The sequence below is a fragment of the Aplidium turbinatum genome, chromosome 10 (assembly GCF_918807975.1).
Source record: "Aplidium turbinatum chromosome 10, kaAplTurb1.1, whole genome shotgun sequence".
Classification (NCBI taxonomy): domain Eukaryota; kingdom Metazoa; phylum Chordata; class Ascidiacea; order Aplousobranchia; family Polyclinidae; genus Aplidium; species Aplidium turbinatum.
The window spans coordinates 20,626,568-20,770,746 of NC_137481.1; the positions used below are offsets into that span (position 1 = coordinate 20,626,568).

General features: G+C 37.5%; 3 protein-coding genes, 1 non-coding gene and 1 pseudogene across 4 annotated transcripts; 2 read left to right on the plus strand and 3 right to left on the minus strand.

Moving 5' to 3' along the window:
- The first annotated feature begins 22,249 nt into the window (after positions 1-22,249).
- LOC145778103 (pleckstrin homology domain-containing family G member 7-like) lies at positions 22,250-89,939 on the plus strand. The gene is made up of 16 exons (XM_082589517.1): positions 22,250-22,345; positions 78,947-79,060; positions 79,243-79,349; positions 79,771-79,836; positions 80,590-80,633; positions 81,029-81,145; positions 81,579-81,731; positions 82,259-82,354; positions 82,749-82,847; positions 83,970-84,080; positions 84,236-84,410; positions 87,238-87,353; positions 87,472-87,565; positions 87,898-87,977; positions 88,370-88,600; positions 89,497-89,939. The coding sequence occupies exons 1-16, from the start codon at positions 22,290-22,292 to the stop codon at positions 89,815-89,817; spliced, it is 1,980 nt and encodes a 659-aa protein (XP_082445643.1). The 5' UTR covers positions 22,250-22,289; the 3' UTR covers positions 89,818-89,939.
- On the minus strand, positions 30,484-39,911 carry LOC145778299 (uncharacterized). The gene is made up of 9 exons (XM_082589761.1): positions 39,032-39,911; positions 37,545-37,760; positions 37,182-37,275; positions 35,737-35,807; positions 35,294-35,419; positions 34,949-35,059; positions 34,560-34,783; positions 33,451-33,640; positions 30,484-30,637 (listed from the first exon to the last, which is right to left on the minus strand). The coding sequence occupies exons 1-9, from the start codon at positions 39,909-39,911 to the stop codon at positions 30,498-30,500; spliced, it is 2,052 nt and encodes a 683-aa protein (XP_082445887.1). The 3' UTR covers positions 30,484-30,497.
- A 1,092-nt stretch (positions 89,940-91,031) lies between the features above and the next one.
- Positions 91,032-106,438, minus strand: LOC145778810 (uncharacterized). Its single transcript, XM_082590394.1, has 7 exons — positions 106,345-106,438; positions 102,086-102,202; positions 101,704-101,766; positions 101,223-101,315; positions 96,889-96,999; positions 93,645-93,717; positions 91,032-92,461 (listed from the first exon to the last, which is right to left on the minus strand). Exons 1-7 carry the CDS (start codon positions 106,408-106,410, stop codon positions 92,283-92,285), a joined length of 702 nt encoding a protein of 233 aa, XP_082446520.1. The 5' UTR covers positions 106,411-106,438; the 3' UTR covers positions 91,032-92,282.
- Positions 106,439-121,888: 15,450 nt separating this feature from the next.
- Positions 121,889-122,896, plus strand: LOC145779057 (ribitol-5-phosphate transferase FKTN pseudogene; annotated as a pseudogene).
- A 13,439-nt stretch (positions 122,897-136,335) lies between these two features.
- Positions 136,336-136,407, minus strand: Trnat-agu (transfer RNA threonine (anticodon AGU)). The gene has a single exon. It is a non-coding gene; the product is annotated as a tRNA-Thr (tRNA).
- Positions 136,408-144,179: the final 7,772 nt, after the last annotated feature.

Consider the following 144,179-nt stretch of genomic DNA (forward strand, 5'->3'; position numbering starts at 1 on the left):
TTGATGGATGTGGTTACACACAAAGTGTGCATGCGAGATGGTGCTCACACGGACCTGGCCATTACCTTCGTATAGTAAACCTAATGAATGTAATTGTTGAATTCGATGTATGTTTTTATCACTTTCACAGTCAATTGACCGGCCTTGAGAGTAATGCAACTTTCTTCAATAACTCCTTTCTTTAGAAACTTTCTCTATCAAGAGACGAAAGCGAAGCTCTTTCCACGACACCCGACTATCCTCTAAAGGAAGAGGATGATAGTTTTGTTCCTGCTGCTTTAGTGGTTGATCAGAGATCATCCTCGTCCTCCTCTTCTATCTCCAGCGAGGAGGATATCGACAATAGGTTGGAGCAAAAAGTGTGTCCATCCAAGAAGAGAACCACAAAGAAGACCGTTTACAATTTTCCTGGACATCACTTTGATGTACAATACACCAAGCAATTGGTTTATCACGAAAGATCAGACATGAAGCCCGGAAGACACCGCCACCGCTCCGATTCTGTCGGATCAAAAAATCGACTCATTGTTCTGGATGGAGCGTCTGATATCCGCCGAGGACAAAGTATGCCTGCATTTCCAGGAAAGATCTCTGAAGAGGCGCCGCCTCTCGTGGGTTCCTATGACAAATGTAGTTCAAAAATTGGAGAGTCTCCGCCCTCACCAGTCAAGCCGTCTTTCGGATGTGGTGTGGAGGGGGATGATTATACTGGTCTTGAAGACGAGCTTCCGTTGTAAGAATGTATTTATTTTAACCTCTACAAAAACAATATTTTTTTGCCTAGTTTGAACGTTTTTCTTGTAAACTTATTATTTTCAATCAAATTAATACCGCAGTTTCTTTTTCATTAGTAGGCTATTGTTATCTTAGACAATTTTGTAATTCCAGCTCTCTTATCACTAGTAACAGGAGTCATAAATTCTTTAACTGCTGCCATAGTAGCTGATTTTTTGATAATTTTTCTAAGTTACAATATCACTGAATACAAACTCAGAAAACCGACTTCAAAATCCACCGCATTTTTGTCCCAATTGATAACATTAATGTAAAAACCAATTGTTTTGTAACTGGGATTTTGACCCTTATGAAAACATAAAAAAAAAACACTCGATTATATTCGGTTCTTTTGAATTCTGCGATGGTACTTTTAAAGTTATTTGTGCAATTTCACCCGTAAATGTGACCCTTCCAAGCCTAAATATGCAGAGTGGCCCAAAGGTAGGTTTGTACTTATTAGCCTACTTGAGCGCTTTAAAATTTATAAAGCGTTGATCAAACTCAAATGTTACTCAGAAGTAGTTTAAGTTTCCACCACCATTGCAAGTAACGTGAATTACTTTGCACTATGATTAGCAAAAACTTCAACCATGTAAAAATAATTGAAAAATAGCAAACCTACTTTTGCCCATCCTCTATATACAGTATATATATTTTTTGTTCCCAACCGATTATATGTTGAAGCAGAGCTTTGCGTACTAAAGCGTGATGCTCCGCCCTCTTTATTGACCAATCAGTTTAGCCGAAAAGAAGTTGTTTAAACAAGAAGCTGCGAATTGTCGTTTTTTGCGTATTGTGAGCTTGCTTTGTAATTGCAAGATGTAATTACACTTCATGTTTTTGGAACAACTTGCATTGTTTTTCTAGAATTGCTATTCTACGAAAAATAAAAAACTGTGTAAAATGTTTTAATGCTGCTAACTGACCGACAAAAGCCTTCTTTCTTAGTACGACGAAAGTTTTGTTCAACTTGCCTTGTTTTGGTGTTTCTCACAAGTTCAAACTCTCTCTTCCTCTGCAAATGCAGCGTAGAGCAGTCTATTAATTAATCAAAAAATAAAGAGCCCATAATGTAGATACTAAGCTTATGTGACAACATGGCCACCTGGAGATCCGGCCTGATTTGTCACATTTTGCAGATTTTGATTACAGCTACTGCTAGTGCTTGACAGATATTTTTTGAGATGTTTTTACTTTTTGCGGTTTCCTAATGACATAAAACTTTTTGTTGCCTTGTGGAAGCAGTTGCAAATGAAAAAAAGTAAGTTGAAAAACACTAAATCAGACTGTTATTGAAAAATTAACAGTCTGACTAAAATCTTCGAAATAAAATTTTCTTTGTTTTTCAACATGTGAGGATGTTAAAACCTATTGTGTCATCTGGGGAAAAGAGTAAAGAAAGCGTAAAAATCTAATTTTTAGAAAAATTTATTTAAACGTTCGCCCAAAGTAAGAAAAACCTGGAAATTTCTGCAAAATGTGACAAATCAGGCCGTATCTTTAGGTGGCCATGGTGACAATTATTATTTACTCTTCAAGCTCTTCATTTTTTAATTAGATTAAGCAAGCGTTCCAATCATTTTGCTTCTAAGTCTGTAGTTGTTTTTGTGTTATTAAATTCTACTTATAATTGTTGGCTTTTTTTTGTTTTGGGTACTGTAATTTAAGTTCAATTCTATATAGAGGCAATAATTTATGTTATTTTTCCCTGTGTTTTCCGTTCTGCTTCTACACTACTATATACAGACTTCATTTTGACTCTTTTGGTTTGTTGTATCTGCACGCAGTTTATTGTCATTTAAAAGCCATGTAACTTTATCCGTATCAGTGTTTAGCCTACATTTCCTTTTCAACCCAAAGGTTTCTCTCTCTCCTTCACTCTCCATGCAAAGCGGCGTAGAAAAGATGACAACTTTTCTTGCTTGGATGTGGTGGCTTGAACATACGACACCTTTTGTGTCTGGTTGAAGGATCCGTTGATGCCTTCAAGCATTAAATGTACATTGCAGTGGTTTAGATCAGCCTATCATCGATGTGGTTGCTGAATGAGCTATTGCAATCAGTTTCATGTGAGAAGCAAAGATTTTTGAACGAAAAAACGTGATGATCACACTGAGGGTAAAACTGTTTAAAGACGTGCTTCCCTTCCTTTCGCTTTGCTGTTATCTTTGGAAATATTATTATTAATGCAAGCTGTTTGATAGCTTGAATTGGTTGTGTCAACAACAGCCAAAGAATTGATACGCTTGTTCAAATGCCATTGTTGTTTACGTTTGTACAACAATATTGACGTATTGGCGACCCTTGCTAATGTTTTATGAGTTTTTGTTTTGAAATTTATAACATTGTAAGATTTTTTTTGTTCTTGTATTTGTAAATTGCGATATTATAAAGACCATTGGCGTGCGCATGTCAGTTGAGGTGTGTCTCCTTGAAGAAAATAAAACACAATCTAAAATTTATTCGACATCAACAGTCAGAAAATATAAATCTTCACTTCACGGAATGAACCGGCAACCAGAAATCTTCGCATCACCAAAATAACTTTCATACGTTCATGTTAAGACTTTTCTTTGATCAAGGCTGTGAATTTTGGAACCGGTAGGGTTTTGGCGTGTCTGGAGTCAGAGTCGTTAAAAAAAGGCCGACTCCGACTCCGACTTGATACAAAGCGATGAACAATAAAATTGTTAGCATTTTTTTTTTCAATTTTTTTTTCTTGTTTTTCGTATTGCGCTTTAAAACTTTTTCAGAGAATAGAAATATTTGTTCTTGTCAGTTTTTGTGAAAGTTGCCAATTCAATTTCGATTGCAACATAAGTAAAATTCAATAAAAATAAAAAAAATCTGGCAACGTCGGAGTCGGCCAGTTATAAATCGAGGAGTCGTATATTTGTCGCTCGACTCTACAACCCTTTTACTGATCTCAATTGTGAAGCCGGATAGGCCGGCGAACTATGATGTGTTTTGGTCGTGGTTTAAGCAGCAATAAGTAAGAAAAAGGGGAAACGATTTTGCGCATTTGACGTGTGTTGCTGCCATTCATTTTTTCCCTGGCTTAACTTGCGTACGCCACTGGTCAAGTATGTTATTTTTATGTTGAATCCCTCGTTTCTCACTATCTAAAGCTTTAGATTTGCATCGTTTCAATGTCAACAGACGTTGTAAAAATGTCCTTTTATGAGCAGATGACGCTACTCGCAGTTGTATTGTGCTTGTTCATGTCGCACAGAAATGAATGCATCGCTCGCTCAAAAAGATTTTGTAGTTTAATATTTATGCTTGTAATGGAGAGAAACCTTTAAAAATTATTTCGTTCACATATAGTTCCCCTTTAAGGATATGTTTTTTTGTTTGTTTAACAAAGAGATGTAATGTTAATTTTATCGTATTATACTCTTGCCCTTTTGATGTGATTTATCGTACAATGCACAATTGTACATACACAAGGCGCACTTAGCTATATTTTGTTAAATTGACCATCTACTAGACCGTAGTTAGATCAATTCGATTTTGTTTGTATTTGGAATATAATATTCTTGCAAACATGAAAGTTTTGCCGATGTCATCTTCATGGAATAGGGAACCACAGACAGAATGGGGAATCTCAAGGAATGGTGAACCTAACAAATTCTAAAATTTTGAACATTGCTAATTTGTAAGCATAACACTTTGTACAGTTCTTTTTTTTTTTTTTGAACTAAACCATTTTTTATTTCTTAAATTCGTGTTAGAATAGTAGTAGCTGCCTTTCTTATTTCAACCCAAGCACCTACTGTAAAATAGGGCGATTATGAGACCAAAAATTTGTGGTTTGTTTTGCAAGAAATGCTGCTGGGATATTTCATAAGTGTTTCTCCGTTAGAAAAGCTTTCTGAAGCGTCGCTTTTGACGCCTGGGTTATCGTTTAGTTCATCATTTACTTTGGTGCAACAATTTATTTCATGTGATACTTTCCTCTTACACAAGAAATTTTAAACTGAACGTGTTTCTGAATGATATTGATAATATTTACGGAACAATTCGCTTTTTAATAGGCGATATCAACAACGCACCCAAGCTCATTTATTGATTTCCTTCTGTGATTTACATGCCACGGTTAAGTTGATACTTGAAACATGAATCCATGTTTTGTTTTATTTGTCAAAAACCTTACTATGTACTGAAAAAAGGTCACGTTTAAGAACAAATTGGTTGATATTAATGTATGTAAGTGTATTTCGGGTGTCAAGATTTATCACAGCCGTACACTGTCTGTTTCTGTTGCCGTATATTCCTGTACGTTGATGACACGTGGTTTATGCTGTACTGTACTAAGATAAAGTGTCCATACGACTCATTGAATCAACTACTGCTGTTTCTACACCTCAGTCGCTTCGTTCATATCTGTCCTCTGGAACCTTTGACTCGTTGTGTCAGTTCTCGAAGTTGTCACTCACTGTACTGAAGACATCATTGTCAAATGTAATAATGCCATAAGTGTACTTTATGAACATGACTTTATGTTTATGTGACATAGGGATACTGACACAAGGACTTTTTACGTTTACATCAGATGTGATGAACAGCTCTAGCGATTATTTTGAGCAGCTAACCTTTCCCATTTTTAGGTTTTTATTCGTCGACACAATGAACTTCGTTTTCTAATAGAAATATAACATCACATAAATGTGACATCTGTATTGCATGTTTTGGGGTCAACTGGTGTTTAAAACTCGTTTTCAAACTTAAATTTTCTATGCAGCTACTACGCACAATGATGTTGGATCATTCAAAACGAATCTGTGTACATTTTTGTTTGCGTTGTGGGGCAATTTAAACGATTTGAATTGTTAGAAATGTTGACCACATGAAGATTTTTAGTTTAGTTCATTGTCTGAAGCAGATTTGGAAAGTTACTCGTACCCATGTAGAGGTAGCACTGGAAGCATGCTCTTCACTTGAAAATGTTGTCGCTTTATTGACGTCACTATTTTTTTTTTAAAGCTCACTGCGTATGTTTTCTACAGTACCACAATACCTGTCTTAGTTGAGTTTTCGTATTATGTATTTCAATAAAGTAAAGTTATAATATTTGCTATCCAAATGTAGGTTAGTGATTTTTTTATTGAATGCACTCCCTTTGAATGGCCTTGTTCACCTTTATGGCTGGAGAGATTGGGAAAGCGTTGAACGACGCTCAAAGGGTAGCTGGTTCGACTCCCATCTTGAGCAAGTGGTTGTGTCTCGGTCGGACACTCAATGACATCCTTGAAAGTGGAAACGAATATCTGCGGTCTAGCAAACTTGATTTTAAATGTAACCAACATCGATGACGAGCTGATTATGTCTGCTGGAAGAAGATAAGAATAGCAGCGTTGACAGGGCGGTCCAAGGGTTACTTTCAGGCCCAGGATAATTTTAGGTTTCCAAAAGCTTTCTAGAAGGCCGGGAATGTTAAAGAAAACGTTGCATTAACTTTTGTCATACTGAATTTTTAGCCGTGTCTTGTTTTCGAGGCCTGAAAATGTTATTAATACCGGGATCCAAATTAGCCTTTCAACTGCACTGGATAGGAATACCTAGTTTGCAAGCTCCCTTAGCGCAAAGTGGGTCTAGACCTTCAGCTTCAGTCGCCGTTTTGATGAGTGCTGTCAGTAGTTATAAAGGCCGTGGCGTAGGCTGTATCTTACTGACACTTTTCTTGTTATTTTGTGAGCTACACTTTAGTGCTTTTATAATAGGCCTACTCTATATACCGGCGCTGTTTTCATCTTTTCCGTGATAAACTTTAAAAGATAATTTTTTCTGCATGATAAAACTACTTTGGCTGACGTTTGCAGTCGCCAACTGGTTTCGTAAAAAATGATTTTTTACACATTTGCAGTTAAAACAACAAAACTGATTTATGCTGCGGAATGGTTGTGTCAGAAAACCTTCTAGGGCTGGACCATAAAAATAAATCAGACTATTTCCGGTTTAATTTCTCAACTTTTTTATGTGCTTCCAAAATATGTCACCAACAAAAGAAAAAATTGTAGGCCTACGCCTACAAATGTACATTGAAGCAGTGCCGGTCTTTGGGGTGTGCAAACCGTGCGATCGCACAGGGCCGCAAATTAGGGGGCCCGCAATTTACCCAGAAAATGCAGTAATTTTGTCATTCCCAATGGAAAAATTCAACAAGCGAATTCAACAAAGGAATTAGCAACAAGAAAACATACAGACTCAACAGGTGCAACCTATTTCGTACCCTGAAAAAGATCGACAAAAAAAAAACAACAGAGCCGAAGGAGCTGATCGGAGTTGCTGCAAACCTTTCAAAATTTCTCTCGATCTTTTCAGGGGACAAAATTTGATTTTGTTACTCCGATTTCAGGGTACGAATTTTTCAGGGAACGAAATAGGTTGCATCCAGACTCAACATAGAGACATAGCTTTATTTCCGAAAAATGCCAAAGTAAGCATGATCCTTTTTCTATGCCAACGGACAGCACCATTTTACAGGAATATTCATACCTAAATTTTTGTTGAACATGCTCTCAGAATGCCCAAATCCAAAGTAATTTTTCAAAATTTTCTGGGGGAGACCCCCAGCCGCTGGGTGTCGCCTTCGGACCGTCAAACCAACCCCCTCCCCTTTCAAAATGCCTACCTACACTACTGAATTGGATCATTGTCATTGGGGCACGCAAAGCATATTCCGCACAGGGCCCGAAATACCCTAAGACCGGCACTGATTGAAGGAATAATGATAAAATATAATAGGTAGGCTAATGGGTATGCCCACAGCAACAGTGCAAACTGAAAACAATCATTCCAAAACTCTAGAACAGCTTTCGATAATTCTGCTATATTGAGGTATTACTTCTGTCAGCCACCCATATTTGGTAGTGATAGGTTGTGTAAGCAAATACCATGCACGATACTCCACGGTGGTCAATTCTAACCACTTCGTACTTGCATCTGTTTCTGACAACTTTACAATTCTTCATCCAACTGGTTGGTCGTGGAGACCTGAAAATTACTTTTTTTGAAGATAGATTGATAGTTTGTTAAGATCCAGAGTTACTCAACTAATGTTAGCAAAGGTCCAGTTTGACAAGTTGAATATTTTTAGCGGTCCGGTGCATAGGTTATTTCCCACGCAACCACGAAAGTTAAATTATCTGTACCAAACCACTGTTTTAGGTAAAATGTAACTCGAATTGGATTTCTGAGAAAGTGTTGGGGAGTCCGGGAGTCGAAGCCCCCCCAGCAACTAGGATAATCACAGTAAAAATTGCTTCCTCCCAGTAGAAATCTGAGAATCCCTGAAACGTGGCAATGAGGTTATTCTTCCAAAAGTTCAAGGTCCACCATCAACACCCAGAAGGTCCGGATTCGGACTGCGGTCCGCCAGTTGAGTAGCCCTGAATAGCCTATTTATAAATTTAACTGTTGTGATATTCTATTCTTATATATAAAAACAATGTGGACATAAACAGTCAAAAACTGACAGAAAAGGGCAAAAATCGTGCATTGCCGTATCTAAAGTTTTTCGCCGAAACAATCTTCAGTTACAAATGTATTCAAATAGAACTAAACTTTAGGTACCGACAGTGCACAAGTTTTGTGTATTTCTAATCTTGATAACCGTAGTAGGCTACATTGTCAATGTTTTACGGTTATTATATTGTTGGCTTTGCTGCTGTGGTGCATTGAGCACTATCATTGCAACTGCTGCGTTCTAAAAATATTTACGTTTTACAATCTTGCCACAAGGAGTTTCTTTTCAGAACGCATCGACAGAACTTGCATCCTTCCTCTTGAGTTTCCCTCCACTTGTAGCCTCGCCTCGCTCGTTCCCATGTGCATTTGCCTAAAGGATAGATGTAGAGATTAATCGTCACATGCTATTTTGATATTGAGTCATTAGAAAGACTCAAACTGCTTGTTTACATTATTCTTAACTGATCTTTGACCACAGTTCTATTGCTTGTGAAAGTCCAAAGTTGAGCTGACGAAAGTCCATTACGGTACAAAAGGTTTTATTGTCTGATACAATTTAGCTCCATGAGCAGCCAGCATTTTTAACAACAGCACGCTTTAAGAAAGATGCCAATTCGAGCCACGACATAGACTGGGAATATGAGTGCCACGTTCACGTCAATGATATGATTTGCTACCTGAACGTTACATTGAAACTGATGCGACTGAACTACGTCATGAGCTTGTCTTTCGGAGAAACATTTACTTGGAAAAGACTTTCTAACTAACATTGTGACGTCATGGTTGTGTAACCACAATGAGGGATTGTGGGAATGTTTATCTTCGGATAGAGAAAGCCTTTTTGGAAGCGTTATCCGAGCAGTTTCGCTTGTAGAGGTTTTACATCATGACGTAGGCCGGTTACCGTGTTTGACAGAGCGGGTGTTTCGCTTTTTGAAGTTTTTCTGTGAGTTATTCCATCCGTTGGGTGGCGTTAAATGGAGGAAAGTCAATGAATGCTTAGCACAAGAGCAGAACCAACAATGCTTGATCTTTTTGTTTTGGCAATTACACAGTTAAGGGCTTAACCAAGTGCACTGTCGTGGAAGACCTTCTAATATGATAAAATAATGTAACACTATACAAGCCTTCAACTAACGCTTTATCATTCGTATGTAAGTGTGTGCTATACTCAAACTGTGATAACGACACTGTTTTATCCCGTGAATGACATATCCAGATTAATGTGGTAGAGTTTCCACTGGTAATGTTTTCAGGATGTTCTAATCCAGGGGCGTCCAACCCGTGGCCCGCGAGAAGGTTCTGAGTGGCCCGCGTGATATTTTTCGAAATGACATATATTATATAATCAACTCAATTGCCAACGTAATTTATGGCGAACTTACATTCCGATAAATTGGCATTTATTGTTTGCTTTCTTTCTCTATTACTCTATAATCCCTAGTGCATGGGGTGCGCAACTGTTCAAGTTAATTTTATTGTATCACAATGCACATTGTTACGCATCACATTTTCCACATTGTTCCGTCCACCCTTTTCCACACATAATAGTACTGGTGCTTCAAGAGTCAGTCAATCAGCAATATTTCTTGCTTTTAGCGAGAGAAGTTTAAAACTTTCTATTGCTAGAATTTTACAAAAAAAAAATTGTTTCTTAAGAAAAAGTTCAGAGGATTCATAGATTGGCAGTTTTCGTGACATCATTATTCGGCAGCACTTACTTGTGCGAGCAAGTTTTTCGTGGATGAACCTAGGGACAGCCGGACAATACATTACGGGACGCGCAACTTCGCTGTTCCGGCAACATCAGAAGGGTCAATTGCCAATTTGACATTTTTTACGCTTTGCTGCTGGCTTGCTTTCAACTAAAAACCTTAAACCACTTTAAAACCAACTTCACTCTTCTTATATAACCCATAAAATGTACAAACACATTTCTAAGATTAGAATTTGGATGTGAGGGTTTTAATTAGAAATTATCAGACAGTCATTTTTAAGATTACAGATTAGCAGTAAATACTCAAGTGGCCCGCGCAACCATTCGTAAACTATACATGTGGCCCTTTGGCCAAAAAGATTGGAGACCCCTGTTCTAATCTAAGTTGCTAAGTCACAGTTATATCACATTCACCTCGTAATTTAAACGCAGTAGGCTACAGTAAGTTAGCGGGACAGTCATAGGCCTACTCAGCTCCGACAAGACACAAGGTCCATTGAATATTTAACTCGTAGCCTACTTTGCTGATGTAGCCTACTCTATTTTTTGTATAGTTACAATACTTACTTTTTGTCAAAGGTTGATAACTTAATCTGTTTCTGCACTCGACTTCCATAAGCACAAAAACGAAAAAGACAGTCAAAATTTTCCACATTCTACCTTTATAGCAAAACTGATCCATGTTTGGTGAGCTAAGAAATTGGAGTGATTCACGATTCTCTAATGATCATTTGGAAAGTTGTCGCTGCTTTTATCTGATGCTAACATAACCAGAAAAAATGAATAAAAAACATTTGCATGATATTTTTGGCATAGGTTTAGTTTGCACCTATTAGCACGTTAGTGGTAATGTCGGTTTGTTCATTAGCTTCGTAACATAAGTACCGGTAGCCGAAGCAACAAGGTGAGGTTCTCTTTTACTAGACTGACGATAATTGCTTCAAAACAATGCAGTAGTTGAATTTTTTGCACATCCCAACCTGCCTTGATGAGATATGCAAAACTGCTTTAGAATTACGAAAATCAGCAAATGCACAGAGCCTATATAGAAACAAAATCTACGTATTTATTTATGCAAACCACTGCCATTTTTAAATTGTAGGCTACTAAGATGCTACGTGAAATTATATCTTTTAAAATAGATAGGCCACTGTGAACTGAAAATATTGTGTTATGTAGCTAACTTACAGCTATCAAATTAGTGCATATGCAATTAGTTGTTTGAATGTGAGAGTAACCATAAGCTTGGATATTTCACATGTGTCATTTGTGGGCAAGGAGAACTTTTCCACAAGGCTTGCAGTATATAGCGATTGGTTATGGAATAAACCTTGAGCGGAAAAAAGTGCTGAAGATGGTTATTGGTCAGGCACTCAAACCTTTCCGTTAAAAAACTTCATACAGTAACCTTGCGTGGCAATAGACCTACTTTGTTTTAAAGATTTGCTATTTGTCGCCAAACCGTTAGCAATTTCCAATGTAAAATTACGCCACTTTGCAAGTCAGAGGTTGATTGAAAAAAGATATTTCCGAACACAAAAAAGTTTTAAGTTACTTCAAGCCACCTCCCATGTCTCCAGTCGTAGCAACTAGCAATACATGTCCTTACATGAGCGAACAACTTGGACACATGTTTGGATCCACTTTTTGGAACGCGTCAATCACCACAGTGCAGTTTGCACTGTTTTGCGCTTTTTTGTGGTATCCAGGCTTTATGCCCGGTAGTTGAAGATTTAAATTAAGAGGACGGAATGGCAAAGAAATCTTTTATTCCTTACTTCCACTTTCAGGCATCCCCTATGTAGTTCGCTAAAGACACACTGCAGCCTGCAGGGCTGGCGCGCCCATTAGGCAAACTATAGGCGTTCGCCTAGGCCTAGGGCACAACCTTCAAAGGGACGCAGAATCGTCTGTTTTTGCAGTTTTGTAACTTGTTCATGTCTTTTTTTAAACAAAGGCGTTTTTGTGCTTCGTATATTACCATACGACCTCTAGGCTATAGCCATTCTATAATCAATCAATCAATGTTTTATTTGTCAGTAACAGGAACATAGGTACATGTTTGAAATATGCAAGCAATATACACAATGCAAAAGTTACACAAGTTCCCATACCGACAGGGAGACAACGAGACGACCATACGGTCTACTATAGTTAATTGCCATCCTACGGAAATGACGATTTTGCCATTTAAACATACAAAATGCTTCAATGAGAAGCTTTTCAAAGCTGAAACTCATCAAAACGACGATTGTACAGTACACTCCACAATGGTTCAGGATAGGCTTGTCTAGCCAGCAAATCAGTTATTTTGTAAAAATTGTTATGTGTAAAAAATTGTAATAGTTTTGTAATGTAACAAAGAACTGATTTGAGATCTGGATGATGGCTTACAAAAGCTACGATGATGACCGCTGAGATGACAGGTCGGGCCCGGTACCAAACGTAATCAAGACCTTTTCTGAAAAAAGCATGACATCTTCAAAAGTTTTTTTTTTCGAGAAAAAGTTGGATGTTTGTTTTGAAAGGAAGGACATCTGAGCTATCTCAGTGCAAAAATGAAGACATTTAGAAAAAATTTCCGGGCCTTTCAACAAGTTTCTGGGCACGGTACCTTAAGTGATCCTGGCCTCTTGTCTATAAGTGCCTACTCACTGGACAAGCCATGTTAATGTTAGTGGCTACGATCAGGGCCGGATTTAGCTGATGGGGGCCCGGGGCACTTTTAGATCGGGGGGCCCCGTGCAAAAAAATTCGCTCTTTTAATGTAATTTCGTTTAAAATTAGGCAAAATTTGTTTCAAAGATATAAAGAGACTAAAAGCATCATTCTCAACATCGTGACGTCACACGCGAGCCAAAGAGGGCAGGGGTTGAAACCAGTGATGTACGCGCATACAAAAAATATTGACGCCGTCAGCGTAAACGCAAACGTTCGAAAAACTATACGCCGTATGCGTCAACGTAACTTGTAAAAAAAGTTGGCGGCGTCAGCGTCAGCGCATACACTAGCGTAAACTAATTTTGTTTGCTGGGTGCCAAACATTCACACGGTATAAACCACTCGAAACAAACAAGTTTTATTTAGAATTTTCACGAAAAAACACAAGCATCTGAAAGTGTTCATCTGACATTTTGCTGTGTTTTGGTTCCAATATGTCTTTGCCCATTGAAAACATTCTTTCAACTGCAGCGCTGGAAGGTATTGGCGTGTTGTAGCGAAAAAAACACATTAAAAAGTATGCGTTGACGCTATGCGCTAACAAACCGCGAAAACTTTACGGCGTAGCCTCAAGCGCAAACTATCCAAAAAAATGTGGCCGCAAGTGTTAGCGTAAACAAAAGTCTACGCCGCATATCTGCGGCGTATACGTACATCTCTGGTTGAAACTCCCCGCCCCCCCCCCCTGGCTTCATACCACCTAATTGTGAACTGCAACTGACTGCTATAAAGTGATTTAAACAACAAAAACTTGAGTTAAAGAAACCGAAAAAAACTCTTAACGTTTGTTTTTTGCTCATTACAGTAAAATGTTGAGCTATGGGCGCAGAAATTAAAGCTTACCTATGGCGCAGAACAACCTTGCGCCGGCCCTAGACACAGCAGCATACAACTGAAGTGGTGTCGAACCAGCGCCCTTTCCACTATCGTACCAGGGTTCTCACCAGGGGCGCGGGAAATAGGGGTGCTTAAGGGACTTCAGCCTCCCCTAGAGCTAATTCAGCCCCCCCTAAAAAATTCTGACAATTTAAGGTACGGTACTTACCAACATATTTTCAGAAAATTATTGAAGCAATAATTGCTACGATGAATCGAGTTCCTATTACATGTGATCGCGCTCATCATTCGCAATAAAGAGTCGTCAATAACATGGAGCTATACCTTGCAGTAGCGGTACCAGCCACCCTCCTTACTAACAGGGCGGTCCATCGTTTATTGAACATCATTCCGCAATATTCACTTTACAGCATAGAACAGCAAGAGATCTGGTTGTTATAACAGAGTGAGCGGCCAAACCTAAAGCATTATGCCCTGGATCGTTATACATTCACTGCAGTAATCATGCTCTCGATTTGATTTTGCAAGACGTTGTAAAGGAAGTGAGGCTTATTGCCGATGCCTTAAACTTCGTTCAAGGTGTTGCATTTGTAATTCGTGAATCGATCATCTAAACGTAAATCTTTATTCATGTCGCTTTTTGGCACCGATGAAGTTGCCTGCAATTTGTTGGGTTTGTGTCCTACTCGTTGGTGCGTTCGTGCTTTTGCCTCGCTCGTATTGTTAAGTGCTACCCTACTCTGTTGCAATGTCTGACCGACATGATAGAAGATAGTGCAATGAAAGGAGACGCACGTGCAAAAATATTCAGCTTGGTAAAATAAGCACGCACAATGCGGCTTTATTTTGCGACTACCTGCAACAGTGAAGTTTTTCAGCCTGCAGAGTGCAGAAGCCGTTGCAAGACAGCTCCAAAACAAGAAGATCTCTGCTTCTTCAGCTTTGGATCCATCACCATTTTCTACAAACGGATCAAAAATCTCAGAAAAGATGAATCCATTTCCGCAGACGATACCTGCCTGGTAATTAACGCTCCTAATCCAACCTACTTAGAAAAAGAAATATCGTCTGAATTACTTAACATCAAGAACTGGATTAATGCCAATAAATTAGTTATCAATCCCTCCAAATCAAATGTCATTGTGATCCCTCCTAAAAAATGCAGCTACCCAGAAGATATCAATGTACTTTATAATTGTGCTCAGATCGAACAAGTTAAGTTTGCCAAATACCTTGGCATTATTTTTGACAATGGTCTAAATTTTGAACCTCACATTAATATGCTCCACAAGAAACTTTCTATATCTGTAGGGATATTGTCGAAACTCAAATACATTCTTCCAAACAAAACATTATTACAATTATACTACGCACTGGTACATTCTCATATCGTATATGGGATAACGATTTGGGGTTCATGCTGCAAGACACAAATGAACAAGCTTAGCACCTTACAAAATAAGGCTGTCAGAATAGTAGCAGGTGGCAGGTGGTCTGATCATGTCACACCTTTCTATAAGAAACTTAACATACTCAAGCTTAAAGATTTGTACGAACACAAAATTGCTAAATTCATGTTTAAATTTGATACGGATGTATTGCCTCTGCCTTTCGCACACTACTTTGAAAAAACCAAACTCATGTATAATGCACGTCTTACTAGACACTCTTCCAACGATTGTTACTTTGTCCCACGTTACGCCTCATCCCGACTCCAGCGCAGCATTAAATATGCCGGAGTGAAAGTCTGGAACTCCTTACCAACGAGCTTGCGTAAACTGTCATTTTATTCTTTTAAAAAACAACACAAAAATTCACTCATCGCCAAATACTAGCACGTTTAATTTTGTATTACCTTTATGCTACCGATAGACTACTAAATATACTTCTCTGTGACCATCTTCTAACCCTTGTTCCAATTTTCGTTTTTGAATTATTCTTATCGCAATTTTAGAACTTCTATTGAATCTGGGGTATCTGCTTGACTCGAAGACCCATGGTCTCTTCGCAGATTCCCGTTGCTGGAAATTCTTTTTTATTGCTGTATTTATTGTATTATATTTACCTACAACGAAATAAAATCAATCAATCAATCATTTCCATGCTTGTGGAAGCAACGAACGTCTTTGCGTCTGTCAATAACCTAAAGACGCCAAAGGATCCCCGAGTGAGAAAAACTCCAGCAAGATTTCGAAACACAGAGGAATCGGATACTTTTTCGTCTGCGGGAGAAGGAGCGTGGAAACGGCAATACATCGAAGCCCTTGGTTTGGTTCAAGCTGAGCTTGATCGAAGATTCGACCCGGTGGATATGATGCTTACAGCATCCAACAGAGAAAAGGCCCTTCTGAGCTGTGCAAACGGTGAGGAAGAATATGATACTGAGATCAGCTTACCCGATGCCATCAGAAAAGATCGCCTAAGAACGGAACTTACCTTGCTCAGCGATGTTGTAAATGGAAAAACCGCAAACTCCGTTCAAAAGATTGCTGAGATACTATCGCAATTAAACCCTCGAACACTAGAACTTTTTAAAGAAACGTGAAAATTTGTGGAGCTTTTCCTCCCGGTTTCAGCTGCATCATTAGAACGTTCTTTTTCTGCTCTAAGACGCCTGAAAACGTGGTTGATAAGCTCAATGACACAAAAAGATTTACTTATCTTGCGTTGATGCATGTCCACCAAAACATTTTGAACACTGTCGATGTCAAAAAACTCATGACCCAGTTCATAGGGAAAAACCTGAGCGAAAAGCAGTCTTCGGAAGCGTGTGAGAACTCATTTTCACAAACTGTTTTCATATCACTTTCTAATTTGTTTGTTTTCATTTTAATTTCCTGAACAGCTGCTTTGTTGTTGCCGTTCTTCGTTTCTTACAACTTACATTACAAGTTACAACGTGTGTTTTGGCGTCGTTTTTCACACAGGAGGGGGCCTATAATACTTACTACCAGTTTTAAATACTCTTCCGCATAAGGGGGGTCTGGGGGCAAAGCCCCCAGAAGCTCACAACACTACGGCAGCTTCAGCCCCCCCCCTAGAGAAAAATAGTTCCCGCGCCACTGGTTCTCACAACTCGGCTATGCAATCGACAGACTTGTTGATGTAATTTTAAACAAATCATGTGTAGATTTTTCGTTTGGTGAATTTTCAGTGTTGCAGCTGAACTATTGCAAACTTAAAAACACTGACAAACATTATCAAATTTCCATATAGGCCTAAATTGCTTTCAAGTCACTTTTCAGTTTCCCTCGTATGTGTCTGTTCAAGCGCAGTCAAGCTCAAAGACAAAGGTCGCTGCTTGCAAAAAGCGGTAATTTACTGCTTATTGTTGATCGTTTCAACGTTTATGCTTTGTCACAATTACCCTTCAGGCGTCGTTCAAAAATTCAATGGGGCTTTTTATGAAATAATTGCCTAGAAAATTGAGCTTAATCTTATTTTGGTCAAAATGTCCGACAGTGGCCTACTTATTGAAGTTAAAAGCACCATTTGCAAATTCAATGTCAAAAAACAGAATTATTTCTGCAAGTAGAATGGCAGTGAATTGATAAGTGTGACAAGAATTTATCAGAACAATTGTTCAATAAATTCCAAAAAAAATCAGTTTTGTTATATGAGCGATCTCAAAAATCTTTTTCAACGAAGCAACCATGACTGTATGGAAAACAAAATGAACGAAAGTCACGAACAATCTTCCGAATATTTCAAAATGCACGATTTCCAAGGATCTGCACCTGTTGTTGAGCACTTGAAAAAAAAAACGATTATGAGTTCATAAATGAGTCAAGATCGGAAGAAAAACTATTAAAAAAACGGTCTTTTAAATTTAATTTTGCAGGCAGCGGTTCTGATTTGTCGCTCATGAATTTTCGAAACAGCTGATTACCCAGATGCAGTGTTATCGCGGCGTTGCTTTGAGAACATGAGTAATAAACAGCGAAATCCTTCCTTCATCACCAGTCAATTAATTGATAGCGAGCATCAAACAGCATCAGCAAGCCTGATGTCAAAAGAGAAGCGTTTCAGCAACCCAGCAGCTTTATCTGATAAGCAAGATACTGTGAGTTCAGACTTTTGCTCAAGAACAAGTAGCGAAAAACTGTCGCGCGGTTTTCGAAAAGATTTTCCCTCAGAAGAAAGCAAAGCAAAGTTTACTGAAAAACAAAAGTTGAAAAAAGTAACTGAAGAAAACGTAAGCCCTTCAGAGCTAGACATTTTATTGTTGACGGGAAACAATTTAATCCAGCGACCCAAAAAGGGTACATTTATTCGTATGAAAGTAACTTCTTTCAGTTCAGATGTGATATCGCAATATATTTCCATTGACACCCTTCAATTCCCAAGTGAACTCGAAGACTGCTCATTAACAGATATAATTAGCCCGGCGTCTGAAACGCCATTGCTGCAGACAGACTTGTTTCATCCAGAAAAACTTTTTGAAAAAAAGTATCATAAATTAGCGTACAGCAACATGAAGGCAAAAAAGACCGATGACCTAGTTTTAGAAGAAAATATTTCTTCAATTGAAGGCAATGACAATATAAAAGTGGTTAAATGATATGAGATGTTCTACTGGTGCAAATTAAGCTAAACTATCACAAGATGTATACAGTGACAATCTGCTTTTATTCCGACGTTTCGTCAATCAGACACGACTGACTTCTTCAGGGGGCTAGACCAGGTAGTGACTACCTGTCTAGCATGGCAAAACACAGGACATATTGCTGAAAACAACTAAACATGCAAAATGAAAATTCAACTTGTGGTTAGTTCCACTGACTGTGAAAAGAAACATGTGGTTGGTGATCGCAACGCTTGTCATCAAAGAAAAAACACTTTCCATGTGGATGTTATCTCAAGACAAGCTTCCGATAAAAGTCGCGCATCTTCATCATCAGTTTCACTGTCTCATTTGCCAAAGAAAAGTAATTTGAAGGCTCCCCGTATTTCCATACAAACAAGAAAACTCATCAAAACTGGACGTCCACTTGAAAACGAAGCAAACGTTCAAGCAAATAAAACAGGCCAATCCACTCAGGACAAAGTAAGTGAAGTTGATCATAAATGTTCGTTTAGAAATCTTTTTGATATCACTGCAGCTTGGTGTCTTACAGTATAAGTTTAATCATTAGAATATAATCTTTCAACAAAGCAGGCCAATAGTTAAAATGTCCCAAAGGGTTTAAAAACTCATCGTTTAATGTTCATGCTGGTCATATGTTGTTTTTTGCAACAGATTTATGGTACTTTGACCTTGATATCTCTGTCATAGACATTGGTTGAAATATATTTCGAACATTGATAAAATTTGGGTTTCCAAAATTATCTTTTGGGTCTTAGTGTTGATAATTTTGTTAAATGATTGTTTTGATTGTTGGGAATCTTTATCCTCGGAGCTCGGACTGACAACGTTTCTTTGAGAGCTTAATTCTGACGGCTTTGCATAGCCTACTTGTAGACTGTGGAAGCTTTGAACCACTCACGTGGATTCGGTCATCGACATTGACATAGTGAAGTTTCTGCTTGTTGAAGTTTTTATACAATACAGTATAGCCTGCCCTATATGAATCCTTTCATCTACTGGGGGCGGCTCAATGAAGAGCTGTCTTTGAAATGCGTTGCTCGAGCGCACGTCCTGAACTCATGTTATTGCTTTATAACCTAGCCTAGCTACATAACCTAAAAAAGCCTCATACTCTAGTTATCTTATTTGAATACTTTTATTCGTCAATGTTTCTACATTGATCGTGATTAGACTACAACAGTAGCCTACATAGACTGCTATTGATCACATATGAAGCAGTCTACAAAATACGTCCTCCTAAACTTGCAAAATTCCCCCTTTGCAAAAATTAACCCCATTCTCCTATTTCCGCAACATGTCCGCACTGTGTCAGCCCCCTCTTCCCTTGTCATTGCGGACAACATTATACTGATATCTGAAGTGTAAGTGGCCATGGCCGTTCTATAAAGTTGTATTGCTTGCGTGAAACGACAATAAAATACACAACTTCTACTGGATTGGTGCTTTAGAAACCCACTATAGTTAACTATTTCAGATCCCAATGACGTATATTAAAGCTTAAAAGCCTGTACAAAGCCAGGCAACATGTTGTGTTGTGGAGGATGCCTGAACGTAATCGAACAGCATGCACAATCGTTCCTGTTGCAAACCAATACGTTTACGCATGCTCTTTTAACGTTTGATCTGCAATGGCTGCTGTTAGTGTGAGAAACATTTTCGTCGTGTGATTGAATCATTAACTGCTAAAAAGAAAAATCTTTCTCATACAATCTTTGCTCTGCGAGGTCTAGCAAAGATTAACCTAGACAACCACTTTATCTGGTCCAGATCTTTACCAGATCGGATACGGATCTGACCAGATCTTTACCAGATCTGGACCAGATAAAATGGTTGTCTGGGATACGCGGCGAGTGTCCTCTCACTTTGCACACAGGCATCGAATTTTTGCCTCAAAAGGTTGTATGATCAGAGCCAGAACGCAGCGCAGCAGCGGTAAGCTTTTGGAGAGTAAAAAAGGTAAAGGTGGGTCCCATACTTGATTCAAGCTTTGGGGGATGAGAAGATAAGGTTCTCATTGTACTAAGCCTTCGGCACTAACGAGAGTAGGGTGGCCAGTTCCTTTCTCTCGGCCGCCTTTCCTTCAGCAACTACGCCCACCCAATTTATTACACCCTGGGTAGAGGTGAGCGGTGTTTGTCAACAACCAGCGTAAGCCGGGAGTCGAACCAGGTTTGCATAATTGGAAAGCCAACGCCTTATCCGCTGCGCCATCCCACCGCTTTTGGAGAGTAAGCCTGTCTTATTCCGCTTCCATTATTTCGATCTGATTCAAATTTAAAACCGGTTCTAAGGGATCCGTTATTCTGAAATGGACATCCATATTAATACACAACATAGTTGATTTTTATGCGTGTCTAAACCGTTCCAGGGTTTGCAATCCGACGCGAAACTTGGTTGTGAAGCAAACTCCCTTCCCCTTGATTGCAGACGTCTTTTATCGACAACCCCTAAGATGTTAAATGTTGTGCTACCACCAATTTGTTTTTCACATTGCCATGTAGAGTTAGTTTATTCGCAATAACGTTTCGTAAAGAACAAATTCTTTTGTCTCCAACAGAATTTTTTCTGATGAAATTGGAATAAGTTTCTTCCATTTTAACATAAAACCAAGTGCTCGACATTGCGTAGCCTATATGGTGCGTGGGCACAAGTGAACTCGATGCCATGCCATTGCACCAGCAACACATCTAACCTACTCAGCTACCTCATGCAGTATATAAATAACGAAAAAAGTAAATGACAATTAATTTTGTATCTTAGTCCTATGGAAAATCATGTTACTGTGACCTAGCAAACCAGAACGAATATATTGTTCCTTTGATTCAACCTCCAACGCCGACTGTACATTTCGCATCAACAGTAACAGTCATGGGAAATGGTAAGCAATCCATCATCAGTTAACTTATAATTGTTCGTTGTATATGTACAAATGATATCTTTGCATTGCCACCTTAGTCGTCGTTATTGGGAATGAAAAAAGCTAGTATAGGTTATCAGCCAAGAACAGCAAACTTCAATTCACTCAAACCTGTTGGGAGGATGAGTTGGGGTCGGTGCAAATGAAAGCTCCAAACCTTCAAAACAAGACGCTTCTAAAGCAAAGCATGACACCTCTTCAAAAAATACAAATACTTATTTCAAAGTAAAAAAAGCACTAAAATGAAAGTAAAATCATGGAGAAAAAGAAGTTCTCCCCAAATAGCAGAGGTCATCGCTAAAAAGTGTTCTGGATATAAACGCAAAATATAGCATTTAACTAAGAAAAGAATAAGGGGTTATGTTTCATGCAATTCCCTTTGCCTTCAAAGTCATCCCGAGCCCCCAAGTAGCCCCTGTTCTACTTCCCTGTCTACGCTACTGGATATTAGATATTAGGTAAAGAGGTTTTGTTAATAATTTTGCCAGTCACTTTTTTTTGTTTTTTAGTATAGCCTATAAAGTATGATGCTCTGCTGCGCTCGCCGAATGTTAAACTAAGGTTGCTTTATCTTGTCATAATTTTTATTCCGAGGAACAATCTATCTAATTGAACTACCACTACTAATTGATTCCTTCCTGAATAGCGTTTTGCATTAGTTTACAATTATTTCAATATTATCGTTAGTGCCTGACGACGATTTTCTGTTGCAGTAAACAGCACAAGTGACCTAGAAAAGGTAAAAAGCTAAAAACGTAATAAATTATTTCATGTTTTATTTAGTCTTGATAACAATAATAGTTTTCGTTTTAAGATAAGTAGTGGAAACTTGGGCAGTTTTGAGTTTGATTCATCCAAATACTCAATAAGCTACAGACTTATTAAGTTTATCTGGATAGCTTGGCCATCTGTCTATGGTTGATGATTATTATAACAAGTGAGGTGACCTAATTATAGTTTTATCAATGTAGTATTGTAGTAGCCTATCACTTAATCAAAGCATAATTAATAGAGCTGCGTTGCTTCCTGGAATAGTTTAACCGTAACGCATATCACTTACAAGCCGAGCATAGCTAGTCATACTTTTATCCTTAATTTTATAACGTCATTGTTTTACGTTTGGCATAGAATTGGCTTGTCCAATATGCACTGTAGGCCTATGTGTAATTAGTTCTGTAACTTATTACTGTAGGCCTATAGGCTACAATATGCAATGTATCAAAATCTTTGTGTTGGTTGATTGAAAACCTTGTATTACTGTAATGCAGGAAAACGGAAATTCTTCAACCAAGTTTGATGGATCTCGAAATGCTTCTGAGTAAGTTTTAAAAACATAGAGTTATGGGATGGGTTGACGTTTTTAATTCAATTAACTGCAGAATGACATGCAGCAGTGGTTCTTAACTGCTGGTCAGCGGACCGGCGCCAGTCCGCCAGAAACTCTGTTTCATTTGTTCAGTTTGCTTGATGACTAACTTTTTCCAAATCCAAAAAAATAAACATTGTGTTTTTGTAAAGATTTTACAAAATTTTGTCGCTTGCTTTGATCTCTCAATTACATTTTATTGACCTAACCAGCGATAACAATTGCGTGTTTTCAGCAGTAGCGTATTGTGGATATAAACGGTGAGGTTTTGTGCCTCTCAAAAACTGATCAAACAATACAAAATTCAGAAGTAAAACACATTGCTCACCCTAAGCAGTCAACAATTTAATTAAACTATCCCAGTGTTTATAGAGGTATGAGGTAAAATGTGCTATGTGTAAGGCCACCGCGGACGGTTAGTCTATTTAAAATTGCCTTGAAAGATTTGAATTTTATTTAAATGTTAAACCAAACTGTGGTTCTAACTTCAACAGAAATCTCGATTTTAGTTGAATGGATTTAGGCAAATAGGCTACAAAATGTGAGTCTTGCGCAAAAAGACAAAATATTGGAGCACTAAATACACAAAAACGACTAAAACAAGATAAAAATTTCTAAAATTTGTTGGAGTCAAAGCCCCATATCAACATTTACACTGTTTTTGGATCACGACATTCACATTGCTCATTTCGCTGAGAACTTCTGGGACATTGAAATTCTGGTGCCATCAAAGTTTTGTACTGAATTTGCCAATGTGTACAAGTCAGCACTTTGAATTTCAAACTCGGAGGCAAAAGCATTTTATACAACTTTGAAATGAATTTGATCCCAGCATATACGCTGAGGGATTTGCATAAGCTACACTGAACATTTGAGCTTGCTTTTGCAAAGTTTGTTTTTATTTCTTCACGCACCTCTCTCAAAATAGTCGTGCCTTTGATGCATTGGTTACCGTAAAAGGATTTTTATTTTTTACCTGTCTAGTAGTGTTGAAAGGTTAAGAACCACTGACATACAGTACCTGATTACAACATTGTAACTTTAAACTAATTCCCTCATCAAGCTTGACCTTGTAACTTTGACAATTAAAAAAGTTTTAGGTCAAGCTAAAAAAGGCAAACAATTAAAATATCAATCGTTTTGGGATGTCAGAAAATTTTGTTTTTTTTAATGAAAATAATCGTATAGTTTCTTTTAAAACTATTCTGAATAAGTTACTACGATTGCTTTTACAAATGCGTATGATTTGGATTACAATGGTGATTTTAATGTAATCGATTACAATGACCCGAAATTGGTTCTTTCATGACCCGAAATCGATTGCAGTTGCCCCTTGTTTGTTGTGATAGCCTGCAATTGCGTACTTGCATAACCTTAACATATAGTAGGTTTCCTCGCATTTTCAAAGTGAGAAAGGACCTTATTGGCTGGATGTTCCAAGTATTTGATTCAATTTCAAATTAGTCTTTAGACTATCTGCCTAACAATTTTTTGATGGCACAAAATGTTTTCAACAATTCTATGACGAAGTTTCAATGTAGGCTACAAGACACCCTTGATTTCTTACTTCTATTCCCACAGAGATAGACGTATTGAAATATTTAGTGAAGTGGTGATTTTTTTACTTTAGAAATTTTTTCTTAGTGGTTGGAATCAGGTGGTTGAGTTACTTCCCTCCTGCCTTAAAGCTGTTTTTATACATTTGACTTATTGCTACAGATTTAGAGATGACACAACAAAAAATTTAAGCGTTTAATTTTATTGTTTGGCTGACCTTTTCAAACATTGCTGGATGAATAGTGAAAGAGCCATTTCCTTGGCTTAGGCCTACCGCGATTTGGTGTAGGCTATATACAGTATTTGTTTAAAGTTTAATGAGAGAGCAATTTATTCATTGGCAGGGTGTCCTATTTCACAATAAAGCTATTATCATCATCACCCTAAGCATGGGCCTACTTTTTTATTGTTAAACGACTCGTCTATAGAGATAGTTCCATTGAACTTTCATATAAAGACACGATTCCCAGCAGCTTAACCAATCTTGAAAATTTTTAACGATATTCAATCTACTAAGCTACATCACGCCACCGAAACAAATGAATCGACCTGACTATTGACCAAAAATATGTTTGTTTCAGTCAACCTGTAACTTTATAAAAACTAAGATTTTACGACGCCGTTTGCTTGAACAAGTATGCGGATGTAGGCTACCATAGCAATATCAGCTTTAAATCACAACCCGTTTAAACTAAGCAGTCGTCAGAAATCGAGGTACTGAGCAATTTCCTCGCAACCTCTTACAGGAAAGGTGCCGTCATGATATAACAGAGCTCACAGCATAACATACAGTAGCTTACTGAGCTGAAGCACAGTCATTTTTAAAAGCAAATGCGACTCACCGAGAACAGGATATACCAACTTAGTACTTTACAGTTAAGCAGCGTGTTTCAAAATTAGCCTATGTTTGCTGAGACTTGTGAAGATTTGAAATGACATGAGATTGCTTCTTTAGATGAGGACAATGCTGAGCCGATTTACAACCGTGGAATCGTGTAATTGGATAGGGGTTGTGTTACGTAACACGAGAATTAAAGTACAAATCATTTTCTTTATCGTCCGACGTCACCCCAGAAAGAAACTAAAACACATTTTAAAAAGTTAATTTCAACTTATCATTGTTGAGTTGATGTAATCAAATCAATGACCAATATGATGTAATCAATGACCAATATAAAGTGAAACAATAGAAACAAGTAGAATGTAGCTCACCCTACCGCATAGCAACCCCATGCCTAACATTTTTACAAAACTAGCAAGTCTCACAACACGGTATGTTAGCCTTTAGGTCGTTTAAGTCTATCGTGTTAAAAGCATGAAGTGACGCATGAATATAGATGCAATGAAGATGAAGTTTGCGGGAAAAAATTTACAGAGAACAAAGTTTGTGTGATGCTGTGATATGCATGCTATTAAGCGACACAATAGTGGCATATCACTATCAGTAAACTACTTAATAGATGCTATTATAATAAGCCAGAACAGTTGAGAGGAAAATTTGGGCACGACACCAATGGAATCAAAACACTTTTAAAAGAAATGTTAACAAAAGGAAAACCTAAAGCAAAGTATCAAAGAAATGGAATTGATGGTTTCCCCCCGATAAAGCAGGACTTGCCTCTCAAAAAAAAACACTCATGGATTAGATGCATGGCCTACAGGCTACATACTACTGTGTATCGAAAGAATACAGGATGATTTTGTCAAGCTTTGGACCTCTTGAACAGGTTTCGGGCCCCTAAGGTCTTGGTCCGTGATTGAAAAGGACAACTTTGTACGGATCCCACTAATACAAGCCGTAAATACGGCTTTGTATGATTTAAGCTATTGATTATATCGAGCTTTTGTAGCAGTATTTTTTTTAAATCGTCAAAAAACATTAATGCCAAAATATACATATCATATGTACGTAATAACGCTCTTGGTTCACCAATTGAGCACTTTGCTAGCAGACGTCTTGCTATTGCATTGTGCTTATGTGCATAGCTCACCCCTCCAGCCGTTTGAGCACTTTGGTAAGATGGGTGAAAGTACTCAAATATGGTTCCTTGCGTACCACAAATGGAAAAATTACCACCTTGCGTTACGTAATACGTATGCAATAGATTGAGTTTGGCTTTTGGCTGCATGATCGTTGCTTACTTCACAATGTAGATACAATGACCTGTTTTAGCCTGATGCTGCAAGTTCGCTATGGTAATAGCGATTTGCGCTAGCTTTCGGAACACAATTCCCTGTCATGCGCTATGACGAATATATTGCGTTACTTATATGGTAATAAAGCTTCCAGTCTAGTGTACGATTTACTGCGCTGAGGGGACCTTAAAGTCGAAACAGTGGCGTCCTATTTGCAGTTATTATATATTATATACACATATCAAAATATACATGGGAGATGGTTATCACGGCCTTGCCCCTTAGTAATTTTTCTGTGAGAGACTATCAGAAGCGTCAAACATATTGTACTTGATAGGAAGGCTACCCTTGATGGATTCTACCTCATACATTGCTGAAAACACTCTATTAGTAGGCCTGCTTGCTTTTCAACATTAAAGATGGATTATATATATTTATCTTTATACTATAGCAACAGCTGATAGATTTAATAAATGTCTCATAGAGTTTGATAAAACACCAAGATTGGCTTCCTTGCCTTCCCGTCCACTTAATCTAAATCTTCAATCACCGGGCGTAAGCCTGGATACGACAAACGACAAACAAATAAAACACCCTTGAAAAGTGGAAGACCTTGTTTGACCGATGTAATATTAAAAAGAGTTTGATCCGAATGATCCAAAGAGCTGTTTTATGTTGATGAAACAAAACTCGAGTGGGTTACTGACAGATGAACCGAGCTTAGTTGCAATGCGTCGCCTGCAAGCCTTCTCGGCAGTCGCTTCTGGCTTGGTGTAAATGCCGTTTAAACTGTTTTGACTCTTTCTGTAGCCCGGCAAGTCGTTTATTGAGCTATTTTTAGCAAGATAGTCAGTTATACTTCAGTGAGTAGATGTAGCCTAAATATTACAGAGGAACAAACAAAGTGAGTAAAGCTCGGAAGGTCGTGACAGCCAAAGCATTACGAGACTTAGCGTACAGTTTATATCTGTTTCGATTCATGTTGCTTTATAATATTAGATCTGTCATTGGGAAGCGCATGCAGCTAGAGATTGCGTAGTATGGCGATGACTTCATGCTGTTTGCACTGAGTAATGTTGCCAATGTAGCGGCAATACAGAGATAGTTTGTTGTGTAATATACCACTGGCAAAGAAATCTTTCATTATAGAGAGAGTTTTTTCGTTTATAAGACAAACATTATAGGTTTTGGAGAGAGATAATCCTTGAATTCCACAAACAGATGATTGATAACGACCTGATAGAATTGTTGCATAATTCAAAAACAATACATAAAACTAACAGCATAATAAATACGAACTATCTTGTCTTGTGATCACACTCTCGCATAGTTTATAACAAATTTTAACAAAGGCTATTTGTTGTCTGTTCTTTAGTTGTGTTTGCACCTACTGTAGCTCAGTGCAAATTGTACTTAATTTCAGTCATTTATGATTATCATTTTACGATAGTTTATATTTATTTAAATGCATTAGTTATATCCTGAAGAGGGGAAAAAGTCTTGCAGAAAACGTTCATGTTTAATATATTGTTATTTTATTAGTTTTTGTATTTTCTTTAAATTATGCAATTCAATCCTGTTGAGACTCGAAGTGAAAAATAGCTAACTTGTGTTTTATTATTACTTTTGTGCAGATGCAGATTATATTGCATTGGTTTATCCACTCTTGCAGAATCACATTTGTTGCCGATTCTGCAAATTTTGAAAACCTGCAATTTCGTTTGCAATTACACATTAGAGTAGCCTAACCTGATGTATTCTATGGAGGTAAAGTTTTAAACTTAAAATTATTAATGTGTTCATATTACCCTCTGAGTTTAGATAACTTTATTTTCTTCTGGAACTGTTTTAAAAACAAATCATTGGAGCACATGTTTCAAATCCTGCGGGTTATTGAATTTAATTAAAATTGTCAGCTGTGCTTTGTTTTCAGATAGCTGCTTAGTTCAAAGCGATGCTTTAATTTTGTGGTTTATCTTGCGCTGACTGTAAGCGAGTTTTTGACTACGACAAGCTTTAAAAGTTGATTAGAAAGTTATCGGCCATGAAGTCTTGGTCGAGACGGTCGAGTAGAACATCTGTGTCTAGTCGGTTGTCTTCTGCAAGCAACAGCTCTGTTGAACTTGGTCCTCAACATACTTCTGTTAACACTGGCTTGCCAGCCTCTCCAGTATTCCATAAAAGTCATGAAACTTTTGATGAACCTATTTTGGAAATTCTGGCTGTTTGGAACAGCGAGTCCTCTTTAGACGATGAAGATCAATGCGTTTCTCCCATCTGGAATTCCATGAGTTTTAAAAAATTCCAAAAAGGTTTACACTACCATCAAAAGTATCCAGCAAAGAGAGTTAAATCTTTTTCTAATGATGGGCAACATCGCAGGCCAAGGTTTGCACACAACATGCTTAACCGTACGGCGAGTGAGGGCCCAGCAAACATCATAGCATTAGGCCAATACTGGCCCAATATCAGCTTGTATAGGCAACTTGTATTGGCACTGTACTGGCGTCAATACCGGCCCCGTATATTCTTGCACCCGGGCAACAACTTGGGCCGATACAGTCTTTGTACGGGGAAGCCGTATGCTGCCTGTACACAGCCAGCATTGGCCCAATATATTTAACTTGTATTGGCACTGTACTGGCGTCAATACCGGCCCCGTATATTCTTGCACCCTGGCAACAACTTGGGCCGATACAGTCTTTGTACGGGGAAGCCGTATGCTGCCTGTACACAGCCAGCATTGGCCCAATATATTTAACTTGTATTGGCACTGTACTGGCGTCAATACCGGCCCCGTATATTCTTGCACCCTGGCAACGTCTTGGGCCGATACAGTCTTTGTACGGGTAGCCGTATGCTGCCTGTACACAGCCAGCATTGGTCCAATACATTTAACTTGTATTGGCACTGTACTGGCGTCAATACCGGCCCCGTATATTCTTGCACCCTGGCAACGTCTTGGGCCGATACAGTCTTTGTACGGGTAGCCGTATGCTGCCTGTACACAGCCAGCATTGGTCCAATACATTTAACTTGTATTGGCACTGTACTGGTGCCAATACCGGCCCCGTATATTCTTGCACCCTGGCAACGTCTTGGGCCTATACAGTCTTTGTACGGGTAGCCGTATGCTGCCTGTACACAGCCAGCATTGGTCCAATACATTTAACTTGTATTGGCACTGTACTGGTGCCAATACCGGCCCCGTATATTCTTGCACCCTGGCAACGTCTTGGGCCGATACAGTCTTTGTACGGGTAGCCGTATGCTGCCTGTACACAGCCAGCATTGGTCCAATACATTTAACTTGTATTGGCACTGTACTGGTGCCAATACCGGCCCCGTATATTCTTGCACCCTGGCAACGTCTTGGGCCGATACAGTCTTTGTACGGTTAATCGTATGCTGCCTGTACACAGCCAGCATTGGTCCAATACATTTAACTTGTATTGGCACTGTACTGGTGCCAATACCGGCCCCGTATATTCTTGCACCCTGGCAACGTCTTGGGCCTATACAGTCTTTGTACGGGTAACCGTATGCTGCCTGTACACAGCCAGCATTGGCCCAATACATTTAACTTGTATTGGCACTGTACTGGCGCCAATACCGGCCCCGTATATTCTTGCACCCTGGCAACGTCTTGGGCCTATACAGTCTTTGTACGGGTAACCGTATGCTGCCTGTACACAGCCAGCATTGGCCCAATACATTTAACTTGCATCGGCACTGTACTGGTGCCAATACCGGCCCCGTATATTCTTGCACCCTGGCAACGTCTTGGGCCGATACAGTCTTTGTACGGGTAACCGTATGCTGCCTGTACACAGCCAGCATTGGCCCAATGTAGTTTTTCTACGGGTAGCCGTATGGTGCCTGTACATAGTCAGTATTGGCCCAATGCACTTAACTTTGTATTGGCACTATACCGGTGTCGATACGGGCCCCGTACATTCGTGCACCTGGTTAACGCGTTTGGCCAATACAATCTTTGTATCGGTGCCTGTAGACAGCCAAACACTGGCCCAATACAGTGTTTGTACGGGTGACCGCATGTTGCCTGTACTGGCTCAATGTCCTCAACCTGTATTTGCACTGTAGGCTACTAGCGTCAATACGGGCTCCGTACATTCGTGCACCTGGTTAGCGCGTTGGGCCAATACAGTTTTTGTACGGGTGACCTATGGTGCCTGTACACGGATAATCTGCCACTACCTTAACTGTATAGAAACTATCGCGCCGCTTTGATGTGATTCTATGGTACAACACCAATACTGATAAGTATTGCTCGATAATTGAAACTGTTCTTCTGACGTTCTGGAATAGCATAATGTCTTTAGAAATTCTTTTGACAGGTTTTGCAACACAACTTATTTACCACTTGCATCTTTTATTGTTATCAAAACAATTAACTGTTGACAACCTCAGCTCTAACTCGGTGTCTTCTTCCGCCTTGGCGATCACGCCAATTTCGCATCCAGGTGCTGGCTGCCTTCTCTATCTCTTTTTCGGTAGCTGTAGTCAGCACCGGGTTTTGTAGAACCGCTCCTAAAACAAGGATTAAAATGTTGTCAAGAAAAAATAACTGTAACATCAAAATATGGTACGAGCATATTACATAACCAATAATCATTCAAACAATATTGGCCAACAGCAAGTTTGAAATGGAAGTCCAATTAAGTGATTCTTGAAGGGTTTTTGACGCTGATTCCGCAAATGTGCTTATTTTTTCTACAGCACACCAGGTTTCAGAGATATTTGAGTTTTTGTTGTTTAAATATGACCTATATGGATGGAAATGCGACGCAATTTTACCTAATAGTGACAATTTTGATCTCAAGCTTGCACAACGCGGATTTCTCAATGAATTGCGATTACCAGCTGAATTTTAGAAACGTATTTTTATGACTAAAATACGTAAAACTACCTAAAATATCAAAGTGTAAAATTTTTCAAAACCAAATGTGGTGAAGAAAAAACGAGCGCAGATTCGGAATCAGCGCAGAAACTTTATTTAGAAAACTTTACTTGTACCTCTGATTACAAAACTTACTTAAAATTTGTTGACCAGTGAAATTAATCTAGCCTACGCCAAAGCAGTAAACAATTTGTTAAATAAGCTAGGCATCACTATGCTGTACCAATTACCTGTTGTGGAGACAACTATTTTATTATGCACAACATACGCGCTGACTTCCGGGGGGGCGGCGCCCCCCCGTAAACTCATGGTTGAGGGGCAACAAAAATGGTTATTACAAATGGTGTTTCAAAGATAAAACACTTCGCGAAAGAGATTTTGATCATTTAAACCAGGGGTCACCAAACTACGGCCAGCTGGCCGGAACTGTCCGCGAACTAATTTCATCCGGCCCGCCACGTGCTGCAGAAATAACAGTTACACTACAACTGTTAAGGAAAAAAAGTTACCATACTTTTTGTAAAGGACTGACGTTGCTGTTGAGCAACACGCAACCTGCTAATGATTCTGTTTTTATCATTAGGCCACCACAAATGGGGACAGCCTAGGCCAAATTTGGAAAGATGTAATGTTTTTTCAAGAACACGATGCCCTGTAGTGTATCACAGCAGGGAATAAATTTTCCAGCAACCTTTCGATTTTCATCACAACTTTGCTATTCCACCGCTGGCTTTGTTATTTATTGTGCTCAATTCAAGTCAATGGAGATTTAAATAGTTGTATATCTTTTCGCAATTTACAACCGGCCCGCAGCTGTTAATCTCGCAGCAATCCGGCCCTCAGAGAAAAAAGTTTGGTGCCCCCTGATTTAAACGGACTTAAAGAATGCCGAAAGCGAAAAATAGCCTCCGTTGCTCTTGCCCGCAAAACAGCAGCTGATCGCATGACTTTCTCATATGGGGGCCGCTAAGGTTTGACGTCGACTTCAACGATCAGATGAACGTAGCAACTAGTGATAGAAACGATCATGGAATGTTACGTAATAAGAACGATTATATCCTACACGCAAAAATAAAAAAATCGATCTCTTAAAACAGCTCTTTCCGCTGTTTTGTTTCGTGAGCTTTGCATATTGCTCAACAAGTGCATAAAATTTAGAATAGACAAGAAATCATTAAATTTGAGAATTAAGTTCGAATCACTGCAAATAAACGTATTCAAAACTTTTAATTCGGCCGACACCATTTCAAACTCCGTAATCTACGTCAGCAATGATTTTGCAGCAGTAAAAATGCGTTCATTTTGAAAACTGCGAGCTGGAGACAACAGCTTGTCCCGTGTATAAGTTAAAGCTGTGTTGAGGTGAAAATCACTAGCGAACATCTCGACCTATACTCGGGTATACGGTATTCGATTAAAAGACTTAAAACTTTCGATAAAAAACAGAAGAGAAAACACTTCGCCTTTGTTAGCGCTTTGAAGGTAAGTAATTAGCAAAACGAACAAAACGAGGTTAATAAAACTGATAGCGGGTTTCCACTCTGCTGGAAATCACGATTTTTAGCGTTTTATTTCAATGACTTCGCTGTCTTGATCGTTGTTATTCGGGCAACACTAAACGGCGGAAATGCGGAACGCGGAAATAAGCCGGGCGTGAAATGGCGTATTGTCCGCAGAAGTAGCGATTTAATGCCTTGAAAGATATTGTTTAGAAGCAATTGTGAGGTCATTAAATACTTTGACTGTTTTAATTCCACAGTTATTGGAGTAAATTTCGAAATTTAATGGAATTTATTGAAATAGGAAAAAGGCGGAAATGCGATTTTTAGCCACAACTCAATACCAAACATTTTCTTATGTTGAAATATCATTGAAAGCTATTATTTAGAAGCAATTGTGAGATCATTAAATACTATGACTGTTTTAATTCTAAGTAATTTCTGCTTATTTCCGCATTTCCGCCTTTTAGTGTTGTCCTTGTTATTCACTCGCACGAAAAGGAAATGAATCGGCTTGTTTTCCAACTGTTCCAATTATGAGCTAACAATATCAAAATTTTTACGACTAGGCGTACTGCATGCGTAAAACTAATCGTTTCAAGCAGTGGTTCTAATAAATTCGGTTTGCGATTTAGGTGTCAATATAAACAAGACAATAAGCTTAATCAAAGACTATTTTAATTGAGTAAAATAGCGTTATGGTTATGACGTTATCGCCTTTCTCGCCCTCCAAGGTTATTTGAAAAGTGGGCGCCTATGATTGCACAATTTGACGTTCTCACATACCATTACAGTTTTTTGTGTCTTCATACTTTATACCATGAGAGTAAAGTTCGAAAATTATTTCACTATTTCTTTATATTTTTGCGGTGTGTGTTTTTGGTGTTAGATTTCATCCTAAAGTTTAATATGGAAACTAAATCTTTGAGCGCTAGATTACTTACTTTTTATGACATCCACAATGTTTTTCAAAGAACATAGCGCCTTTTTTTGTGGCAAACTAGAATCTCCTCTCCATCCACTCTTTCCCGACCAATTATATCTCTCACACAGTGGATTGAAAATGATGCTCTCCATCACTCGCCAGCTACATTCCTTCACTGACGAGCCACCCACCACAGAAAGGCGAGAAATCTGAAACATAAAATACTCAGAAACAAAAAATACGCACCGATAATCTGCTTACTGAACTATATTTACTGACACTGGGTTGCGACAGTAATTATCTTGATATGTAGGCTACATTGTAGGCTACATTACTTACCAATGATGATGGAACACCCTCCGACTCCGAAAGTGTATGTGGCTGTGGTTACGTTTGTGACCTTGAGTGAATCTAATTGTTTTTATCATTGTGGTATTGTAATAATGCTAGAATACACATACGGTTGAAAATGGGATTTAGGAAGTCAACTGAAAGTCTTCAATGCGACATTAATTAGAAAATAATTTGAGTGCAAGATAGATGGGCCAACGATTTGGCAAATACAAAAGATGAAATTCGCGAGACATATTTTGAGAGGATCGGCAGGACAACTACATCAATTGGTTATTGAAGGTATGGTGGAAGGAAATAGGTGCAGGGGAAGAAGGAGACGAACTTGGGGAGATAATGTAAAACACTGGGCTGACTTGTCAAGCATCGAAGAAGCAAAAAGAGTAGCGGAAAAATGTGACTTGTGGAAAGAATTGTCTGCCAACTTTCTACTCGGAAGACAGCACATGATAATGATAATGAATGCAACATCGGGTGAATAGAAAACATTGAAATCAATAAAACTTGAATCTACCAAAAGTTTATTCCTAAATGTATTCCTTTAAAAGACCCTAGCGGCCATCCTAAGCATTGCCATAAAGCACCTTCTTAAAAAGCTCTTGGTTACCGCTTCACTGCTTGGTGAGCGTAATGTACCAACAACCGTTTACCAACCAGTTGAAATATTAAGTATTCAGTAAGAAGTAGATATTACCAAGGCCGGAAGTTCCGGACGGAGTTGCAATTTTCAAGCCGGAACATCCGGCCTAAATGTTGCCTTCGTGCATCATTACTTACCAATGCATTTTTTATACCCGTATCAACGAGAAGACCTTCTAAATGCTCCAATTCCTCCACAGTTTTGGATGGAATTGGAATTCCATCTGGAAGCTCTGTTACCATGGAATTGGATGCGTTATTCGAACGCAATATTTTGCGCAGCAATTTCTTCATTTCCACCATCTCCTTGGACTGAGATGTTAACTGCACCTTTATTTCAGCTAGTTCTTGGATAACGTCATCTGAGTTTGTAAAAGGTTTTGTCAGTCCGAGGATACAGTTTCAAAACCAACCAACAAGTTAAATTTTTGCAATAAGCACAACGCTATGATAAAGTGAAAACAAGATCATTGCAAACTCCTTGGGCAAACAAATTAAAACAGCATTAATTCGGTGTTAGTTTTTACCTTGTGAAAGCTGGACCACAGAAGAGACATCTCTCTCTTGGCTGTTTAGGGACATGGAGCTATGTTGGGACGTAGTGGACACATCCATAAGTGACCCAGAATTACTAGCATCTGAAAGCATAAACATTGCAACACAAAATTTAGCAATTCAATATAAATGCGCACTGTTTCATTCCAAGAAAGCGTTTAATCTTCACAACATTGCAACTTTTGGCATACTCCCACTTCTAAACAAGATATGCCTTGTACCAACACAGCTATTTAATGAAATAGTGGCTGTCAAAAATGCTATCCTGATTCATTTAGTTTGCCTTAGGAAAAATACCCCATGTTATACGATCTTACTTTGAACAGATGTTGACCGCTTGTGTTTTGGTGAGGACGTGTCACTTTCAGGCAAAAAAATAGGTGGAGGATTAGGAAGGATAAATTCCATTCGCCTCTGCTTTGATTTTGAAGAACCAGGGTTTTCTGACAATGAAAATAAAATAATTCTAATGCTTCAAAGATCACCAGCTTATGAATGATCTGCAGCAATGCCGGCAAAAAATAAACTATTGCATTTTTGTGCCAATTAAATATGCAAATTAACGTAAAGACAATAGTTAATGCACTCAGTTCTCCGTTATGAAGCATTAAGCAACACAGTAGCCTAGAACTAAGCTACAGGTATGTCAGAACTCAGGCACACATTCAGATAATGAATAGTAGTAGGAAACACAAGGATATAAAAGTTGTAAACCATGAAATATTTAAAACATGAATACTTGGAGAACTACATTGACTACCTTCTGGATCAGTATCGTCAGATTCCTCAACCCTGGCATCAACATACCGTGAAGGCCTTCTCTTTTTTCTTCTACAAAAATACAAATTACGGTACCTTTATTCAAATAGTCTTTACAAAGAATAAGGTTACTAATAAAAGTATTAGCCTAGTATGTTATTTTTACAAAAATAAAGCATGATATGAATACTGAATTTACACTCACACAAGTGAGACAATACAATAATAATACGTTTCAAAATTTTATGCGCTTCATCAAGAAGACAGGCAAGCACACAGCCAAATGCAAGTAAATTACTGCCTTCTTTCCAAAATCACACAACATTACTCTTCATGTAGCCTACAAAGTTATTTAGTACAAAGTTAGTTAAATACAAAATACATTTACGTATAGGCCATTTGCGCATACGTATAGGCAAAATACATTTACGTATCTATTATTAATGCGTACTGTACAGTGCACATCTATCCAGTAACGCACTAGTCTGGCTTTCCACCACCTGCCCTGAAATTTGAACAATCCTGTCTTACAGGAAAGAAGAAGACCACCTGTTTGAATAACGGTCTATTTTTTTGCTGGTGGCTACGCTAGCCTATTTTTTAGTAAGCAACAGCTTCCACCGTTTGATGAGCATGAGCAACTTTAGTGTTACGTTGAAGCGTTTTTAAAACAAAACTGCGTTTTATTTTGACGGAAAATTGTTTCATCTTTGATTTCGAAATCATAGCGATTTGGTTTTAATATGTGCTTAAATAAATAAGAAATGCTAATGCATGAGAATCGTAGCTTACAAGGTTGAAAACGCCAAGGAAAAAATGTGTGGGATTACGTAAAACGTGTTTATATATTTTAAATATAGGCCTACTGACTGTTTTCATTTAGGGATGTTTCAAATAAGACGCAGCGTATTTCAAAATTTTATTTCGTTTGACAAATAAATAGCCTAACAATAAATCGCAGGGGTTCAGAAATTTTTATCATCTTCAACCTAACATCTTTCTTGTCGCAAAGGAGAAGCAAAGCACTGCAACGAGTACGAGTATTTAAAATGCTTTTTTACTACGAAACGCAATCTTAACGTAACTGAATTGAAAAACGTAATCGCTTCAAAGGAAAGACAGGTCAAAGTTTTGGATAAACAGTAGATTGCATCCACAATTTAGGCTACTTTGCATTGCCAACTATACCAACAAATACTTTCGGTGAAGGTAGTAAAGCTTGCTCGACCATCTTGTAGCCCTCATCATCAGCACAATATTACAGCATAGCCTACGTTTTGTGACCTGTCATGGGTTTACTTTTGTTTCTGCTATGAAGTAAATGTTGGTTACGTTTCAAATTGTAGAATCATACATTTTTTTTCAAAACCCTTTTCCCATGAAACTTTTCTGCTCACGCCACTGTATCTATTCCAACATAAAGAAAAGTTCTTTGAATATGCTTACTTTAACGTGCTCAGCTCATTTATTTCCTCATCAGTTTGCAGATCGGAAAGCTCTTCGGCTCGTTTAGCTTTTGCCAATCCTTCTTGATAAGTAGCTGAAAAAAAAAGCATTAGTACAGCAATCCGCGCTTATTGAGCTCATGGTTAATAGACCCACCCGCTCATCACCCTAACTTGGTCCTGTCCAGAATTACTCCCATTCATTCCGGTAATGTAGAAAACATCCCCTGCTTAGTAAGCTCACCAGTTTATTTAACCCGGTCCCAAAATTGTCCTGTCCGAATGTGGATTTAATAAGTGGACGACTGTACTATACACAATACAACGTCTCAACTAAAACTCGTGATAAAAAACTCATACTTACAACATTTTCCACCTGGCACCAACTGTACATCATATACATCCCACGATTCATCGGGCTCAGTTTGCTTCATTATAGCGTGAGCTATCGGTTTTGAAAAAGTGCAATTTGGCCAATACAGCTGCGTTTCGGTTTTGAACCATATGCATGGAACACATTCGACTTCATTGCTTGTTTTAAATATTACGACTTGATACATTTTGCAGTTAACATATGTCCCTAAAATAAAAATACGAAAAAAAGTGGTTATAAATCATAATATTAATACCGTAAGCCGTTTCATTATAAAAAGACGTGTACATAGTGCGAGCAGCTGTCTTGGAGCATGATTGTGATTAGCAAGATATTAAGCTAATGATATATGTAAAATATTGCATGCAAGATATTATATAAATGTAGCCACTTACGACATAAAACACATAAACATCTGCAGTGATATTAAATCTGGTCAGAAATAAAAAACTAGCGAAAGGCATGGATAACAGGAAAAGCTGCATACGCAGCAGCATTTAATGGTAGAAGCATTACCTTTTGCGTAATTTCCGTTACATTACAAACAAACAAATCATTTTTAAGTTTTGACACTTTGCAGATGTCTAAAACCAATGAATCACATGGGTAATCAAATAACGATTCTACTTTTGCAAACTTTTTATAAACAATATAAATACCATGTTCACACTCTAATATATTTGAAACCAAGCACAAATCAGTTTTAGTTTGTATGCAATTGTTTGGCGTTGATACAGTTAAAACCATATTCTTTAACTGTAGTTTTTGAAACTGCTTGCAAGAAACATGCTCAGTAGGAACTGGTCCAGAAAAATGGCTTTGTAATAAGGACGTTTTCACATTTACATTTTCTAGTGGTAATTTACCTATGTCAACGTTTGATTTTTCTTTAAGTCGAAGAATAACCTGTTGAATAATTTGACTGGGCTTCCTAACTAAGCGTTTTAGTTTGCCTAAATAGTTTTCAAATGGAAAAGATGAAAAATTGTCCAACGATCCAAAGTTTTTGACATCTTGAACTAAATGAACCAATCCATGCACATTGTAAACAAGATTGTTGCTACCATAAATTTGTGAAAAATGTTTGACGAATGCAATCAATAAACTTTGAGCAAAATCACACCTGGATGTGCATAAATCCGCATGCAATAAAATTCTAATTCCAACAGAAAGCAACAAGAAATTTTTATGCATTGAATCAGGTATGGTGCCCTGCAAGACGACTGGACCAGTATATAATAAAAATTGCCTAAATTCCGTGGCTTTCCAGCGAGGAACTTGGTCAAGTGAGCGTGGTTTTCGAGCAAATTCTTGTGGAATCGAAAATCTAAATGCTAACAGTTTTTCAGATATATTTTTACGGATGATTTTACCAAATCTAATTTTTAATGGACCTGAAAGCCACAGTGTAATCAATCTCTTTACAACTCCTAAACACACAAGATGCATATAGTCAATTGGAAATTGACTGACCATACCCAAGGATATTGAACGAAATGGACTGAGCCCTTTATGATGCTCTTCGTGTAGCATTTTTTCAAAACTTAAATCAGTGCGCAGGGGTGCGTCAACTTCTGGAAAGAGCATCTTCTCTCCATTGTGTACACCACTCTGAGTACACTTATCACAACCATGATAACCAGCACAAGATTTAACATTTTTAACGAAAAAGCGAGCTTGTGCATCACATATGACATTTGTAATTTTTACCGTGTATGTTTTATCATTAAAAACAAAACCAACAGACTGCAATACTTTAACTTCATTTAAAAATGCCTGCAGATATTCTTCTAAATTATTTGGCTTATGGTCTCCAGCATAAACTCCAATTGTAAAAGGCTGCAGATGTTGCAGTGACTTTTCATTAACCATGCCAAGGATTGGCCACAATTGATGCATCGAACTTTTAAACAAGGGTAGTCCATCAATGTTTACATTAATAAAAATTTCATCCGATAATTGCAAGCTGGAATTACAAATAAGTTCTTTACGAATGTTCTTTTCAACACCAACATGATAATAAGATCCGCCAGCAATACTTTCAATTCCAGTCACTTTAGATGTGGACAAAATAGTTCTTGGGTCTTTCGGTATATTTGGGTGAAATTTTTGCAATATATCCAACAGTTTGCCTAAAGCATTGCAAGTTATTGAGCATTCTACTGCCCATATTTCTAAAAGTAGAGGCAAATCGTATTCATTAAAATCGCCTTTTTTGTTGTTTGCGGAAGCATCAATATTAAGACTTTTAGAGGAGCTATTCGAAGAAATCAAATCGAACTCATTTTGCGATTGATCCGTGTCCACGTATTTATGTTGAAAATCATCATTAGAAACATTAGCAACTTCTTGAGGCATATCACTAACAGTGGAACTTAGAACTGTTTTTCCATTGTGCTGAGATTCAGTTTCAGGATAAGCATATTTATTTTTTGCACAAATTCTTTTTTCTATTTCTTTGCGAGCATAAATAGTTTTTCGACGTTTTGACCAACGCGATGACATAGCAATTCAAATGTACTGTAGTTTCAACTCAACTCCCCACAATAAAAGGTGTACTTGGTGTAACGGCGTCTATTGGATGAATCTGGACGCCGACGGGTACACAAAATGGCAGTAGTTTAGCGCTGTCTTTGAACGCGTCACATAAGATACGATTTGCAGTAATGAGGTTTATAGTAGAGTTGACATTGATAGTTGACGGGTATCCAGTTGCGACGGTTTCTGAAGACAATATGAAAAATTGTAAATAGAAATGAAGAATTAACTGTTGTTTTTCGTGTATAAAGAAGACCACGTTGCGTAATCACAAAACAGTAGACGAGAACATTAATCTGACGTAAGCGGATACTCAGAATACAAACTCTTAACCAGTATATCGCCAAAATACGACATAATTGATCATATAAAGAACAATATCTTACCAAATAATTGTAGCATAGGCCTACAGATCTTCACAAGTTCATTTCTGCACTTCGACAGTTGGCATAATTACTAATACTATCTATATACTGTATATGCAGCAGCAGATGTCTTGACTCTATACACTAATCTAACTGTCTTAAACTGTGGAATACGTTGCAGCCACCACTCAATATCTGTTTTATTTTGATGGACATATTCAGATCGACAGAGAGCATGTACTGGTTTGACCCGTAAATTGGTCTGACCCGTAAACGTACGATAACTACAGTAGTAAAAATTACGTCAAGAGACGCACAAATGATTCCTTCAGCTTGGAGAAAAAAAAAGTTTTCGACGGTTTCAAGCTTGACTGAACAGCGACACAAAACGATAAAAACACACGGTTACACTTACAAGACGTAGTATAATATAAACGAATTGTAACATACCCCTACCAATGTATGAATTAAAATGAATTTATTTTAAATCTTCAACATAAGTTAGTCCACATCAGGGGTTCTTAACCTTATTTGTTTCGTTTACCCCTTGCCGAATAAAAAAAGTGAAATTTACCCCCACCGTATGCATCGTGTCCAAGTGGTTAACGCGTTGGGCTCGCAGTCGAGAGCCTGCATGTTCGACTCTAGCCACCCGCACTTGCTGTTGTTTCTCTGGGCAAGAAACTTAACGATAATTGCCTCTACCCAGTGATCGATTTCGAGTAATGGGTAGTACTAAATTTAAGTCATAAGTAGAGTAGACAACCGGAAAGAGACATTGCAGTCGGCTGCAGCGTGGGTCAGGTGTACGTCGGAAGGCGTACACCGATGCATAACGCTCAAGTCCGCTTTCCCGCAATGCAGGATAAAGATATGAAAAACAAACAAACAAAGTGTCCAGTCAACCATGCGAAGAAATGCAAAACATCCTTTTTGTCTGGATTTACCTTGGTAAATATCAAAAACAAACTGTTTATTTGGCGAAGACACGATTGTTCTTGACGGGGTCCTGTGAAAAATAATTACTCAAATGTCCTAAATACGGTAACTATGATAAAAGCACACAAAAATGTTTAAATTTTTTTCTTTTATTAATAACTGAACGCAATTTCAACAGTCAATCAGTGAGACTTTTGTGCTTGCTTTCCAAGAACAATTTTGGAGATTCTTGAAACAGTCGTTGAAAGAGCTACTCGCATGTCGTCTTTGGGAACTAAGCGAGATCGATGCTTTGTTTTAACAGTCAACAATGAAAAGAACCCTGCTTCACACAGGTAGCCTATCACACAGGTGGCGTTGGAAAAGGTATCATAACTTCAAATGCACGCTTAGTCAGCGTAGGAAACTCTTTGACTAATCACACCAAAACTTGGAAAAGTCACCATTGCACGATAACAATTTGGAACAAAGCGTTATTGAACATCGAAGATCAATCAATTGATCTTTGCAAAGATCGTCGTCAGCAATACTTTCTAACTCGGCTTCGAAGGGATGAGTTATCCAAAGAGCAGTACTGTTAAAACTTTCACCTTCGAAGTACCGTAACCATCAAAGTTGTTTTTTAAGGCGGCAAGGTGCTGGCATATTTCGACTTCGACGTCAGAAATCTCGTTGCGACTTCTACTGACTTTCCAAACATCAAATGTTGGAAAATATGCGTGAATTCCTCATTCAACTCTTCTACTCCACAGATCTAATTTTGTCTGAAAGCCCTGAATTGTATTATGTACATATATAATGGTAACACTTTTTCCTTGTATTTGCACAATGAGCTGGTTCAAACTTGAAAAAATGTCTGTCAAGTAAGCCAATGCACCAATAAATTTGTTGTCACCAAAGTGCTTAACGGGGATTTGCATTCTCGAAAAAAAATCTCGGTTTCAACATGTAGGCCTAGTTCGAAAACTCGAGACAAAACAAGACCCCGAAAGAGCCACCGAACTTCGGTGTGATAAAGGAGAACAGCAGAAATTTGAATCAAAATCGAGTGCAACACTACATGTTTTTTGATAACTTGGTCTACATCGAGTGCACACTTGTTTGACCTTTTGAAAGGTTTACTTAACCTTTTATTCACCAATACCATCTAGATCGTTTCTAGCACTAGTTGCAACGTTCATCTGATGAAATTGAAAGTAAAGGCAACAACAAACAGGATGGTTTATTGCTCATTCATCAGATGAACGTTGCAACTATAGTGCTAGAAACGATAATTGTCCTGATGAACACCCAAACTTTTCAGTATTCAATATCATCTAACTAGATGAAGCATTATTTGGATATTGGCCGTTTTACCACATTATGTTGGGTCTACAAGCACAGTTTGACCAGTTCCGCTCTTGTCAGGATAAATTTCTTCAACCTTACTCATAGATCGCTTAGAGCGCCGCTGAGAGTGGTCGATCAATGAACAAGAAGATTATTTTCTTCTGGTGCCATTTTTGTGGCTGGATAATTTGAGACAAATATTGCCTGTTCTAACTTTGCCAAAATTGATTTGCTATTTATTGGATTTGAACCCACCGACGTCGAAAGTAACATCAGTCCCTCTTTTCCAACAACCTAAGGGAAAATTTGGTAAAGGACCATCAGTAGAAGATTAATTGGTGTTAAAGGCTCAGTATCGCGAGGGTCAAAAGTTACCGGTACCGGAACGATAGGTTTGGAGTTTATTATATTACTGATTCCACTTCAACCATCATCGTGTGGAGACTCCTCCCAACCACTTGCTCCCTTAAAATGGTTGTCAAAATTTTCTTATTGGACGTTTTTTTTCATCTTCCATCCTGAAATTTTCTTCCATCCCATTTCCATTCTACCATAGAAATCTTCCATTCATCGTCGTCGAGTTTTATTTTTTAACGTTTAGGTTTTGAGGGACAGTTGTTGTGTAGTCCCCACTCCAGATAACTGGCTAGCTGCACACGTGGCAGATTGCACATCTCACTCTACTTCTCAGGGTCACAAAGAGTCAGATCTCAACAAATTCCACTCTCGACGATCTTTTATTATTATATCGCTCGCTCTCCAATTTGACTGGCCTACCAACCCCACGTCTTCCTGGAATTTGTAAATTGCGGCCAATTTCAATGCACTGTTAGATCTTTCTACATGTGCAATTGTGCATACCAGCGGAGCCTTTTATCAGCAAGAACCAGCAGTCGATCTAGCAACACGGATGATCGCAATGTGGTCAGATCATTGTTGTTGCTGCATTGTTGGACTTCACATAACATATTTGTTGAAATCGCACACAAGTATACTGTACACTCTTTTTGTAAGACCGGTGGCGTGATCTTAAGACCAGCAACAGTTCTCTGAAAGCTTTTTAAGCTGCTTTTACACGCGACTTTATTGTATAATCGCATTCTCCTGCTGCAGAAATTACGTCTCCAAGATCAACCAATTCCACCATTTTGCTTGAATCTTTCTCAGTGCCCACCAGATAACTTTACAAGGAACACGATCAAAAAGCTTTCGAGATCTACGAACGCCATTATGCAATACAATTGTTTATTTCATGACAGACATTTTTCTTGTAGTTGTCTATCAACAAAAATTGCATCAGTTTATCTCCTGCCAGGGACAAAACCAAACTGTGAGAGCCATCAAGAGTTATACTTTCTCCCCGATATGACTTATCTAAAGTTCTCTCTACAATTTTCATGACTAATTGCTCTGTCAATTTGAGTTCACAATAATTTTACCTCTCCAATGCACCTCCTTTATCTTTGTAGAGAGATACAATGAAGCTCCGCTCCCAGTTTAAAGGAATCTTACTATGACAGATAATTGAAGATGCAAGATCACGGATCAATGATGCAACTGCATTACGTACCGTTTGGTGTTTAGTAAAAACTAGAAGACCTATATGTCTGTGGTCTTGCGTTTTCGGTCTTTGCGTTTTCGGTCAATTTATGTGAAACATTAGGGGCATTTGACGTACATAAATGGTTGTTTTTTTTCGATGCATCCATTGCCTCCGCTGTATCATCAACAAGTTTCTGTGGGTTGGTGGAGCGTGGGAGCGGCTGCGTTTGAGTGTTTCGTTTTTGCGGTGATTTCTGTCTCCTGTCTTTGGAATTTGTAGCAGGACAAGCTTAAGCCTATATATTCTATCTTCCATCACTTGGTGCTGCTATTTTGCAAGGAGCTTAAGCTTTATTGAAATTTAAAGGGGGACCTTGACTCAGGGCTGCAGTGCTGCTATAAAAGAGGTACATGGCTCTACAGCTCCTGAGGCTTTACTCCAGTGGCTCCATGCTCCGGAGGTGTCAGACTTTATATATCAGTCGCTCCGGCTCCGAAGGCGCAACACTTTACATCAGTCGCTCTGGTTCAGCGCTGGAGAGAAAATAAAGACGTGTGTCATCTTCTAAATAAGTACATTTTTTAGCAGTAAACACAATGGAGTTTTCTAAAACGCTGCCCTTTGAAACAAGGACAAATTTTGAAAAAAGACGGTACGGTATACAAAATTATACGAATGTTTCCAGATGCACACGTGTAAAATGAAACAAAATGGACAAAATATTAGCGATTTTTACATGAAAAAGAACACGTAATCACAGATCCCAGATAGCTCAAAATGAAATACAATTATAGATCCAGATAGCTATGCCAACATAACAAGTTTTTGCAATGAAGTGAAGCAGATGGTGCAGTTGACTTGACCCTAGTGAACAGGAACGGATCCAGGGGGGAACTTGGTCATGTGCCCAAAAAAAATCGGTATAAAATATGTAATCATTTTGAATCTGTTTAGTTAAATGACGAAGGCTTCTATGACACATTAGGAGATTGTCGGACCACTCGCCATGCGACAATTTGGCAAGTGCTTCAACTCAGCAAGAACATTTCAGCTACTACCAATTAAGTCAACAAATGAGATTTGCGTGCTCTCGTCGGACTTGCTTGGTCATCGCTTATCAAACTTATTTTGGTGACTTGTGGCATTCCAAGTTTCGGCTTGATCAGTTGTTGCTTGCTCAGTTTCATCATTTACCAACTTCAGGCACTTGCTGAAATGTTGCTATAGCTCAGTTGTCACTGATTGCTCATTTCACAACTACTGACTTATAGGCATTGTCTCCAAGATCAGGGAGTTTGGTGAATATACTGGCTTAAGAATTGCACTGCAACGAGCCATAGGTCTATGTAGCAGAATCCAGACCTGGATAGCCTAACAGTTGCTTTGCACGTGAATAAAAGTCTGCAACTGACCAAGTAGGCTCTTTGTGACGACTCTGGTTATAACATATGATGAGCAGCACAGATACAATATTCTGCGCTCTCATTTGATTAGCGATCAAGTTCTCAACTACTTTTTAGATAAGGGTGTAAGGAGTAATAGATGCCAGCTGTAACCGGTTAAGGACCTAAAATGGAATTCTGTCACATATCAATCTATCATTCTAGCATAATTAAGCAATTTTCTGATCAGTTACAAAAATATATGCAATGACAGATTGAAATTACACTTTCTTACTGGAAGATTGTGAAAGTAACATGATGATGTTATAACGTAAGCGCAAAAAAGCTTACAGAAAGATAAATTCCAAAATTGCAAGAACACCTGATGACCAGAGAAAAACTAATTTCATTTTTTGATTCAGCGCCCTCAAATTACCCCAAAACCGCATGTCTTATGTATATATAATGTAAATGGCATAATTTAAACCAGCAACAAGTAGTTTTGATAATTTTACGTTAATCTTTCGTTTACTTGTGTTCCTTTATTTCGTCATGCGTTCTTTATTGTTTTGCACTCGCCTGCACTGCTCGCTAAAAGAAAAAAGGATTCTTAACTGGTACCAAGTCGATTTGTATTCATTCCAAAATTGCTTATTTCAAAGACAGTCACAAATCGAAAGTTTAAGAGTTACTGTTACAGTGCAAGTGGAATTGTCTAAAACGCACATTAAAGTAGCCTACATTCATACACATCAAGCACATACAAAAACCAAAGCAAAAATCGTGTGTCGTCTTGTTGAAGCAATCCAACAGAAACTTATAGCCTACTCATCTCATTTTACAAATGTTGTAGACTATGTCTTAATCATCATCATCATCCGTTCAGTCGATTTGAATTGTCGGTCATTCAATATAGGCTATCTTCTCTCTCCACAGATGCAGGGACGTGCAGTCAGGGGAGGCAGGTGAGGCAGTGCCTCACCTGCCAACATCTGGCAAAGCAAAATTTATATCAAAGAAATGGTTATCACAGAATAAATATTATTTGTTAAAAAGTAGTAAATATTGCACGTTTTTAGGTGCTTTTATTTGTGTGAATTGCTGTAGTCGTGCCCCCTTTCCCTCAAATTTTATGTTTCTACACCCAAACTGTGCTTTAATTTTTCTGTTTCTGTGGCGATATTCTTATCGAGCGTTCACGTGGTCAAAATCGTTGAAATACGCGAGGAGAGGCAACGCCAAGCTGCGCTTCACTTCAGATCAGAAAACTTCCATACACTGCATTATGCGTGCCTTTTTCTTTCGCAAAGTTGCCCAGAAATCATCATGAACGATTTAGCTACGATTTGAGGCTTGCCTCAAATGTGACGTCACAGCTATGAAACCTTTTTCGTCAAGCTGGAATGCCCGCATAGTACGTGGTATGTGACTTCTTGCAGTGTAAAGGATTGTTTCTTATAACATTTAACTAAAAAATGGAAGAAGATTTTGTATCAAATCTGAAAGATTTAAAAAAAATAAACTTTTAATCCAAAGTTGAAGTCATAAATAAAGAATGACTGGTTCTAAATTTATAAGGTTTGCATCAGACGACTGAACAAAAAAAAATAACTTGCAACTTTCAAAGAGATTGCTGCTCAAAAAAGAAGTGGCTGGCTTTAAAAATTGCCTTTTCTGCTTTCCCTTTCAATATCTAGTGATAATGTTAGGACTAAAGAAGGGTCTATACAACAAAGTCACAAATGTTTTAGTCCAAAAGGATAGGCGCATGGATTTTATTTTTAATAAATGTGAAAGCATGCTGCTAATTTTTTTGATTAGTATGATACCACTTTTGTTGCTAAAAAATTTTATTGTAAAAGTTACTTGAAAAAATTAGTGCCTCACCATCTAGGAACCTCACCGTACGTCACTGCACAGATGTAGGCTACAGTTTTGCCTTTACCAAACGATATTGTATCAATATCGGATTGCCCTAACACAGACTGTAGGCTACAGTCTTGCCTTTACCAAACTGTATTGCACTTATACCAGATTGCTCTTACACAAACTGTACAATTTTGTCCTTACCAAACGATACTTTGTCAATATCGGATTTCCCTTACACAAACTGTAGGCTACAGTCTTGCCTTTACCAAATTGTATTGCACCAATATCGGATTTCTCTAACACAATATGTACAGTTTTATCTTTACCAAACGATACTGTATCAATATCAGACTGCCCTTACACAACCTGTACAGTTTTGCTTTTACAAAACTGTATTCCACCAATATCAGATTGCCCTTACACAAACTGTATCGTCTTTTCTTTATCTGACTGCACTGTGCCAATATCGGATTGCTGTTACACAAACTGTACAGTTATGCCTTTACCAAACTCTATTGCGCCAGTATCAGATTGCCCATACACAAACTGTACAGTCTTGTCTTTACCAGACTGTACTGTGCCAATATCGGATTGCTCTTACACAAACTGTACAGTTTTGCCTTTACAAAATTGTATTGTATCAATATCGGATTGCTCTTACACAAACTGTACAGTTTTGCCTTTACCAAACTATATTGCACCAATATCAGATCGCCTTTACACAAACTGTACAGTCTTTTCTTTACCAGACTGTAATGTGCCAACATCGGATTGCTCTTACTCAAACTGTACAGTTTTGCCTTTACGAAACTGTATTGCACCAATATCAGATTGCCCTTACACAAACTGTACAGATTTGCCTTTACACAAACCTTACTGTATCAATATCGGATTGCCTTTACACAAACTGTACAGTATTGCCTTTACAAAACTGCACTGTGCCAATATGGGATTACCCTTACACAAACTGTACAGTTTTGCCTTTACAAAACCGCACTGTGCCAATATCGGATTACCCTTACACAAACTGTACAAGTTTGCCTTTACAAAACTGTACTGTACCAATATCGGATTGCCTTTACACGAACTGTAAACTTCTGCTCTTACCAAACTGTATTGCACCAATATCGGATTGCCCTTACACAAACTGTATAGTGTTCCTTTACAAAACTGTATTGTGCCGATATCGGATTGCCCTTACACAAACTGTATAGTTCTGCTTTTGCAAAACTGTACTGTGCCGATATCAGATTGCCCTTACACAAACTGTATAGTTTTTCCTTTACAAACCTGTACTGTGCCGATATCGGATTGCCCTTACACAAACTGTATAGTGTTCCTTTACAAAACTATATTGTGCCGATATCGGATTGCCCTTACACAAACTGTATAGTTTTTCTTTTACAAAACTGTATTGTGCCGATATCGGATTGCCCTTACACAAACTGTATAGTTTTTCCTTTACAAAACTGTATTGTGCCGATATAGGATTGCCCTTATACAAACTGTATAGTTTTCCTTTACAAAACTGTACTGTGCCGATATCGGATTGCCCTTACACAAACTGTATAGTTTCTCCTTTACAAAACTGTATTGTGCCGATATCGGATTGCCCTTATACAAACTGTATAGTTTTCCTTTACAAAACTGTATTGTGCCGATATCGGATTGCCCTTACACAAACTGTATAGTTTTTCCTTTACAAAACTGTACTGTGCCAATATCGGATTACCCGTACACAAACTGTATAGTTTTTCCTTTACAAAACTGTACTGTGCCGATATCGGATTGCCCTTACACAAACTGTATAGTTTTTCATTCACAAAACTGTATTGTGCCGATATCGGATTGCCCTTACACAAACTGTATAGTGTTTCTTTACAAAACTATATTGTGCCGATATCGGATTGCCCTTACACAAACTGTATAGTTTTTCTTTTACAAAACTGTATTGTGCCAATATCAGATTGCCCTTACACAAACTGTATAGTTTTTCCTTTACAAAACTGTATTGTGCCGATATCGGATTGCCCTTATACAAACTGTATAGTTTTCCTTTACAAAACTGTACTGTGCCAATATCGGATTGCCCTTACACAAACTGTATAGTTTCTCCTTTACAAAACTGTATTGTGCCGATATCGGATTGCCCTTATACAAACTGTATAGTTTCTCCTTTACAAAACTGTATTGTGCCGATATCGGATTGCCCTTACGCAAACTGTATAGTTTTTCCTTTACAAAACTGTACTGTGCCGATATCGGATTGCCCTTACACAAACTGTATAGTTTTTCCTTTACAAAACTGTACTGTGCCGATATCGGATTGCCCTTACACAAACTGTATAGTTTTTCCTTTACAAAACTGTACTGTGCCGATATTGGGTTTGTATCGGACAAACTGTACCGTTTCTCGATACAATACGGTACGTAACCGGTATCGGCCCGATACGGTGCAAACGTTACCCATACACCCCATACGCGCCGATACAAAAACAGTATTGGCCCGATAATGTGATGTTTACTGGGGGTTGCCATAAAAGCGGGTAAGTTTATTTGTGCTGTTATAAGCCATACAACTTTTATTTCAAGCAGTATTAGGGTAGGGAAGGCGGGGCAAGTTGAGCAGGTTTTTTTTTAAATATTTTTTTTTTTCACTAACTTTTTCGAAGACTCAAGTATTGCATTTCAAAAACATGCTAATAAGCCAAGTTTTTAGACAAAAACTGGTTGGTTTTATTTATTATTTTGCACTGTATTCAAGTTTAAGTAACGATTGCACAACTTGCCCCGGATTATTTTTCCGGGGCAAGTTGTGCAGCACCATGGGGCAAGCTGTGTAGCACCATGGGGTAAGTTGAGCAACAACAATCGTTCGTTTTGACTAGGGGCAAGTTGAGCAACATATTACGCCCAGCAAAAGTACAGACAATTTAACAAATCAGCTATTTTTACATTCATTCACTGGTCATTTTTTACATTCATTCACGTGGAAGACTTTGAAACTATGTAAAAATGGCTAATAGGCTACAACATTTGTAAATTAACAAAGGCGGTTTACAGGAACAGTTGCACAATTTGCCCCGTCATCAATTGCACAACTTGCCCCATTCACACTTTTTTTTAAAGAACAAAAAATTTCAAGAAAACTAACAAATGTACGAAAAAACTTTACCTGCGAAAATACAACTACATCATATGTCTACTGACCCCTACTGCCAGGGCCTCTGAGAGAAATTTTCACTAGGGGTACGAAGAGTCATTTCAGGCCCCCTCTCACTCCGGGCCCCCTTTGTCTTGGGCAAAAAGTGTGATGTTTGCTTAGGCGTATTGCACACCACACAACATTTTACTGCAGAATTGGACATCTGTGCGCAATAGCATCAGGCTGCAATAAAACTATTATTTTGTGTTGTGCTTATCATGTGATCTGTCCCTCGCCAATTTGTGTATCCTGCATTGAATTCGTGTGTCATTTATTGGTGGTGCCGTTGAGAGGTGTCGCTTGTACATCTTTAATGTAAAAATTTTAAATTCCATTTTTTATTTCTCTTAGATGTATCTTATAATTCTTTCCGAAAAGGACACTATGTGGTGTCGAAAACGTTGGATTTAGTAGTTTTTTCATGTTTTTTTTGTGTGTTCAATGTTAAATTCGTTAACGTTACTGAGTGTTATATGTATCTGGTACAAGCCAAGCTCTCTACCAAGGCTCAAACATAACATCTTGTTAAAACATAATCAAGTTAATCATCTGACCGATCCTAACCTTTCTTCATTAACTTTTGCATTCACCACATGCCCAACACTAGCAGAGGTATAAACGAAAGAAGTCACTTTTTTTTACTCCGGCTCCGGTCCTGCTCCGAAAGTATTCTCCGGCTCCTGCTCTAACTCCGAAATTCATTTTGAAGTGAAATAAGCGTGAAACTACCTTTGTCAAATAGTTTTTAAAAAACACAAAAAAAACAAAAAAACACCCGGGCTTTTTGCCCGGGTTTTTCTCAAACCTGCTTTTGCTACACTATGCCCCTCCCCGGACAGGAGAATAACTAACTTTTATGAATTAATGTAGGGTGCTTTTAACAGAACATTTTTGCACGTAAAGCATTAAATGACCACTTTGGGCCCCTAATTTGCTCGCAAAGCATTCGATTACTTTTCTGGTCCCTTTTGCTAGATTACGGGCCCCCCAGGACTAAAGAAAAACAACTTTTATGTTTGAAATCAGTCGTTTAGGATGGTTTTAACCAAACATTTTTGCGAGTAAGCTATAAAACCACAATTTCGGCCCCCCCAACAAACACAGGCCTGAGCCCTCAAGGGTACACCGTACCCTTCGTACCCCCCTCTCATAGGCCTTGCCTACTGTTAAAGTTCGACTAGTTCTACTGTGCATCCAAAAAATCAAAATTTTGTTTGCATCCGAATTTAGATCTTAAGACCTAAACACCTTATATCGTTGATCAAGCCTAACCTGCCCAAAAAACTGATAACTGCGATTCACGTGCTTCAAAGGCATTATAGGTAAAATATAATAATGGCGTTAAAGATTCATTACGCTATTTATTTCCTTTCAAACGGGGACTTGCACAACTTGCCCCGTTGCACAACTTGCCCCGCCTTCCCCTACAAATTGTTCGTATTTCAATGTTTTGGTTGAACCTGTCACTCTGTGAAGTTTTTTAAACTTTGTAAGACTTGGTGCTTTTTGAAATAGTGTTTGATACCGTAGTTGAAACATTGATACTTATTATGTCACTTGTTCCTTATTATGCTGTTAACAAAAACGCTGTTGTTCTTACCTACATTTTTGTTAGTGGTGTTCCGTGGCGAACGCGAAAGTAAATCAGGGGTACCGACTCGACCTAAAATCAATAAAATTTGTTAGATTGACATAAAGCATAAAGCATTTATCTTACATGTTAATGCTACAGTACAGCAAGCAAATTTCGAGATGTGATGTAACATTTAAACATTTTCCCATTTTTAGCATTTCAATAGGCTACTGTAACTTACGTACAAGACACGTCGTGCCAATTGTCGTTTCACGTAGGCTACGTCCGATTACACCTTTTCCTAAAAAAGATTTTTGCCGTCAGAGTTGTAAAAATGAGGTAGGCTACAACGTGCTTACAAACTACCGCATCGGAGTAGTAGGCTACACAATCTGACAAAAGTTTCCGAAAACTATCTTGAGCATCTGCGACTTTCAGTCATATATAAACTTGGTGAAATTAAAGTACGTATTAATTTGAAGAGAAGGAGACATTATTTATGGTCTCTGTTAAAGAAGGACCTTGAGTGCAAACTAGCACACGTTAAAATTATTTGGATTTGAACCAGTCAATTCATAGAATCCAAAGCTTTACGTGGATCCCTTGTGGACTTTACGCCCATTCAAGGTTAAAAAGTGTCGCAAACCCCCCTCTTTTTTAATATATAAACTTGTAGGGATCTTTTATTTGTATTACATTGTAGGGATCATTTATTTGTATTATTTGTACAACTGAATGTTCTTTGATGCAAAGCAAGATTTTCTTTTGCGCAAAATTACGTGTGATAGCGTCATTGGCAAAAAGCATTGCAATCTCTTCGTCTCAAAAATGTTCCTAGCAAAAGACTTAGATTTTCCGATTAAAAATTAGGAAGCAAATATGAAACAGAAATATATTACATACGACATCATCACCGATCATCACCACATAAAGGTATAAGTGTTGTAAGCACAGTCATTCACTTCAGTACTACCAGTGAGTGAAACGGTTGACTAACGTTTCTGAATTGAACAATCTCTGTGGCCTCTGTCAGTGAAATGAATTTGCAAATCGTCAAGTCTTTCAAAGCGAGGAGAAAAAGCAGCTCTAAGTTAGTATTAGTCACTTTTTAGTGTGTTTTGGGTCACTATTTGCTGTTTTTGTGAGTATGTTCAGTGATGTACAGTACTGAATGACTATAAATCTAAAGAACATACTAAAGAGCACATGCTTGGTTGAAGGTTTTTTCGTAACAAGAAAGAATATTTAAATCAATATTCTAAGGAGAAAAATGGGTATTTTTAAACAGTGGTCTGCTAAACATTGTGACTTTGGCTGAGTATGCAATGCGCTAGACGCCCAACCTTTAACCTGGCAAGGTTAATCACCAGTTTGCATATTCAATACTATAACGATGCTGTACTTTGGATGCAAAAATTAATGGTTATTCTGTATAACAAAAACAAGACAAAAACTGCAATATCCATCAAGCTTGAAATAGTGAATATGCCTAATTCAAGAATCTATATGCGACAGCGATCCTTTATATTAAGTCACATTTTGTTGGCGCAAAAGGAGCAGAAAGCTTTGTGTTGTATTGGCTTCAATTTCAAGTTTGTGGCTTAGACTATTTTAGACATATTATACTGTATACTTTTTAGTAACTTAGCATTGTAGTCCAGGAAAATATCTATTACCTGATATTATAAAAGGACGTACTGTCGGCCCCAGATGTTAAAATGTTCAATGACTAGTTTGCTGCGCTACAACAACGTAGAAATATTTTAAAACTTATGCATGAAATCCGATGGCGTTTGGACCAACTGTGGCATGCGAAGAAGACCTACAGATTATTGTAATCCCTTAATCTTGAATCCTTAACAGGTGACATTTACAAGCAAATCGTAAATGTAGGCTATTACTATCCCTGTGGTGACTCAATGATTGATTGAAAAGCTGGTCGTATGGCTCCATTGCAAATTCAAAGTGAAAAAAAGTTTAAACAGATCAAAACTCGCCAAACTGGAAATTAACTTCTCCTATGATTGAGCGAACATTCTAAGTTTTAATAAAGGGGAAGTGTTTTATATTTTGAAATATCTTCCTAATGTCGTAGAAATAGAAAGTGACGTATCGGAACTATAGCGACAAATTATTATCGAGTCTAGCATCCTTTCGCTTTTGCAGTTTGAAGAAATAATTTTGGTGTTAGCTGTGATGGCCAGCGAATGATATATTTTAATCCAAACAGAAACAATCTAAGTGAAAATTTTTGTCCAGCACTGTGGTATTGTGTAGGTCTGTACCCAGTGGCGTATTTAGAAAGTTTGTTAGGGGGGGGCCAAGACATTGTGTCAGTCAGCCGCATAGCGGCTGACTCAGCGGCTGGAGGCCAATAGGGGTAGTCTCAACGGTAGTACATGGAAAACTCAAATTTGGTGAAAATGGTTGTTAATTGTTTCAAATTTTTTCTACTTGGGTAAAAATTAGACTTGTTTGATCCTTTAAATAAGGGGAGTAGGCTATACCAAAATGTCATATGATGCGTCAGAATGGGGGGAGAGGGTTAGTTGAAGCCGTCAGATAGGAGGGGAGGGGGTCCAAAATCAAGAGCGAATCCGTAGAAGTAGCCTAAGTTACTGTTCCAATCAATGAACCAACAAAAGATATCAAACACTTCAGAACATAAACAATAAGTTAGTCCTTTCGACCTCGAATAGCCTACCTTTTGAACATTCTCGGCGATTCGCAATGACAATTTACAGTTTAATGCGATGGCTGCGCTTGGCAAATATATCAATGACTGCATCATACTCGAGTATAATATCCTTGTTTAAATACATCGGAGCTAGTAGACCATCCAAACGTGGCTCGGTCATGGTCGTGCGGTAATAATTTTGCAGGTAGGCTACTTTAGTGAACTGAAACATCGCTCATTGGAGGCAGTTGTAACTGGAAGCGTAGCAAAGATTCGAAGTAATTTATGGATAATTGCCGAGTTATTCAACAGCTTGACACGCATCCACAAAAGTCGCATGTCTTTTATCCACAGAAACTGCAAGCCAATTTGCTCTTAGTAATTTAATAGTAGCTGCAAAGCAATTGCTTGGTTCAACATCCAGCATTTCATGGTAGGCATGGTAGAAGTCGAAAATCTCGTCGATCGGGCAGTCCTCATCTTCATGAATCAATGAAGGCAGATATATCATGTGCTGACTTTAAAAGCTAGCGAGCAGTGCTCATTGGATCTCTCGTGAATTTGTGCCATGCAATTGTCAAGAAAAGGAAGAAAAACTGTTTGTTTGAAATAGATCTCCGCGGTTTCAGCTGGAATGTTAGGTCAATGTTGTTGTCTAGGTGCTCTCCGCGGCATTCGGATTTCTTCGCCAAAAACTGAGCAAGTCTTGCCAAAAAGTTGGTGAAAAAGCCTATTACCGGTATCGCCCCTTAGGTCTTGTGACACAGTTGCGCAGGATGAATCACCCAAGCAATTATGTCTTGCGCTACAACTTCTTTTTGCAAAATTTATGATTTTTTTTAACTGATCATTAGGGGGAGGCCATCGCCCCTTATCCTCCCCCCTAAATACGCTACTGTCTGTACCTTAGTTATGCATCAAGTAAAGTCTGCTTATGCTCGACTAGAGAAGAGGCCGAAGAGGATTAAAGTAAAGCTTTCAAACAGATCTGAATTCTGTTGTGCTTTATGCATCACTAGAAAGATTTTGAGAAGTAATTTGCCGTAGATGGCGTCCAAATGTCAATCTCGCATTTTCCGTTACAACACACCACAGCTTAAGATTAAAGTTTCTATGCGCTCAATGGATCTATCAGCCTTTTCAAAACATTTTCCAAAAAAGATTTAGTTTTGTACATGCAGGTTTATAAATTGAATTTTATGTCACTTTTCAGCTGAGTCATGTGGGATGCGGTAACCAAGTATCGAAAGCAGATTTGTACTATTTTTGTTGGGGATTTTGTTTAAGGCTTACATACAGTATGTATGTCTACGTCACAGTAGCATTGTGACACACAGTAGCGGTTACCCACTTGACCACTTTATCAAAGAATTGTAACGTAAAATCAAAGCTAAAATAATTTTATTTATTATCTTTTTCTTCCGGCTGCTGGGGATTCACAAGTTCGCCCACTGCTCATTAATTGGCCCTTTCTTCATCAAGGCCTACTAGGCAATAGGCATGGCCTAATTAATGCATTGGTTTCCAGCAGGGGTATCTTTACCAAGGGGTAAATTTGACTTGCCTTGGAGTAAAGTTTTGTTATAACAAAAACAGTCAAGTTTTGTAAAAACGAAATGCGTAAACTTTATTCTTGTAGATTGTGTCATGTCTAAATTTTATCAAAATTGTATTTAATTGTTGTAAAACAATTAAATAAGTTACTATCGAATCGATTGTTAGCGAATATCCTTACAACTGCAATGTCATGTGTGCAAATGGTTCAAATGACATCGTTGTGAATTTCGACACAAGGTTAAATCGCTTTTGGTCTGATTTTAAGAGACATTCCATCGTGAACACAATTTTTCAGCAAAACTTTTAACAATAAAACGTTAAAGATACACCACCATATAACGTTCTTATCAACATGTTTTCTGATTCTGTACACTGTTAAGTAAAAGGTACATAAATTTCCACCCCTAAGGGTGGTCTCTGTTTTCCACCCTATGCTTCTGTAGGGTGGATTTTTCCACCAAAAATGGTGGATATTTCCACTCTTGAGCAATGGTGGAAATTTCCACCCCCAGCAAAATCCACCCTAAACTGTGGAAATTTCCACCCTAGTCTCTGTTTTCCACCCTAGGCTTATACACTCATAGGGTGGATTTTTCCACCACAAAAAGTGTAAAATTCCACCCTTCATCTGAGGTGGAAATTTCCACCTCAGTAGCATTTACTCTTAGGCTGTCTAAATTTCCACCCTTTAGGATGGTCCTAATTTTTACCTTATTACTTTTGCTTGAGTTGGAAATGTCCACTCTACAATTCAGACTGTTTTTTTTATCGCATTAATTCGTGTTCCTGTTTTTTTGTTGCACTTTCTGCCTCCCTATCCGTCAGGTTGCGTAAAAAGTGTTCCTTGCACAAGTGTTTTTCAACCTTTCTTGAGCCACGGAACACTTTATGCATTAAAATAATGTTGCGGAACACCAAATCGGATTTTATAATATGGACTAATCCATAATGCAATAAAATAAACAATACAACAACAGTTTATTCACTTTCAGTTTTTCTCAATGCGATATCTTGGCCTGTTTGGATGAGCACAATTGCACAAAGTTGATATACGGGCAGGAATTGCAGAAAGGCAAACGCAAAGCAGTTGTGATTTTAATTTTCGACCTGTGTTCCATAGAACGCTAGTCCATTTTAACAATTTCTTGCGGAACACCTGACGATCTTTTACGGAACGATATAGTGTACCGAGGAACACAATCATGTTAAAAATCACTGCCTTACACCAGCACTACCAAATTGTTATTCAAAACTGATTTATTAAAGCTTGCACAGGTGTGCTAATATCAACGGAAACCGGGAAATGTCACACAGGTAATTTAATAGTTGGAGCGTTTCGGCGACTTCTTGGGGAAAGTTAATATCAAATATCCAATACGTGTGCAAAAGCAGAAGCAGTGCAGTTTCAGGCTCCTCGATGTGGCATAGCAGTTGCCTTTGCACGTGTAGAGAAAATCCCTCGGATGTGCTCCAGATAAGGAGTTGTGACTTTTGTCAAGCTGAAACTGTCATCCTGTAAAACAATATGTAACATTAGCATTGATCCAACCTTATAAGAATTATAGGCCTATGGTAAAACTGATTACACTTGGAAAAGGTATAGATTTATACGATGCTAACGACTTGTGTTGTTGTGACACACTACCATCTCTATGGCACACAAATAAGCTATACAGAGTTATTGGCAATGTAACAATTTCGCACCAATATAAAAATGGCAGGCAAATGAAATATTCAGCAGCAAAATGTGACCCTCGAAAAACTGTTTATGATCTGATTAATAAAATATTTATCCAATAGAATTCAAATTTCAATTCAATTTTGATCATCTCATCTGCATTTCATTACACTTTTAATTTCATCTTCGATCAGGCAAAACAAAACGCTTTTTTTAAGAGCTGTAACTTTAGTTCTCATTTCGTATGTGTGCAAGATATAGCAGTTTCTCAATTGTTTAGATTAGACCATAGTTTTGTTGTTATCCTGTATATTTTTGTCTAATCTTTAGTATTTCTTATTCAAGGTATAAGGTGTTTTAAAGGCTTGATGAAGACTACTAGATGCAAATTGCATAACCGAGAACGATTGTTATGTCGTTTTTGTTTTCACAATGTTAAATGTTGTCTCGTTGCTTAGTTATGTCTATTTATGGTTAAAAAAAAATCCTTTAACATGAACACTTTGACTTTTTTGCAGAATTTGTGCATAAAAAAACAAAACAAAAATTCGTCATGACACGGTTTTGTTTTCAAACGCACTTACGTTTCTAGAAAATAGGGCAAACTGAACACTTCGAATTGCAACATTAGCGGATTTCGAAACGAAACTAAGACAAAGAAGTGAAAAAACATAAAAATAAATTGCTTTTTTTAAATTAATCTTAAAGCTACTTGAAATTATTGGTTCGTTTCAGTTTCAATTCTTTTATTTAGTTTTGCTTCTCACCACGATTCTTAAAATTTCATTTGCTCAAATAAAATTCTTTTAAAACATCCAAAGCTTTAATGTGTCAAAACGAGAGCTGTGGAGTTGGGCGAAAAATATACGACTTCGACTCCTCGATTTATAACTGGCTGACTCCGGCTTCAGTGTTGTAAGGTTTTTTAGGGCCTCCAGATTGTTTTTTGGAGTATTCAAAAAGAATACAAAAAGAATAATAATCAGTGGTTCTATAAAACGTTGTGCGTTAAAGTTGTGTTGTTGTAAGTAATAGAAGCTTGGTCTTATATATCTAATTGCATGCAGTTTAAAATTGCAAACATTGTTTATCGTTTTGTATGCAGCCGGAGTTGCAGTCTTGCCTTTTTTTTTAAAAACTCTTATTCCAGAGCCCCGATAAAAACCATGCGCATTTTTGCAAGCAAAAAAATGGAAAAAAAAATTCTCTCTCTTTTATTTGTGACGTCAGTGGACTTAGAGCCCGTGATCTCTCCTCTTTTTTAACGCTCTGTCTTGGAGAGTGCACTATTGCGAAGAAAATAGAGTTGGCATTCCGCTGATATACGGTTTAACAATTTTGACCACTAGGTGCGGAATTAGCTGAATCATCATCTGTAAATGATGATGATTCCGCTGATGTACGGTTTAACAATTTTGACCACTAGGTGTGAGTAATGAGTTGTGAGGCATTTTCCGACAAATTTTGTTTCATTAAGCAAGCGCTTAGTGTGAATGCGGGATAAAATGAGATATAACTTTTACTAATATTGCAAGACAGTCATACACATTCTACGATGATCATCATTTTTCTATTTTGTTTTTATTTTGATACATTCTAATAGGTGAAGTAGTGCCTCCTACCTTACATAGTGCTTACGTGCATTACGATTCGGATACTGCGAGGTAACAGCATCAAACCGTTTAAGTAAAAAATGTAATTGTAATCAATTATAGCTAGCGGTAGACTGATGACTTACAGCGCCAATTATCACAAAATGCTGTATTCCCTCTTTGAATACAAGTGGTAAGCACAGCAGAGCTCTCCAGCGATCTGCAAATACAAAATAACTATGAGCTGTGCATAATTAATAGATAAGGTAAATGTGGTGCCAAACTCAGTTACTAAGTTTTGGGAATGAGAAGATAAGGTTGTCATCACACTAGGCCTTCGGTACTAACGAAAGGAGAGTGGCCAGTTACTTTCTCTTGGCTTTGATATGTACTTAGAACAGTAGACACAACAAAACCATCGTGCAAAACATGACAAGTTGCCAGAAAATATTAAATATTCTCACGCTAAATAATTCACAATAGAATATTATCAGACAATTCTATGCAATGTAAGTTGCTTCACCTATTTAATCAAATTAAATAAAGAGTTACCGGTATGGGTTCGTGGTTTAACTGCTTCTTCTAGTCAAATGACAAAACTAGAGTCCTGTTTTTTTTTCGGTCATTTATCGGTCATTGACCTATTTTTTAGCAAAATGTCCGAAAAAAATATAGTCAATTCGGTCAATTGCGGCCGGATGTTGCAAGGTTGAGTTTCGCTGATGAACGTTGAAGAAACGTTTGTCTGTTCTAACTTTTCTCAGATAAAACACGGCAACGTTTCTCAGCGAAACTTAATGTTGTAGCTAGTCAGGAAGTGCAAATTTTGGTTTGGAGCAGCTACTTGAAAGGAAATATTTTCATCAGAAAAAATGACCGAAATAAATAAAAAATGACCGAATTTTTTTAGGTCATTTCGGACAAATTACCAAAAAGTCTCAGCAAAAAAAAATACCCAGAATTTTCTAGACATTGGGCTATCTGAAAGCACGTTCCATCAAGTATGAGCTGGGAAAGGCAATAATAAAAACTTTGACCCGATTCCACACGTGAGAGTATGTCTCTTTGATTTGGTTCTGCAGCCAGAACGATCGATACGAGATGTTGAACTTCGGTTTGAGTGCAAAATCGTTTTACAATGTTATTAGTTCCTCCTTAAAAATTTCATGTTCGGAAATATCACAGAATAGGTCGATTATTCAATCATAGATTTCTAACTGGAATACATCCTGGAATCGAACTCCCATGTCTTTGCGTACTTCTTGAAGATGATTAGATATGCCTTTGCCACTGGTATCAAGTTGATGCAAGCTTGAGAAGTGAAAAAATTCTCGTCTAGCTAAATTTCGCTGATACAACACGAGCTTATTTCGTTACGCTGAAGGGATAAATTCAATTCATTAAATTAGGAAAATAGCCTATGTTTGACAAGTAGGCGATATCACTTTTCACAACCAGGACGTCATTTGCAAGGGCAGGATCACAACTCTGCAGAAATTCCTTGATAGTTTCAAACAGCGAATAAAATCGTGAATCAATTTCTCTGGGAAAGCCAACGTACTTCGGTGTGGAGTAGTATGCGCTCAAAAGCTTCATCATTCTCATTGCACAATCATTTGAATAAGCGTGTATTCAGAGCGTGCGCTTTAATTTTATTCACTGCTTTGATGACAGTCTTCAAAGATAGATTAAGACGAACGCTAGATCAAAATACTCTCGGATTGAAAGATCGGATTTGCGTAATCGCAGTGCTTCAAAGTAAGTCACGTGTTACGACCTCAACAAACTTGTAAGGCACTGTGAAGCGACTTTGCCAACATAATTGCCACAAAATCTGCCACAGAGCTCTTATAGTCACCGTCTTCTTTTGTATTTCCTTGAAGCGAAACATGACAAAAAATGCTTTGCTATCATCTTCTTGTAACTGCCCCGATTTACTCTCAGCGCTCCCCAATCGCCCACTTTATAGCCAGCGCCCCCTTCATGATTGCAAACGCCCACAGGGGGGCGCTAGCGCCCACTTTGGAAACCACTGGTTTAAATGGATAACTGGTCAAATGTTTTAGACCTAACCTTGACAGCATTTGGTTTTATAAGTTGTGACAAAAACAAACAGTGTAAACAAAAAATACACAGATTACAGAATATATATAATAATCTGCTACGACCTACATGTTTTTTGTTGTTACAATTTAGACTGGTGTTACAGCATATATACACAACATAAAGAATACTACTGTAGATAGACAAAAAGTCAATAACTTTGGTTTAATTAGTTTGACAATTATAGTACGGTACTAGAAAAAAGTCACAATGTTACTTACCAAACTATTTCGTGTCCAAGGTGCAGATCGTCCAAAGTAACGCAATTACGTAGCTGATTTCAATATTTTACTTTAAGGGGAAATTCATGTATATGAACAACTTAGTTCACTAGTTGTTGATAATCCACGATGAAGTCACAGCGACAAACAAAACAATATCACTATCCCTTACATTAGGTTTCATACAAAGTTTTGCTGTGAATTAAACAAATAACATAACTTCATTTTAACCCTTTGCTTTTCAACGTTTTTTTGGAAGTTAACTGCTCAAGGGGGGGCCGTTTTTGGATCAAATTCAATCAGCTGTTACGTGTTATCCGCTGATGCTATTTGAACAGAAGTTGCACTGGTGTGAAAGCAAATCATTTGTATATAAGTTTGAAAAGTCATTATTTTAAAATTTTATATGTTAAACTTGATATTTCAATTTTTGCAAAGGTACCCAAAAACGACAATTTTGATTTAACTTGCCGCTATTTAATTACCGTGCTAATCCGATTTCATGCAAACTTCTGAATAACAAAGAGCTCGATCGAACGCACGAAGTGTGTGTGCGGTGTGCCGAATCATTGCATTGATTAGAATTTACGACTTGCGAGCAAATCTTATTGTAAGCTACTCACTGATTCTAAAATAGTTACAATCAAAGTAACATTGTTACACGAATTTGAAAAAAAAACAAAACTGCGTTTGTTGTCTTACATTTTTATCCTAAACTAATGCATTCCCAAACTCATGGCTAGCTTCTAGTTTTATGGAACCAAATTTCTCATAAGTAACACCTTAGCCTGCTTGAATAGCTGTTTACATCTTCGTTTGTGTATTTAGGTCTACAATTGAGTTTGTAGTATGAATATTTTTAGTAGAGAGAAGACAGTTGAACAAGTTGTTGAAATTATCTGAAATTTCTAAGTTCAAATTAGGTGCTTTTGAAATTGTGGATTTGTGTCAAGTCGCATCACAAATATCATGCAGGCCACATCATAAGTCATTTCGCTTACGGGTGTTTATAAACATGACTCATAAATTACATCCACAAAAAATACAGCATTTATATCAACAAAGCTAAGTTCGAAGCTCACTTTTTATTGAAGATTGTGTCAATCAATTCGAAATAATGCAACAGCGAATTGCCGCCAGCGTCGAAATAATGCAACAGCGAATTGAGGAACGTGCGTAAACAAAGGAAATGTGAAATAACCCACAGTCAGCAAATCTACATAAATTTAACGTTTACAAATGTTGAATCAATGTAAAAGGACTGGATTGCTGACTGGGTCCTTATTGTTTGAAGCACTAAAAATACGCGTAATATCGACAACATCAGCAAGGCAGTGATTATGTTTCTGGCCAAAAAAAAAAAAATAACTTTTGACTTCAAAGATAAAAATGATTATAACGAAGCTTCAAAGTTTGTCGTAAAACATTTTACAGAGATACAATAAACATAATCATTTTGTGCCAGATTGTGAGAAGACTTCCTAGATTCTTTCCAACCATTTGCATGATTGCAAATTATTTTCTATAACTCTATATTGCTAAAAAATGGCTTCTTTGTTGAAACAACGTGGCTACAATTCTATAAGAAATTCTTAGGCCTACTACATTGAAGTAATGAAATTTTTTTTGTGATTTTGCTGATGACGTTTTACAATATCCGAGAAGTAAAAAATAATAATGATGAATTATTTTATAAAACCGTGGTTTGCAAGTGCTTCACAAAAAATTGTTGAGGGAAAATTTACTATTAGACGTAAAACGTTTGTAAAAGAAAATTGTCGGTTTACGTATTTATAATGTTTATTGCGCTGTTATCGAATTATAAACTGCCTGTATTGTCTACCTTTGTGGTTGCCGGCCAGCTTAGAGCAGCATGCAAACCATGCGTTTTTGGTATTTGCATCGTGTTATGATTCTCGAAAATCTCCCACAAGGTCTTTATTTTTATCGTGATATTTTTGTGCCTTGTCTGTCCTGAACTTGAAGTCATTGTGCAGCACAATCCACACCGGTTTTTAGACTCAGTCTTCATTGAAAATCTTTTGTGTGGTGCATCATTTCAAGTAGTGTCTTCCCCTAAACTGTTACACAAATCGCCCAGAACCAGAACCATCGTGTTATCTTACAGCAGTTGAGAGCCCGTTATTGTATGTGTGGAATTATTACTGTAGATGTCTGACTAAATTCATGCCAAAGTTGAGCAAATTCTGCTTTCGGGATCCTTGCCGTTATTTACGGTATTTTTTGTTGATAAGTTTGGGCAGCATTTTTCCAAGATAAATGAAGACATCGGTATTGTTCGTCACTTAGATTTAGTTTTCTCAGCATTGTTTATTCATTCTTTGATCCACTAGTTTGTCCCACTTTTGGTATAATCGGATCGTTTATAGCCTAAATGGCGGGTCTTCACAATAGCCGGCCTCTTATACATTGGCGCAACGTATTCAGATGTTGAATCAATGATGAAGAAAGCTGATTTGTTGTTTGTCTTATGTGACGCCTAACTTTATGCCTCGTCTACAGTACAAAATATTTTGTAATGTACATTGTGTACATTGTACATTTTGTTTGTAGGCCTACATTACAAAATATTTTGTAATGTAGATGAAGCATTATCATCTTTATTTTGCGCTCTTTGGAACAAAACACAGTGCACTGTGAAACAAAAATACAGGACATAACAACAAGTAGGCGACATAAATCAGTGAAGGGACGCCATCGAGTTAGCTGCTACGTGTAAATGAAGCCTATCTCATAATTTTGAGTATCTCACAATTACTGTTTGCAAAAACGCTATTTCTCCGGCTTCTCCCAAAAGCATTTGCAGTGATACATTTCCTCAATTGCAAGTTTTGTCAATGAGAGCATTTCCATAGAACGTTTATTTCGAAACCAAGTTTTCGTGTCTTTATCCAAGAGAAGATTTCTTATTGTAACGTTTTTTATTCGTCAATGAATATTATCTGCTTGAAACAACTGTTTTGAATAGTTTGTGGCCTCCATAGTCTACTATTTTGATCGTGGATTGCTATTCTTCTTTGTAGAGCTGATAACGCAAAAAACGTTTGCTATTATTGTTTCTAATTAACAGCTTTGCGATCACTGGCTTTTCTTTGTAGCATAAGAAATAACGCGCTTTGTATTATTGAGGTCAAACCAAACAAAAGAAAGCAAGAGAATGCTTCTCTCTGCTCGCGCATATCGATGCACGAAGCAATTATGAGCTTATGGCTTGTCATCGCAATGTAATCCATTTCACGCTTTGCTGGAAGTTAGCTAGAAATAGCAAAAATTCACCAAAATCTTGAATTTACAAGAAAACTACACAACTTTTAGCATCAAATTTAATATCATCAGATCCGCCTGGCAATTTTAGGAAAAGTCAAGAAAAACCAAGTGCATGGCGTTACTGTGCTTCAAATAATTAAAGGAAATATGAGGGGGGGGCCAAATCCGGCCTCCCTTTGAGGAGCAAAGTGTTAAATCGTGCTTTTCTCTGCATTATGACTACCTCTAGCTCTGCCATTGGAACTAAACTAAACAAAACAAGTAGCCTACTGCGCATAAAAACTTGGTCAGCGAAAAGAATTTACAACATACAAACAACGCTTTCGTTTAACACTTTAACATTTCTGAGGCATCTGTCAATCCTCGCCACACTCGACCGCACAGAGATACCAGTAAATTAGGTCAGCGTCTCTTCGCCGACGAAGCGAAAACAATTCTTTCACCATCCAATTCACGCTTTATTTATCTGACCAGCGATGCTGTCGCACACAAAATACAGCACAAACAAAAATGTTAAAATATTCTACCCTCCACCCAAAATATGCTACTACGTTTAGCACTTTGATCCTGCGGCCTGATCTGGCTCCCATAATCGCATAGCCAAAGGCCACAGAGAACCACTTTGGATGTCGTCAGTTTAAACTTATTTTTGTGAAAAGACTCATAATGGCGCTTGACGTTATACTCTTTAGCAGCTGAAACTGTTGTTTTTTTTTGGCAAACTAGACAGAGTGGTTTTCCTGAATTTTCTGCAAATAAATAATCTTCTTCCTCTTTATTTTAAAATGATCTTTCTTCCACCTTTCTTTTTTTTACAAGTAGTCTACTCATTATCTTGACCCTTAGGTTTTGCGAAACTGGTAAGTTTTAGGCTAGGACAACAAGGCGAGTAACTAAAAACATTGTTATGCATCACAAAGGATCGTTCACAAAGTTTTTTGTCAATTACAATAACAAAGAAACAAAAATTGAAGTGATATTGCTACATTGAAGCAAAGCTGACTATCAGTTCTCTGGGCAAAAAAAAGGAGCTCGCGGCCAAATTTGGCTCGCGGGCCTGCACTTGGACCACACTGTCATAATTGAGATTGATTAGTTGTCTACTCTATGGTACAACAAAATAACTTCTCTTTCAAGTAACCAACAAAACGTAATTTTCAGCTTTTATAACAAGAGACTAACAAGAGACTACAATACACAGATTACACCTCACACAGATGATAGACCGATGGGTAATTGGGTTTCAATAGCGTCATTTAAACCCAATTAATTTGTTTTGCTTCTGTCTATGGTACAGCAAAATTACTTCTTTACAACATGACTAATAAACGGTGACAGCTTTATTCTATCAATCCTGTGCGGTATCTAAAGGTTTGAAAAATTTGAAGAAGGGTAATAATCGGGTAGCCTACAAATTAATTGTTTTTTATTGTAGCTCCATGTCAACTATTACCATAAACTTTGAAACTACGGTGAAATCACTTCTTTTGTTGAAACCATATGACAATTTCTTTATTCTTGTTAAAAACTATTCCTAGAAAGAAAACTTTGTCATTTTTACGTTTTTTAACGTCTGAAGACGATCAACGTAAAGGATGGATCTTGTGTCTGAGATAATGGCTGCTTTGCTTGTACCGTACTCATTGTTTTACCACTTTCAGGTAATATAGTTTCTGTCCAACTGTATTTTCTTTTTGTGTCTTTTATGTTGTCTTTGTTAGTTGTTACTTACGACGGAGCAAGTAAACTGTCTGGTAGAAATAGACAATAAAAGAAGTAATCCAACCTAGCGTTATTTATAATTGTATTTTAGTGAGTATCCCACATGGTTAGTCATAAACGTGCTACAGTGCAACTGGAACGGCTTTTGCTTCTTTGTTAGACGCTGTCGTGAAAATCAATAATTTAAACAACAACAAATTTGCAAATGAGAAATTTCATATAATTTCAATAGTAGGCTGCTCTTCTCACATCGAAATATTTACATGCGATTGTAAGGCAAAACAACACAAACAAAAAAGGCAATACTTTAGGTACTATTGATAAGGGATGCTTGTTTCCATGAAAACTAGACATTATAAGTTTCGAAAAGCATTGGTTTGTGAAAAGCAAATGCAATTTTTGTTTCAATTTGATGTTGAAAACGATAGAAACCATTGATATCCGGCCGATATAATTAGTCATTTTTGCATTGCACAACAATGTAAACCGTCATTATTTACTGAAAATTTCAGTCATTGTTTACATTGTAACATAATGTAACAATGCCAGATTTTCCAACCAGTAAAATATCTATGGGCTTCTAGCATCGAAGATTTCAGAAGTAAAGCACGATGTAAGATTCGCACGTAAAGCTATATAATATAATACACCAGCACACACACTACACATTGCGTTGGAGCCGGCTCATTGTTTTTCAGTGCTTTGCATAAAGTTGGATGAGCACGGTACTGTAATTAAAAGGCGGCAGGTAAAGCAAAAGGTATTTCCTTTTGGTTTTGTTTGCTTCACACAGATGCGAACATAATAGCAGCTGTCGGATTAGCGGTTTCACAAAAGATACCGGTACATTAAAATTGCAGCTGACTTTCTGTTTACGTTTTCTTGTTACTCGAAACTCGAATGCCCACCGAGCAGTGAGCACCAATTAGAAGACAAAAACGTTCATATAAACATAATAGAAGCCGCCTTCGAATAGAAGCCACACAAAACGTTCAAAAAATAAAAATAAAAGTAGCCGCGGTTTCTATTCAAGAAAATACGGCATAATTTCAACGTGTGCTTTGAGCACAAATCATCATCACCATCATTATGTTTCTTCCTTGTATTGAGGGTTGGATACAATGCGCAATTGTTCTCGACCATGAGCTGTTCGTACTGCATTTTCATAAGTTAATTTTGTCCATTTAGTGATGTTTGATGTCCAAATCATTCTTGGTCTGCCTTTGTTTCTTTTACCGTTTATCTTCCCTTCTATTAATGATCTTTGTAACGAGTTTTGCCTTATTGTGTGTCCGAAATACTTCAATTTTATTCTTTTGACTATTTGTAAGAGAATTTGCTTGAATTGAATTTAGATAATACTTTATCGTTAGTGATCTTTTGATTCCATGAAATTTTTAACATTTGCCTGTATGACCAGCTGAGTACAAAGGCATATTGCATTTGAAGAAACGATGAGAAACTTTGATGAGATTATTTCATTTTTTGGAATATCCCGTTCCTCTGATGTCGTCTACACATATGGCAGTGGCACAACGCTTTTTGAATGGCTGTGGCTGATAATTTGGTTGTGGTTGTATTGTAGGCTACTAGCAGTAGGCTACTTCTCCCCAGGAATCCCATTATTGACTTGCGTAGGCAGTGGTGCCGAAGTTAGTTGAGGATTGGGGGGGATAAATCAAAATTTTATCAAATTTTAGACAATTTTGAACATTGGGGGGGATGCATACTTTTATACACAATTTTAGTGGTTGTGGTAGGCCTATTAGGTTTATTAAACAATCACCGGACCTCGGTAAATTAGCTGCTAACAGCATAATACACAGACAAGAAATAGTGGAGATAAAAGCGCTACCTGTGCTCTTGTGAATGACTGCTGCAAGATTAAGAAACAAGCAAAGAAAAATTGGTACCTCCAGCTAGATTCGAAGCTATGACCTTCCAATGAATACTTAGTTTTTCCAAAAAAAAACAACAGAAGTTATAGGCTACTTTTCTTTTTACCCTCTCCTTCACTAGAATCACTACACTTAGTGCGCTATAGGACAAAGTCACTAGTCAGGAGACTGAAAACAATCGAAGCTACAGAAGAACATTTGCAAATTTATGACAAAAATTCTAACTTTCAAACACATCACAAGAACTTGTTACAACCACGGTAGTGCTCATTGAAAATACATTAGCACTGTCATTTATGCTGATGTTATTAAGAATATTTTGGTCAATGTTGCAAACAATGCTAGCATTTAACCTTTCCTGTCCCAAAGTATTTCTCAGTCAGGTTTTCAATCTACGAAGATTGGAAAACGACCTCTCACAAGCAGCAAAGCTTACCGGGCAAAAAGAGGTTCTTAATCAGCTGGAGTATTTGAGAATAGAGAGGTTTTTTTCAACTCGGACAATGCCTGGTAAGCTCTTTTGGCATCGTACAGAGATTTTGGTGCTGTTGCCTTGCTGAATGAATCAATTTGATAACTCATCGATTGTCTATTCAGCTCTGGATAATTTTTGACCATTTCAGGAACTAAGCCGGTCTTGAAAATTCGTGCAAGTTCTTTATACTTTGCCAAATCAGAATTCAGGCTACTTTCAAACCTCTCGGTCAGTTCAGACATAACTCTGTCCATGAACTGATTGTAAAGTATTTTATAATTTAATGCAGTTGAGTGTCTGCAGTAGCTGCCATCGAGCCTCCACCCAATCTTTCAGGGACTCTTCTTTGCCGTGGTGCTTGCAAATAAAATTAGCAGCAAATTTTTCCGGAATACCTTCAATGAAGGTCCTTCATTGTCTAGCGTCAAATCCAAGACAATTAGAACTGTGATTAAACATCAATAAAAGAAAAACAACAGCAATTCGAGATGCTTACAAACAACTAAATCGAAGTACAACTTCATAGCAACTAATTTTTTCTGAATTATTGGGGGGGATGCTGCCAAAATATTGGGGGGGATATATCCCCCCATCCCCCCCTACTTCGGCACCACTGTGCGTAGGTGATTATTGAGTTGAGGAGTGTCGTCGAGACGGTGCACCGCGGCTCCTGCGTAGCCTACGCCACATGGCATCGTCATAAGAAGCACCACTTCAAACGCACGGAAATCTCCAAGTAAAAGCACAATAAAAAATTAGAAGCCACATTTGAAACATATTAGAAATACCAGTTGTCAACAGTGTAATTTCGGTGAAAATCAACAAAGCAATTTTTGTCCTTGGTAATGCAAAATGCACTTTGCATTTTTCGCAGTAAAGCACAGGGGCTGCCTTACAATTGGGGTTCTTGCATCTTCCTCTTGTCATCACTACTGGAAAGTGATGGTACCCATCAGTTCGGATTTCAACAGGAGGTATTGCTTTGGTAGCAGCACCTAATTTTTTTTTTATGAATTGTGAAGTCGTTGTCTGTGATAGCAGCTCTCTTTTACGAGGTGTCGTAGTTTTCCTTCAAGAGGCAGAGCTTCAGCAATACAAAGCTTGAATTCTTGAAGCATCATTGTTTTCTCAGAACCACTGACAGCGAAAGAGTCCTTTCTATACAACAGCCAGCAGATTATTATAGTTAGATCTAAAAAATGATTTATTTTGATTCGATATAGAGCCATGAGAGAGTCCATGAGATCAACGCCTCCCATAAACTGATTGTACTCCTTCACAATTGCAGGGTAAGGTACCGTTTTAGAACATTTTTTCTTTTTGTCAAACCGTTTACACTCTCCCATTGGTTGAGCAGCAGCAAAGGTGGACAATAAAGCGACAGATCTGTTGCCCATCCATTTTACCACACGCACTTCCGTGCCATCAACCACAACTTTCTTTTCATCATGAGCACCTCTTTTGTCACTGGAAAATGTGATCCCTGGCCGCCGATTAACTGCCACAGTCCCTAAACAGTGTATATTTGATTTTTCCAGATGGTTTAGAAGAGGAATAGATGTAAACCATCTGTCAAAGTAAAGCAAATGGTCAAGACCCCTTGAAACAGATCTGCATAAATTTATTACCACATTGGAGCTGGCTCCAAAGTCTGGCTGATCAAGCAATGATTCGATTTTTCATGAATACACAAAGAAATCGTGTACAAATCCAATTTTTCGACTATACAGTAGCTACCAAAGCTGTTCTGCAGGATGTTGTTCCTCTTGGACGTCTGATTGCTTGTTAGGTGGTTAATATCTTTATCAATGCTTGAAAAAAGAAATGGGCCAACTGCGAAGTATAGGCTTCTGCTGAAAATTAAATGAGTCCGTTCACCAGGCATTTAGTTAAATAACATGATGCGTTCTAGTGGTGCAAATTAAGATAAACTATCACACGATGTATAAAGTGACAATCTGCTTTTCTTCCGACGTTTCGTCAATCAGACACGATTGACTTCTTCAAGGAGCGAGACCAGGTAGTGGCTACCTGTCTAACACGGCAAAACACAGGACCATGTTGCTGAAATCAACTATACATGCAAGAAATATATATAGGATACTGTACAGTATTTGCATATTGTGTGAAAATGTTATCTAAAATTTTAAGTCGAGTAAAAACACAAGATTGTCGTTAGACTAGATAGCCACAACATCAAAATTTACCGTAGGCTATTTCTGCATTGCAACGTATATACTAAAAGTAAAATCATGTCAATCATACACAAGATGCAACCATTGCCTTTAAGGCTACATTTTTACACTTCTAACGACATACAGTCACCAAACTAAGTAGGCCTAAGCATTGAGAAAGCTGTTACTGTTGACATAGAAGTGAAAGGCTTGTGAAGTTTCATTATTTTTTTTTTATCAACGCTTTACTGATTTGTGTTTGAAACCGATTAGTTTTGCTCAGGAGACATGACAATGATGCCAGATCTGTCATATATTCTCCAGAAAGCGGTTGTGAACGCTTAGGTAATGATAAAGGTGTAACAGAGGATACTAGACAAGAACTTGCACTTTTCGATGACAGCATTGTCAGCACCGATATTATCTGGAATAGCCTTCAACTCCAACTGAAGTTGCTGAAGGATTATTTTTTCTGGCGATAACGGACGAAGTATTATTAGCAACCCGCCAACCCCACCATCGATGTTAAGTTTAAAAGACTCCAAAAATGTCTATAACAGTGGTTCTCAAACGTTTTTTTGTTGCGACGCCTCTGGATAAGTTTTCTGGACTTGCGGCGTACAAGCAAATAAAAGCTAACGAGAAAACTTATTTTTGAAGTTGTGTTTATTGATACAACAACATAAAGCAATGCATATTATTCAATGTGACTTGTTGGCTGGTTTGTTTTTACAAAGTTCATTGAATCTTGGGAGAATGTTTGAAATTGCCATTCGCATTTCTCTTTCGGTGTTTATTCGTGATCGATATTTGGTTTTCATCACCACCAAGACAGAAAATCCTGCTTCACATTAATACGACATGACGAATGGGATAATAGTTCGTAGTGCTTTCTTCACCAAAGCTGGATAATCGTCATACATTGAAAATCAACGCCTCCCATAAACTGATTGTACTCCTTCACAATCACCGTTTGCAATCTCCTATTGATTGAGCAGAGGCAAAGGTGGACAATAAAGCGACAGATCTGTTGCCCATCCATTTTACCACACGCACTTCCGTGCCATCAACCACAACTTTCTTTTCTTCATGAGCACCCCTTCCAGACTTCAAAAGATTTTGTCACCGGAAAATGTGATCCCTGGCCGCCGATTAACTGCCACAAGTCCCTAAACAGTGTATTTTTGATTTTTCCAGATGGTTTAGAAGAGGAATAGATGTAAACCATCTGTCAAAGTAAAGCAAATGGTCAAGACCCCTTGAAACAGATCTGCATAAATTTATTACCACATTGGAGCTGGCTCCAAAGTCTGGCTGATCAGGCAATGATTCGATTTTTCCTGAATACACAAAGAAACTGTGTACAAAACCAATTTTTCGACTATACAGTAGCTACCAAAGCTGTTCTGCAGGATATTGTTCCTCTTGGACGTCTGATTGCTTGTTAGGTGGTTAATATCTTTATCAATGCTTGAAAAAAGAAATGGTCCAACTGCAAAGTATAGGCTGCTGTTGAAAATTGAATGAGTCTGTTCACCAGGCATTTAGTTAAATAACATGATGCGTTCTAGTGGTGCAAATTAAGATAAACTACCACACGATGTATAAAGTGACAATCTGCTTTTCTTCCGACGTTTCGTCAATCAGACACGACTGACTTCTTTAGGGAGCGAGACCAGGTAGTGGCTACCTGTCTAACACGGCAAAACACAGGACCATGTTGCTGTTGAAATCAACTAAACACGCAAGAAATATATATAGGATACTGTACAGTATTTGCATATTGTGTGAAAATGTTATCTAAAATTTTAAGTCGAGTAAAAACACAAGATTGTTCTTAGACTAGATAGCCACGACCTCAAAATTTACCGTAGGCTATTTCTGCATTGCAATGTATATACCAAAATTATGTCAATCATACACAAGATGCAACCATTGCCTTTGTTTGAGGCTACATTTTTACACTTCTAAGGACATACAGTCACCAAACTAAGTAAGCCTAAGCATTGAGAAAGCTGTTACTGTTGACACAGAAGTGAAAAGGCTTATGAAATTTCATTATTTTTTTTATCAACGCTTTACTGATTTGTGTTTGAAACCGATTAGTTTTGCCCAGGAGACATGACAGATCTGTCATATACTCTCCAGAAAACGGTTGTGAACGCTTAGGTAATGATAAAGGTGTAACAGAGGATACTAGACAAGAACTTGTACTTTTCGATGACAGCATTGTCAGCACCGATATTATCTGGAATAGCCTTCAACTCCAACTGAAATTGCTGAAGGATTATTTTTTCTGGCGATAACGGACGAAGTATTATTAGCAACCGCCAACCCCTCCTTCGATGGAAAACACGTTTTCAAAAATATTTCAACAAAGATTATACTGGTTTGGTCTGTGATGAAAGTTAAGATGAGGATCGGATCCAACGCTTAGATTCATGAATTATAAGCAATGGGTCCATAAAGAATTTCCAGAGACAACCATGGCCATGAGACAACAAAGTCCAACTCTTAACTTTATGAAAGATATGTGTAACAAGCTTATTGCATGTTGATAATAGCATTGACAGGGGAGTCCAGAAAATATTTTTGGACGCCCGAGATGATTTTAGGGGCCTGTAACCTACCTAAGGGCCTGAGAACTTGAAGAAACCACCGAGATTTGTTCGGATACAGTGCATTTTGTTTCTTAGAAGTGTCCTGATTTGGGGATTAAGGATCTCATTGGTACCAGGCCTCAATTATCCTCTCAACGGCCCTGCAGTTGATGTCAGTTTTTGTTTTATTTCTACTTTTTGTTTTGCATGCGATGTGTTGTTCTGTCGCAGGCTATTACTTATATTTGTGAATGCAGTTATATTACAAATATTATCCAATACTACCTATATAATGCAATATTACCTATATTAGCTTCACAATTTGTTGTTTGTAAGCTAACTGGGGCTATTAGAAACAAAACTACAACATTTCAAGAAACGTTAGATCAAGCAAAACTTGTTTCCTCTCCCCTACTATATTATGTACGAAAAACGCAAACAAGTCCAACCAAGCTATTTCGTTTTGTCAAGTTATCAGTTCGAAACGATAATGCAAATCATGAGAAAGGTCTGAAAAATACGAAATCGTTGTAAATTGTGATTTGTTGTTTTTGGAGACCCCTGATGTCGAAGTAAGTAAAAACAACTGAACAGAACTGAAGTTAAAACAACAGCCTTCCAAGCCATCTGTGATTACCAGCTAGCTCAATACGACGATACAATTAAAACACGTTATAAAACGTAATTACTTTGTATACGAGCCTTACTCTGTATACGAGCGAACAGAAAATAAGGAAAAGCAGAAAGCAAAAGAGATTATAATGATCACGCCCCAGATAGCAAAATCCGTCGTTTTTACATTCCACGTTTACAGACTTTGAATCAATGTAAAAACGACGGATTTTGCTGTCTGGGGCAAGAGCTGTTTCGGCGGAAAGCTGATAGATCGATTCGCTCTGGGAGGGTTCTCAGTGTGTTATGAAAACAATGAATTAGCTAAAATGATTACAAAGTCTACCAATCCTTTGTAAAAACATGAAAAGAATCCAATAGTCAAATATCGAAAAAGAAATGAGGTCCACTTTTGAATGAAAAGTAGGGTAGGAGGTATTATTAAAGTTAATCGTGACGCTGTTGGCATGCTTTGTAGGATTTCGTCTCATTGAAAATTTAATCGTTATTTCTTTTTTCGAAATTTCATTTCGTTTAAGAAGAATGTCGTTTTCAGGTGTTCTGAAAATACTCTGTTCAAAATCAATTCTTTGAAGCGATGTTTATCAAAATGTTGATGGTTCAAATCAAAATTTTCATGTTGCAGATAGAAACATTTAACTTGTAGTATTTCTCGCAACACATAAAGCTCGACTAACATAAATCTGTTTCAGTCTGATTGTATCTTATGCAGTGTGCGTGAAGAATTCAATAAGGTGATATGTCATGACCTTCTTCTTTTTGCAATTAGTAAACCTAATAAATTCTTGGGTATGGATTAACGTTTAGAGTCGTCTTTTTTTTCGATTCTTTCAAATTTACGAGAGATCTCGTGTTTCGGAGTTTGTAATCGCTGATCGTCATTTTGCAAATGAAAAATTGTTCGCAACATCATTCTTTATGTCGTGCATGTCCTATGGGGAAATCGTTATAACAAATGTATATTATTTTCTTTGTAAAAACTTTCTTCCCCAGTCTAAAGGTCGGAGGTCTGCTTCTTTTCATCTTTGTTGCTTGGATTAAATGTCAAGGTAAATGTTTAACAGCTGTTATGTTGTTCTGTGATAAAAATCACGGGCTCTGGGGCAAAAAAGATTACTGACAACATTTTGTAAGATTTGAGCTGATGTGTTTCAGCAGAACATGGTTTTCCATAGGGATGGTGAGCAATAGGCTTTGGTAATCAATATTTGTTTTGGTCTTGATTCTGTAATTTCAAAGTTAGTCATTCGATATTTACATAAATTCACAATCCTTATATTTGTTTCTCTAAGTTCGTTTCGATCACTCCTCATTTCTAAAACTATTAAGCTGCCCAGTTTCTACAATTGTTCACAAACGTACAGTAAATTTGAGTACTGCTTAAAACAAACTTATTTTAAAAAGACATTCCAGTGAAAAAAAGTTTTTTCATAGAATAAAATTTGTTTTGGACATTTCTCATAAATTTGTTATAGTTGAACTCGTTTGTTTGCTCCGACAATACTTTGGAAATAGTTTAGCAAACTCAAATTTCTCGAAATCAAAGAGCGATGATTCAGCTGTCGGAACACGTCTTTGAGCATTGCGCTACACGAACAGCTTTCTTTAGCGGCACCAAGAGGATGAAATAATTTACAGGCAACAACACAATAAAAGTGGCAATTCATACTTTTGACCCTGGTGACGTCCTGTCTTTGTGATTGAAAATATCTGTAACTGTGAAGTACTGCTAGGAAGGAGTTTCCAACAAGTTTTCTCACTCAGATAAGATTTTCAATGAAATTATTGCTTGTGTTTGTTTTTGCCAACATTTTGATTGGATATGATTACATTGCATGCCCACTAATTTTTCATTTTGATTACTTTTAGCAAGTTCTTTCTCATTGAATCGTATTTCCAAAACGGTAATTTCGATAAACATGCTTGTTTCTTTTTAAATATTAGTTCAGTCTCAACTGCAAAGCAGTAAACAAGAACTAATATTTTGTTTAAGCAATGCAAAAAGCGTTTACTGAAAAGTTTGGGTGTTCATCAGGACAATTATCGTTTCTACCACTAGTTGCTACGTTCATCTGATGAAATTCGCTGTATGTTATCTGTATGTTATGTTAATCGCTCTGAGGATGCGCATTGTCATGGTGCGCGAAACGTCAGTGAAGCAATAAACCATCTTGTTTGTTGTTAATTTTACTTTTAATTTCATCAGATGAACGTAGCAACTAGTGCTAGAAACGACAAAAAGCGTTTGGTGCGGTATATGCCATTATTCATAGTGTTTTACCACTTAGCTATTGTTAACACAATATTTTATAGGGTGACGTTCTGATTAGGACGTCGAAATGAAAAATAAGTTGATATTGTTTGTACATCGTTTTCAACTTTCTGGAAAAAAATCCTTTTTTTGAAATCCATGCCCCAGCCCACAAAACTGGTCTTTTTTACATTGATTCAACATCTGCAGACATTGAATCAATGTGAATAGAACCAGTTTTGCTGGTTGGGTAGGCCTACTTTTGTTATTTGTATTAGCTTGAATTATTAGTGGAACTCATCAGCACCGTTAAACATAGAAAGTACGTCGCTCAATGAATGAATAGTCTATAAGGTCTTTCATAATCAAACTTTGTTTTAAAATAAATTTTTAATTTTATTTTTTCCCTTTATTCTTTGGTATTAGCCTAATGTTTACAGATATTTCAATTCAAACTGCAGATTATGGAATAAAGCTTCTTTTCATTCAAAGAAATTCATTTCAAATACGCTTTAAGCTTATAAGCTATAGCCTACACCAGCAATCTAAGCATTTTTAACAACACACATGTTATGCCACAGACGCTACAAGTAAATAATCTTTAACCTACAGTACCATCTGTATTTATCTTTGGGTTAATGAGCTGGTTTAGCTTATTGCAGAAACAATGCACTGAATTTGGCTACAAAGGCAATTGAAAAAGTTTTTGCAACTTTTTCAAATTAAACAGTGTAGAAAGCTTCTCTTCCTACCATACCGCAAAGCTACTGATGCTATACGCTAATTATCTCTATTTTGAGATTTGAACAAATTTGAGATGGGTGGAACAATCCACCCTTTCCTTCGTTCCACCCTTGCCGCGAGAAATAACCACCCTCAATAATTTCCAACTCAACCTTTCCACCCTCCTTGTTAACAACGTGTGTATTTCCACAGTTTAGGGTGGATTAAATTCTAGATGGTGGAAATATCCAACATTCTTTTCGCTTTCCACCCTTGCCGCGAGAGATTTCCACCCATGGAAATTTCCATCCCAAGGTTTCCACCCTTTTGATTAACAGTGTAGATGCACGGGAAAGGAGAAGCCTTTATTGATGTTCGAGATAATGTTGAAAGCTTTTGTGGAAGACTAACTTTGTAGGGAAGAAAAGTTCAAACTGAAAACTCAGAAAATTATCTACCATTTAACAATGAAAAATAAGGAAAAATTGTATCAATTTTCCTCAACTGGAATTAGATATATGTTAACATTTAATCAGTAAAATAGATTTTCAATTTATATGATAAGGCAACAATAGTTCGCAACAATGCTTCTCGGATTATTATTATTATTTATCCTTTCAATACTCATGCAGAAAGCATTAACGCTGATGAATAATGTAAAAATGCGCTGATTTAGCTTATCTTTGAATTGCAGTTATTATCATTATCAACGTCGCTTCTTGTTCGGGTCAATGGTGATATTTCCAAGTTTAGGTGCAGAAACTCTTGTTTTGACAAAGCGAGCATTTGTCTATCTAAGAATATCAAAAAACAGAGTCGGCAAAGTCTAAAACATGATTTTATTGTTAGTATTTTATTGTTTTTGTTCAAAAGTCTCACAACCTGCATCTATTGTTTTGGTTAGACATTATCACCAATCACCATTCGTTTCCATAGCGAATTAAGGCTGAAGATACAGTAGTTGACAATAGATTGTACAGTACATTATTGTACATAGATTGTGATCTATTTATTTTTATTGCTTATGGTACTTGAATTCATTCCTTTTCTATTTCCAGAACTGATGAGGAGAAATGGGAAGAGCTTGATTCAAAGAACAGAAGAAGATCGGAGACTATCATCAACTCCTTTCAGAAAGAAGATAAGAATGATGAAGAGTATGGTTATGGGAGGTTTGTCTTGGACTAAACTTGTTGTGAAAAACTGAAAACCTCGTCTCCCAATGCAATGTTTTCAAGATTTTTGTTTTGATTTGATGTGCAAATAATGTTTGAAATTTTCGTTGATTTACCGTGAAACCATATTTTCAGAAATAAGAGACATTATCTCATTTCAAAAATATTTTTTCTCACAGTTTAGATAGAGTGCGTCTCTGTCATCAAATACAGAATAGCAAAGAACAAGCAGATGGTCCTCATCGACCAACAGCAAGAAGATCAGCAGTAGTGGCTTCATTGCCTGGTAAAAGTTGTTCAGACTATTCACTATATTCATATGTCATCGATTGCATCAATGTACTCTACAATATAGTACGTTAGGTTTGTGTCTAGATCTACAGTCAGTTTAAAATGTTTGCAATACAGAACAAAGTCTACTTTCAGTATACGATTAATTTCTATCGAGCGTTTTAGGTCCTAGTTCCATCTTTATTTCACATATTCTTTACCTTGCTTTTATAATATAACTTGTTATTATAAATAAGAATTTGAAACTCTTTGTACCAGTTGGACATGATTCAGTTCAATTTTTAACTGCAAACAAGTGTAGAGAAAGTAATGCCTTGAGAATGTGCTGTATGTCTAACCGCTTTTGTAAAGCATCGTTGTTTTTATTGCTGCATTCACTCTTGAAACTTTTTGGTTTCAATATTTTTCCTCTCCAGATTCCGATCTCTCAGTATTGTCAGACACAATTGCCAGTTTACAGCGGACACAACCTCTTCCATCCCGTAAGTGTGTTGTCATTTTAGCTAAAGTTTGTTAAATTACGTTTGTGATTTTCAGTTTTCAAAGTTTTAGATGTAAACTATTCTACCTGGTCGTATTTAAAAGTTTGTATGTAGTTTAAATTACAACGACAGGTAAATTTCAGCTAAAAGTTGAGTTTTCAATTCACTTTATGTTTATATGTTTTATCAGCAGAAAGTGATGGTATTAACATCTGTCTGTCTATTACTTGTAGTGCTCTATAAAATTGCATTAATTTAGTAATTTTTTTTTGAACGTTGAATTGAATTAATTATTTTTTTCAAGTTTACTGTAGCTATCAAGTTTCCATTTATCCCAAGAGCTAAAACTTTCAAATCAATAGTGATAACTAGAGGATGGATGTATATAACGGGAAACAATGTAGAATTAACCGAGTGAAATTCAGTTTAAATTGGAAAGTTAATCAACTTTGGTGTTAAAAAGGTGGTAAAAATAAGGTTTTGGCTGATTTGACTTTGACATTGAAATTTTTTTTACATTGTCATTTGTAAGCACAAAGGTCAATTTCATAGTTCAAATGAGCAGCTTTAGCTATTCTAACATAACTTTTTTTAAGCTTATAAGTATAGTTTAGTTTTTATAAAATACTGCTTTGGAAAATATTTAAATAGAATGAGGAAGAATGAAAAACTCTGCCAATGAAATATGAACATCACCTGATTCAATAGTAATAATGTCTTATGTTTACCCTGCATATATTATATCTTTTACAGAGCATAAACGATCTAAATGGAATTTTCCCAAACTTTCTTTCGGGGTAAGATCATCTTTTTTAAAGTGCCGTCCAACTTTTTTGTCTTAAAATTCTTGGAAGGTAGTTAAAATATTTTTTAATTCCTTAAATATATCATTAATGCGTCAGATGTTTAAGGTAAAAACTCTATTTAAATTGGTTTCATTACGTTACAAACAATGTGTATCAATGCAAGCGCACGTGCTAACGGCACCACTGCAATTGCCATTTTGGTATATTGTAGGAATTTAAATTGAATAACACAAACACTCACGGATGAATTTTTACACAACGTAGCGTTTTTGGCTTGTGTACAGGTTTAGGATAAAGGGGCCTTTTAGCATGATGTCAGAACTTTTCAAACAACTATTGGCCTATACAGTTACAGTCAAACTTGCCAAAAACGTCTGTTTGTTCAGAGCAAAGACAAGGAGAGATCTCGTGAGCGGAAACTAGAAGATGTTCTGGAAAATTGGACGTCTAGCAAAATAGATGAAGCTTTGGATACAAAATTGCAAGAACTAAAGAGCTGCAAAGTGAGAAGTTCGTATAACAATAACATTTCAATTGGTTTCAACAGTAAAAAAAGGTAAAGGTAAGTCCCATACTTGAATCGAAGCATCGGAGATGAGAAGATATGGTTCTCATTATACTTAGCCTTCAGCACTAACGAGAGTAGGGTGGCCAGTTCATTTTTCTCGGCCGCCTTTCCTTCAGCAACTATGTCCTATAAAGCAATAGCCTACCAAGTATTTACATTCTTGCCGAACGTTCTACGCAGTTTTTCAATCGATTCAAGTGTTTCTTAATGCAAAAGCGAAATTAAAATCTATTTAAATCTCATAATCTTTTCATTATTCGTCATTGAGTGTATCCTTGAGGACGGGAAGATAAATGAAAGTCATCAACAAAATAATAAAATGGACGTTAAAACTGAGTAAATCTGTAGTCAGTGATTAATTTTACCAGGGCGATCAAAATTGGGGGCACCAAAGGACATCGTCAGGATCCCCGGTAGACACAGACGGAAACACAAAGGAGAGGAAGCGGCACAATGCCGTATGGGAGCTCTTCACTTCAGAGAGAACTTATCTTATTGATCACTTGCTTGTTTTACGTCAGGTAAAAATTGTAGAGTAATGTTTAACAAACTGCATTTACAAAACAAACGTAGTAATAGTGAAACACTAAGGCTGAAACGACAATTGTCAAGGGAAAAGCGGCAGTTGGAGGGTTTTAGGGCTTTCGGAATCAGGAATTGCTGCTTCAAAAATTTTGAAGTTTAAGTGGGGAGAGTTGTTGGTTGAAATTCACAAATCTAGAAGTTAGAAACAAGCCCTGTTTGTCGCTTCATTCTCTTCATATTCGACTGGCGATAAAGATGTTGTGAAGACCATAATAACAAGGCTTTAGGTCTAATTGTTTAAACTTAGTGCTGTTCAAACAATCATTTTTGTCAGGTTTTGATACAAATTAGAATGAAATACCATCGAGTTTTGTTATTTTTTGCACTTATTTGTGAGAGACTGGTATTTCATAACAATGTAGCCTACTCAGATGAGCGCCAGTAAGACTACACTAAAACTGTCTTCTGCTGAGCATGTCACGTGGATACAGCGCTATACTAAATACATGGTTTATGATTGCAGGTGTTCATGGAACCACTGCAAGACTTGCAGTGTGACGGTTTCTTGCTATCTGTCGATGTTAGGTCTTTATTTGGAAACTTGGAAGAATTGTGTGAGGTCTGTTGATGCTCGTTGTTAATTCACCATCACCAAATTGACTATATATATTTCCTAGCTAGGTTTAAGCCCCATAATAAATAATTTCGGATTAAGCAAAAGTATAGAAGCAAATTGCCATACCCACTTTGGCCATGTTTTGATGAAACATTTCGTTGAAACGAGCTCTAGGACTGTTCGAGAGTGTCGTAACCGATCTTGTTATTGTCTTTGGGTAAGGCAATCTCACTACTCGATAACATAACCAACCAAAAACATTATTCATCGAGTGTAGGCTATTTTTGCATGATTATTAATTACGAAGGTTTGCATGATAAAATTTCTGCGAAATTTTTCCAATAACTACTTTGATACTGGTTTTATACAAATATGTCCAAACTCTTTGTTTCTTCAGGTGAGCATGAATTTCTGTCATGCTTTACTGAAGGTAGGTGGAGATAATAGACCAAGCCAGTTTGGGTCTGCCGATGCCATTGACACCGCGTTTGAAACGGTGAGTCAAGCCTGGTGGTCTTTTTGTCTACGATTCTAACGTCTGTTTAGTTACATGTTTCTAAATAATACTGTATATTCTAATGTTTTTAACGATATTTGTAAAGCTTTCAACTGGCAGCTAAATATTTAGGAATCAATCTCAAGCATTTTAAGTTTTTCAAAAAAAAAAACATCAATAAACTTGCAGTGTTCTTTAGAGTATTAACAATTTTGTTTTCTTTGCTTGAAAGAAGTCCATAAACAGACGTAGCTGAGCAACACCACAACATTTAACATTATGACGAACAAAAATAAACTATGACATTCTTATACAACGAAATATTTTCTTTTGGATTTGATAAGGGCTACACTATATGTGTAGTCGAAAACGTTCGCTTTAGTCTATTTTTTATTGTTACACGTTGTGCTGTTGCTCAGTTAATGGTTGAAAAAAGTAACCTCTCTACCCACGTTGTACTATGAAAGAAGTTCACATGCGAATCCATTATAATTTAAAATAAATAAATAAATTTAAGATTTAGAAATTGATGTAAGACCGATGAGAAGAAACATTTTTTTACATTTTTACCCTCTTTCGGATCACACCCCAGCGTACAGAGCAAGCATCATCTGAACCTTTCATGTTTAAAGACAAGGTTCACTGATCATCCAGCAAATCAATCCGTTTTACATTTATTCAACATTTGCAGAAGTTGAATTAATGTGAAAGGGAATAATTTGCTGAGTTGGGCTGTTTACGCCGGCAGTATATTGCATGTAGGCCTATACATGTTGCCACAATGCAAATAATTGTTTTTGTTTACAATGTTCATGTTCTTTTTATTATGCTAGAGTAGATAGCTTACGAACATTCAACAACACGATTATCAAATTTTCAACATGACAAATCAGTTAGGCAGCCAAAAACTCTCTGGGACACTTCAAGACACCGAAAATTCTTTGCAAAATTTGCAAGCATCGTTTCTAGTTCATCAAGGGCGCATCGGCAATGACACATATAGATAGCCTACAACCACGATAGCGTACACAACTCACAAGCAATGGAAAGAAATGTTACATTACAACGTTGATATTTTTTCTTAGTCAAATGTAACTACTCCCCTCATTATATTTCTAACAGTTTGGAAGCATAATGTGTCCACCATACCAACGCTATTTCAGCGGGTACCGAACATCACTAAGCGACAGAGAAGATCTTAAATCAAACGAAGATTACATCTTATTTTTGGGAGTGAGTTAAGCCAATGAACATTTTTTGGAGTGCGTTAATAAGGTTCCCTACTAAACCGTATCGTATATTTGGTGTTGATGATGATTTGATATTTTGTATTATGTATAAGTATAATTATCTACAGTACTTTCTAAGCAATTTTTACGACTTTTTAGTGGTGCGAGCGCAACCCGCGTTGCCAGAGATTGAAACTGAGTGATTTTCTCGTCGCCCCAATGCAGCACCTCACTAAATTTCCTCTTCTTCTGCGAAACATCGCGAAGTACACGGATGACAAAAGCCAAACTAAGTCCATTGAAGAGACACTACTGGAAGTTCAAGATTCTTTAAGTGCGATATAAATAAGATATGTTGAATTTGCGTCACTTTTACGTCACGCAACGTTATTTAGATAAACTCGAATGCATGTTCAAAGTTGGCTTGCTTCATTCTGTAGCTTTATTGTTTTACGAAAAACTCTTAATTTGTCAAAACTGACTGATTGTATGTGGACCAGGAAACATTGGAATTTAACATGTTTAGTTGCTTTATAGCAGCATGATTATGTGTACTGCCATGCTATAGCCTACAACTAGTCATTACCTGATCTAGCCCCCTGAAGAAGTCAGTCGTGTTTAGAGTTGTAAATGCAAAAAAAACGAACCGTTTTTTTTTAAAAAAAACGTGTTTTTTTTCAAAAAAAACTTGGGCCAAAAAAAACACGCGTTTTTTGTTTTTTTTCATATTTTTCTGGAAAAGTTGCAAATTTTTTACAATTTGCAGCTTAGTTTCATTATAGTGCTCTTGAAAAACATTAAACTAGTAAAATTGGTTTTATTGGTGTGCTGAAATTCCAAAGTGTGTGTGCTTGGCAGCAGCATATGTTTTTTGCATAGCCCTATAGCCTACGTTGTTTCACTTTCTTTTTCATTCTCAGGCATGTTTATGGCAGTAGACCTGACAAACATTGAATTAATGCAATTTGATACATGACATAATGTAGATGAGTTAATTTATTTTTCCTTTTATGGAAGTGCCCTTTATGGAAGGTAGCCTACGATGTTAGTATACCGGTAGGCCTACTGGTTATTTTTGTACACACTCAATGGGTTGACAAAATTTTGGCAAAAACAAGATGGCAGTATTCAGAACACACATTCCCTTGTTTGTGGTAATTTACTAATGCAAGCTATTGCTAATAGCTTGTTTAAACATGTTTTTTAACTGATAGCTTAACAACGATGTATATGCTTTATAAATGTTGAAACAGAAGTATTCTTTTCGTGTGTTGTAAGGTCTTAGACCCTTTGTTATTGATGCTTCCTGCAGATCATTTGTGACATAATGCAAGAGATCTTATCACTGATATTTTTAGCTGTCAAAAGTAAGTGAATTTGTCAGAAAAGGTTTAGGTTAATGTTTCTTTCAAATGCCCACCACCCATGTCAACTATTGCTAGTAACTACCAACCATGAATGAAGAAAGTTTCCCTTTAAAGTGGAGTTTTTCAGCATTGCTCAGTGTTCACATAGTGAATAAATGCTTCATAATACTTTTCCTGACAAGAATAAAGTTTTACCCATATTAGGCTACCGCAATGCAGGACAAAGATACAAAACAAACATCAAAGATGAAAACTTAATTTATTTGGGAACTACGCTGGAGTAAAAAGGAGTGAGAATTGACCTCTTGTCGTTACGCACCAATAAAACCATGATGCGCAACTTTAATTTTTTTCTATTGGGCAGAGGAAAGATTGATGAAAAGTTTGGCAAAAACAGAAAAGTGATAAAGTCTCAAAGTCCTGAAAACTACAGTGGTTCAATTTGGATGGATAAGTGCAACCATACTTCTTTTAAACATGTCTATGACAGCACAATGGTGTGATTAAGGGAAAACAAACATGACTATGACATCACAAAGGAGTATTGAACCTCTTCAGGGAAAATAAAAAACATCAAAATGTTTCCATCTTTTACTACATTTAAATGTGATTTGGGCTACAAGTTGGGGCTTTAGCACTACACTGCTTTTGCCAAACTTTTCATCAATCTTTCCTCTACCCGATTAAAAAAATTTTTTTTTTAAAGTTACGCATCATGGTTTTATTGGTGCGTAACGACAAGAGGTTAATTTCTTTTTATCTCAAAAAGTAGTCGCCAAAACTTGTTTTAATGTTCATAAACAGATAGCCCACCCCAGAAAACATGGGGTAGAGGTAAAAATTGTCCAAATATGTTGAGCGGTTCTTGAGATATTGCCATTTTTCTATTGCTCCTTATCTATGAAGCCACCTAGTGGCTAAGGTTACTACACTTATAACTCGAGAACCGCTTGTGTGATTTTCATCAAGTTTGCACCAAATGCACATCAACTGGAACAACCTCTTGGCGTTGTACTGGAAAAGGTGTGGAGTGCTGGTCAAAAGTGCCTTTGTTAAGTAGAAAAACAGGACACTGACCACCTGGTCTTAACATGCCCATTAACCAAAATCCCAGGTGGCTTCGAAACTGTACACGAGTGTGGTACTGCATTTAACAACTGGCTCGACCAAATTCCAGACAATACTTGAGATGTGCCAACCATAGGACACTGTTACTACTATTTGAGACAGTGAGAAATCTTTATGGCTCGTGTGTTGAGACTTGGGATCTACAAAATTGCAATGAAAAAATAGGCCTATACCAGACATATAGTCTGATTTAAAGTAAGTTATACGAGTTATGAGACTGCTTCTTTGTTGAAAGAGACGCTATTGCAATGAGTTTACCCTAATTGCTGCATATTGTGACATTTAATGTCAAAATAGATAAAAAAAACAAAAAAAAACGAATAAAAAACAAAAAAAACGAGCTCGTTTTTTTTAAAAACAAAAAAAAACGTTTTTTTACATCTCTAGTCGTGTATGATTAACGAAACGTCAAAATAAATGCGGGGAACCACCTGAAACACCTTGTGATAGTTTAGCTAAGCGTACAGTTGTACACCAGTGAAAAAAACAGTAAAAAAACGTATGTATCATCTTGCTGTATTCCCAGCCAGCAAATCAGTCCTTTTTACATTGATTCAACGTCTGCAAACGTTGAATCAATGTAAAAAGGACTGATTTGCTGGCTAGGTTTAGGCCTACGTAGCCTACATCACATTTTTGATTGTTGATCTTTTTTTGATCTTCTAGAGGAGCTCGAAGGGAAGGTATCGTGGCTGTCTCACTTTCAGTTTCTCCAGGATCTGCAAGGATCTATCTCTTGGCCTCCTGTCTATGAACTTGATAATAAGACTGTGCTTCCCGAGGTAATAGAAAATATATTTAACTCACATCAATACAAATCGTGACTACTCAATCTAAACAAGATAGGATGAAAGAACGGCGAATATATGTTGTTGCTTTTTACGAAACTTTTGCTTTCAGGCTTTGCGACAGACTTTAACTATACAGCCTTGCAAAAACTTGATAGCTAATCCCAAACGGCAACTAGTGATGGAAGGAGCCCTAGCAGTTGTTGGTGAGTAAATGCTGAATATGGATTACATCGTCATCGCTCAGGTTTTCTAAATTTGCAAAATTGTGGAAATATGAAAACGTTGTTGACTATTTTTCAAATGATCTCCATGTTTTATGTTTTCCGTCACTTCGCCGTTTGTCACGAAGAATTTTCAATATTCGTTTGTTTTAAAAATTATTTAACTTTATAAATCGTGCAAACGTTGCTGTACACTTCACATCTCATAGCATCGACAGGCTCTACCAGCCCTGGAAGTTGGTTTACTGTATCATTGGCCATACCATTGTCTACTAAATAATAAATAAATCTACTTTATCAACCTTTCGTTTCAGAAAATGGCAAACCCTCCGAAATTTATGCATTCCTCTTTGATGACATGCTTCTACTTACAAGACCTAAAAAGGGCAAAAGGGTAATAAGTTTGAATTCAACGCGAACGTTTTTATTATTGAAAAATGTAGCCTACCTTGTCTTTGCGGCAAACAAGTCACTAACTGTAGTTTTTACAAACGCAAAAGCGTGGTTTTACATGACTATGGCCTGTGTTATATTTACGTAGCCTACTTAGAAAATTATTTTGAAGCTTTACAATGAACTCGTTTAAAAAAATTCTTTGTTTATTTAATTTTAATAAAACAGAATATTGTTCGTAGCCTATTAACTTACTCCAGAATGAAAACATCACAAACTGCGATGCAAAATTGTTGCAATTAAATGTTATAAATGACTTTTTTGGCCGTTCCATACATTTTCATAGCGTATATGCAAGTGATCTTTATCAATGATACTTGTTTTCGTTTGTAGAAATCATCTGAAATTCCGCCTAGTCTTAAACATCATGCTCTGCTGAAGGACGGCACGCTGCTTGCAGTCTATAGACAGCCCATAGCCCTTGACAGATTCATGCTTTACGACGTTGAAAGCGACCAAGCTTCCGCAATGGGCTTAAAAAAAGCTTTTGTGTTAGTTCAAGAAAATCGTTTCCAGCAAATGTGTTCCATTGTCATGCTTCAAGCTAACTCTGAAGACAATAAAGTGAGTGACAGCTGTTTTCTGGCTTTGTTCGATGCAGCACTTTATTCAAGAACAAATGAGTGCAACTTTGCCATCTGATCGGTGTTGACATCGGGTTTGGCGTGCTTTTGTATTACAGTCTGTCTATGTTAGGCTACATTACGTACATTTTGATGTAGCTGTAATCGGGTTAGGTCCGTTTTAATTATGGGATTTTAAGTTATACTATATATGAGTGAGTTTGTAGGTTGATGCTGTTTTCTAGGAGTCCATAAAACAATATGATTTTCGTACGGTACTTAATTAAAGGAGCTAGTAACACCAATAAATCTGACCAAAAAAAATTAAATGCCAGGTTACGTTTAAATTTGTTGTTATACCAGGCGCAAACTTATTCAAATAGAAAAAACTTTTCTGCTCATAAAATTTTTGCTAAAAGTATTTTCCATAGCCTAGTGACTGTGCTGCAGTTGATGCTTTACAAGTAACCTACTACAATCCAGTTGTTAAATATAACGTGAAGGGCTACTAGCTAGCCTATATGTGATTTCAATGAGAAGAAATAATGATTGCTTGTTGTGTAAGCTACGTTGTATCCCCTCTTCAGGATTAACCTAAAGCACAGTATTGTCACTATCAACGAACGTTGAGGTTGGGAACGAATCTTTTGTTTGAACTGCATCATTTTTTTTTTGCACTAGGCCAAACATCTCTTTTCTTATTTTCAATTTAGAAAGATTAGAGGTAGGCTAATGTCCTTGCATAATGTTTTATTTTAAAACGAACCTTGTTTGTGTGTACTGTACAGCCTATGTAGGCTACTCTCAGAGTAGGCTACTCTCAGATTTCGTAATTGATGTTAAGTAGTAGCCTACATTCAAAGTACGGTAGTGTTATTTTTGATTTTAAATTTCCAGAGAACGTGGTTGGATAGCCTTGCCTCTACTGCCGCCCAGTGGATGGAGAAAAATGTTTATAACATTCCATCTGACCAGGATTCTCTTCCACTTAAATCTCCCTTAAATATATCGTTTTCCACCACAGCCATTGACAATAAACAGCGCATAGCCCCATTGCATAAACTTCCTTCAACGAGATATCACACTGGGCTCTCTTCAAATGCAGTGCTAGAAGAAACAAGTGCGACCAGTGTAGAAAGCGGAAGCAGTCGTTCATCATCGGTCTTTGGAAGTAAAGAGGATGATGAAAGTGAAGACGAACAAAACGACTATTTGTGAATTAATTTATGTATTTAGTATTTTTTTCTTTTAAACTTTATGCGAAATAATGTTGTTTTATGTTTTTTATTGTTTTGTTTTATTATGTTGTTGTTTAATGTTGTTTTCATTAGATAAAAGTGATTTCATGGCGTTGTTCAAAAGACAAGTTGAGACTCCTGAGCAGCTAAGAAAATAAAGCTGATCCTTTCTTAATAAGGTCAGAGAAAATATTTCCTAAGTTTTTCCAGCGCTTTTACCCAAAACGTAGCCTATTCATCATCATGTGTCGTCTTCCAATCGAAGGTTGGGTCTCATTAGTTTTCACATGTCACATTCTTCCGCTACTCTTTTTGCTTTTCAGACGCTTGACAAGTCAGCCCATTGTTTTAAATCATCTTCCTAAATTCATCTCCTTCTTTCACTGCACCTTTTTCCTTCCACCGTGAACGTAGCTATAATAGCATATTGCATGCTATTATAGCAACGTCTACGCTTCTACCATACCTTAGTATTTATACAGCACCACATACACAGTACAAACAACACTCCTGGGCACTTCCAATGACGGTCGTAAAAAAAACGTTTTAGTCAGTCATACATAATAATGTTCAGTGCGAGTTTTGAATATTCAACGCTGTGGTGCAAAACGTTACTGTGCAAACGCCAATGAACTTTGGTAGCTTAAAAATCCCACAAATCCATTATTAAATGATTGGTGCGAAGGGTTTTACGAACAATCTTTTTCTTGAAAATAGTTGATGGAATTTGTATTTTTCTGGTAAACAGCTGTACGCGTGAGAAGCATGGTATGATTATGATAGCATAAATCATTCACGATTCCTTGTCTAGGCTATTGATTGATTGATTTGATCTTTATCCTCGTACTTGGGAAACCTTAATCCTCGCAGTTTCGCTTACTTTTAGAGGCTTTTGACGCAGGGCCGGTTACCGGGAATGACAGAGTGAAGTTTTCCGATTATCGAAGTTTTGTTGCCAGGGAATCATTCCATCCACTAGGTGCTGTTGAATGGAGAGCAGTCCTAAGAATGCGTTGTTCAAGCGCACACCCCGAGAGTCGAAATAGCGCCACTTGTTCTTGAAGCTTCTTCGTTTACGAAGTCACTCGCGAATCAACTGAGCTATCGGGGTGATACGATTATAGTAGGGGTGTCAAATTCGTTAGGTGTTGTGGGTCATATTTACCAAGTTACATTTTGCGCGGGCCAAACAATTCTGCAAGCACTTACATGCTCGATATTTTCATTTACTGTTTATTCTCAGCACTCTAACTCGAAAAAAAATTGACATATTTCGCAACTTGTAAGCATGTTTACAGCTAAATTCAATTAACCCGTTTTTGTTCAACTAAATTAAATTTTTATTAACCTCGAGCAAGCTCGTGGTTATGAATTGACAATACGTAGGTCTGTTAGAAGCAAAAAATCCTTAATTTACGTTAATTTTAAAGTCATAATGTCGCTTTATGGCATCAACAAACGCAACTTTGCAAGACGGAAGACCAATGTCAAATTCGAAAGTCGCATGCCGAAAAGGAAGCATGGCGTCGGATGGCCTACAGTTTGAAACCCCTGGATCATGATCGTATGAAAAATATGTAATCGTTTTGTTGGTAGCTTGACAGGACTTCTTCTTTCTGATAAAGTTTATTTTGTTTATTTTTCTTGTTTCATAAGCTATGCGAACAACCATCTTATATTAAGCTGTGAACAACTAACAGCGTTCGAGAGCGCACAATTTCGTCATAGCACATAACCAGGAAACTGTGTTCAGAAAGCTAGTGCATTTCGCTATTAGTGTTAACTTACCATAGCGAACTTGCAGCACCACTGCACCAAGCTAAAACAGGTCGGTAATATCACATTGTGAAATAGAGCACAGTTTGTTGAACAAACAATTATAGTATTTACAATAGACAGTATTTTGGAAATAAATTAATCAAATAGTGAAAACTAGATTTATACGTCATTGCAAATTACATAATGTAAAAATCTTTCTCCAAACCAGTAACCTGTGGATTTCTACGATTTATACCACTACAGTCCACCGCTCTGCCAACGGAGCTATCGAAGGGACAATTTTCTTCTATGATGTTGGTTTTATACTGATAAATTCATGCAATAAAATAAGACGCAAACCAGCATTTACATGCGCTTGTTTGGTAAAACGCATTTTGAAAACATTAACCTACTGTAAAGTTGGAAAAGCATTTTCATCCTTAAACAAACTCGTGTTGTCATAACATACAATATTGTATTCCCATCATATGCAAACGTTGGCGTTTTGTGGCTTCTATTTTTTTCCAGGCTGCTGTGTTAGGTAGGCGATTTTTTAAGGTCGGAAATAAAACATCATAATAAATAATTCCGAATGAGCTGATTCCGTTTTGCATGACATAACGTACCTCGTTGTCAATAGGTTTTATCTTATGTATAGGATGTTGGTTCATTTTTACGAAGTTGAGTTTATGGTTGCATCGATTCTTGATTTTTTGTTTGAACCATGTCAGCGTCTTGAGAGCTTTGAAGATGATTTGGATCATCTGAAGGAATGAACGGTAAAGGAAACGTTGGTTTTTGTTGCTCATCTTCATTTGTGGGTTGGTAGGTTTGAACGATGAAGGTCTGATTAGTTCCGGAAAATTCTGGAAAGAAATGTTGCGCACAGCAACCAGTGTTGTTGTTGTCGTATCTAGGCGTACGCCCAGTGGTTGAACATTTAGATTAAGTGGACGGGAAAGCGAGGGAGCCAATATCTTCGTGTCCACCTTCAGCCATGTCTGTAAGTGTCTCACAGCCACAAAGACACAGCCGCATGCTCTTGAGCGGTATCGAACCGCCGCCATTTCGGGTGTCGTACCAAGACTCTCACCACTTGGCTATGCAGCCGAAGCAACCGGTGTTAAGTATACGCTATGCAGCAGACCAACTGGACTAACATTCCGAGTGAGCTTTGAAGATAGCCTGGCTTAATTTTGTATAACTGTTAACAAAATGTTATAACCTCGCTGTGACTATTGCAAGGCCATCATCAAAATCGAGTACAAGAGCCATGTACAAAAAATTGAGAACCTATCAACCTATTTACACGTTATCCGCCACCGGACTAATACAATGCTGTTTTCCAAGTTTCAAATAACCTACTCCAAGTAAAGGCAATCGTAAGATTGAAGAAATCTAAGGGGAGTCGAACTTCAGTCCCTCTGATCTTAACCACCCACTTTACCGCACGAGTCACTAATGTGAAATCAATTAACTGGCTTGAAAAATTAGTAGATAGAGTGCTCAACTGCTCATTATCACGTCTGTGGACACTGGTTCAATACCTGTTTAGTCGTATGAAAAACTTTACAAAAATGGCAGGCCTATACTAAATTGCTTAGAACAGTGCATTGAGAGAATTGATATTGGGTAAATGTTCTCGACTAGTTTTCAGTTTAAACTTTCCCATTTTATGATAAAACGCAACTGCGGTGCATAGAAGTTATTTATTTAGCATTTTTGTTGTGAATTCCAGCAAACTAAAAGCACCTTAGAATAGAATCAATGATATTATCAATGTGTGTTAGACTATGACTGTTCGCTGTTAAACGACTGATATCATATGGTCAGTTGTTAAAAACTTTTTTTCGGTCAAAATAGGCTGTACCGGTACCGAAAGAGCTGTCTGTTTATTTCGCTGACTGCTTTGCAGTTTAACTTTTTGTACAACACACATCATTCATTTGTTTGCCTCTCCAATAAACAGAAAATAATTTTTAATGCTACAACCTGCTATAGGATGAATACTGATTGATTGAATAAACAGAACAATATGATCACACTCACTTGCTGGCATCATGACAGCCTGTTCAGGGTTGTTTGTGACGTACAAGACTTGAGTTTGACGAAGTTCATAAAACTAAACGAAATAAAGCTTTTCATGTAACTGTGTAAAATACATTTGACTTGGAGAACTCAGTGGAACTGAATCTGGTTGTCAAAAGCGACGAAATCACACAATCAAGCAATGATGAGCCAGGTACAGATGCGTGAAGTTCCGTAAAGTATTACAGCCATTTTTTACTTAGTGTAATTTTATTTAAGGTAGAGTTACCAACAAAACGTTTCAATCAAAACAAGCTGTCAACATGGATGAAAAAATCTGCGTCGTTTAAATCTTCACAAGTACACAGAACTGCCAGGCGTAAGCTTTGGAAAATCTTTCCCCATATAACAAACGCAAAGTCAACAGGAACATCAAGAATGGCTTTCAAAATGCTCCGCAAAGTCTAAACAGCCATTCCAAGAATCTCGTCGTAACTCAAGCACGCTAAGTGGACCCCAGTCACGGTCTGGAGATGCCATGCGTCTATGACAATCAAGTAAAAAAAAAAACGCAGTAAAACATTGAAGTTTATCAGAACCACACAAAACAGAAAGGTTTAAAGCAGTGGGCGCGCCCCCCCCCCCAGGGGGCGTGAATTATCTCTCAGGGGGGGGGCGAACTTTACAACAATTTCAATTTTTTTTAATTACTTTAATGTCCTAGGACCTATGCTGTTCGTCATATTATGTATTTTATATTGTATTCAGTAATTCTTGCTTTATTAGTTAGATCAGAACTGTACAAAACTATTTTGCAAAGTTCTGGTCTAACTAATAAAGCAAGCTGACGACGCTGCTTCATTTTTACTTTTCTACGGCTTCATTTCTACGTCTGAGAGTTGAAGAAGACTTACGTTGTTCACTCTCTGGAGTTAAACCTCGCATTAAAAATCTAGTCGCTAAGAAGCAGTGTCAAATATCTCACTGATGTGTACAATAAACATACAAAAATGCATTTTTTTTGGTATGATACTTATTTAAAATCTAGGGGGGCGCGAGGCACATGACCATTATTGAAGGGGGGGGGGGGGGGACTGGATAGAAAAAAGGTTAAGAACCACTGGTTTAAAGACTTCTGCATTACAAAATTTTCAATTTTTTAAAACTTTTTTTCATAAAAAAAAAAGAGTGATAACACTGATCAACACAAATTTTTTGGCAGACAAAGTTAGAGTGTTTTTGGGGGTTTTGAAAGGCGCTAATTCCGAATATGACCTTAGTTCTCCCGAATTGGCTCTAGTTTTGGAGATATCGCATAGGGTCATTTTGAACAAAATCCCATATTTGAGCCTTATGCGCTAGATTAAACAAAAAACAGTTTAACCATATTAGATATTTCACAAATGCAATTTAATGGTCAATTGTGAACAATAAAGACAGTTTTAAGTTTAAATACAGCAACATCACGATTATTTGTCATACTTCAAAACTTGATGTTACCGATGTCATATACACAAAATACACAATCATATACAGTAGTGTAAGTACATAAAACACTAAAAAATGTTGCCTTAAATCAGTCAATCAACCTTGTATGATAAAATTTAGATAAAATGAACCACATTATCTTTTTCATTGTAACTTGAAAACAATGGTATGAAATACAACAAGATTAAAACTATTAACTTATTTGCGCCGAAAAATTGTCTCTTGTAAGATTTTCACGTGTGAGAAACTTTTGGGCAGTTTCTCAACAGGTTCCAGCAATAGTCTGCCATCACGTGCTCATTCCATCTGCCCTGATATCTTTCTTCCCTTGTCTTGATGTCTTGGTGAAACTTTCCCCCCTGCTCCCCCCTGTAATCACCAAGATTGTCAGGAAATCTGTCAAGGTGGCTGAATAGGAAGTGAACTTTAATGCTCATGTTAGCTCCAAGTTTTCTAACTGCTGATAACATCTTCCGAACTAATTCTCTGTAATCAGGTGCTTTGTGATTCCCAGAGAAGTTTTGTACCGTACTACATCCTTGAAGGAGTTCCATGCAGTGAGTTCATTGCTGTTCATGTGACTGGTGAAATCTGAATCTTTCATCAATTTCGAATCTGAGGTCCTTCAAAGACACCAGCTTTAAGATTTTCATCGGAGAGTCCTGGAAATTGACTGCAAATGTAGGCTACTTGAAGCAATCCCCCTCCTTGTTTAATGCTTTGACGAACTGCTTCATTAACCCTAATTTGATGTGCAGAGGAGGAAATGCAATTCTATCCCTGGGAACTAACAGTTCATTGATTACATTGGCTGTCCCAACTTGAAGATTGGTTCGTTCTGGCCACTTTTTCTTGCGCCAGTGCTGGGTTCTCGCCCTGCTGTCCCACAAACACAGGAAGCAAGGATACTTGGTATATCTCTTTGTTGACCAGTTAGAAAATTGACCATTTGTATGTCAACACACATGAGCCACGTATGGGTATTGTAGTCAAGCTTTTCAAGAACAAGTTTGATGGCATCATACTCCTCTTTCATCTTGGTAGAATGTCCAATTGGTACAGGAACAAATTTGTTTCCGTTGTGCAATAGTACAATTTTTAGGCTTGCTTTAGAGCTTATAAAGAGCCGTCAATCCTCACAGCGATACGGTGATACCCCCATAAGACCAAGAAGTCCAACAACACCATTGCAGTAAACAAGATCGTCTTCTTTGGAAAAGAACTTAAGCAAGCTGCCTTCCCGTGTCCTGTAAAATGTTACTTTAGTAGCCTACCAAAATCCAGCAGCATGTTTTTTCTTGGAATCGCGATGCAAGAACTTCAGACTTCTCTTTTGACAAGCAAAGATCTCGGACTAAGTCATTAAGTTCAGATTGATTGAATAACTGAGGACCACATGAGAGTTCTTTATAATCGCTGCAGTTATCATCACTACGTATTGCATGTTGATCTGACGAAGGAATCTCCTCTTCTATTACAATTACTTCTATTACTCCTCTTCTAATGTAGGACTTTACAGTAATTTTTAAATTAGCTTTCGTTACTAATCAAACAAAATTGACAAGATTTTCGACCTTCTTGGTGAGATGTTTAGGGGGTAAATACACTAATTTGGGCTAATCTAGGGGTATAGGTATCTTCTAAACCAGAGTCAATCTGGCAAAACCAATGTCATATTCGTAATCAGTGACCTTGAAAACCCAAGAAAACACTCTTAGATGTCCTGTCAAAAAAATTTTTTCTCATTTTGTTGACCAGTGTAATAATCAGCACTTACCCCACAACATCTCGGTACAATGCAACAGCAAAACGAGGCGCTTATAACTAACAAGAGTAGTGAAGACATAGCTGCAACGTTGGCTATGATATGGAAACTTAAATAAGTGTCCTGTAAAAGAAAAAAACAAACTTTGGTACCTAGACTGGAATCAAAAGTCTGTACTAAAAACAATTATATAATTTAAAACTACAGCCACAAAAAGGCGCTTTGCAAGAATAAGCAACGTTAGTTTGTAATTCAAAATTACAACAAATTATGTGTAGGCCAATGATTGCGAACCTACACAAACTCTCAACGCGTCGATTGCGCTCAACTCAAAATGACATACTGAAAGTCACAAGGGTTAGTGGCGTGGTGACCTACGAAAATAGAAGGCCTAGACACCGCGCACAAGCCGTCAGAACTGAAAGTGATTGCAAATAAACATGTAGCCTACTTGGGTCCTACATTTGCCAAAAACGTTTTTATAAGTGTTTTTATTCAGACTACTGAAAAGTTTGGGTGTTTATCAGGAAAATTTAGTTTCCAACAGTAGTTGCAACGTTCATTGGAAAGAAATGTTTCAGTGTTGAAGTGTTTATTTATCAGGAGAAACTTTAGTATGAGAAAAAAATTAGCATTTTATCTAGCAATATGCAAACACAACTCAAAGTTGAATGGAATTCTCAATTTGTGTAGGTTCAATAATTTTCATTGGGAGGTTCAACTACTGTAGCATGCTAAGATTACGATTGCAAGACGACAGAAAAGCACGGAGCACTGAAACAATTGGACATTAAATACATAACGATTTCAAACGTTGGTGACAGGGATTCCGAGACAAACCGGGATGCGAAACTAAGGGATTATCCGCTTAGGATCGTAACAACAGTCGTGCTATCATCAATCTTCATGTCGCGGAGTGCGTGCGTGGCGGTGACATGTGATTTTGCCAATAGTAAGCAGATGCTAGACAGCAGTTCACGATTCGTTGTTCTTATTCACTGCTGTACTGGAAGATTACAAGAATAAATTAAAAGCCATAGCAGATTAGGTAGAACAAGCTAGTTAGTACTTGACCAGCAGAAAATCAATACCCTAGCAGGTAGGAGGCTTACTCTGTACAGATAAGACTAGACATTGAGTGTTTTGCAACAGCACGGTTTGCTGGCAGCTTCAAGGCTGAATAATGAGGAAGTCATGCCTTTACGGCATGCTAATGGTGGTAGAGAGAGAAGTGCAGACGACCCAGGAGTAAAGTGGTTGACCGAACATTTGCTGATCGTTGCTCTGCATGGACTGGAAGATTTGTCCCAAAATGATGCAAACGTAGCTTTTTATGTAGTTGAATGAGTTTCGCTTTTAGCAGCATGATCGTTGCTTACTTCACAGTGTAGATTCAAACGATCTGTTATAGCCTGATGCTCCGGGTTCTTTTTGGCAATATCAAATTACACTAGCTTTCGGAACACAGTTCCCTAGTCATGTGCTATGGCGAATGGTAATTACATGTGCTATGACCATTCGTCATAGCACATGACTAGGGAACTGTGTTCCGAAAGCTAGTGTAATTTGATATTGCCAAAAGGAATCCGCAGCATCAGGCTATAACAGATCGTTTGAATCTACACTGTGAAGTAGCTTTTTATGTTAGTGGCTATACATTGCACGCCGACGGAAATGTGAATGCTGCAGAGATCTTCTCATCAAGAGCGAGGATGTCGATGCCCCTCCATTTCCTGATTGTGATTCAGAAGACCACTCCAAATTATTTGAAATGACAGACCGAGGGGAGTTGTCAGTGCCTTCTGAATTCTGTTCTGCAGTAATCACGCTAGCTGTACAATGTTATACTGCTATCATATCGGATGAAGGTGCCAAATCCAAAATGATGTCAGTTTCTAATCAGCGCTCTGCATGATTGTGTAGCAGCAGTGAAAAATGTTGCACACGAGTTTGTCCATTATTGTGCTATGCTGCGCCAGAACTGCGTAGGAGGACATTGTAATTTTGAACTAATTTTGGAAATAGTTTTTAACTGTTTTGCCAAAAACGAACTCAAACGGCTCAACGCACCAAAACATGAAACACCAGCAATGATGGCTAGAAAGCTTCGAAAAGTTACGAATGCCAGCTCCAACAAAACTGCTGCTTAAACCTCTAGGTTTTCGTATTCGATTTATTATGTGTTTTTAATATTCTAAGAAGTGGTTTTTCACCCTTATTTGACTTTTGAATTATTGTTTTTGTAATAGTTTTTTGGTGTAAAAAAATTGTAATCAACCAATATTGCTTCCAGTCTATGTAATACCAATACTAGTGTTTCTAGAATGTTTGAAACAGAAACTGCAGTAAGTTCTGTATCAGATATATGCTCAAAAACAGTTGCAGCGCTGTTTCGCGTTAGCCCTACTGTTGTTAAGCGGACAAACGGAGTTTTGCATCCCGGTTTGTTTAGGAATCCCTGGTTGGTGAAACTAAATTTCATCAGTTTGTTTAAAACCCTTTGGGAACGTTCAAATATTACGTAACGCTTTTTTTCCGAATTTTTGACCCCCCCCTCCCCCATGTAACGCCAACGTAACGCTTTTTTTAATCCCCCCCTCCCCCATGTAACGCTTTTTCACTACGAATTCAGCACAAAAAAACTACCATTCCGTACTCGAAAGCGTTACGTAACGTTTTGCTTGAACCCCCTCCCCCCCGATGTGACGCTAACGTAACGCTTTGCATAAACCCCCCCCTCCCCCTCGAAGGCGTTACGTAATATTTGAACGTTCCCTTTGTTGGTTGGACATGTTGGACAAGGATTATTGTTAAAGAAACTTCGACAATACATTGGATTCGTTTGTGTGACTTAAATCTTTTTATCTAAAAAAAATCCTATTTATTTCTTATCTACTCAATAATGCAAATAGGCTATGCAATAGTGTTAAAAACCATAGCCAGAGGATACACTGAAAAATTTCAGACTACAACAAAAACATAAAAAGTTTTAAAGTATTCTATGGTTGCCTACAAAACCATACAAAATGATAAAGTATTGCAGCATCTGTTATGGTGCTTAGTGAAATATATTATTAAACTTTCAAGTTATATTCAGGATGTATGTAGCCTATAGTATAGCTCGCAGGAGCCCACCCTGGGATCGCGAACCCATTGGGAGTCCGTGAGTGTCTTGGTTTTGACTACATGTAGAATAGACTACTATAAAATTCTAAATTGTTTGAGCAGCGAAAGAAAAGAAGAATAAGAAAAATTAATCACAACAGACTACCATCATAATTGACAGACCATCATCATCGTTTTTGTTGTATCTTATTTTTTGTATTTCCTGTACTTAATAGGCCTACGTTTTCATATGTTACAGACCTTTTCTTGGACGTTCAAGTCTCACATGTTTCGTTTAAGACACTTCATTCCATTAAAGTTTTCAGCAGCTATCATGTACTATCCAGTATCGGGGCGCACTTGGCTACTTGACCACCCAAACAACATGTAATTCTCCCTTATTTTTGCAAAAAATTTGCTCGCTTCGCTCACGCAGTCACATTTTATTGACCTATCACCAGCGGCACAGGAATCGCTTGTTTTCAACAATAGCCAAAAATGAATATATAAGAATTTTTAGAATATTTGACACGCCACTGTGTAAGCTATAGCCTATCTGATATTACAATAAATATCCCTCAGTAGTAGGTTATGCATTAATCATTTTCTAATCGTATTCTTGAAAAATTTAGATAAGTTTTGCAAGCTTGATGATTTATCAAAAGAGGTCCGGGACTAAAAAAGGTTAGGAACCACTGGAACAGCTCCAATTTACTAACACCAATACATTGATACGTTATTCAAGCTTGTGCATGTTGGTTGTATAAACTGTAATTGCACTCTGTGCGGTTTTGACAATTTCGGTTTAGTTTCAACAGGCAAGCAATGTTGTGTTTTTAGATTACAAATTAAAATATCATTTGTACTGGAAATTTAAAGAACACCTGGCAACATTTTATCATCACGCACATTATTCAGCACCAAGACGGTATGTGCAGTGTTCCCTATAGGTGTTCAACTGCGCAATAACACTGGAAAATTTGCACAGTGAAGTTTTATTCTTGCGCACTTGCAAGGCTACAAAGTTAAAATTAAAAACAACTGTAGTCGCCACTCTGCAAACGCAGCCTTAAAATCATAATGCGCAAAAAAAATATTTTGCACAGTGTAACGTTTTCTCAAGGGAACACTGAATCTGGGCCTTTCGTTAGGCTACTGATTTTTTTTTGAGTTGATGTTAAAAACATTAAACCGATCACAATCTTTGGAGTGCAACAGGCTCACTCGTCACGGATACTTACAGTGTACTGAAGGACAATCGCCAGTACACCAACTGAGAACTGTAGACCTGACACCACCGACCCGAAGATAGACAACCCCATGTAGGTATAAATCTAAAGACCAAAATGAAAAAATAGTGGTAATTAAGCAGCACATCAGGATATAACGTTATTTTTGCTATGAATAACTGGCACTATTTTCAAATTACTTCATACACTGTCAGACAAGGCCAAGCAAATTATGAAAAGATGTTGCAGCCCAAGATTGAACCAGATTTCCTGCAAGTAAATGGAGGCGGCCAGTACCAGTTAAGCAGGAAGCCGTTCTGTAACTATAATTCCCACCATGATTACTTATTCCGCTTACGTTCTATCCATTCCATCACGAGTCTACTTAAGCTATTCCGACGCGGTCTTCAAATTCTACCTCTGCTTTACTTACTCTAAGGTACTTTTTTGCTCTATATGGAGCATAACTTTTAAATGTCACCACCATGCTTACCCAACATACGTTGCTGGTGGTTCTGCCTCCAGCACGGACGCCAATGCTACCAGTAATAACCACCTTTGGTAAAAATAAAATACGATGAGTCTGGTTGGTTAGCAGGGAGCTTACATGTTTTCTTCTAAATTTCCTGACAACCTGATACTTAAATTTAACATTTCAAATTGAATTTTTCCAACTGGTTTCCACGTTGCTTCGTTTTTTTTGTTTGTTTTTTCATACAAAGTCAAATCCTCAGTTTGGTGGCTTTAGTTTCCAGGCAAAGAAGAAAGCTGACTGGTGAAGTGCGTAAACCGGAGAGCCATACATTTGAAATTTTTTTCGTAAAAGTGAAAAAAAAGCTTACATAACTATTTACAAAAAACACTAACGTACTTACAAAACCACCTCCCCATATTCCCTCACCGACCGCAGGAAAATAAAAAGGCCTTTTGTCGCCAATTGTCACTATGATACCTGTTACTACACTGATTATCCCGAAAACGATTTCAGCAATCTGCAAACACAGGAAAGTTTAATAATAATAATATAATAATAATGCTGGTTTTTATATAGCGCTGTATCCATCGCAGAATGCGTTGCTCCTCAGCGCTTTACAAAGCAGACAGTGTCAATGCACATTGCTCTGTGCCAAGCAGGAATAAGAATCAGTACCATTTTTTAAAAAGTCTTTGGTATGACCCGACAGGGTATCAAACCCATGCATACCGATTAAGAGCCGGGCGCACAAACCATTAAGCCGGTTTTAACAATAAAATGACAAAACTTTTTTGACTACTTGCAAGGTTTATCTTTAGTTCACAAATGTAGATGCAAATCTGTTTTAGCCTGATGCTGCGGGTTCGCTGTGGTATAATATAGTTGACTAGCAGTTTAAACTAGCTTTAATCTTTAGTCGAGCATTAACAGCTTAAAGTTTTTGCACTATACTGTAAGTCCAAAAGTAAAAGTGCCAATGCACGTGGAAGTTCTCATCATATTCTACAATGACATTTTTAGAAACACCATATTATATACGGTGATTCAGGCGCGGATCTAGGAGTTTTTTTTGGGGGGGGCCAGAAAATTTGAAAATGAATTAAAAAGAAAGAAAACGATAAAACATATATGAACAATCAGTGGCGTAGCCAGGAATTTTGGGGGTTTGGACGGCCGGTAGGCGAAGCCCGACGGCGTGTTCGCCAAAGGAAACACCCAGCGGCGGGGGGTCTGGGGTGCCTCCCCCAGAAAATTTTGAAAAATTATTTTGAATTTGGTGCATTCTGAGAGCATTTTCAACAAAACTATGGGTATAAATATTCCTGTAAAATGGTGCTGTCCGGTGGCATAGCAAAGGGATAAGATCATGTTTTCTTCGGCATTTTTTCGGTAATAAAACTAAGTTTCTATGTTTTCTTGTTGCTAATTCCTGGCAGAGATGTTTGGTATTGGCAAAACTCGCTCTTTTAATGCAGTTTTGCTTAAAATTAGGCAAACTTTGTTTTCGAGACATAGAGACTGAGAACATCATTCTCAATATCGTGACGTCACTCGCGTGCCAAAGGGGGGGTTGTAACCCCCCCCTCCCCCTTGGCTACGCCACTGTGAACAATGATACTACGACATTATTATACGATATGCTATAAAATAGGCATTAAAATAGCCATGTTCATCAATAAATTTTGCTGGAATAAAAATTGCTAAGCATGCAAAGTAAACTTGAAATCTGGTTTAAAACCCTGTAGGGCCTATGCAGTGTCCATGACCAATTGGATATTTATATGTTTGCAAACATATAGCCTACGGTAATTGATTGAAATTATGATGAAGACTAAAAACTATAAAACAATTCAGGTTTCAGATTGTTTCAACTGACGTCATTTGGCTCAGCGTTGGTTTCAGCTGAGCCAGCTCCAACAAATGTTGCTATTAAAATGTATAATCGATGGATAATTTCAACCTTAATAATAACAAAAATAATTCCCTCCCCCCTCCGGGATAAGTTAAGTCCGCTGTGGGACTAATATCAGCTGTTTAGAAGCATATCAAACCATTCAACAATTTCTCACAAAATTTCGGGGGGCCCCTTTGATTTTTGAAACTGCTATTCTTTATGAAATTATGAGATATATTAAGCACAATCAAGAAACTAAAATGGTCCTGGGCAGGTCATATAGCAAGATATCAGGACAATAGATGGACTAAAAAATTAACAACATGGACACCACGAGAAACCAAAAGAAAGAAAGAAAAACAAAAAGTGAGATGGAGGGACGGCATTGTCAAACAATGCAATACAACCAATTGGTACCAACTAGCACGTAATCATGTAAATTGGCATGAAAAGGGGAAGGCTTATGCTCTGCAGTGGGCTCTCACAGGCTGAAAATGATGATGATGATTCTTTATGAAAAAAGTTTCGACATTTCTATTTACAGCAGTTTCGTCCACTGGCGTGAGGGTTGGCCGTGCCCGTGTCTGATATAAATCGCTCATCTGCATAGAATAGATCCTTAATTGTCTTTTGCATCTACTCTCTCCACCTCAATGTTTCGTTGCTATACAATACATTCCTCTTTACAACATTTCTCCAGTTCAGCTTCAATCTTCTTTCTATGCCACCATCCACTTTATAAAGTATAAATGTCAGACCCAGTTTTTATTGTCTCTTTTTAGCACACACACATAGGGGAGATGTACTATCGCTGGGACACCATCACCTATGGGACAGCTCATTATTTCTGAATATGTGTAAACATAAGAACTGAGATTTTTGTCATGGAATCGAGATTAACATTACATCATTACAACGTGGTTTACTTACTGGTGTACTGTGTACTTAAGTGGTGAGATCAGTTAATTGTTTTTTAGCTGTCAGAGTAAATTTGAATGGTTGATTGTTGTTAATCGTTTCTATACTAAAGCAGGTTTATAAAAACTGGGGCCTGGCAATAAAGTTTGAGTCATATGATTAGCTTTAAAACTATAGCAACAGAAAACTAGATATCCAACTGTGACAGATTTTCAAGCGAGTTGAACACAAAATGGTGGTTGGTTGAGCAATGGGACAATACAATCGATTACGTTCGTGACATCTCCCATCCGATACTCGACGAGTCAGTTTACACTATTTTCCCAAGTTCTCAAGCATCTCTTTCTTTCCACCATACCTTCAATGATCAGTTGATGAAGGCTAGCCGGGAGGTAAATTTTTAAGAATTTGTCCGGCAAATTTCATCTTTTGTTTTGCTAAATATTTGTGTATTCGAATGTCTAATAAACATGTGATGTGACTTCCTTTATGTAGTGCTGTGAAGTGGTGTTCCGTAAGCACTAAGGTTCACAACATTGTTTCTCATCGCGAGGCGTCAGACACTGCGTTACTATATCTAACTAAGTGTCTCAAAGGACGTACCCTCTTGCCCCATTGGTCAGTTATGCAACCAACCTATGGGACATTTGAGTGACATTTTTTAATGAGATAAAAAGCAATAAACTAATATTGAATTTGTTACTGTTTTGACTTCATGTTATGAAACAATGACTAAACTTCACAACACAATTCCTTTATTTCATAATTTAAATTAAAAAAGCATTTTATCAGTAAAAATGTCATTTTTGTCCCATAGGTGGCACATCTTCCCCTACTATCCGAACCACCATGTTTTTTAACACACATTCCAAATCAGTTCAACAATTTGATATTAGGGAAATAAAACATAGTAACTTTAGCGGGTTTAGCATACTTTATTTCACACAAAATATAACATAATTAAAAGAAATAAACTCAAACGTTTTCGACACGTACGTGTGTCCTCATCAGGAATTAAATCTGCAATAGGCTACATAAAATGAAAAATCGTAAGATAAATTTGACTATGCACTGTAACTGTAACGACACTCTGGACTTGAAGCACAAACTGAACAAATGATACGAGAATGATTGCGAGTAAATTATGCGGTGGGAAACAGATCACATGAGATATAGACTATAACAGGCATTGGACAAAACAATTAGAACACACACAAAAGGAACGATGATGAACGATCAATCATTCTCGTATCATTTGTTCAATTTGTGCTTTCAGTCCAGAGTGTCGTTACAGTTGCAGTGCATAGTCAAATTTATCTTACGATTTTTCATTTTATGTATTGCAGATTAAATTCCTGATGAGGACACACGTACGTGTCGAAAACGTTTGAGTTGATTTTCTTTTAATTATGTTATATTTTGTGTGAAATAAAGTATGCTAAACCCGCTAAAGTTACTATGTTTTATTTCTCTATGGTTCAACAAAGCAAACTCTCTACCAAAGCTTTATCAATCTGATATTAATCGGCTAACTCAAATTCATAGCATCTTCTCTTCCAACAGTTATTACACCACTCATCCAGGCCAGCGATCGATTAGTTAAAAGCAACAGTTAGCAATACCAATAACTTTAACCAGGTCGCTTATAGTAAAATTTGTTTTTTTTACAACATCATTAATCAAAACTTCATTTTTTTAAGTACACAAAAAGTAATCTTGATCCTCAAGATCACGTTGTTTTGGTGATCTGATCTTCAAGATCACATATTCTTGGTGATCTTGATATTCAAGATCACCAAAACTGGTGATCTTGTCGATCTCTGTCTGTAGCATATAACTATACTCACAGCTAACCAACGTATGACTTTTTTTAGAGTCACATCCTTGGCTTGCACTTCGTCAGAGGTTGGCATGGCAACTGTAGTTTGAGGTATTTTCTTTATGGTAACCGAATTATCAGGTTGGATGGTCGCCATTTGTAGAGCAGCACAGGCAAACTTCTTTTACTATTAGATCACAATTCACAAAGTTCAAATACAACGTTTTATGATATAAAAATTCCATGCACTGCTTACGTAAGTTTTTCAAATGAAAAGTTCATTATTATTGAGTTCAGTGACATTTTTTGACCACATCTGTAAAAGTTGGTCCAACACAGTCACTGAGCTTCAAAGCAGGTCAGTTTGTTTTTATTTCTGATCATCAAAATGAAAAACAATATATAACAAACAAAGCAAAAGCATAGAAAAAGATGAAAGCCCTACAACGCGGGAGAAGGTTTTTATCACATTTAGCCTTTGGCACTCACGAGGGGGACCAGTTCCATTCTCTCGCCGCCTCTCCTTCAGCAACTATGCCCACTCAATTTAATACACCCTAGGTAGAGGTGAGATGTTTATCAACAATCAGCTTAAGCCAGGTTTTGAACCAGGATTGCATTATTGGCAAGCCAACGTTCAGAACTACCAGAATTTTTACTTGAAAAGCAGACAGCCGACCACGTAATTTTTAAGTGTTACGTCTTTCCATCCCCACAACGGCTAAGTTGCTTAAGCAAATGTCCGGCATTGTTTAGATCAGGAATGTGCAACCTTTCGTACTGCCGAGCCAAATATGTGCATCTGGATTAGATGGCCAAGCTTGTATTTTTAAAGGACTAACCCCACCACGAAAAGAAAGCAATTTGGTCAGAGCCGGATTTAAATAAAAAGAAGCTCTTAGGCTAGACTCCTTATGGGGTCCCAACGTCCACCCCAACAGCCATAGAGATGAGTGTTTCAAACAATCACTGATATCATAGTGAATTATAATTAGTGATGGAGAAACATGCACGCAAGTGTGGAAATTAACCATTAAGTTAGAGGTTTAATTGTTAACAATTTGTGAGATATTAATGAAAAATAGGAAATTGTAGTGAAAGAAAATAATTATACATTCTTGTCAATGTCATCTTACTTCATTGTGATTGTCATCTTCTTTAAAGAAATATTGAACTTGCACATTTTATATTGTGTGTATGGAAAATGCTGATGGTTGGTAGGTTTTGAATCTTTATCCTCGGACTGACAAAGCCTTTGATAGATTATTCCTGGTAGTTAGGTTTCCCTATAAAGGCTTTGAACCACCGACGCAGGGCCGGTTACCAAGATTGGCAGAGTAAAGTTTCCAATAGTTGTTGAAGCGCTCAAGCGCACACCCCGAGAGTCGAACCAGTGCCGCTTGATCTTAAATCGGGCGCTAACCACTGAGCTAACGTGGCGCACAAATAACAAGATAATTAGCTTACCTTATAGTTTTCATCAGTTTTACTCTGGTTTTTTTTTTCGGTCATTTATATGTCATTGACAGACTTTTTAGCAAAATGTCCGAAAAAATATATAGGCAATTGACTATATATGACCAAAAATGACTAAAAATGACCGAAATAAATAAAACTGAACGAATTTTTCCAAGTCATTTCGGACAAATGACCGAAAAGTCTCAGCCAAAAAAAAACCCAGGTTTTACTTTAAATAATACTGTTGGACAAACTAAAATTTTTAGCAAAACTGGAGATTGGATAAGAACTACAATTAGAAAAGCAAACTCTCCACCAAAGCTATATAACTACAATTAGAGCAAACAAGTTTTTACCGAATTAGATTAGAATTACCGAGATTTCGCTCTAATTTATCGAATTAGACAACTAGAATATTTTTTTCTGTCAAAACACTTCAATCATTTATTTTATTCGTGCAATTATTTTAGAGAAATTTTGACGGAATTTACGACATTATGCTAAAATTAAAATTCTGGTTTTTCAACATAGTCGCACAAAGCGTCCCGAATAAAATATGTAAACACGAACGGCTTAGGAATATTTGTGTTTGTATGAAGAGCATAAGCATATCTTGATACGCTGAGTTAAAATCATCCAAAAACATAATTACGGTACGGTAATGCTATTAAAAAGCTTGACAAATTTACTGGAATGTTCGCTTCAGAGTATTCTTAGGGAGAGTTAGAAACCAAAACCTGTCGCAGACCACATATTTTTGCCTTGCGGATCGCATTTGGCCCGCGGTTACACACCCCTGGTTTAGCTGATAAATCTTTCAGCCGCAAAAAAAAATTATCTGGTTGAAAATTTCTATTGAGTTGTGTTTTCATCAATTAGTAGGTAGGCTTGTTTTATTTTATTGTAAAAACGTGTTACAAACATCAAACTTCTAATTATTAGGCCTATATTGCAATCCCACGCAATCTGTAGGTCTGCTAGAAAACATAGGCTAATAATAATAATAATTTATTTGCATCAGACAAAGCTGTCCATATCCAAAACAAAACAACAAAATAATACACAAACTGCAAATGCACAAATAACGAACAACAACAACGAAATAACATCAAAAAATAACAAAAAAAAAAATACACTAACTGCAAATGCACAAAATCTCAATAAATAGGCTATCTACTGTTACAAGTTTACAGACAATGGTACGGTAGCGTTACAATTTAGAAGAACTGAAAGTATTGAGAACGATAAAAACAATCAGATGACATGGCAGCCATCAAAACTAGTTAATAGCATACATAGAATTATTATAATGAAGACGGTAATTTGATATACGATGGCAATCAGACCTCATCAGGGAGGCAACAATAGAGTTAGACGATACTTCGCATCTTCCAACAAAAGAAAAAACATATTTACGAAGTAATGCATCAAATGTTATGATGTTACACAAGACTTGATGTTCACGTACGCTATAGTGTTTAGGCAAATTATGTATAATTCTAAACGCATTATTGAAGGCAACACGCAGACGATTAATGTCACGTTGATGATAATTTTCCCACAGATGACATGCATACATTGGAGTACAATAAGAACGGAATAGAACATTTTTAATATCACTGGAGCACTTGTAAAATTTGGATTTTAATTTGTTGGCAGAACAGTAGATTGATCGCACTTGTCGATTTATATCCTTGTCGTCACACATTGCCGTGTCAAGAAAAACACCCAAATATTTGACACTGTCTACGAATTTGATCTCACTTCCATTGAGCCGTACAATTGGATTCATATTTAACTTTAAGTGTTTTGTTTGGAAGTACATAGCAAATGACTTTTTGCAGTTAAAAATGACATCGTTAGAAAGCGCATAATCTTCACACACATTCAAGATACTCTGCAGACCATGAACACTTGGAGAAATACAACAAATATCATCAGCAAACATGAGATGATTAACAAGTGTATTACCTATGTAACAGCCTGCCTTGGTTTTGCTTAACACAGTCGATAGATCATCCATATACACGGCAAATAAGTAAGGACTGAGAATACCACCCTGTTTGACACCATTGCTGACAGAAAAAGACTGTGAGTAATGACAACCCCAGCGTATGTACATCCGCTGATGGGTATACCTGTTTTATTTTAATAAAGTGTTTTATTGATTAAACTATATTTTTAATCAGATAAAGCAAAAAAAAATTGAAAGGACCAAAATTACCTTGTCTTTGTCTTTAACAAGGAGTACCGATATAAAATCTACCGTAAATTGGTCCCACAGGTAAACCTCAACCATGCCTCAACTAAGATGATATGCTGACGCCTGTATAGCAGTAATGCCAGATGCCGACAAATTAACTTCTCTTCGGCCACGACAAAAATTTCCGCCACAATTTCATTTTACTTGCGCTTTTTCCATGGCAAATCATTTTTGAGTGTTCTTCAATAAAATTCAAAGTGACTCATTTTAGAGCTGTTTTTTTTTTACCAACTTAAAGGTTATCTCAAAGGGAAAATAAAAGGTTTTCGCCCTGCCAAACGTTATGCCAGATTTGAAGTTTGGGTCTCTCGAGCTACTCTTTCCAAAAGCACAAAGTTTTCCTCAGTTTAAATTTTTGTCTCTAATGACCCTTAAAATTTCACCAAATTGGTGATAATTTTCGATATAGCAACAAACCATCAGTTTCCGAACGGAACGCACACCAATAAATTTCTTCAATAACGCTTAACCTACTAAACTTCCACGATGTAGTGCAAACTCCCTCAACCTCAATTATTCAACTTTATTTTTTGCTGCTGACGCAAACATGTAGGCTACAGAACGGCGAAGTAAACATACGAAGTTGACAACAAAAGGGAAAGATGGCAAAACCCAAATGTTTAAAATGTACATCGATAAGGTAGTGTTACAGTACCACTTAAAATTGCACAGCCACCAAACCAAGAGTTAGCCTCTCTCATAAAGACAACAAAAATTGAAGAATTCTCAATAAAAGCGCAGGTTTCCATAAACAAAATTATCACCGCTTTTTTGGAAACAACAAATTGATTTATCCTAATAAAATAAAGCAAAGTGAACTGATCCTTCAAAAACTTTCAAATTTCCTTATTTGGCACCACTCGTGGAGACAGTGTTGAAGCAATGACTGTTATGGCGTCATAGAAAAAACAAAATGATTGCCCCACTAATGCAAATCCAGACAATCTGGGAGATTTACTCATCGAGTTCATTTATTCATTTCATTCATTTTTATTTTTCGTCATTAACGCGTCCGGGACGAAAGAGATACTACTAACTACAAAAGTCGATATAGACCAGAGGTGACGAACCAGAGGTGACGAACCTGCTAAGACATAGGCTATTGAAACCAAAACGCAGCAAAAGGTCAGTACAGATGAACCCTTTCAAATGCTTGTGTTTCTTTGTGGAAATTCAAAATAAAACTTGTTTGTTTCGAGTGATTTATATCGTGTGAATGTTGGGCACCCAGCAAACAAAATGAGTTTACGCTGGCGTATGCGCTGACGCTGCCAACTTTTTTACAAGTTACGTTGACGCATACGGCGTATGGTTTTTCGAACGTTTGCGTTTACGCTGACGGCGTCAATATTTTTTGTATGCGCGTACATCACTGCTAAACACTAACTTTCAGGGTTTAAAGTTAAAAAATAGGAAAGCGATAAGCTAAAGTTGTGAAAACACTATTCACCAACTTCACCTTGTATTTTTGGTCGATTTCAATCTATGACGTCATAAAATTTTGACAAGCGCTAAGTTGTGTGGCCCGATCCGTCCGTCGGCTCCAGCTCGTGTCCGAGCATTGACTTCGTCTTCAAATTGAATTTTGTTTTGGATGATGATGTCGTATGTGGCTTTGGAGGTCCAGTCTATGATGAAAAAGACGTGGGCAAAAGTCACTTTAATCCGCTGCCAATGTGTGAGAATGGGCTGGAGGCTTCCAGCTCTACCAAGCCTGCCCCGTTACCCGTAATATCATTGACATTGGGCTTTGTTCGGTCCTGGTCCAAATTGAGACAAAGGCCATTCGCTTGTCTAATTGTTTAAGGTGGTCGTGACTACGCGAGGGCTACGCACACGCTCTTGGTCAGCTCCGTGTCCACTGCGGTCCAATAAGATCGGAACGTGCAGCTTCAGGAGAACCGGTTGCAACGGGCTGTCGGGTGCTCTGTTTTTTGAGGCCCGCCTTACAGGATGCCTGCCAGTCAGACACTGTCCTCTTCCGCCAAAAATAGATTGTCTTTGGGGACTTTTTTTCTTGTGTCTATTAGCTCCAGGAGTTGCTAGGAATGAGCCTAGTTTTCAGCCTGGGTTCACCTCTACACCACGTTGAGGCATCTCCATAAGATGGGGGCTGAACAAAGTCAGCTCCCTAGACACTCCGATTTCGTGGAGGTGTGGCACGATAACTCATGTGTAGGGGAGACTGGGAATAAGTGGGACAAAATTTTAAGGGTTCAGAAAAATGCAAATTACGATATTTTGTTTCCCGAGATTTTATTACTAGCGCTTGTTTTTTGTGAAGTTTGATGCCCTTCATCAATCTTGGATTGCATGAAGTCATAGGTTTAAAGAAAAATGAATGGTTTAAATTTGAAAGCAGTGAGTCAAATGGATATATATGGGACACGTGCACGAGAACTGGGACACATTGTTAGGAGAAGTGGGACACCTTGGGATGAAATGGGCAGTACAAGAAATGCACACAAATCTTGCTGTTAAAACTTGTATTTCGGTTTTATTTCAATAATCACAAACTCAAATAACGAAAATGATGTTAACAGTCAGCACACTATAGAAATGCAATGTTTCAAGCATGTTTGTGAAAAAATATCTTCGATCTTTTAGCGAATATCAAGATCTCCAAACTTGACGGCAAATATTATGCTGTCCTTGGTAGCATACGAAGTGTTGTTCCTTTCGAATATGACTTTGGAAGAATGGAGAAATATAATAATATCGAGTAGAGAAATAGGGTGAGAGTCAGAGACTTGCGGATGAATAAATTTGTTGTTGAATTTACTAGTTTTCCTTAAAAAGTTAACCATCACATCGTCATCAGATGTTTCCTCATCTTTAGCCACATATAATACAGGATTGGGAGCCTTTTCTATTTTAAATTAAATTATAAAAAGAACATATCACCTCATTTGCAAGGCATTTGGATCCACACCTCCTAAATAAATTGGATCTAAAGATTCATCTTCACTTTTCTCAGGTTCGTCATCTTTGCTATCCGCCATGATCATCACAACGATGTCATCATCTGAGCTTTCATCACAAGCAATGAGTTTCTTTTTTTGCAGGCATTTAAGCGACACTGCAGCGTTAGACTTTTTCCGTTGTCTTTTCTCAAGATCTAACCCTACGATGAGAACTAGCACTACTATCGGGGAGAACTGGGACAGCCTGTCCCAGTTCTGCTGCAAGATGTTTTTACTCTATTTTGTGGTTCTACCATTTATCTTGCAAACGAATGACTTCTTTACTACCATCAATGCAAGCTGATACCTGAAGCAACACAGCTCATTCAATAAAACTAATATACCTTTATAATTCGAACATTATTGAAAATAATGCTAAGTCTAAAAATAACTTTTACCACTCAAAAACTACTTACAGCCACTGAAGTTGAATAATTGCTACAACAATGGTCTCAACTCCACACAAGTAAAAGGAAACTGATGTTCACGTGAACACGTGATCGTTAGCATGACTGGATGTAAAACGCGGAAAATATTGCATGTGTCCCAGTTGTAACGCGTCCCAATTATCCCCACACTCCCCTAACTGACAAAGTGGCACGCGACCGCAAAAAGGTTCGTCAGTCGTCACCCCTAATATAAACCTACCAGCACGTTAATGAACGGGAAAAGGTGGCAAAACCTTGAAAGGTTTAAATCGTGCCACAATAGTATATCATGTAGTTTGTAGTAGGTTATATGTCTACTCTGTAGTTAGCACGGCCACAAAACCCCAAAAAACAAACAGCAAAAAATAAAACAAAAACAGAGAGAGCATGTGTTGTGGATAGAATTTTCCAGTTCCAATATTGATGTGGATGAGCACTGAGCAGTCATAATAATAATACGATTTATTAAGTCAGGCCTGCCAACTCAGCAGCTCGTGCTGCTCTTTTCCCAATTTTATGCGGTTGTTACTCACAGAATAACTCCCCAAAGTCGACTTCATAAAACTCCACACGAAGTAAGGCTAACTTGTGTCTAAAATATTGAATTTGGACAACGTGATGGAAATCGTCAACTAATGCAAAGGAATTTATTCTCACACGAGTCAGTTCAATCATAAATAGCTCAAAATCAATTTCGATCAGCTAGTAGCTGGATCAACTGTCACCTGTCAGAAGATATTTCATTTTCTTGAAATCGTCAACTACGTTCTCACTCAATGCGCTCAATCACCAGCAATTTAAGAATTCCATCACTGTGTTGAACCAAAGCTCAAGCTTTAGATCAATGGTTTATTTGCCAGAAACAGGAACAGTAGCCTACATGGTCGAAATGTGCAAGTTGTAGCCTATACCGCTATAGCGTATACACTGAGAAAGAGGCACGAGTTCCCATACCGACAGGGGCGACAGGGAGACAAAGAAACGACCATGCGGTCTACTACTGCAGTCTATTGCCACCAGTGGTGCCACTCATTGTGTTTTTTCACTAGATCTCACGTTTTTGGATTGCATCTAGTGTTGTAGTGTTTTTTTTGCTATCTAGTGTTTTTTTAGCGATTTACCGCTATGTTGGTGTGCATAAGTTTGGACAGTGTTCAAAGTAGCCCCTCCTATTTTTTGTTTTGCTGCATCAATGTGTTTGTAGTGCTTTTTAAAGTGGACGGCAAGTCAGCAAGTTTTTTGTCTGGTTACACCCAGAGCCTCTGGGAAAAATCAGGACTGGTCGGGAAACAACACCTAAAATGGGCCCTAAAATTTTTTTTACCAATAATAAAAGCAACGAATTTGTATCATGCATTGCATCATATGTCTTAAGCTGAACTGGTCTACTTTCCTCAGCGTGAAATTGACTTTCTTTTAAGTTTAGATTTTAACAACGTATCAATATGAAAAAAAAATTCTTTCAATATGAAAATCAACAAAAATCACTCGACTACACTTGCAGCAAAATTGCTAAGGTTGTTCACTATTTTGTCTAGAAAAGATTGTAGAGTTGTATGGGTTACACATCTTATACGCGGTGCCTTTGGCACATTCAACCAGTTTTTAAAAATGTCGTCACATAAATGCAGGCTATATACTGTCACATATCAACATAACATCTACAATTATACTGCTCCATATCCGACACTGATTTTGGTGACTGGGCAATCCTTGACCAGATGATCGACGTCCTGAATGATGAATTCGCAGTGTGGACATCCAGGACTGTGGAAAGTAGCCTGCTTATGTAGTGTTTGGGCACTGCGGGCGTGTTTGATGATGATCCTGTTATCCACTTTCGTCTGTTTGCTGAGTGGAATCTTGGAAGAGCCGTTGTTAGGTCGATGATGACGTGTCCTCTTGACAAGTCTGCGTACCAGTAGGCTATTTGTTCCAATCATGATGCGAATCGAACTTGTAGCTGGTAGTTTTAGTGTAAGTGGAGAAAAAATTATAAGCAATGAAAATAGCTCAACAAAGCATTCAACCCATTCCGGGCCTTTTGCAATGCAAAGTTGCGGGTCACAGCGTCAAGTAATAAAGATTTTGCAACATCTGATTTATTGCACATCATGCATACGCTGTTCAATCGGTTTTGAGCGTGGCGACGGTTTTGAGTCATGCTGAATCGTAAACAATTGTTGACAAATTTCTATGACCTAAAATTACGTTTTGAATCTTTATCCTTGGACTGACAAAGGCTTGAATAGGTCAATTAGGTCATTCCTGTTAGTTTCAAAACATTTGTAGAGGCTTTGACGCAGGGTTGATTATCAAGATTGACAGAATGAAGTTTCCAATTATTGAAGTGCTGTTGCCGGGGAATTATTCCAACCATTAGGTGCCGCTGAATTGAGAGCAGTCCTCAGAATGCGTTGCTCAAGCGCACACTCAGAGAGATGGAATAGCGCCGCTTGATCTTGAAGCTTCTTCGTTCGCGAAGTCACACGCGCTAACCAATTGAGGTATCGGGACGGACATCTATCCATTGAATATCTAGCTATCCATTGAACAATTCTTTATTGCTGTATGAATATGTTAGTCGAGTGAATATTGTTTATAACTGTAATCCAGAAAATGCAGAGAAGCATTGATATAAAACTGCTGACAGTAGGCTGCTTAGATGAAACAGCTTTCTTTAGAATTTCCTATCTGGCCGGTTTACAATTGAAAATGACACAACACAAGCTTAGCCTACAGTAGATCAATTACTCCAAAAATGATATGACGTCTGGACAACACTATGAACTTCAAACAGATTTAAACAATGATATCCAGAAGCAGACAATAGGCAAAAAGGGTTTACTTCCCTTAAATTGAATCTTGCTTGAACATTTTTAATCTTTCCAGACATGTTGGATCAATATGCCTGGACAACGCAGTTTTTCAAGTCAAGGTTCAGTTGGTCAAGCAAAAATAGTAGGCTACACGCTTAGCCAAACGCAGCAGCACCAGTTTTCAAGTTAAAACAATAGAAACCCTTTAATGATACAGAAATCAGTAGGCTTAATAACATCAAATTTTACGTCTTAAAGCAATTTAAGTTAACATCGCCTACCTTAATACGAGAATGATTTGTTTTTGATAAGAAACATCTAAAATAGCATCTACCATGATCGAAAAATACTTGGAACTTCCTATTTCATTCAAAAATTTGTTTATTATTTTAAGTTGGTACACTATTATTTTAGTGGCAAAAATGGGCTCCCTCAAACGTGAAAAAAACGAAAAACTACTCGTTTTTCCTTTACAATGCTACGCTAGGAGGGAAAGTTTCCCGACTCCCCCCCCCCCTCTCGAAGTCCCTGAGGGCAGATATGGGTGGTTTTGACAATTCCGAAAACGTCACAGATTATATTTAACCAGGTGCTGCATGGCGACCATGTTGATGCAGATATATTGAGTGTTGCTTTGATTTGACGTTCGACATAGTTCAAGAGCACGCGGCTGTGTCTTTGGCAAGACAATATTGTAAAGACATGTCGTCGATTGCGCAGTGATGCCTCTTTGACTATAGCCCTTGATTACTCTCATGATTAGGAACAATACGCTGCTCTTGAGAGAATTGCCTACAGCCCTTGCCTGAGGGAAAAATTTCAAGGGTTGGAAGCACAAGATTTTTCGATGTGTTGCAGCATGGTAAAGAGGTATCCTGTATCCACCACTATCGATGACATATATTGACTGGATGAATGGGATCTAAACACAAAGGTGAATTAGTGGCGTTGTCGGTAGATGGTGAAGAAGAAAAGACAATGGAACAGAGGCGATGGCGGTCTTCAAAATGAAACTGTTAACTCTTAGATCATATCGACGCCCTCATTGATTCTTCCATGTACTAGCCAGTAGCCACTTACCTGAAATGGCATATCAGCAAGGTACCTCAAGAATATTAAAGAGCTTATCATTAAAAGAACAACATATGGAGGGCAAACAGAACAAAATCAGCGGCTTTTGGCAGTCTGCGACAATGCGAACACGCCTATTCGAAGCAAGCATTTTTGGAAATCTCGCGACAGCGTCTGTTTATTTAGAGATATTGTAGGCATAATTTAGATAGGCGGATTTCCGTTTAACTTCCCATCTTCAGCCTTGATTAATATTATGTCACTCATCAAGGCATTTTAGTGACTGATATAGCTTATGTTGGCAGTAACAGTAAAAAATAAGTGGTCAAATACCCTTGACTTGATTGATCTGTACCGGTAATTCAAATAAAATATAGTAGTTTTATAGAGGGCTGTTCTAATCCATGCCGCATAGATGGCGGTGAGGTAGCGCAGCGGATTAGGCGCTCTCTTTATAATCATACGATCCAGGTTCGACTCCCGGCTCAAGCTGGTTGTTGAAAAACATTGCTCACCCAGTGTGTAGTAAATTGGGTGAGCGTAGTTGCTGAAAGAAAGGTGGTCGAGAGAAAGATACTGGCCACCCTACTCTTGTTAGTGCCAATGGCTTAGTACAATAACCTTATCTTCTCATCCCCTGATGCGTGGTTCAAACATGTTACTCACCTTTACCTGGTGTCCGACGTTTTTTCGTAAACAGTTGTTTGTAAAACAATTGTTCGTAAACAATTGTTCGCAAAATCAATTCTTCGTAAACACAATTCTTCGTAAAGCAGTTCTTCGTGCATGCAATTGACCGTAATACTAATTGTTCTTAAAACAGTTAGGCTACAGTTTTTTTTTTAAAACAGTTATAATTGTGCTAAAGACGTGCTGTAGAGTGTAAACGAGCAGACAGAGTGTAAAGTCCCTGATTCAGAATGGCATTACAGTTTGTGCGCAGCGAGAAAGGAAAGCCAAAATTTTTGTTTAGTGGCCAGCTTTATTACAAAGATTATAGGGCACTTAAGCACAAGGACAAGAAACTACTTATTGGAAATGTGAGCATTTTCGAAAGAAACGTCCTGCACGAGTAACAACTGCTATGGCAGCCATTGTACAATCCAGAGGTGGACACTTGGGTTGGGCGCCCAAATCGTCGTCAAGGGCGTCGTCCTCTAATATTTGTAATTCAAATGTGGAACTGCTATGATGGCGTCCTTAGTGGCCTTCCCAAAACTAATAATAGCATTGAACAGGACCATTTGTACGAAGTTACTTAAAGTAGTATTGGTAGCATAGAATTGGTAGGGTAAGCTAAGAATTGCTAAACACAGACGATTGTTGTATTCGAATAAATAACAAAAAATGCGCTTTTTCATTGTACTTATTTTTTTATGTCGTCGTAACTTGGTTACTTTGGAAAACTTGCATTATGCACCTTCATCGGAAATTTTAACACAAACCTTGCTGTTGCAAAAAATTGTCCACGAACAATTGACCTATCATCTGTTTACGAACAATTCACCTATACGAACAATTGATGTATTATTGTATAGGAAGAAATGCTTTACGAAGAATAGTTTTACGAAGATTTAATTTTACGAACAACTGTTTACAAACACTTTACCTATAACCTTAATTTTTATCTGTCTTCAAATGATTAGCTAAAATCATTGTTGCCAACAAAAAATTTTTGCTTGCACGATTGTTTTTGTTACATAATTGAAGACAATTTTTTATCATAGCCTACGGTATAGGCAGGGTTGCCATCGGCATGGACCCAAAAATAAGGACAACCGAAAAATTAGATTAGCATTGAAGAAACATTTTTGGATATACTTTGTATTTATACGAGCCGTGTCATATCACATTCCATACTTTTGCCGGAATCAATTTGCTCCAGCAACTCCTTGTTATTAGAAATTGCTTCAAGGATCTCACTGCAGCTCAGGTATAGGTTTATCGTTACTTGTAGCTGGGATTTGACTGTCATTTCACTGATTCTGTTCCTTTTCTTGGTCCACTGCGCCGAAACAAGAGAGAACACTCTTTCCACAAACGCACTGCTGACCGGAATGGAGAAAATGATGCTAACCAGCATGTAGAGCAGCGGAAAAGAGTTGTTTACGGTAAAGATCTTCATCCACTTAGCGTCAGGTTCATTCTTGCTGAACACATCATCTGAAATCTTCTTGAGCAGAGCGTTAGCAGCCGAGACCTCATCGAACAGCTCATCTTTCATTGCCATTTAGTGAATCAACTAGCTTTGCCAACCCCTTGACTTCCTCGTACTCGATTGCTTGATCTTTCAGCAAGGTAGCCTACAGTTGATGTGCGTTGGATGCTTCTCAAATCGATACCACTTGATATATTCCAAAGTACGGTAATGGCGTAGAACTCCTGGAAGCTCGCTTTAAGAACCTCACCATGCTCTTCATCGACTGTTCTTAGTGGTTGTCTGTTGTTGCTCCGAAAAATTCCTGAACAATGGTATTGCAATATTTTGATCTTGAAAGATTCAATTGTCTCTGCCAGTTCTGGAAACAATGCAGTTGACTTTTGCAGGACTAACAGTGGTTTATTGAAGAGCAAGAGAGCGCTGTGGAGGAATGATACGATGATCAGTGATTCTTCTGATTTAAAGAAATCCTCCAATATTCTTGGTCGATGTTTCAGCGAAAGAAAATGCGCTTTAAGTGGTTCCCAGAGATCGATCATTCGCTCGAGTATAGCATCAAGTGTGGTCTATCGAGTCAGCGTGTGTGTTGGTAGGGTCGAGTAATTGCTATCAAGCTCCTCACAGAAATGCTTGAGCCTCATCGTTCTACCAGTTTGGCTTTTGAAATGGCTACCAATCTTCAGTACGATTGTTTCTATGTTAAGTGTGAGGCGCTCTGATCCCTTCTCTGCTGCATTATGCAAATTATGAGCAGGGCAGCCGACTGGGATCAGATGCAATGTTTGCTCTTTGAGGCGAGAGGAGACGTTGTTTTTTCCACTATGCTGTGATCCTTCAAAATTCAGTGATGCATTATCGGCACAAAACGATGACTGCTGTTTCATGCCTAGGCCATTCTCTTGAATAGAGGAGAGAATAAAGTTTGTGATCTGTGCCGAGGTTTCGCCTGGCATCGATCGAAGGTCAAGAAGACGCACTCCCACTCCAACTTTGGCGTTGAAGAACCTGATGACTAGAGGAAACTACTTAGACTAATATTAGAGTATTATGCAACACCGGATACCAGAGGAAAACGATCGAAGTTCTGTAATTGTTGAAAATAAGACAAAATAAGGATGCAAGTCGAAAATAAGGACATTTCTTAGAAATAAGGACATTTAAGTTTTCTAAGACCTGGCCCTTCAAAATAAGGACATATCTTAGAAATAAGGACGGTATGGCATCCCTGGGTATAGGTATATGATGTTTGGTAGTCACAAATTTTTAGCGTGGTACCATTATATTGTCGTGGCTTCGTAATGCCAATGTCGGTAGACCACAAGCTGTGCTTATTGTCGTTCAGTAGGTGAATGCTTTGCGCAGAAAGGCTTTTGTCCATTTCGTCTGCTAAGAGAAGAGCAATATATTAAATTTCAAACTGATTTAGAAACGAAAAAACTTTGTTTTATTTATTTTTTTCAAAATGTCGGTTCAAAGTGGCATCAATTTCCACGTAAAATTGAAGCTTTTCTATTATTACGTTGATTTCTGAAGGTGTGATTATTAATTGTCTCCAAGGGCATAACAAGAGAAAGCGAACTTGCTTACTTTTCTCTACACTGCATTAAAGCTGAAAGTCAAGCACAGAAGCTTTGAATACCATCTTTTTAAGTGTTGGATATGAAACGGTTAAGGATTATTCCAACAACTTGCTGCATTCGAGGTGACAGATTGTTGGTCTGCCACGGAGTGCCACAAGATATTTTATCTTCTAAAGGGTGACGTAAGCCTAGAAAGTATGGGAACCACTGCACTAGCGTGACAGCACTGATGTTACCATGGTAATATCTATTAATTTTATTTAGAGTAGACCTATATGGCTCCCTGTAGTAACAAAGCCAATGTTTGTTCACTTTACAGAATTAAGTGATGCCGAAAATGAGGCAATTTCACCTAAAAAGACTACTGCAAGTGTTTTATGTTGTGTGTATTGCTTCTACAAGTTTTCTTGCAATTCTTAGTGTTTCCAACAGTGAAACAAACGGTAAACAGGCCATTGGCATCTTTCCAACAAGTTTGCTGTGTGGCTTTCGTCTACCTTTTTCTTCACCCATTCAAAAACGGACCATTCAAGCGACCACTAGAAAATCAGTTGTTACTGCATTGAAAAGCTGCTTAGATCCTTTTCCTTCTGTTTTTCAAAAATACAAAGTTCCGCTTTTTCTTTTGGACAAAGATGTTTTGTCGGAAATAAGTCAACTTCAAGAAAATCTCGTGGACAATTGCGTCGATCTGCAAAAGGTTTTTCACAACTTTTGTTTTAAATATAATAAACTAATAACATTTGCGCTTGAAGCTAAAACCTTCGAAGACAAATACCAAACAATTATCGAGGATCTTGAATCTCATGGCTACATAGTTCATTTATCCATGGATGTTGATCCAAGAATTTTAACAGCTGATGATGATCATGCTCAGGTCATACCAACTCATTTCTGGATAGCCAGCACCAACCATGTCATTCATGTTGCTTTATTACATGAACGATTGAATGGTTCCATGTGGATTGGCTCAATAAAGTCACATGAATGGAAAATCACTGATGAAATTTTGACACCTGCTTTAACAGATGGAGTAAACATCACAGGAAAGATCGGCAAAAAACTTATAAAACATGCACAAGCTTTTGACAAGACTAAATTTATCGATAGTTTTCGTTTTAATACAAGTAGACAGGAAATGCACATTCCCTGGAATGTTACATCATTTTTGGAGGAATATGAAAATTCCCAGTTTATAGAATGCGATTACAAAAGAGCAAGAGAATACAAAGAAACGTATGAAAAATTTTTAACGCCTGAAGATGAAGAATTTAAAATCAAAGCCAAAGAACTGATTGTGCAAGCAAAATCGGTTTTGGACAAGCTAAACGTCCCGTTCTCTTTGAGCGGCGGAAGCTGTTTAGGTTGGTACAGACAATGTGACATCATTCCATATACAGAAGACGTCGACTTCGAGATTCTAATATATAACTATAATGAAAAAATCATTGATGAGATGCAAAAAGCAGATTTCAAGTTAAAAACTAAATTTGGAAAATTACATGACAGCCTTGAATATAGCTTTCGAAAAAATGGTACCGGTATTAAACTAGATATCTTCTTTGTGTACGAAGAAATAGATCATTTTTGGTTTGGTGGAATGAAAAATGGTCAAAAATACAAATTTGAATTGCCTATTTACACACTTTGCTTGACTGAGTTATTAGGTGTAAGCGTACGAGTACCATGTAATCCTGAAAAATACATTAAAATGAATTATGGAACGAACTGGAGCGTTCCACCACAAAGCTGGGTCTGGAATGAAAGTCCAACAAATATAAAAACTAATGGAATGTGGAATCAAAGTGAAATGAAAGAAGCATTTCAAATATTTTAAGTTAATGTTTGTATTTTTTGCTGTTTGAAAGTAAAGCAAAATTACGATCGTGTCAAAAACTCTGCAATCTTTGTTCTGCGATAGTGATGGTGACTTTAGCTAGATATTGCGATAAATGCTGAACAGCCAATGTCAGAGGTAGGCAGTAGCGATCTACTTTTACAGCGCCGCTACCAGCGCGCTACTTTTTTGGTAGCGATAGTGGTAGTGGTGTTACATTTTTATTAGAGTAGAGGCTGCAGTAGCGACTTTACTTTTCTATGTCGCGGTAATAGAAAGGCGCTATATTTGCTTTAGCCGTACTTCCTCTGCCAGGTACTTTTCACTTTAAAGTGAAAAAAAAGATTCTATTTTAGAGATTTTTTATGAAAACTCCATAAAAGTTTATTTATAGTGTGATGCATGGCCACCTGGAGATGCGGCCTGATTTGTCACATTTTGTAGATTTTGGTTACAGCTACTGCTACTGGTTGACTGACATTTTTGGAGATGTTTTTACTTTTTGCGGTTTCCTAATGACATAAAACTTTTTTGTTGCCTTGGGGAAGCAGAAGCAAATGAGAAAAAGTAACTTAAGTTGAAAAATGCAAAATCAGACTGTTATTGAAAATTAACAGTCTGACTAAAATCTTCAAAATCAAATTTTCTTTGTTTTTCAACATGTAAGAATGTTAAAAACTATTGTGTCATTTGGGGAAAAGAATAAAGAAAGCGTAAAAGTATAATTTTTAGAAAAATTTATTTAAACGTTCGCCCAAAGTTAGAAAAACCTGGAAATTTCTGCAAAATGTGACAAATCAGGCCATATCTTTAGGTGGCCATGTGTGATGCAAACCCTGTATAAAGTCAATAGTGACCAGTGGTGTTTATTCCAGATGTTCAAGGTGTTTACTGAACATTCTTTAAAACTAAAGCAATATGTTTTGTTTGTAATATGCAGATTTTTGTGATCGTTCAAACTACTTTGTTTTAAATCAGTTTGCTTGCCCTTTTAAAATCCTTAAAAGTTTATTCTTTACGGTTGACTAACTTCAAGCGTTCTCTTGAAGATGTTAGAGTGGAATTTCTTTTTCTTTTAACTCTTAATCTTTTCACATCTGTTTCTCCATTATAATGGGTGGCAGTGAACACCTATGAGGAAAATTGATAAACAAAAAACCTTCAAAATAGAAAAAAGAAAGCAGTGTAAGCTTCAAAAAAGTTTCGCAATAATTCACAAACATTATAATGTAGCCTGCCGTGGGGCTACGCATATTGATTGTGACATAATTGCACATTTTGTAGCTGCCAAATTAGCATGGAGCTTTAGGCGGTTTTGTAACAGGATTATCAGATTCAGCTAATTTCATATTTTATATCTACCCTAATTAACATGTTGACATTTGAACTTCTCACATCGTCGTACTTCAATAATGCCATTTGCAGTTTACTCATTGATAATTCTCCGCAACACCATTATCTGTCATCTACGGCAGGGGTCACCAAACTACGGCCCCGGGCCGAAACCGGCCCGCGAACTGATTTCATCCGGCCCGCCACGTACTGCGGAAATAACAGCTGCACTACAACTGTTAAGGAAAAAAGTTACCAGGCAGCCTATATGTTGGTGTTCTGTTTTTATCATTAGGCCACCACAAATGGGGACAGCCTAGGCCAAATTTGAAAAGATGTAATGTTTTTTCAAGAGCACGATGCCCTGTAGTGTATCACAGCAGGGGATAGCTTTTCCAGCAACCTTTCGATTTTCATCACAACTTTGCTATTCCACCGCTGACTTTGTTATTTATTGTGCTCAATTCAAGTCAATGGAGATTCTAAATAGTTGTATGTTTTTTCGCAATTTGCATCCGGCCCGCAGCTGTTAATCTCGCAGCAATCCGGCCCTCAGAGAAAAAAGTTTGGTGACCCCTGATGTACGGTATTGTGATTACGCATTGTTTTTTTTTAAAATGTTTGGTAATAAACATAGACCTCTATTGGTCTGATGAAAATAAATAATAACAGAAGAATAAATCAGATTCAGGTACAAATTTAACATGTTTATTAGGGCAGTATCATAAAAGAATTTATCAGATTTGCATAATTTCATGCTTTATGGCTGCCCAAATTAAAGTGTTGATTTGGATAGTTTTATAGAAAGATGAGTCAGATTCAAATAATTTCATATTTTGTACTTTCTTAAATTACAGTAACATGGCACAGTGGATGAATGAAATTAGTTTCAAGCAACTGTATCATGTTGATTTGAATAATTTCACGAAAAGATTAATGAAATTCAGATAATTTCATAATTTGTAGCTGTCCAAATTAACATGTTGATTTAGGCAGGTTCATAATAGGCGTCGATTGCGCGGGGTACGAGGGCGACGCCTCTTTGGGTCTGAGACAGAGGGAGACAGGTATGTTTGAATTTGATTGTCTGATCCCCCAGGTTTTTCAGTAGTATTAACTACTTTGTCAGAAAACTGCAGGTTTTGCGCTCTTTACCGAGATGCGCAACCTATCTTTGTCCAAAAATGGCATCGCCTTATGTTTTGTAGCAAACGTGGCGACTGGGATCGTGCTTTGGTAATTTTAGCTCTTCAGTTTAACGTTGAAGCACGAGCTTGTCTGGAATGTCCTGGGGCGGATTAGCCCATCAGAATTCGGAAACTTTCCCGGTGGCCATGCAGAATTCTTATATGTGGGCCGGTTGAATGTTTGGATGTGTGCTGGTCGAGTGATCACAGTCTTTTGCTATGTAGACTACTGAGAAAAAAATTAATCAAAGTGCGCAACTGCACAAAGCTTATTTTGCACGAGCAAGATTTTAAGCTTTAGTAGCGTACTGGAATCAAAAAGCATTTATTTGCATGGAAAAAGATTTGTCTAATGGAATTAACATCAAGCGTAGAGTACGCCAAGGATGTGCATTTTCTGCATGTTTTTTAAATTTATATAAAAACGATTTTTCGACACATTGATAAAATATAAAATGAATGAAAGTTGGCGGTTCAAACATAACGAATTTACGCTATGAGATCATTCTTTATGAAATCATCCAGGCTACGTCACCCAAGGTCAGAGATTTTCATGAAATTTTACAAACTTATAGAGCTTAGTATTTTGAGCAAAACAATACTAATTTGTGAAAAATTGGGTCAGTAATTCAAAAGTTATGACCCTTTGAAAATGATCAATTTTTGGTGATCACTAGGGCGATGTTTTGTCACCAAAGTTATTTTTTTTAGTTGTACCAATTAACAAAAGAAATGTAAAACCAAAATTTCATGGTAGTGGGGAAGAAGTTATAAAGTTATCAAAAGTCAATTTGTGTTTTTAGGTTACTTTTCATTTGTTAGGTCACTTTATTTTGCATACTTTTTTGCCTAATGCCCCTATTTATTTATCTTTCATTGCTACTGGAGATGAATTTGCATTCTATGTAATGCCAAGATTTTTAATATACAGTATCTTGTACTATGGTAGGGATTTTAAGTTTGCACTAGCCCATGCTTGTTCGTATCGCGTGCATTCTCGAAAACTCACAAAGCAATCTTTTCGATAAAACAAATTGTGTTAACTTTAACCACTTGTTTTCCCTGCAACAGCTAAAGTGTTTGGTTGACAGAAATTTCCTGCCAGAGAATTGTGTAATTTGAATGTGTAAATATAATTGAGCACAAATGGAAACTAATTTAGATGCTTTTATCTTGAATTGCTGATATTTTTGCGCTTTCTTGTTTTCTTTGTATAAAGTTACTTTTTGGTTTTTCGCAAAATTAAGGTCACCTTTTTGAGTTTTTTAGGTTACAAAAAAATCGCCCTAGTGATCACTCAAACATGAAATTTAAAAAAAAACTTGAAAGATAATTTTAAATTGTTATCACAGACGTAGTTTTTAATGTATAAATATGGAATTGGATCAACTTGTTGTTAGTAAATCATAATTACTATATGCAGATTTCAAGCAACTTTTGTCACGGTTGAGTGATTTACTACACACTTTTCAAAATCTGCGTTGATGTAATCACTCATCCGTGATGCAACTTCGCCGATTATAACAAAATTGAGCATTCTTGGAATTTTTCAAGTAACGTATCACATGAAAGGTTCATACTCTTTCCTTTCCTTTAATTTTGAAGCATTGCATAGTAATATGGTTTATAAATGCTGTTTCTGCAAAGTGCTGGACTGATGTAACAAACAAACTGTTTTTGTGTTAATATTTTGCAGAAAATATTTGAAAAATTTATGTGATCTATCCCGACAACCTGTTCTTTTTACACTTAAACTTTATCAAAGAAGTTCATCTGGCATGATGTTGACTGCTGGTTATCACTGTTGCACAGACTTAAAATACTATTTAATGTTGGAAGTTTTTACGTAATTTAACGTAGAAAGTAACCGCTCACACATCTTTGGCCAACCTTTAAAATAATGTGTGTTTCATTTTTTCTTGCCTTCAACCGCATTGCAATTTTGTAAATTTTAGTTTGTATGTTATTCGCTCTGAGGATGCGCATTGTTATGGTACGCGAAACGTCAGTGAAGCAATAAATCAACCTGTTTGTTGTTGCTTTTACTTTCACTTTCATCAGATGAACGTTGCAACTAATGCTAGAAACGATAAATGTCCTGTTGAACACCCAAGCTTTTCAGTCATCGGCATTATAAAAAACATATCACCAAGAAACAAAAATTTTAGTCAAGAAAATAATTTGGGCGGTAAAGGGTTAAGTTGGTGTCTTCAGCAAAAAGGATTACTTGGAAGAAGAAGCGGAAGGAAGATCGTTAATATAAATAATAAATAACAACCAGGCTCAAGACGTGTTTGAACTTTAAGGAATTTACGCACAGGTTTTGCTGGTGAATGATACAATGAAAAATTGCTATGTCATTATAGATTTTTCTCTCCCTCGAGGCAGACTTCAATAGACCTATGAATAGGCTTACCATATTTTTGTGACTTCAAAACGGGATGCCTCCAAAGACCAAGACCACTTAGCTGTGATATTTTAACTTTACATTTTACGATATTATTGTAGGCTTACATTTAAAGCCATCCCTGTCTTCATTGACAGTATTGTCATCGAGAGTTTAGGCGCATATTATCTGTCTAAATATCGGTTTCAGTTCGAAAAATAGAAAGGAACTGACGTTAACGATACAAAATAATTCGACTTTAGATTTTTTCTGTGAAGCAAAAGGAAGAAAGAATAATAAAATAGCCTGCGGTTTTCAAGTCGATAAGTAACTCCCAATTGCACTGAATTTACCCAACACTGCGTACAAATATTTGCGAATTTACTTATTCGCCCACTCATACTTTTTTGTAGATAACACCTTCTTCAAAAAAACATTGTTCAATTTTACATTCTCGTAAAAGTCAGAGCAGGACCAATCAGTATTGATTTTACATGTGATAACGGCTTTCACGTTGTGCTCCAGCATTCTGCTTCTACTCTCAAACCACATGCTCTTCATGATTTAAAAAATTCTTTCAACGGGTGCGGATGTTCCGGTAAAAAAAATATGAACTCTATCAGCTTTTGAAAGTTTGAAACGCGCATGCATTTTTTTTAAATTCTTTGAACATCTCGACCCACTTTTGTTCCAAAGATGCATTTTGCCAGCTCTCTTCGTTACAAGTTACAACGTTCAGACATGTGCCGTTTCACTGGTACTTGTTAGTCGAAAAGAGAGTCGCTGTTGATCACCTGCTTTCCAAACATCTTGTTGATCTTTTCCGCAGACTCACACACTCGCACCCAGGATATTTCTTTGTTTAGGTCGATCCAAAGATGAGGAAGCACATCTTTATAAGAACCATCATAGAGATCCATATACGAATCCCGAATAGTCTCGTTGAAGTATTTCAACTGTCCATGAACAAATTTCAAATAGAGCTCTTGTGTTGATTTTCGAAGCATTTTTTTATGAGAGTAGGACAACCTTTTTGGGAGTTGAAGTAACTTTTCAATCCCTCAAACATTTCAAGTATTCTTTGTAAAGTATTCTTTACCGGTACGCTACACAGCAACAACAGTAACGAGAACATGCTAATTGGTGATGTTCGTGTATTATGCTGGCTGGCTGAACGCCCAAGCGGGACGTTTGGCTGACCGGTCGGGACGCCGGGACAAGACGTTAAAAAGCGGGACTGTCCGTCACCACCGTAATAACAAGGCCAATTGTCCGATTGTGATGTCATGCACTGTGGATACAGATTGCTGAAGTGCATAACCGCAGTTAGGCTGAGCTGTTGTAACAAAATGTTCAGGTGGGAGGCTACTCCATAAAACACAGAATGCGTTTAGGTAGCAAAGTTTAGCGATTCGTGTACAGCAACCAGCAAGTTAAGTTAATCAAGCATAGTGGTCATGTGACATTGATGAACTATTAAGCTATAATGGTACCTTGGTTTGGAATCTTTATCCTCGGACTGACCAAGCCTTTGATAAGTTATTACTGGTAGTTTTGAATACGGTAGCTACTTGTAGACTGTAGGCTATACTCGTAGAGGCTTATTGGCAAAGTGAAGGTTTTCGATCGTTGAATTATTGTTGCTGGAGAATTATTTCATCAAAATGTTTCATTAGCTTAGCAAGGAAATAGGATTTGACCAAGTAGTGTGTAGCCCAGCAGCAGACTGCTGAATATAGGCTAAGCCATCTTTACATTACCGTTCATCTGCACTTTTTCAGCAGCATGTTACAGGCACAAAAGTACGGAAAAAATGTGTGCGTAGGCTACCTATCACGAGTCATAATAATAAAATCGTTAGGCCTAGTAAGGTGGTTGCATGCAGTAGGAAATCACATTTTATAACTTTTTGAATTATACTGTTAAACTTACGTTCATATTGGAAAGTTAGTTGCTAAAGAGTTAATTTCTTAATTTCTCCTTTACAGTTCATTAATACACCATAGGTGAAAGTTTATGCTTAAAATATGCCTAATTCATGTTGTGTGCCAAACTGTCAAGGAAACTATAAAAATGGACCAAAGGTTCGCGTATTCGGATTCCCAAAAATAAAAAGCTACAAAAAAAGTGGCTCAATGCTATTCGAAGAGAAAAAAGTTTGTTGTTACCAACAGCAGTAAGGTAGGTTTTTCCAATTTCGCTATTTACTATTGTGGGCATGCATAATATATACATACATTTTAATTGTCTTAAAGAATAATTATGTAGCCTACCTTTGAACACTCTGTACAATTTACATGCCTTTATTTTGATAGGTTTGTTATTTGCACTTCCTAGAAAATGAACGGGAAAAGATGGCAAAACCTTGAAAGGTTTAAAAGTGGATTCCATTAATGCTGTGCACCAAATTTGTGATGCCCTTGTTGTATTACAAAATACTGCTTCAACATCCCAATGAGACAGCACTAATAATGCCTTGATTTGAAACTTAATTTTATCACTACTGTTGCCGTTGAAGTGTGATTCTTTTAAGTTTTCTTTTAAGATTCTTTTAAGATTCTTTTAAACGACACCTTAGAGCAGTGGTCTCCAACCTGTGGGTCACGACCTCAAGTGGGGTCGCCTTAACTTTTCCTGGGGTCGCCACAACTCACCATATTCAATTTGTTACCGTTTCAATTCATTACCGAAAAAAAGACCGATACTTTTTTGTTCTAATTCGCAACCTTTGCCTGTGTTTTGGAGTACAGCTTGCTACCTCGTGTCACAAATAAACCATTGTGGTGCAATAATCAAAAACGGAATAGTTGAGACAAGTAGGACAGAGCAAAAGCATTCGCAAATCGCAATGCTAGTTTAGACTAACTTTTTATTATTCAAGGTGATACGACGTACGTGTGTCCTCATCAGGGATTCAATCTGCAATACACTTAAATGAAAAATTGTAAGATAAATTTGACTTTGCACTACAACTGTAAGGACACTCTGGACTGAAATGCACCTTTTCAGTCCAAAGTGTCCTTACAGTTACAGACAGTGCAAATTCAAATTTATCTTATAATTTTGGAAAAAACAAAATGGGGTCGCATGTAAACGTTGAAAATCATTTTCATTTAAATTGGGGTCGTTTCAATGGTTGGAGACCACTGCCTTAGAGGCCAGATTTGGGCAATACCGCCAGTTAACTGGCGCCCAATATGATGTGTCATTGCGTCAAGTGTATGAGTGTGAAAAAAAAGCTTCGATTGCTTTCTGTTACGTAAGACTGAATTAGGACACAGTTCTCGCTAAATTGGGATGAGCTTAGTGACAAGTTTAAAGGTAGGGATGCAGCTTCAGTTACTGATTGTCAAGATGAATTTTCTTCATTACAAACTTACATGCCGGTTATAACGTATGTTGCTGGGTGCTGCTTTTACGCTGTTACTAAACGGTTGGTTTGCTCTGAACGAAGCAGAGAGTAGTTAGTCCTCACTCTGATGCCAGTCAAATCGCAAATTCATTAATAAAAGGCATTATCAAAGGAAGTTTATTGTACCCATGTTCCGATATTGTTTTGATGGCGTATGTTGTAATTAACAAATTATGTGAAACTGATCAGTTTCAAAATCTTTTTCCCAAAAAAGCCAGGCTATAGATTGTATTTTGACTGTTTTGGAAGACCACGATTTTATGTTTTTTTATGAGAAGAAGTGTAAAAAAGGGCATGAAAAATATAAGTTAGTAAAAATGGTTTTGTGGCCTTGCACCAATATTCTTTTAAACAATTATTGTGTTAAAAGAAATAGTAAACTTATCAATGAGAAATTGGCCAAAAGAAGAAAACTGCAAACTTTGAAGTAATTTATACTTTTTGTGACCAACTTAGGCTGTTTTGAAGTGCTTGTATATTTTTATTGCGCTATGAAATTTGGGTGCACGGTCGATTGGTCGACAGACATTTGGTCGACAGGACAATTGGTCGACAAGACAGTTGGTCGACAGGACGTTAGGTCGACAGAACGATTCATTTTAGGGTTAGGGTTAGGGTTAGAGTTAGGGTTAGGGTTAAGGTTAGTTAACTAACCCTAACCCTAAAATGAATCGTTCTGTCGACCTAACGTCCTGTCGACCAACTGTCTTGTCGACCAAATGTCTGTCGACCAATTGTCCTGTCGACCAACTGACCGGGTACCCTTAACCAAGGGGTGCACGTGTCTACGGGTCCCTCGGATGCTTTTATTCGTCAGCGCAGATCTCATCGGCCACAAATCCATTCTTTCTGGATGTGCCACAACGATCTCGAATTATAAATCTGACTGGAACGTCGGGGTCACCAATGTGCGCAAACGGGCTTGTTCTCCTCTGTTTTCTTTTGTCTAAATTTTGACGCTATGAAAATAAATAGAAACAATTGTGCAACTTCTGTTTTATTTCTTCCTTTTCTCAAACTTTAGTAGCAAGCAATCAAACGACCATTCTTTACCTCAACCAAACGAAAAACTGATGAATTTTGCTCAACGTAGTCAAAAAATGAAACGTGTAACTTACAAAAAATGTGAGATCATCTGAAGGCAAGCGCGAGACTAATTTAGTTTCTTGCGCGGCTTGCGGTGATCGAAGCCAAACGTTACAGAAAAGGGGATGTTTCAGACAAGGTGGACTTTTGAGTACTTCTTTATTGAAAATACAGATAAAATGCATTTATGCCTTATTTGCAATCAAATTGTTAGTGTTACTAATGAGTACAACATTAAGCGACACCACGAAATAAAGCATTCTGAAGGTGTTGGTGAGGCAATTGCAGGAAGAATTAAAAAGTCAGCGTTCGATGTTTCGAAAAATGCATAATGATAGCAAAAAAGCAGTCTGATGTAGTTACTTAATTGCACAGAGATTAGCTCAAACTATGAAACCGTATTCTGAATTTTGTAAAGCAGTGTCTTATCGATTTCGCAGAAGAAATGTGCCCTAAAATGAAGAGTGAGCAAGAAAATAAGTGTGTCACGGTGGAGGATAGCGAGGCGTATCGATGATCTTGGTTGTGATATTAGTGACACTCTCAGGGATAAAGTGAAGAACTTTGTTTCATGGAGTTTTGCGATCAATGAAAGTACGGACCAGAAGGACACAGCACAGTACGTCGGCCGTATTTGTAAAAGAAGTGGACAAAGACTTGAACGAAACGGAAGAGCTTCTGTCACTACAGTCAATGAAGGGCACGACAACTGGAGCTGACATCTTTACTGAAGTAATTGATGCATTTGACAAGTTCGGACTGGACTTTCCAGCATATGCGAAATCGCAAATAATGGTGCTCGATCCATGTCCGGAACTGGCATTGGATTCATAGGTAGGCTTACCATACGTCCCGTTTTAGGCGGGACAGTCCGTCACCTCCGAGATAACAAGGCCAATTGCGCTATTGTGACGAAAATGTCTACGTTACAGCTAGTGGATACACTGCGGTTTATCAGCAACCAGCAGGTATCTTGTTTTTTTTTAACTCCACTAGAGACCAGTTATGCCAGGGTTACTCAACTAATCTTAACAAAGGTCCAGTTTGACAAGTTGAATATTTTTAGCGGTACGGGAATAAGTTATTTCACACGCAACCACGAAAGTCGCACGAAAGTTAAACTATCTGTACCAAAACCACTTATGGTAGTCTAAAATGTAACTCGGTTTGGATTTCTGAAAAAGCGTTCGGGATTCGAAGCCTCCCAGCAACTAGGATAATCACAGTAAAAATTGCTTTCTCCCAGTAGAAATTTGTTTAAAGAAGCCCTGAAACGTGGCAATGAGGTTATTCTTTCAAAAGCTCAAGGTCCACCATCAACACCCAGAAGGTCCGGATTCAGACCGCTGTCCGCCAGTTGAGCAGCCCTGAGTTATGCAATGTCCTGTTATTTGAAAACACAAACTTTTATGTAATTTGTTTTATTTTTAGTACCGTACACACAACAAGCATGACCACTTGACCAGATAAGAATCAAAGCATGCAGTGAGAGTAGCAAAAGCAACATTTATTCATTAATGCTGATAAAAGTCGAATATAGCCTACAAAAGCAACACAAGTTCAATGAGCCAACAGTTTCACATTGGTTGAGCGTTTGACAATGTTGAATCAATGTAAAGTTAAAACTCAGTCATCATTCCTTCATCATGAAATAAAGGTAGTAAAAGTTCAGACAAATTTCGGTACCCGGTCAGTTGGTCGACAGGACAATTGGTCGACAGACATTTGGTCGACAAGACAGTTGGTCGACAGGACGTTAGGTCGACAGAACGATTCATTTTAGAGTTAGTTAACTAACCTTAACCCTAACCCTAACTCTAACCCTAACCCTAGCCCTAAAATGAATCGTTCTGTCGACCTAACGTCCTGTCGACCAACGGTCTTGTCGACCAATTGTCCTGTCGACCAAATGTCTGTCGACCAATCGACCGTGCACCTGGTTAAGAACCCTTGATCTAGATGTAACACATCACTGCGTCTTGTCGAAATCGCCTCCTCTCCTGAAACTATAGGCTACTTGCTAGATTCACCCCTTCACGCTTTCGCATGGTAACGAAAAGGGTTATTAGGACTTTTGCTTTCAAAGTGACAAAGTGTAATTTTTTGTACTGATTTGAATAACCTTGTTGAATCTGTGTCAACTTGTTCATCAAAACAAGGGTGGTCTTCGACAGTCTCTTCGATTTCGTTTTCTCTTTTACAAGCGTGTATGTTGGATCTGATTTCGACCTCAGATTGCCGGCACCAGTTCTTGCGAATTCTCTTTAAGCTTTTTGATCAAACTTGTAATATTTTATCGTAATTTTTTTCTGTATATTATTTCGTTGTCTTGTTTTGCATACTCTGTTACTTTTTGCTTAATAGAAAAACTTAAGAGTTGATTTTTTTCTTCAGCCATGTAGAATAAGAAGCTGTTTCCTCTCAATACAAGATCCAAGTTTAAACATCGTTTAGGTGATCCTCAGTTATGTTATTGTCGCTTTCTTATGTATTGCATTATTGTGTACATCATTCATTTTTTGTCGATTTACCATTTTTGTTTGGATCATCACATGGTTCATCTGGGGGAGGGCTGGTGTGACGTTTGGCTTCGATCACCGCAAGCCGCGCAAGAAACTAAATTAGTCTCGCGCTTGCCTTCAGATGATCTCACATTTTTTGTAAGTTACACGTTTCATTTTTTGACTACGTTGAGCAAAATTCATCAGTTTTTAGTTTGGTTGAGGTAAAGAATGGTCGTTTGTTTGCTTGTCACTAAAGTTTGAGAAAAGGAAGAAATAAAACAGAAGTTGCACAATTGTTTCTATTTATTTTCATAGCGTCAAAACTTAGACAAAAGAAAACAGAGGAGAACAAGCCCGTTTGAGCACATTTCTTCCTCTAACTTCCTCTTTTTTGTCTTCTGCATATTAGGCATTACCGAGTGATGAATAAACTGAAAACCAGGAATTTACAGTAAATCAGTAATAGACAAGAAGGTGCTGCAGGGACATCGTTTGTTAAAAAAAATATTTAAAAAAGTTTTCATTGAAACAAGCAAGTCAGTTAAGCCCCTATTAAACATAGTGCCTCTATACTAAATAGGCTGTTTCGCGAGAAAGCGCTCTTCAGGAGGCTACAAACGAATTATACTGGTTAGTTAAGAATAAAACTGAAAGAGTTAAAGCTACGCTGATCTGAACTACAAAACAACATCCTCTAGCAATGAAGGGCACAACTCGTGATTACAGAGAGCAGTGTTCCTGGGATGTCAAATAAGGAGACAACAGAACCAGAGACGCAAGCTGGCTCTACAAAAGGTTTTAGCAAGAGATCAAAGAAAAAAGCGATAAAGCAAGAGACGAGAGCAGGGGCTTCACCTCTGGTCTACTGACATTCCAAATAATTAAATACAATTGGATTAGCGGTGGCCGGTGGGTAATTTCTAAAATGGTTAACAATAGGTGCTAAATCTACAATAATCCACTCCACAATGAAGTTACCAGACTAAACTAAATTATAAACACGTTTCGCAGGCAGCACATAATTCAAAATTGACACATTTTTGCGGCCGCACAATTTTTCTTCGCGGGCCGCACGTTGCACAATGCACATCCCTGGATTAGCCTATACTTTTCACGATGCCTCTTTTGGGTACACTCGCTTTAATTTAATGACTAATTTGACTTTTAAATGGGATTTGATTTTGGTGAGTTAACTATTGCTTTTATGTTTAAAAGTTTTTAACGCGAACTTTCATTTTGGTTTAGACCGAAAAAATCGTAATCTTTTATTTCGAAATGGTAGCAATTTGGTTTTGTTATGCGCTAAAAAATATGAACAGCAGAAAAACGTTAAAATGCAGAAAGAATCATGAAGCGTAAATTGAACAAGCTTGCATATAAAGTGCTTAGTGAAAACATATGAAGTTTAGTTTCGCGTGGGAGTGTTTCAAGCAAAATTTGGTGTAGGCCTATTTCATATGTTTTTTGCACAATTCCACAGCCCTGCAGATAACAGCGTGATATTAGATTATCAGTAAAATGAAGACTTATAGAGGCACCACCGGGGATCGAACCCGGGATCTCCTGTTTACTAGACAGGCGCTTTGCCACTACGCCATGACGCCACTATTCCGAAGTTCAACAACAATCGCTTGAAACAATTCTGACATTTAACAGTTTGAAGGTGTCTTTGTCGCCAGTTAGGGGAGACCGGGAATAGCTCGGACAATTTTTTGAAAACAGCCCATATTTTTTTTAAATTACACAGCAAGTTCGTAATTGTTATTTTGTTGTAAACCTTAAAGCTTTGCCAAAAAAGGGTAGGAGTATCGTTTGTTTCAGCAAACCGGAAATGCTTATAAAAAGCATAATTTCTACGGTCCTCAAATGTCCGAAGTTACCCCGGTACCGGGGTAACTTCGGACATGCCTGGGGTCATCTCGGACAGCAATTTTATGCACACGTTTTGAGTTGATTTGACAGTTAATACAGAATATTTGTTTTTCTTTTATATGTCCGAACCATTATGTCTTTCAAATCCAATAAATTATTCAAAAGATCTGAAAATAAGATTTTGTTTAAGTTTGATTTTTTCCACGGGGATACTTCGGCCGTTGTGTGACTTGTGTCCGAAGTATCCCCGACCACGTGACTTCAGGTAAATGAAAAAAATATGGCTACCTGATTAACTGCTGGTCAAAATCATCACTTGCTTATCTGAGTATTGCTTTCTAACTACAACCTCAGTCAATAAAAAGTTTATTTTGGTTAACTGCAACGGAATTATGACCTTACACGTACAATTTTGAAATCTTGATATCACTCATAAAATTACTTTTTCGGCCTCAACTTTCTAAGAAAACTAGACATTCTTGCAAACTTTATCCTGATTTGTAATGGAGCCACAAAGCTTCGGTAAACGTGATTTAACAATACTCTACTGTGACGTCAAATGCCTTATCCGAAGTATCCCCGCGTCCGAACTATCCCCGGTCTCCCCTACTCTTGACGACTTGGGGCATGACGAAACAAACGACTCTGCCAAAAGATTGGTAGATAGCTACACAATGATTTTCCTTGAAGCAACCGCAACTTGAAGCAACTCAAGGTTTTCTGGAGGTAATTAAATTAATGTCTTGTTACAAAGAAACTAGTTGTGCAATAGAAGTGTGGCTGCGATAGCTAAGTCTTAAGTTGGCAGAGCGGTGGATTGTAGTGGAATGGTGTCAAAATCATCATTTAAAGTTTTTTTTTATGTCTCCTGAAATCAGCAGAAGCTATTTTTGCTCTTTGCGGCATATTTCCGTGTGTTGTCTGATGATGTAACCGGTAACCCATTGGTCTCCGCGCGTCCCTACAAGGACGTGAAAAGTGAGTATTTTAGTTTCCGAATTGCTTTCTTCAGATTGCTGAAAATAACTTTTTTTTATTTATTAGTTTACAATAACATTATAAAGAAATTCCATCCCTCTCCGATACCGAAGTCACCCACATGCCATCAAGACCATTTTCATTGATCTTCACTATAATGTTCAAATAATAATTAGTGTATATTCCTGAACCCATCAGTTATCGATTCCTGTTTTAAAACTACACCACTGTTGTTGCTGCGAACAGCGAAACACTGTATATAGTTTTTTTGTATAATAAGCTCACCCATGGCCACCTGGAGATGCGGCCTGATTTGTCACATTTTGCAGATTTTGATTACAGCTGCTGCTAGTGCTTAACTGACATTTTTTGAGATGTTTTTACTTTTTGCGGTTTCCTAATGACATAAAACTTTTTTGTTGCCTTGGGAAAGCAGTAGCAAATGAAAAAAACGCAAAATCAGACTGTTATTGAAAATTAACAGTCTGACTAAAATCTTCGAAATCAAATTTTCTTTGTTTTTCAACATGTGAGAATGTTAAAACCTATTGTGTCATCTGGGGAAAAGAATAAAGAAAGCGTAAAGATCTAATTTTTAGAAAAATTTATTTAAACGTTCGCCCAAAGTTAGAAAAACCTGGAAATTTCTGTAAAATGTGACAAATCAGGCCGTATCTTTAGGTGGCCATGGCTCACCGTACGTTTATTAAATGCTCGTGTTTTTGTTTTTATTTTTTTGTATTGGTTGTGAGGTTCAGTCGTCCCCACATGGCTTCATCAACTGTCTCACCTCCAGTTGCTTTAGGTATGTGGAGTGGAGCCAACTGATTCTTTCAACTAATTCATCTATTTTAAACTGTTAGGTTTGGTGGCCGTGCTTAACTTTACTTTTATTGACGTATGCTTTAAATTTGCATCGCATGCACGTTTTAACCCTTTGCGGTCAACAGGTGAGTCTGGTTCGCCTTTTCAAATTGCTGATTTAGTCGTAAGGCGAGTATAGCTCGCCTTTTCCTAAAATTCCACTTTGCACACTCGTAAGGCGACCGTTTCTTGCCAATCGTAAATTTTCGGCAAACAAGCATAGTTGCTATGAAAATATGTTGCTATTACTTCTCTTAGAGACTTAGAGGATCAAAGCATGCGAAATAAAAGTAGTTGTGGTTGGTCAACCAAGCAAATCTAGTTGTCAGAAAAACGAGTTGTGTTGAAAGTGAATTGTGCAGAATTTCACGTTGCGTAATATCACGTCATAACAAGGCATTGTTAGGCTGCGAAACTGAATAAAGTGGAAACCACCTGTACCTTACTTGGCAGTGGCATACCGTAGGCTGCTGCAAGCTTTTGCAAACATATTGTGGCCACTTGTTCAGGCTGAAGAAGATCGCTGTAGCTTTAGCACAACTTGGAATATAGGCTACTCATTGAATTACGTTTCGTCTGATGAAATTGAAAGTAAAAGCAACAACAAACAGGATGGTTTATTGCTTCACCGACGTTTCACGCACCATGACAATGCGCATCCTCATGACAATGTTATCATCCGTATATGATATTATACAGAATGTGAAAATGTTCAATGAATCTTGGGCAATAAAAATTCAACAACAATTTCAAAACCGGTGGTAATATCACAGTACAGAAAATATATGGATGGAGTGGACAGAGCCGATCACTACTGTAGAAGTTATGCGTTTTTGAGGAAATCAGCTAAGTGGTGGCGTAAGATGTTTTTTTGGTTACCGGTACTTGAAGTGGGTATTATCAATGGCTTTTTATTGTACAACATCAACAGGGAACAGCAAGGTTTGAATGCTGCAAGACACAAGACTTTCCGTAAAAACCTTGTTACTCATCTGGTAGGAAGTGTCCGAAACAAAAATTCAAGAAGACACGGAAAGCATTGTGACGAGCAGGAAACTGAACGACTTTCTGGGTGGCATTTTATTGCAAAAATTCTCAATGGAAGAGCAAAGGATTGTGCAGTGTGCAGTGATAGAATAGAAAGACGAAACAAATTCAGACCGTCTACCACTGCGAAACATGTTCGAGACAACCTGGGTTACATCCAGAAAAATGCTTCAAAAAATATCACACAGAAAAAATACAAATGACTAACTTTGAAACCAATAAATTCTATTTGAATAAGAAACTGAAGAAGCCGTTTTTATTGTGATGAAAACTTGATCAATAAATTATTACACAAGTTTCCGAACCTGGCTCATACAGTCATTATGTACTTTTATACTTCAAATATGCAATAATCGAGTTATTTGAATTCTATTTGAATAAGAAACTGAAGAAGCCGTTTTTATTTTGGTGAAGACTTGATCAATAAATTACAAAAGTTTCCGAACCTGGCTCATATCATTTGCTTACAATCATTATGTACTTTTGTACTTCAAATATATATGCAATAATCGAGTTATTTCGAAAACTACTAACAAACGCGCATAGGGAAATTTGTAGACGACCGCAAAGGGTTAAACTTCTGTGGTTTTGCCGCCGTTTCCTTGTTGGTTTGTTCCCGTAAACTATGAGTAACTTTATCATTGCTGTTGTTTCCCGACAAAGAAAAATAAATTGAATTGAATTGAATTGAATTATAGCTATAGAAACAGCGCAAGAGTATTTTCTTAAAATATGCATTGATACAACAGTTTTTGAAAATAAATATTTTTAATTTGCACAGCCGCCACACCTAATTGATATTGCTTTGTTACTGTTTTCGATTTATGATGTAAGCAATAGAGATGTTCAAAGTACTGATATCAAAGCTAAACTCTGTTTTAAAACATCGTTTCAACAACACGAGATGTTGCAACAATATGATATAATATTTGCAAAATAGAGTTTAGAGGCAAACTAATGTAACATACAAAACAAGGCGACAGAGGAAAATTTGCGATTTAATAAAAATAATTTTTTTAGATCAACTTCTCACAATTTTGTGTCTAGCCACTTACAATTTACAAATTCGCCGTCGGTGTAGATCAGGGGTGACCGTGGCATACGAGAATACTAGGCTACACGGCACAACAAGCTGCCTTCATAAATCAAATTAGTGGGGCAACTCTCGATTGGTGCGCTTTTGCCGCGCGCTTTTTCAATTTTATCTCTTAGCCTACTTACGAAGTTCAAGCCAGGGTTGCCAGATTGGCCTTTTTACGGCCAAATGTCAGAAATTTGGCCTTTTTGAAAAGTGTTTGGCTGGACAATTTTTGTTTGGCCGCTTGGCCTTTTTTTGGCCTTTTTTAGTTTCCCGATTGGCATTTGTTTGGCCTTTTTTTCTTTTGGTTTTCATAGTTCTTTTGGTTATCCCTAGCAACAGTGAAAAGTTTTGGTGTAGCGTTTTACATCATGCCCATTTCAAAGACCTTGCTAGCTATGCTTTAACATGTCTCTGCATCCCTGTCAGTAATGCAGTAGTAGAGAGGATTTTTTTATTACTTACTGCAGTGAAAATAAACACGAAACAAAATGCAGACTGAGCTTTTGGAAACGATTTTGCGAATACAAACGGACAGGCTGCTGAATGGAAAATGTTGCACAAACTTTGATGGCAGTGCCATAATGATAAGGCGTTTCACATCTGATATTATTTATGGTGAAACTAGCAGTAACGAAATGGCAGAGGCGCTAGCTTTCCTATAATAAGGAGTGTTCATTGTGGAAAGATGTTGGACATAAATGCAATTGATTTTCTTGATTTTGCAGTGTTGTGTGTTTAATGTACCCTACAAGTAATTATATTGGGTATAAATATTGTATATATATACTATTTCATATTGCATTAAGTGATATGCCAATATTAACTCCTTCTCACTAGTCACCTAGGTCTCACTGGTGGACGTTAATGGCTTTTTAGTCTACAGGATGACGCTTAGCCTAATGTTGTATGCATATTTCAGTTGTATTGTAATTGTTTCCATACCTATCTGTTTGTATTTTATGGATTGCATTTTTTCAGGAATTTTACTAAGCGATTCTTCTTTAACAGATAACATGTAGAACAATAGAAACTGGGTAAATATTATCTAATTTGTTGTTGAAAGTAAGTGCAAAAACACCACTGATTTCAACAAAGAGAACAAAACCTCAGGTTTGGCCTTTTTTTCTATAATTTGGCCTTTTTTGGGGATGCATTTGGCCTTTTTTGTTTTATCAATCTGGCAACCCTGGTTCAAGCTCGCACTCGCTCAGTCGCTTTCATAGTTACAGAGGTGAGAGGTTTGCACTGGTAGGTGCTGTTGGTAGATTTGTAAGATTTTTTATTACCAAGAAAATGTTCATTAGACTAGTTGTACGTTCACTCAGTCTTTATGAACTAGGGTAGCCTACTGTCAGCAAATCAATGAACTTCAGCTCAGTTTAAATTAATCTGTTTGATTGGGCTAGTTGTACGGTCACTCAGCTAACTAGGGAACTGTCAGCAAATAAATGAGCTTGCAAAAACATTTTCTCTTGTCTTAATTTGTAGTTTTATACAGCCAGGATCATTTACTGGTAAAGTAAGGTAGGTACTAGCTGAAAAGTTACTTTGAGTACTTTCGTCCTAGTTTGAGTACTTTCGTCCTAGTAAGGAAACTCATAACTATAATACCAGAGGTGCTAAGAAAGATATGCTTTTCAAACCAAGAATGCGTACAAAGCTTGGTCAACGCTCAATTAAATTTCTTGGAACAAACACTTGGAACAAATTACCGGAACAGCTAAGAAAACTTCAAACAATTAGTATGTTTTCTAAAAAATTAAAACTGCACTTAATGTCTGAGTATAAGTAACTGATAGCCTATAGTACCATCAAACTGCTTCTACTTATTCTCACCGTATCTCGCTAATTACTGTATATTTGCTTTTGTCTTACCAGTATGCTGTGTTGTATGTATATTGTATATGCCATTTTGTATTTTTGCATCATTTCTAGTAGTTCTGTTTTTTTTTGTTTTTTTTGTATATTGCACTGCTAAATTTCGTATGTGTATTGTTTTTTTATGTTGTATATAATATATATCTATCAATCAAATTAATCAATATATCAATCAATCAATATTTGCGTTCAACTTCGACACCGTTCCATTTTAAATAAGCCATGACACCACTCGGGTGTGGCAGACTCGATGACCAGTTCGGTCCTTCTGTCACTCCCATCGTCATCAGCAAACAACCTAGCTCACATTGTAATCTTGTATTGTTTTGTTTTTTCGCATGTGCTGATGATGCAAAATAAAAGAACTTCTTCTTCTTCTTCTTGACATGTGAACTAGGAAGCTATGTGAAACTACTGTGCTTTCGGTTTTTATAAATCGAAGAGTGTACCCAGACAGCAAATCACTCAGAGTTTCTTTTCTTCGATTCAACGTCTGTAGACGTTGAATCAATGAAAAAACGTCTGATTTTCTGTCTCGGTAATTTTAAATGTAGAAATAGCAAAAGATAAAGATTTAAAACCAACTAACCATTTATAAATACTTTTTTAATAGGTTACATAATTCACATTCAAGACAATCACTCAGTAGACTTATCATGGTAAAAACGTGTTCTGTTGTGTTATGCAAAACTGGATATCGAAAACGACTGAATGATATTGTTGTGGTTCCAGAAAAGCATCCAGTTTTTAACTTTCCTTAAACCAAAGTTGCTTTGTGTCAAAAGTGGATTCGATTTGTCAATCGAAAAAATTGGAAGCCAAGCAAAAGTTGTGGGATATGTGCAAAGCATTTTGAGTCTAAATATCTTAGGATTGGCAACCGCACAGCATTGCGATGGGAATTGGATCCTATTCCATCAATTTATGGTGAAGTACAAAACATTCCCTTCTCAGTATTGCCTTCACCTTCAACCTCCAGAAAACCACCTTCAAGGCAAACCACATTACCAGATCAAATAATTGACTTTAAAGTTTGTGATGAAATAAGAGATTTTACCAATATCGACACAAGTCTATTTTACAAGTCATCACCTATACCACTGCCTGATTGGTTTAGAAAAGGTGGTGATTGTAAGCTAAAAAGCAAGTCTGCTTTAGAAAACTTTCCATCGTATATACACAACACTGCAGAAGATAAAGATCAATTGCATCCTCTTCTTGATGAACTGATCAGATCAAGATACAAGAACACCACTGATGGTCCAAAGTATTCTGCTGATCTTTTGCAGTTTGCACATATTTTGAGGTACACTTCACTCCCAGCATACAAACTGATGCTGAAAAACTTTCCTTTGCCATCACTGAGTTTATTAAGTAAACTGAGTAAGGGAGGTATTGAACCTTTGAAGACAGCAAAATTATTAATTCAGCAAGAAAAACTTGACAAAGAAGTTGTGCTTTTAATTGACGAAATGTATCTTCAAAAAGGTGTTCAGTATCACAGTGGGCAGCTTGTTGGAAGTGATCCAAATGGAAATCTATACAAAGGAATTATGACTTTTATGATTGTAGGTCTCAGAAAAAATATAGGCCTACCGTTTGTAATTAAGGCTGTTCCTGAAATAACAGTTGAAGGAAAATGGATAGCATCTCATA

Coding starts and splice junctions, on each gene's coding strand:
- LOC145778299 (XM_082589761.1), bottom strand. CDS start 39,911: ATGCCTCAAGAAGTTGCTAATGTTTCTAATGATGATTTTCAACATAAA. Junction 35,808..37,181: donor AATGAGCTGAGCACGTTAAA/GTAAGCATATTC, acceptor GTATTTTTGTAG/AAGAAAAAAGAGAAGGCCTT. Junction 34,784..34,948: donor TGTGGTCCAGCTTTCACAAG/GTAAAAACTAAC, acceptor TTACAAACTCAG/ATGACGTTATCCAAGAACTA.
- LOC145778103 (XM_082589517.1), top strand. CDS start 22,290: ATGCAGGAAAACGGAAATTCTTCAACCAAGTTTGATGGATCTCGAAAT. Junction 81,146..81,578: donor AAGAACTAAAGAGCTGCAAA/GTGAGAAGTTCG, acceptor TAATTTTACCAG/GGCGATCAAAATTGGGGGCA. Junction 82,848..83,969: donor TTGACACCGCGTTTGAAACG/GTGAGTCAAGCC, acceptor TATTTCTAACAG/TTTGGAAGCATAATGTGTCC.
- LOC145778810 (XM_082590394.1), bottom strand. CDS start 106,410: ATGCCAACCTCTGACGAAGTGCAAGCCAAGGATGTGACTCTAAAAAAA. Junction 102,203..106,344: donor AAGTCATACGTTGGTTAGCT/GTGAGTATAGTT, acceptor CTGTGTTTGCAG/ATTGCTGAAATCGTTTTCGG. Junction 92,462..93,644: donor GGCTGTCATGATGCCAGCAA/GTGAGTGTGATC, acceptor ATTTCTTTCCAG/AATTTTCCGGAACTAATCAG.